General features: G+C 40.1%; 4 protein-coding genes across 10 annotated transcripts; 2 read left to right on the top strand and 2 right to left on the bottom strand.

The window, feature by feature from the left end:
• Window positions 1–37,397: 37,397 nt before the first annotated feature.
• On the bottom strand, window positions 37,398–88,299 carry LOC311083311 (uncharacterized protein). Of its 4 annotated transcripts, XR_014606270.1 has the most exons (6): window positions 88,202–88,299; window positions 72,743–72,922; window positions 72,461–72,648; window positions 71,975–72,002; window positions 71,540–71,809; window positions 37,398–37,490 (listed from the first exon to the last, which is right to left on the bottom strand). XR_014606270.1 is itself a non-coding variant. In XM_084114752.1 (5 exons), exons 1-5 carry the CDS (start codon window positions 88,206–88,208, stop codon window positions 71,628–71,630), a joined length of 585 nt encoding a protein of 194 aa, XP_083970878.1. In that variant the 5' UTR covers window positions 88,209–88,299; the 3' UTR covers window positions 71,237–71,627. The 4 variants fall into 4 exon arrangements, 3 of the variants coding, with proteins under 3 accessions (XP_083970878.1, XP_083970880.1, XP_083970879.1); XM_084114752.1 differs by lacking the exon at window positions 37,398–37,490 and having other exon boundaries at window positions 71,237–71,809; XM_084114754.1 differs by lacking the exons at window positions 37,398–37,490; window positions 88,202–88,299 and adding an exon at window positions 86,169–86,294 and having other exon boundaries at window positions 71,237–71,809.
• Window positions 88,300–92,263: 3,964 nt separating this feature from the next.
• Window positions 92,264–94,845, top strand: znhit1 (zinc finger, HIT-type containing 1). The gene is made up of 5 exons (XM_084115079.1): window positions 92,264–92,542; window positions 92,777–92,947; window positions 93,058–93,137; window positions 93,623–93,792; window positions 94,193–94,845. The coding sequence occupies exons 1-5, from the start codon at window positions 92,437–92,439 to the stop codon at window positions 94,212–94,214; spliced, it is 549 nt and encodes a 182-aa protein (XP_083971205.1). The 5' UTR covers window positions 92,264–92,436; the 3' UTR covers window positions 94,215–94,845.
• Window positions 94,407–104,108, bottom strand: mogat3b (monoacylglycerol O-acyltransferase 3b). Of its 4 annotated transcripts, none has more exons than XM_084115076.1 (8): window positions 103,644–104,108; window positions 100,953–101,042; window positions 100,657–100,764; window positions 97,552–97,622; window positions 97,213–97,417; window positions 96,953–97,127; window positions 95,662–95,846; window positions 94,407–95,549 (listed from the first exon to the last, which is right to left on the bottom strand). In XM_084115076.1, the coding sequence occupies exons 1-8, from the start codon at window positions 103,657–103,659 to the stop codon at window positions 95,395–95,397; spliced, it is 1,005 nt and encodes a 334-aa protein (XP_083971202.1). In that variant the 5' UTR covers window positions 103,660–104,108; the 3' UTR covers window positions 94,407–95,394. The 4 variants fall into 4 exon arrangements, with proteins under 4 accessions (XP_083971202.1, XP_083971204.1, XP_083971201.1 ...); XM_084115078.1 differs by having other exon boundaries at window positions 100,953–101,048; window positions 103,710–104,105; XM_084115075.1 differs by having other exon boundaries at window positions 100,953–101,048; window positions 103,644–104,099.
• Window positions 104,109–110,519: 6,411 nt separating this feature from the next.
• Window positions 110,520–143,636, top strand: nyap1 (neuronal tyrosine phosphorylated phosphoinositide-3-kinase adaptor 1). The gene is made up of 7 exons (XM_084115094.1): window positions 110,520–111,180; window positions 125,955–126,201; window positions 131,555–131,952; window positions 132,707–134,443; window positions 134,561–134,785; window positions 136,782–136,885; window positions 140,368–143,636. The coding sequence occupies exons 2-7, from the start codon at window positions 126,017–126,019 to the stop codon at window positions 140,728–140,730; spliced, it is 3,012 nt and encodes a 1,003-aa protein (XP_083971220.1). The 5' UTR covers window positions 110,520–111,180; window positions 125,955–126,016; the 3' UTR covers window positions 140,731–143,636.
• The last annotated feature ends 543 nt before the right edge of the window (window positions 143,637–144,179 follow it).

Below are 144,179 nucleotides of genomic sequence, written 5' to 3'. Positions count from 1 at the left end.
CATGTCTGTTCATTATCCATCTGATTTTTAGAAAAGTCAGCTGGATTGGTTTGGTGCATAATTATTACTTTGCTTCAGCTTTCTTTGGCTGACTGATAACAGAAGAACAGACAGAGTACCATCCCAAGCAGTCTCTTTCTCTCTCACTATAAGCAAATAATCTTTTCAACAGCCTCCTAGGACTGTAACTAAAATAATCATAGTCATATTCAATCCTTCTATGATCTTTTCTAAGGTTATCTTTAGTTTAAATACTCAATTCGCCTAACCTTTGTTTTCCAGAAAATTCTCTTGACTCATCACAAGTTGTTCTCATCTTTAGCCACCACCATATCTTATAATGGTCCTTTGTCATGTCTAATGATCTACAGGAGTCAGAATTGACACATTAGTTCAACATCAACACAATCTCTGCATTTTTTTTTTTTCCTTGCCCATCAGGCAACTAACATTACAGAAGTTTTTTGTTACGGTCTCCACAACAGATAATTATTAGTTCAATGGTCTCTGCTGGCTCTTAAATGCCCATTCAGATCAGCTCTTAAGCTATAATTGTCTTTTCTTCAGGGTGTTGTCCCCTGGCATAGTTGCAGACACTTGTCACGATGAAAAACAAGCCATATAATCAACGCGGTTTTCTCGTGAGTGCATAGAGGGACTCACATTTTCTGGGGCAGACTGAACTTCTTACAGCTCATCTCCCCTCTCAATGATCTGCTGATGCTGGTGGCCTCTGCCAGTCATTCAGCGCCACTCTCATACCCATCTCACATAAAAACACCTCCATCAGGAGATGCCCAGTGTTTGTGGCGTGACTTCCCCTGTCTTAGGTTGCCCTTTGGCCAAAAGGATCTTACCCGTCTTTGGGGTAATCACTTCGTACACACGTGGTTACCGCTCTTTCCCGTCACAGAATCTGTGCCCATTTTCTTCAACATAATCTGTTGTTTTCTGGAGCTTAGGAAAGGCACATTCAAGAGTCATCAGAGCCATTCGGACCTAATAGTGTTCACAGGGAGACAGGTTAATAACAACAGTATTTAATCACTTAAATTCATTAATCATCTTAAAGGTAGCAACCTAGCTGCTTAGATTATAGTCAGTGAATTTAGATCACAATCGTACATTCAGTGTACTGTTACTTCTGTAGCCGGAGCCATCGGCCCTGTTTTATGGTGGAAGCTAAAATGAGAGCTAAAAGTCTCTGGTCCTAAAATAAACAAGTCCTAAACAGCATTATTTTAAAGACTTCTTTAAAGTCATTCAGTTTTACTTTTAAAACATTTACAAATTGTCCTCTAAATTTGTCAAATCTGAACTGCCTGTAGCATGATTTGTTTTAGCTTTTCCACATCTATGATTTTCAACTGAAACCCTGTGCTTTACACAGCCTCAGACAACAGCTTTCAGCTGACATTGAATGAGAGAGAGACTCTTGAGGCATTCAGGACTGGTACACTGCATTTCTCATAAACCTTTAACTTCAGACTTTATCTACCATCTTTTTAACTGTAGCCCATCTTAAGGCATCTTTTCCATAAATTACATGTATTGTAATTTAGACATTACAAATATCCACTCAGAATGAGTCTCTGTTGCACTGAAACTGTGGCAGTTTCAGTCACAGCACATGCCAGATTCAGATAAGCAAACCTGTTTTGGCCAAATCACAATCTTATCTTTTAAAATCAACATTAACAAGCCTTTGTTTAATCAAATGCCTTTTACACATTTTACATTTAGCAACTGTTAATCCTGTAACACTGCTTCTGTTTATTTTATCTTAAAGAAATAATAAGAATTATTCTAGTTACCACCCTAGACTGAATGTCTGGCCAATCCTAATTCAGTCAGCATAACAGTCTATTGCATTGCAAATTGCATAGACGAATCATTCGTGTGCTAATCCCATCAGTCTGAGTGATACTGGGACTCGAAGAGCCATTAAAGACAAAAGGTGCGTCTTGGGGCTACTGGCTCGAGCCATTAACGACAATAGGGTGAATTATAATAGAGAAAACAGGTCTGGCAGAAACTGTTGATACCATTATCCTAACCTAACCTTAAAATGCTAACTTCAATGTACTCAACTTTTACTGTTGCAAACTAAATTAAACATTTAATAAATTTATAATCCAACAATACAGTATTAAAACTTCAACGTGTCATTAATTTCATCAACACTGTTTAAAAGCTTATTCTTCTATCAAATGGTTAGTTTGCAGATTCAACTTAAATCACAAGATTGTATTACAATTATTCAGTCCCACTTATTCTACTGTTTCACAGAAACCACAAGATTCTCTAAATCTTCTCAGTCTCTAAATTACACAGACAGCTATCTTAGCCGCTTGCACCTTCAACTCTTGTTACAAAAATATGGCAATCTATTCTTCAATACTCTTGTTTTCATAACATTAATACAATAAAGCACATTCACATCATTATTATTGGCAGAACATTAATTTTCATAAGCGACACGGAAAATCTAAATATTCTAAATGGATTTCACAAAGTTTCTGATTAACTTTAGTCACACGTGTCTAGGGAAATTATCTCCAACCCATAATTTCCTTTATAAAACAATATATTTCCTTAAATGGCTTAATATCAACAAAATATCCAATCTTTGGACATTTTCTAATTTGATATTATCATCAACAACACTGATTACAAAACAAGTATACATTTAACATCCAGAAGCTGGTTTGAACAAGCAAGCGCTGTTGCTGTACTCCCAGCATAGCTGGACCCTTTAGGTTCAAAAGACAATCGTTTTACTTAATGAAACATTCCTTATCTTTATATCATGTTAATCCCTGTTAATCATACTCAATGCCTTATTTTTATCTAAAACTCACTTTTCATACCATTTCAACTTAATTTACCTTAACAGGCGTTCATAAATAGTTCCATGAATTCTATCTCTTACAGTACATGCCAGTTCTTTCTGCATCGACTCTGTTCTCTTTTTATCTGCTTCTTTTCCATTCAACAATTCACTGTTTGTAAATTCTATCAAGAAAAACGTTCTAAAAACATTCTATCTTTCCCTATCTTCTTTAGTTCAACAAACTACTGTCTGTTCACAGTTTTACAACCATGCTGAACACGACTACAACAACCTTTTTGTTAAACAATTATCCGTTTCCACAATTTCTTGCATGCATTTCTAGCCGTAATTTTTCATTCGACACAAAATAGGTGTGTAACAAATATCTAATTTACTGTTAGATGACCCCATTTTTGGCTGAGTTCCTCTTTTCTGGATTTCACAATTCGACACGTGTCTTACAGAATCTGTCAAACGTCTTCGACAGACCCCATCTTTCCCTTACCCCAAGATCGGTCGGGTGGTTTGTAATTACGTTTCACTCAAAAACTTCCTATAAGCACTTTCCAGCGCTCGATTAATTCTGATTTGACGTGGCTCTTCCGTCCACCTAAATCGATTAATTTTTTTTTTTTTTTTTTTTTTTTTGGTTACTAGCACTTTTGAGTAAAACTAATTAATCAATAACTGTGATTCCCCTGAATCTGTGATTCCCCTGAATCACCTGTGGGCTTTCCGTCCACCAACGAGCTAAGTGAGGTAGAAACTGATCCGAATTCCTCAGATCAATTCTTTCCCTTACCCCAAAAAAATTGTGATTCCCCTGAATCACCTCTCGCTCGTACCAAAAAGCAAAACTCAGCCAATATGGTTCACGTTCACTCACAATTATCAAATTACACTCAACTTCAATAAAACAATTTGCCGTGTCTTACCCAGAGATGCTTTTTCTGTTTTTTCTCGCAATCGTCGCGGATTTTTTAATCCTGGTGGGAGTTTTCTTTCACTGGCCCTGAGTGCGGGGTTTTGCCTCTCTCTCTCGTAATCTGTTGAGTTTCTATCTCAAACCGTCGAGGTATGAGACGGCCGCCTGTTGCTGCCGAGGTCGTGCACTTTCCCGTCAAATCCGTTCTCAGGACCAGGAGAAGAAGCGTCCGCACAGGATCCCTCTTCTGACACCAGCTGTAATAGCAATTTTTATCTCACTTGGAAAAACAGCATCACAGGTGTAAGACAACACTCAAAAGGCAAAATTGTAATAAAGAAGAAAAGGCTTTATTCTTTGAGGAATCTTTTCGCAACCGCAGCCACCCAGATGTGAAACAGAAAGCCTCCTGACATAATAAAACTGAGACATTTTATACAGGTTTCTGACATTCTTGACTCCTCCTTTCCCAGTTTCTGTAAATTTCCTTAAAGTCATCTTATATCTCAAGCTAGTATGGACTGGTTCTACCCCCCCCCCTGGGCAGGTCATGCTGTTCTTTGTCCCTGAGAAGCCAAAAGGCCTTCATTTACAATCTAAATGACCTCCTGCTTCCCCTAAGGGGAGGGCATGGGACCCCTTGTTTATTGTTAAACGACCCCTGTATTCTCCTGGGTGGATCCTTTCTCGTGCTCAGGTGTAAGTTTTATCACCCTGTCTTCCTGTCCCTTCTTCAGCTGTTAGAAAACCCTCACAAAAGTATATGGTCAGATGCTTTTACACACACTCAAATGAAATCAACAAGTTTAAATGAATGAACACAAGAACAATGAATTTTTCATTAACATTACTTTACTGCAACTATCTGTTTCTGCTTCTTTATCATATTTATAGTGTGTAATTTATAAAATACCTTATATCCTACATCACATATTTTGATTTTGGACGTCTGGTCACTTTATGGGCCCTATCTTGCACCCAGCGCAGTTGACTTTGTACACCGACGCATGTATCATTCCTATTTTGCACCCGCGCACAACAGACTTTTCCCTCCACAGACGGTAAACTAGCAAATTCATTTGTGCTCCCGGGGGCGGTTCAGCGCAAAGAGGAGGTGTGCTCCGGCGCAAACATATTTTGCAGGTTTAGAAAACAATTCCGCCACTGACCAGGAAAAACCTAGTCTAAAGTCAGTGGCGCGTTGTGCATGTTATTCATATGGCACATTTTAAGGGCGCATGCTTGGCAATAACCAATGTAGCGTGTGCACAACGCGCATACACATTGCTTATCTCATCTACACACAGATGCAGCAGTTCTCATTTTTAGAAAACGTACTCGGTTACCTAACGTAACCTCGGTTCTCTCTAGAAGAGGGAACGAGTATTGCGTAAGTTGCTTACGCTACGGGAAAGTCTTCTTTCTTCGAGATCTGAAGCCAAAAATTATCCTTAATTTTGTATTCATTGTCAACGCAGTGCGGCAGCCGGCAGACCAAGGCAGGCTGTATAAGCGTGCTCATTGGCTGCTCGGCGGCAACTGCTTAAGCCTATCAGTGAGCCTCGTGAAACGTGGCCTCCTATGAGGGCGCTTCGCGCCCTCCACACCCTTCTAACCGTCAAGATGGGTGTGGCCAGAGTGTATATAACGAAGGCTCACAGGCTGAATATCTGGTTTTCGTAGTCTGAAGCGTAAAAGCTCGTGGCGCGACACGGCAGGTTACGCAATACTCGTTCCCTCTTCTAGAGAGAACCGAGGTTACGTTAGGTAACCGAGTACGTTCTCTTACGAGAGGTTCTCTCGTATTGCGTAAGTTGCTTACGCTACGGGAACCCATTGTCAACGCCGTGCGCGCCGAGCATCCAGCACTTGAAACCCAGGGAGACCGGGGAAAACATTCTGCTGGAACAGGTGGCCGGTCGGAGAGACGGGCCAACACAGTACAAAGCACTTCACTCAGTGTATAAAATAGAGCGGCGCCGCCGGTCTATAAGTATATATCAGTGCAAAACAGTGGGGCCGGCAGCGCGAGCCCACACAGTACATAAGCACACATTAGGGGAAGAAAAGAGCGACATCATCGGTCTTTTACGAAGAGAATAACCCCCCGCGCAGCAGAGTGGAAGACGGGCGGCCAGCAGCGCGGGCCAGCACCGGTAAACAGCGTGTAACGGGGAATGATAAACAGAGCGGACCAGCCGGTCTGAGTATAAAACACTTCACCCTAAGTAACATGCCAGAAATATCGTCAGCATGTGAACGTAGTCTGCACATGAGCGACTGGGCAGAGCATACATGTCACTTATACTGACAGCAATTTAGCCTGTAAGGCGGGAACTTCCAGGTTATAAAACCTCACGAATGTCGATGGGGAGGCCCAGCCCGCCTTGGTGCGCCCACCGAAGGAAACAAAGAGCTGCTCGGAACGCCTGAAAGCGGCGGAGCGCGTGATGTAAACTCTCAGCGCCCTGACAGGGCATAGGAGGTTATCACTGTCCCCATTATCGGATGCTGGCAGAGCCGAAAGGGAAATAATTTGTGCCCTAAAAGGGGTTCCAATCGCTTTGGGGATGTAACCGTGTCTCGGTCTGAGAATGACTTTCGAGTCGTTCGGTCCGAACTCAAGACATGCAGGGCTAACAGATAGCGCGTGCAAATCCCCCACGCGTTTTACTGAAGACAGAGCTATCAGAAAAACGGTTTTGAGCGACAGGTACTTTAAATCCACAGATTCAAGCGGTTCAGCGTGACGCATGGAAGGGGGAAGGGGACCTGCCCTTGTCCAACAGCTCTTGTAGGAAGGAGAGCACCCGTGGGACCCCACATGCACGTGGATCTAAGCTCTTAGTAGCGCACCATTTAGAAAACACCGACCACTTAGACGCGTAGAGCCGTCTCGTGGAGGGGGCTCTAGACTGCGTGATCGTGTTCACGACCCCTTCTGGCAGGTCAACGGGTATCCGTTGATTACCCATGCATGCAGAGACCATCGTTCTGGATGGGGATGCCAGATCGATCCACCGGCTTGAGAGAGGAGATCCTTTCTCACGGGGATCGGCCATGGGGATGAGTGCGACAGCCTCACCAGCTCTGGGTACCAGGTTTGGTTCTCCCAACGCGGGGCTATAAGAAGCACTGGGTGGTGCGTTTCCCTGATCCTCGCAATGACCTGTGGTAACAGGGAGATCGGGGGAAAAGCGTACAGCGGGAGGCTGGGCCATGTCTGGGACAGCGCATCCTCGCTTTTCGAGAAAAATTTTGGGCAGTGAGCGTTGTCTCTTGACGCAAAGAGATCGACCTCCGCTCTGCCGAATAGGCGCCAGAGAAACTGGACTGATGGGGGGAAAAGCGTACAGCGGGAGGCTGGGCCATGTCTGGGACAGCGCATCCTCGCTTTTCGAGAAAAATTTCGGGCAGTGAGCGTTGTCTCTTGACGCAAAGAGATTGACCTCCGCTCTGCCGAATAGGCGCCAGAGAAACTGGACTGTCTGGGGGTGCAGGGACCATTCTCCCGGGGGAATGATGTCTCTGGACAGTCTGTCTGGACCGACATTCAGGTGGCCCGGCACGTGCGCGGCTCTAGCGAGCGCAACGAGCGGTGAGCCCACACGAGAAGGCGTTCTGTCAGCTTGCACAGGTTTCTGGATCTGACGCCGCCCTGTCGGTTCACATAGGATACCACTGACATGTTGTCCGAGCGGACTAGCACATGGTGATCCTGTATAAATGGGAGGAAGCGCTTGAGCGCGTTCTCGACCGCTATCATCTCCAGTTTATGTGGAGGCATTTCTCCTGGTCTGACCACAGGCCAAAGACCGGTTTGCCCTCGAAAAGAGCGCCCCAACCTGAGGTGGAAGCGTCCGTCGAGATAACTTTGCGGTGCGAGATGGCTCCCATTGTCACTCCCCGCTGGTACCAGTCGGCCGCTAACCAGGGCTTCAGTGCTGAAACGCAGCTCTGAGTCACTCTGATTCGAATGCCGCCGGAAGCCCAGGCTCTGTGAGGCACTCGGGCATTCAGCCAGCGTTGTAGCGGGCGCATACGTAACAGACCCAGCTGAAGCACTGCTGCAGCTGAAGCCATACAACCCAGCATCCTCTGAAATGTCTTGAGAGGTGCGGTGCTGCCCGGCTGGAAAGACGCGGCTAGGCGTCGAATGCAGCGCGCGCTGTGTCGACAGGCGGGCCGTCATTGCCACAGTGTCCAGATCCAAACCCAGAAAAGAGGTTGATTGACTGGGCACTAATGAGCTCTTGGTCCAGTTGACCGTGAGCCCCAGGCTGTCCAGGTGGCTTAGAAGCACTGTTCTGTGGGCGATGAGTTCGGCCTCTGACTGTGCTAGAATTAGCCAATCGTCCAAGTAGTTCAGAATTCGCATTCCCCGACCCCTCAGGGGAGCGAGAGCCGTGTCCATGCACTTCGTAAATGTACGGGGTGCCAGCGACAGGCCGAAAGGCAGGACGGTGTACTGATATACCTGACCGTCGAAGGCGAATCTCAAGAATGGCCTGTGACGGGGTATTATCTGGATCTGAAAGTACGCGTCTTTTAGATCGAGAGATATAAACCAGTCCCTCGGGCGAATTTGCGCGAGAATTTGCCTGGTTGTGAGCATTTTGAACGGTCTTCTCATAAGAGTTTTGTTCAAACGTCTCAGATCCAAAATTGGTCTGAGAGCTCCGTCCTTCTTGGGAACGAGGAAATAACGGCTGTAAAAGCCTGACTCGCTCATAGAAGGGGAAAACCGGTTCTGTAGCCCCTTTGCACAGAAGTGTAGCTATTTCTGCTCGAAGTAGATGTGCTACTTCACCATTCACTCTGGTCTCGGTACGCGCTTGAAAGCGCGGAGGGCGGCGAGCGAACTGCAGAGTATAGCCCTGTTTTACTGTGCTTAGCACCCATTCTGACGCGCCTGGAATAGCTTCCCACGCTTTCGCGTGTGCAGCCAGGGGCAGAATGGCCTCCGAGCTCTGATTGCCGCGCGTCGCGGGCTCGAGAGGTCGAAACGGAGGCGCGGGCGCAGCGCGCGCGCTCTTGGTGCTTAGATACGGCGGCTCGCATGCAGCGATAGCTGGCCGTTTTACACACAGTATCCCAGTGGCTTTGGACGGGGAACATACAGTGTGAGGCGCGACGCGCGAGGGCGGCGTCGGGGCGAAATGTTTGTTAGTATGTGTGAGCGCTCGAGGGCGGGCACAGGACTTACATTTAAAACATGACCGGTCGTGAGAGGCCGTGTGACAGAGCGGGCAGTGAGTAGGTGTGGGCACGGGGAGGTGGACACGTGACCTACTTTTAACACTCGAGCGGCTTCTGCCTGCTTATGAGAGTGGGCTCTGTGAGAGACACGGGATTTATAGTGCTTGTGTGCAGGGGTGAACACGGAAACGTGGGCACATTCACTGCATTTGAAACACATACGGCGTGAGCCATGCAACCAGACATTATGCTCATTTGAGATTTCTCTGGGTAGCCGTGAGAATGGTGGTTGCGCGCAGGCGAGCGGGTAGATATACCGGCTCGTTGGCTGCGAGGTAAACATCTGCAGTAGCCATGGCAATGGGGACTGACAGAGCGTGAAGCTTTGACGGTGGTCCAACCGCAGCGGGACTTAACCGTCTTTTCTTCCCTCGTGTATAGAGACTCAATAATAATCGAGCACCATGAGTAGGAGGGGTGCGAGAGGCGGGTTCGCTTTCTGTATGTAAGAAAAGCTGGCCGCGAGCTCGGAGAAGCGAACAGCATAAATTTTATCTGTTGCGAGAGCCGGGATCGAACACGGGTCTCTGGTGTGAAAGCCTATAATTCTGCCACTGAACCACAGGGGAGAACACAATAGCTTTCGGTTAGCGCGAGCATATAAGTGAGCGACCTCAAGTTTGTTTGCAGGCGTGCGTGTAATAAAAACAGGCTCGTTTACTGCAATAGTAATATTTCCAGCCGCCTGAACTTAAGAGCGGACTGAGAAATGTGTGAGAATTGGCGGTTTGTCCGGCCACAGCGGGACGAAAACACTCTCTCTCCTCTTTTCGCCGGTGAGTGAGGCGCGCGCGCTGAACGTTGCTCGTGACCGTCCGCTCTGTCATCCCTTGTGAACGGCGCAATCTGCGCGGCCCAACAAGGGGGAGAGCGGGTTCGCTTTCTGTAAATAAGAAAAGCTTGCCGCGAGCTAGGAGAAGCGAACAGCATACATTTTTATCTGCCGCGAGAGCCGGGATCGAACCCAGATCCCTGGCGCAAAAGCCTAAGATTCTGCCACTGAGCCACAGGGGAGAATACATATGCTTTTGGTTAGAGCGAGCATATAAGAGCGTCATGTCTTGCGACGGCGTTTGCTTGCAGGCGTGCTGTATTTATAACAGGCACGTATACTGCAATATGAACAATTCCAGTCGCCTGAACTCAAGAGGGGACTAAGAAATGTGTGAGGAATGGAGGTAGGTCCGGCCAGGGCGGGACGAAAACACTCTGTTCTCCTTTCGCCGGTGAGTGACGTGCGAGGACGGAGTAGCTTTCTTGTAACGTAAAGAGAGCTCCAGGACCGTCCGCTTCTGCCATCCCTTGTGAGCGGCGCAGTAGCGCGGCTCGAACAAAGGGAAAGGAAGCTCGCTCCGAGACCGTCCACTTCTGCCATCCCTTGTGAGTGGCGCAGTAGCGCGGCTCGAACAGAGGGAGTGTATCTATCTCATTCGCCTCATCCCCTGACGCGGCGGCGGCGCGGGCGAGAGCCGGCGGTTGAACGGCCGGGAGGGGGGGCGGAGAGAGCGAGCGAGAGAGAAGCTCGAGGGAGAAGTTCCGGCGAGCTCCTCAGTCACATCAGTGTCCGGAGGTCTCTGCGAGCAGCGCTTCTTCTTGCGCGGCCCGGCAGGGACAGGCGGAACGACAGCTTGGTCGAAAACTTCAAGTCGAGCCCGCAGGGTCGACATTGAAAGTTCTTCGCACTCGGGGCAGCCGCCCGTAGAGAGTGCGGTAGCGGCGTGCTCGCGGCCCAGGCAGAGAGCGCAGATGAGGTGGCGGTCTCCGTTGCTGAGCGGGGCGCGGCACAAGCCGCAGGAAAAAACGAGGCATTTTTAGAAAAACGCCTCGTGCTCTTTTAGAATGAGAGAAAGTATGTGTCGCAGTAGGCGAACACACACAGCAGTAAAAGGATATGTCGCCGGATAGCGTAGCAGGCACGGATGGCTGAAGGCGGCGAAGGCAGCCAGCTTCTTCAGGCGCTGTCCTAGGCTTGCTGGTCGCTGGTTTCAACGGCGGCGGCTCTCAAGATCCAGCGATGCGAAGAGCTTCGCTGAAGACAAGAAAATCAGATATTCAGCCTGTGAGCCTTCCTTATATACACTCTGGCCACACCCATCTTGACGGTTAGAAGGGTGTGGAGGGCGCGAAGCGCCCTCATTGGAGGCCACGTTTCACGATGCTCACTGATAGGCTTAAGCAGTTGCCGCCGAGCAGCCAATGAGCACGCTTATACAGCCTGCCTTGGTCTGCCGGCTGCCGCACTGCGTTGACAATGAATACAAAATTAAGGATAATTTTTGGCTTCAGATCTCGAAGAAAGAAGACTTTCCCGTAGCGTAAGCAACTTACGCAATACGAGAGAACCTCTCGTAAGAGAACCATACATTATTACAAGGAAAAATATTAACACATGAGGGAAATCATTGTTGTGTCCATGAAGATGTGAAAAAATAGGCATAAATCTAGCTTACACATTTACCCAAATTATTATACACCTGTTTAACCCTCTGGGGTCTAAGGTGTTTTTGGGGTCCTTGAGATGTTCTGACATGCCCTGACATTTGTGCTTTTTTCAGTTGCTTATAAACATATTAATGGCCAAAAAAATTACACACTATTTAGCACAAACAGGGCTACCATAATATGTGAGCAACAAGAATGTACATGTTTGCATTTTTGAGAGAATAATGTTTATGCATGGTTATTGAAAAAACTAAAAACTAAAGTTTCTGAAATAAGGCCACAAAACACATACTAAATATGTGTCAATAAGACTTTTGACTAATGGATGTCGTCGCCAAGTGTTTTTTCTTCAAAATGATGTGAAAATCATCCTGCCTAATCATTCACATAACACAATACATTGATTCAAAGTTTGCAAAGCACTTTCTGTTTGGAAAGGCAATATTCGAGTGGGCGTCAACGATCCAATGACACCATCATGCATATTTAGTGGTTCGCACCTGAGGAGACAATGGGGCCCGCATACTTAATGAGCCATTCATTTAGGTGTGTCACTGAGCCACAAGATTGCAAGAGCAACAGTTGGAAGCATCTCAATTTTTTTATATTTTTCCACAAATTGTGCTTGCAAATTGGCCTATAATATCCAAGGAAAACATGTCTAGTAATTGTGCAGTTAATTCTCATACTGTATTTTCAGTTTTGGAATATTTATCCTCTCCCCAAATTTGTCACTATTAAAACACAATAAAAATTATTTAAAGAAAAGGCTTATATTTACCTTTTAATAGTTTGTTTACATCTACCATGTAAATATATATTTTTATTAAAAAGGTTACAATTACAACAATAATTCAAGTGTAATCTTTCTTTGTAAAACCTAAAGTATACATTTTATCATACATATTTCAAAGTTAAGGATTTGATTGATTATTTGATTACTTTATTTTTGACAAAACATACTATATTTAACATATGAGCAAAAATTGGCAAACAAAAGCTTATTTGAGGTGGCAGATATTTTACAGTAAAAATGTATAATCTATCCAAAACTAATCAACGAAATGTTGTCTTTCATATGTCTGTAACATAGGTCTTTCGGTTTTATTATAAGAAATATAAATGTTAATTTGCAGTTTAATACGTTGCTTATACAAATACATTTTATTTCAACATATTTCAGTCGATTTTTACTCAGTATAGCAATACAGTTTGCTAAAAGCAGATCATTCATTCACACACAGAAACGCCTGACTGTAACGTTGTTTTTATGAAATATTAGGGCATAAATGTTAATTTGCAGTTTAATACGTTGCTTATACAAATAGCCTACATTTTATTTCAACATATTTCAGTCGATTTTTACTCATCTCAGTATAGCAATACAGTTTGCTAAAACATCATCATTCATTCACACACAGAAACGTGATTTAAATTTAAACGGTCTTTTTGCAAGCTGTGGTAAACAGCGCGCATCTCTGCCGTTCATTCATTCACAAACAGAAATGCTATTCACTTGAGAAGGAAAAAAAACTTACTAAAAAAAAAACTCACAGCGCTGTGAGACGGTGTAAACAAGTACAATGTTAAACTTGTGTTTTCTTGAGCTGATATGGGGGCGTTCACAGTGTTTGCGTGGATTGCCTCAGTAATTTGCGTTTGAATAGCGCGCGCTCTCCGTGGGTCACTTAAAAATAATTAGATGAGATGAGAACGACTGACATCTCGCTCTTTTCTTACAGATTACATGAACTGAGAATATTTGTTTTTTATATAAATTACTTCATTTAAAAGAAGAGAATTCAAGCTTCATGCCTGTGTGTCTGTATGTCTGTTTGACTGAGTATTCGCTGAGTTATTGTTCATTTTCGGACGCGTTTCAGAATGGACTACACTGACAGAGAGAAGGCAGAACTCGCTTCGTGTTTATTTTTCTTTATTTGGCAAAAAGCACAACACTTTGTTTTTATTGTGAGTATACACAAAAATAATACACATTTAACAGGATCGATTGATGTATGAAACTGGGTTGTAATATCAAAGTCAACAGAGTATTTGGACTCTCGTTTGAACTAATAGGAAAAAAACCGAGCAAATCACGCCGGCGTGATTGCCGACCTCAGAGGGTTAACCTAAGCTAATTTGGGTGTGTTTCTCCATCCCCAATGTCACTTCTCTGTGTTTATGGCCCTGACGAGAACGTCGGTCTCCTCGGATGTGAACCGCTCCTGGCGCGCGCCTGGCAAATCCGCCGTCATAATATCAATCCGCCATGGAACATCGGCCTGCTCTTAAAGGGAATGTGAGATGTCGCTCTGATTGGTTTATTTCACGTTACGCCCAAACCACACCTATGAATAATGAACCTACTTCAGACCAACCCATTTTAGATTTGCGTCGGAGTCATTTAAAAGAGTCATTTATCCCGCCGGTATAATAGCAACAGCGCCCAAGACCCGCCCACAAAGTTACTTGCGTTTCGTGCTTGATACTTGCGTTTCAGATCGTTAAAATAGGGCCCTACATCTTATATCAGAATATTATATTACTGTTAAGCCTACTATGAATATTAAAATACGCCGAACCATGTGTCCTGTATTATAGCTACATGAATGACCTTTGCAGCAAAAAACCCCCGCTTGAAAATCAGTTGGGTATTCAGTGAGGTATGATTAATTAAATGCGCTGACGGCTCATTGCACCTGCCATACAGATTACACTGAGTGGAGCGGGTGAGCGGTCTAAGATGGCGGCCCCACAGCTCGACCGCGCCAGTAGGCAGTAGCGGTCGATAGGGCGTCTATCTATATGATGTGATGTCTATGTGAACGGCTTGTTTTCTCTGTCATTAATATATCTGACAAAAGTAAGAATAGCAGATGTTGTCCGTTTTGTTGATAGTTTTCAGGGAGCTGTGACAAGATCGAAATTGGACAAAGGTTACAAATTATTCTTGACGTTTGCTTACATAAAAAAAAAAGTTCCATTCATTTAAATGGCATGGCACTTGATGACTAAGCTCACACTTACTATAGCTAAACAAAATAAATAAATAAATTGAAATGATGTCTGATTATAAACCAAAGAAAAACTCCAAGGCACTCTCCTGGAATGTTAAAAATGCCTTTATTTTATGGTATAGTCAAAAAAGACTTTTAAAATGACTCCAACGCGTTTCAGCACACTGGCCTTCGTCAGGGAATCAAACAGCTGTGAAGGATTACAGGTGTCTTAAGACACCTTTAAAATAAAGGCATTTTTAACATTCCAGGAGAGTGCCTTGGAGTTTTTCTTTGGTTTAAAATCTACTCTACCCTTTCCAAAGAGCACCTCTACTAGGATAAGTGAATCCGGGAAGCGCTCCTGCTCTACATGTTTTAAGATGATGTCTGATTATGTTTGAAATCTAGTGGCTTTTGTTAAAATTTCATGTTATTAAGTGTTAGTTTGTCCTGGAGATTGCAGCAATCTTCCACTAGTGACTAGATTATGGCTCATTTTCCATGTTACCACCATGAATGAAACTAAGAATTGTACATCTTTACAGTGAATTTGACCTAACGTTGCTAGTAGGTCTAATAATGAAATTAAGGCAAATAATGAAAAAATGGTTAGACTAAAAAAATGAATGAAGTGAGTGATATTACATGTTTTAAAAAATCATGATGTTACAATTTTTTTTTTCATATTTCCCTATATATGAATGATCATATCTAAATACAGCCAGTAACAACACAAATCAAACGCAAATAAGCACGCAAAACAAAGGAACAGAGAAATAAGGTAGATGCACCATTGTTCGAAACTGTGCTAGAGAAGTCATGTAAGCAGGCCTATGTCAAGGTGCTTCAACAAACAAGACTTCTGTATAGGATACACCTGGGTTTTCTCTCTAATGAGAAAGCATCAATTAGATTATGAGAAATGCACATGCAAAACCAAAATGGGCGTTTACTACGGTGGCCGAGAAGGGTCACAACACAAACAAACGCCACAACAACTACATATTCAGAAACACCTCCAAATTCAGAAAACACATACAAACACCACAACAACTACATATTCAGAAAACAACTTCGTCGATTCATATCACGTACGCTGCAAATATTCACAGCACGAGCAAACAGGGAAACGAACTGCAAACTGCAAAGACACAACGGAAATGTTTCCAGGGGGGCCATAATCAGTGACGGCTACAAGAGGTAAGTGTTTCTCTTTTATTATGACAGACTTGTCGATGTGCCCTGAAGTGGTTTTGTGTGTTTTCAACATATGAAGTTATTGTCCCCATAACGTATTAGTCCACGCAGATACATATTTCTGAATATGTAGTTGTTGTGGTAGGGTTGCCAACCGTTCCGTATAATACGGAATCGTTCCGTATTTGACACATAAAAGTCTTGTTCCGTATTGAACTGATACGGAACGCACTTTGTTCCGTATTTTTGAGAATAAATTCAGTGCAAATCCATGACAGACACATTATAGCTTCTAATATAGCCTATGTCAGACAGACTATATGAACGAAGACATTTGTATGCTAAGAAAAAAAAAACGTACTCGGTTACCTAATGTAACCTCGGTTCTCTCTAGAAGAGGGAACGAGTATTGCGTAAGTAGCTTACGCTTCGGGAAAGTTCTCTTTCTTCGAGATCTGAAGCCAAAAAATTATCCTTAATTTTGCATTTATTGTCAACGCAGTGCAGCAGCAGGCAGACCAAAGCAAGCTGTATAAGCGTGCTCATTGGCTGCCAGGCGGCAACTGCTTAAGCCTATCAGTGAGCCCGGTGTGACGTCACACCCAATGAGGGTGCTTCGCGCCCTCCACACCCTTCTAATCGTCAAGAAGGGTGTGGCCAGTGTGTATATATTGCGGGCTCACAGGCTGAACTCTGGTTTTCATAGTCTGAAGCGCAAAAGCTCGTGGCGCGTCACGGCAGGTTACGCAATACTCGTTCCCTCTTCTAGAGAGAACCGAGGTTACATTAGGTAACCGAGTACGTTCTCTTACGAGAGGTTCTCTCGTATTGCGTAAGTAGCTTACGCTTCGGGAACCCATTGTCAACGCCGTGCGCGCCGAGCATCCAACACATGAATCCCAGGGAGAACTCTCAGCGCCCTAACAGGGCATAGGAGGTTATCACTGTCCCCGTTATCGGATAATGGCAGAGCCGAGAGGGAGATGATTTGTGCCCTAAAAGGGGTACCAATCGCTTTGGGAACATAACCGTGTCTCAGTCTGAGAATGACTTTAGAGTCATTCGGTCCGAACTCGAGACATGCAGGGCTAGTAGATAGCGCGTGCAGGTCCCCCACGCGTTTTACTGAAGACAGAGCTATCAGAAAAACGGTTTTGAGCGAAAGGTACTTAAGATCCACAGATTCAAGCGGTTCAAAAGGAAAAGCCTTCAGGGCCTCCAGGACCAAGGACAGATCCCAAATAGGAACCGAGGGGGGCCGCGGGGGATTCATCCGCCTGGCTCCTCTGAGGAAACGGATAATAAGCTCATTCCTACCGATTGCCCGGCTGCGCGTCGTCTCAGCGAACGCTGCAATAGCCGCCACATACACTTTGAGCGTGGAAGGGGACCTACCCTTTACCAACAGCTCCTGTAGGAAGGAGAGCACTTGCGAAACCCCACATGTGCGTGGATCAAAGCTCTTAGCAGCGCACCATTTAGAGAACACAGACCACTTAGACGCATAGAGCCGCCTCGTGGAGGGAGCTCTAGACTGCGTGATCGTGTTCACAACCCCTTCTGGCAGGTCAACGGATATCCGTTGATTACCCATGCATGCAGAGACCACCGCTCCGGGTGGGGATGCCAAATTGACCCGCCGGCTTGAGAGAGGAGATCCTTCCTCACCGGGATCGGCCATGGGGGTGAGTGCGACAGCCTCACCAGCTCTGGGTACCAAATCTGGTTCTCCCAGCGCGGGGCTATAAGGAGCACTGGGTGCTGTGTTTCCCTGATCCTTGTTAAAACCTGAGGTAACAGGGAGATCGGGGGAAAAGCGTACAGCGGGAGGCTGGGCCAAGTCTGGGACAGCGCGTCCTCGCTTTTCGAGAAAAATATCGGGCAGTGAGCGTTGTCTTTCGACGCAAAAAGGTCGACCTCCGCCCTGCCGAATAGGCGCCAGAGGAGCTGGACTGTCTGAGGATGCAGGGACCAATCTCCCGGGGGAATGATGTCCCTGGACAGTCTGTCTGGTCCCACATTCAAGTGGCCCGGCACGTGCGCGGCTCTCAGCGAGCGCAACGAGCGGTGAGCCCACACGAGAAGGCGTTCTGTCAGTTTGCACAGGCTCTTGGATCTGACACCGCCCTGTCGGTTCACATAGGATACCACTGACATGTTGTCCGAGCGGACTAACACATGGTGATCCCGTATGAATGGGAGGAAGCGCTTGAGAGCGTTCTCGACCGCTATCATCTCCAAACAATTTATGTGGAGGCATTTCTCCTGGTCCTTTGTACAAATATCTCAGATCCAAAATCGGTCTGAGAGCTCCGTCCTTCTTGGGAACGAGGAAATAACGGCTGTAAAAGCCCGACTCGCTCATAGAAGGGGGAACCGGTTCTATAGCCCCTTTGCACAGAAGTGTCGCTATTTCTGCTCGAAGCAGATGTGCTACTTCCCCATTCACTCTCGTCTCGGTACGCGCCTGAAAGCGCGGGGGGCGGCGAGCGAACTGCAGAGTATAGCCCTGTTTTATTGTGTTTAGCACCCATTCTGATGCACCTGGGATAGCCTCCCACGCTTCTGCGTGTGCAGCCAGGGGCAGGATGGCCTCCGGGCTCTGATCGCCGCGTATCGCGGGCTCGAGAGCTCGAAACGGAGGGGCGGGTGCAGCGCGCGCGCTCTCTGTGCTTAGACACGGCGGATCGCACGCAGCGATAACTGGCCGTTTTACATGTGGTGTCCCGGTGGCTTTGGACGGGGAACACACAGCGTGAGGCGCAACGCGCGAGGGCGGCGTCGGGGGCGAAATGTTCGTTAGTATGTGTGAGCGCAGGGGAGCGGGCACAGCATCTATATTTAGAACATGACCGGTTGTGAATGGCCGTGTGACAGAGCGGGCAGTGAGTAGACGGGGGCACCGTGAAGTGGACACGTGACCTACTCGAGCGGATTCTACTCGCTTTATGAGAGTGGGCTCTGTGAGGGACACGGGATTTATAGTGCTTGTGTGCAGGGGTGAACACAGAAACGTGGGCACATTCACTGCATTTGAAACACATGCGGCGTGAGCCGTGCAACCAGACATAATGCTCTCTTTGAGATTTCTCTGGGTCGCCGTGAAAACGGCGGTTGTATGCAGGCGAGAGGGTGAGATTACCGGCTCGTTGGCTGCGAAATGAGTGTCCGCAGTAACGGTGGCAACGGGGACTGACAGGACATGAAGCTTTGACGGTGGTCCGGCCGCAGCGGGACACAGCCGTCGCTTCTTTCCTCGGGCTAGGAGGTCTTAGCGGGCTCCGGTTTCACCGTAATTCTCTGCCGGGGTCCCCGGGGAGGAGGCGGTCTGTTACGGCTGGAAGAGCGCGATCTAGGGCGGCCGCCCTGTCGTCGCTGCGATGACGGAGGTCGAGCTGGACGCTGAGTGGAACTTTGCGCAGGCTGGTCGCGAGGACGGCGTGCAGCAGAGCTAGAGCTCTCAGCGGCGCCGTCAACCTGTGAGAGCGTCGATGAAGCGTGTGAAGAGACCCTCGCGGAAACCGGTGCATTCCACGACTTAGAGAGCTCACTGTGGAGCTCAGGCAGGAAAGGCGTGGTTCTGGAAGCTGGCGATCGGCGGCGGCGATGGAGAAAGCAGCCGTCGAGCCTGTTTGGTGCTGGCTCCTTAGGAGGAGACCACTCGAGGCCTAACTGGTCAACAGCCCGGGTAAGGAGGCGCAAAAGCTCTGCGTCCTCGCCCGCTCGAGAACGGCCAGAATCCTGGACTGTAGAGGAGGCGGTGGACCAGTCCTCACTGTCAGACGCCAGGATAGAGCAGCTGTCAGCGGCGCGTCCATCAGACTCATCCGCCTCGTCCCCTGAAACGGCGGCGGCGCGGGCGAGAGCCGGCGGTTGAGCGGCCGGGAGGGGGGGCGGAGAGGGCGAGAGAGAAGCTCGAGGGAGAGGTTCCGGCGAGCTTCTGAACGCCGCATCTGTCTCCGGTGGTCGCTGCGAGCGGCGCTTTTTCTTGCGCGGCCCAACAGGGACATGCGGAGCGACAGCCTGGTCGAAAACCTCAAGTCGAGCCCGCAGGGTCGACATTGAGAGTTCTTCGCACTCGGGGCAGCCGCCCGTAGAGAGTGCGGCGGCGGCGTGATCGCGGCCCAGGCAGAGAGCACAGATGAGATGGCGGTCTCCGTTGCTGAGCGCGGCGCGGCACGAACCGCAGGAAAAACGAGGCATTTTGACAAAAACGCCTCGCGCTCTTTTAGAAAAAGTGCGTGTCGCAGGGCGAGCACACACACAACACAGAAAATGCAGAGAAAAAGGATATGTCGCCGGATAGCGTAGCAGGCACGGATGGCTGAAGGCGGCGAAGGTGGCCGGCTTCCTCAGGCGCTGTCCTAGGCTTGCTGGTCGCTGGTTTCAACGGCGGCGGCTTCTCAAGATCCAGCGATGCGAAGAGCTTCGCTGAAGACAAGAAAATCAGAGTTCAGCCTGTGAGCCCGCAATATATACACACTGGCCACACCCTTCTTGACGGTTAGAAGGGTGTGGAGGGCGCGAAGCGCCCTCACTGGGTGTGACGTCACACCGGGCTCACTGATAGGCTTAAGCAGTTGCCGCCTGGCAGCCAATGAGCACGCTTATACAGCTTGCTTTGGTCTGCCTGCTGCTGCACTGCGTTGACAATAAATGCAAAATTAAGGATAATTTTTTGGCTTCAGATCTCGAAGAAAGAGAACTTTCCCGAAGCGTAAGCTACTTACGCAATACGAGAGAACCTCTCGTAAGAGAACCCTACGGTGCGGTAACATATATTTCTCCCCCTGTTTGTCTATGATCAGCGTAGCGTTTTTAACATCTTGGAACATCATCAGAGAATCCCCTTTTAATTGGTCGTTTCAGTCACGTATCGTAGCAACAATGACGACAAGTGACAACAGCGGGAAATGTAAAAATGATAGCCTTTATATTTCACATCTATGTGGTTCAGTCTTGTATATTGATTAGGCCTACTTTGCTATTCTATAAATATATAGGCCTAATAAGTTGTATTATAATATGCTATAATGTATGAAATATATTTATATAAATGTATCAATTAGTTTCCACAATATTCACCAGAAGTCATCATTTCAGGGGTTATTTTTCCAAATTTTCTTCCGTGGGGGCCAGGCATTAGTTTTCGGCGCACCCAAAACTAAAACAAAAAAAAAAAAAAAAAAAAAAAACTTAATATATTCTAATTTTGTCAAGAATTATAAAAAATCGTCAATAAGCTCATAATTTGTACTAAAATAGTCTAAATGTTTAGTTTTAAAAAAGCTGGCTATGTCTATTTTGATGTTTCTGCGCAAGTTCAGCAGACAGTGGTTCGGGTTCGATCAGAGCTCCTGAGCGGAGAGCGCATTTCTGAATATTCCGCTCCTCTCACTCATTCCGCAGGGTCACTCGCTCAACCCAGAATGGCCTGCTGGATCGAAAATATGTGGAGGGCTGCCTCCGACTAATTTTTTTTTTCTAGTCGACTAGTAGTTGTTCATTTAAGCCATTTGTGGACAAATCGCCCCTTTATATTAATTTAATTACTTAAATAGGCTGGTACAGGATAATAAGCGTTATGACCGCACACATAAAGCTTGCCACAAAGAACCGGTTAAAGTAATGATTATGAATGTGTCTAACCCACATAGCAATTTTTTTCTGGCCCAGCTCCGGGCCACACTATCACATTTCCCTCGGCCCAAGTACCGCAAAGAATGACGGCCCTGAAGTGGCCCAGAACTGGATTAAAGACAAGGGTCACACATGGGCCATAACTGGCCCGAATCTCAGCCAGTTAGTCACCCTTAACTGGCCCTGAACTGGGCCAAAACAGGTTTTATTATTGGTACCAATTCTCAGCCATAAGTTAACCATATCAACGCCACCCTTTAACCAGAAACCCCAAAACTGAGCCATAACCCAGCCTAATCTTACCCAAACCATGTGAACAAATAAGGCACAAGAAAATTCAATTCTCAAAAATAGTTTATTTAACAATAGGCACAAGCCAATAATAATAAATTATTATTATTATCTATTTTTTTTTAGAACATTCAAAGCTTAACATCTTATTACCACCTCACAGTGCATTTAATTTCAAAATGTTCTGGTCTGTCTTAAACAGTAGTTTACTTATTGTAGTAATGCACAAGCCAAAAAAAAAAAAAAAAAAATAAAAATAAATTTTTCAATTCTAACTAAATGAATCTATCAATGAATCTAGCACTGAAATTTAAACATATTATAATGTAATTTTACTCTCAACAAACATAAAGCAAATTAAAAAAATTACTTAAAACAAATTTGCACATAATAATGTTTGTATGTGTGAGGGAGAGAGTGATGCTATCCTCAGGAAGTGAAGTACAGCTCTGCAGTCCCTCTTTTCTGTGTCGGCCCAGATCCGGCCCACATCTGGACCGTGTGAAATCGACATGAACCAGATTTGGGCCAGATCTGGGCTGAAACCATAGACAGTAACGGCTGAAACTATGTTGCTGTTTCAGGAGCTTAAGCCATCTTTGTATTGTTGCTTCTTTCTCCTGATCAGTGGCATGTGTCAGACGATTTTTTCCTCACAGCAGCTAAAAGACAAAATACTAAATTAATAAATACATATACAAATATTCATCCACCAACTGTAAATAAATTTAGGTAACAAATTAAAATAAGGTTGCTTCGGTTACATTTTATACAGGAAATGATTGCTTATAATGTGCCACTATTGAATGACCCGCAGGCCGGTCAAAAGCACCCCGGTCGCGTCAGTCTGTACTCGCATTCTCAAGTTCAGGGCAGTGAATCAGCTACCATAGGTAAAAGTTCATAGGCAAAAAATTCAGGTATTTAAAAAAGCTCCAAAAAAGAGATATGCCATTACATAACCTGCCAAAATAACCTTCGTACCCGCCACGGTCGATTTTTAATCGAGGTTAAGGTTAAATAAAAATACTAAAAAAATAAGAGAGCTGTAAACACATCGCAGGCTTGATCTGTTGCGGCATGAGTGCAAAAGAGAGAACCCATGTGGTTGCATATCTGCTGTATGTATTGCACTTAATGTTAGGTCGTACACAATATATAGACTGTAAAAAAAATAGGGTCGTGCACAAAATAGCTTCACTTACCTGAACAGCAGTTCGGTTTGTCAGACCTCTTCTTCACCCTTCAGCGGGAGAAATTTCAAATGACGCATCACGTGAACCTCATCCATCAACCAGAAAGCTGCTGTTACCGTGGAGATCGCATAAAATAAACAATAGTTCACTGCACAGTTAACTGTACATATTTATGCAACTGTGTGTGTATATATATATATATATATATATATATATATATAGTAAGTTTTTAACATGATTTTGTGGTTCTTAAACTAAAGAGTATGGAAAACTTTAGACTATTTTGTATGTGAATTAAGTTTTTTTATTAGAAATTCATAAAAACAAATTAAAATAAATAATTTAAAAACATGTAACTCAGTTGTCATGTTAGGAAAATGTATATTTTGTTCAGGTCAAATGGATTTGGGAATTTTTAAATGATTTTTTAAATGATTTTGTGAACACTGCTGAAAACTAAATGCTATTGTCACGCTGAGGCAAGGATGAAGCAGAGAGAGAATCCAAGTGCAAGCATACATTTAATAAAACAAACAGGTAATCCAGGCGGAACATGGAACTCAGGACATGAACAGGTAACAGCTACATTAAACAACGACCGACAACCAACAACTGAAGCACAGGGGTTTAAATACACAGACAAACAAGCTAAACAAGATAACAAGGGGGTGTGGCTAATTAGAAACACCTGGGAGAACTAATAAGCAAGAAAAACTACAAAGGACTACAAAACATGACACAGAACAGGAAATAACAAAAGTGCACACAAGACAAGGGAAACACAGGACAGGAAACATTACATAGCCCCCCACCTAAGGAGTGGATTCCAGACACTCCTCAGAAAACAAAAGTCCAGGAGGGTGGTGGGTCTGAGGCGGATCCGGGGGCGGGACGGGGGGCCAGGCCCGTGGAGCGGAAGAGGGCCTGAAGACTCCGGCAGGGCAGAAGGCCAGGGCGGAGCAGGCTGTGCAGGCGACCAGGGCGGAGCAGGCTGTGCAGGCGGCCAGGGCGGAGCAGGCTGTGCAGGCGAACAGGGTGGAGGCGACCCTTCAGGCGGCCAGGGAGGAGACGACCCTTCAGGCGACCATGGCACAGGAACAGACACCGGCTCAGAGGAGACCATCTTGTCTGAAGACACAGGCGTGGTTTCGGCCATCTTGTCCGAAGACACAGGCGTGGAGTCGGCCATCTTGTCCGAAGACACAGGCGTGGAGTCGGCCATCTTGTCCGAAGACACAGGCGTGGAGTCGGCCATCTTGTCCGAAGACACAGGCGTGGAGTCGGCCATCTTGTCCGAAGACACAGGCGTGGAGTCGGCCATCTTGTCCGAAGACCCCTCGGGCGGCCACGGCGGTGAAGACCCTTCGGGCGGCCACGGCGGTGAAGACCCTTTGGGCGACCACGGCGGAGAAGACCCTTCGGGTGGCCACGGCGGTGAAGACCCCTCGGGTGGCCATGGCGGTGAAGACCCTTCGGGCGGCCACGAACCTTCAGGCGGCCAGGGCGGATCGGGCTGATAATATAACAGTAAGCTTTATTAGTCAATATTTTTGTATTATGTTAAACAGTGATTGGATAACGTTTTTAATTTAACGTTTTTAATTTAAGTTGGCAACCCTAGTTGTGACCCTTCTCGGCCACGGTAGTGGCAAATTTCAAACTACAGTAGGCTTGTTCAACTTGAACTGGCGTGGCATAGACTGATCGATGAATGACATCAAAAAACGATATAAAGGGTTAGTTCACCCTAAAATGAATATTCTGTCAGTAATTACTCACCCTCATGTTGTTCCAACCCCGTAAGACCTTCGTTCATCTTCGGAACGAAGATATTTTTGATTAAATCTGAGAGCTGATCACTCCTCCATAGGCTTAGGCTATAAGTGATTGAAACTTGCTGGCCCAGAAAAGTTACTAAAGAGATCGTTAATATAGTCCAAGTGACTACAGTGGCTCAATCTTAAGCTTATCAAGCGACGAGAATACTTTTGTGCGCAAAAAAACAAACAGAAATAACGACTTTATTCCACTATTCATTTCCTTCTCTCTGGGCCTCGTAGTGTTTTTGCGCAGTTCGTCTGTGTTTCACGTCACCACGCAACACACACATGACAAGCGTCGACCAATAGTGAGCCTACGTGGTGACGTGCAACACAGACGTGCTACGCAAAAACACTACGTAAACTAACTCGAGGCCCAGAGAGAAGGAAATGAATAGTAGAATAAAGATGTTATTTTTGTTTGTTTTTGCTCACAAAAAGTATTCTCGTCGCTTGATAAACTTAAGATTGAGCCACTGTAGTCACTTGGACTATATTAACGATCTATTTAATAACTTTTCTGGGCCAGCAAGTTTCAATCACTTATAAGCCTATGGAGAAGTGATCCAGCTCTCAGATTTAATCAAAAATATCTTAATTTATGTTCCGAAGATGAACGAAGGTCTTACGGGGTTGGAACAACATGAGGGTGAGTAATTACTGACAGAATTTTCATTTTTGGGTGAACTAACCCTTAAGAGAGCGATTAGAGGGCAGACAGCTCTGTATGCTTTTCAATCACACTCGCTGTACTTTGATGTCGGTCTGTGCTGCGCCGGTTCATGTCGAACAAGCCTAATGTTTTCCAACCATTTTTCAACAGACTAGCTAAAATCGTGAAGGCCCACCCCTAAACCAAGTCCCCAGTTGACTAGAGCAAATCGGATAAAGCGGTTGAAAATGGGTCCGTATACTTTTTGATCATTTCATTTCCTGTTTGGAATGGAATAACGAGAAATGAAAACCAGCTCGTTTATTGGTTTTTTAGTTTAGTTTAAAAAACTAAAAATGAGATTTTGGCTCGATTTTTCGTTTGTGGTTTACAAATCGGTTTATGTGTTCGATATTTCATTTGCACACGTGGGCATTTATGCATGCATGTGTTGTAAACTCAGAATCGAAGACCAGGAGACTTGGTTGTTTCTTCAGCAGGATTGTTTATTGAAAACACGAGCTGTCGGTAGCTGCAGTCACCAAGTCTGAATAAGTGAAATGTTCTCTTACAGTTTATATACATTTAGGGGCCGGAACCAAAAAGACAGGTTTAGGAACCGGTTCTAGACTGAGAGTGCTGCCCACCCTAATTCACTCAGCATATCTATTCAAATGCTGAGACCCAAGTACAGGACTGGCAGGACTCTCTTGTTAAAACACAAAATCGGAGAGCCATTAAGAGTTTCAGTAAAACAGGACTGACCGGAGTCTTTTGCTAGAAAACTCTGCTAATAATAATTTATACCTAACCTTAACATGCTAAATTCAATGTAAACCTAAATTAAACATTTTAATAAATTTGGAATCCCACATTTGCCCCTTTGAAAGTCTTAAAAACTCTCACAAAATACAAATTTAGACACTTAAAAGTTAATTCTTGTAACTTGTGTAAGTTACAGGCACATAGCAAGTTCACTCTTGTAACTTGTGTAAGTTACAGGCACAAAGCAAGTTCATTCTTGTAACGTGTGATAGTTACAGGCACATAGCATGATCTGTGTTGTTCATCTGTAATTGCATGCTGACACAGAAACAAAACATGCAATTAGGGTCCGTGAAGTTCTTACGGGTAATATTATTTTATGGTTGGACCAGTCATTTTCTCGTGAGAGGTGTGAGTCATTTGTTGAATGAAACACTTGATACTGTGGAAGCATACGTAGAACGCCAGTAGGAGAAATAACAGCAGCATTGCTATTTCTTTAATCCACAGCCAGGGTTTACCAATCAAGTTTCCGAACCATGAAGAATTGTCTTCAGTCATCTGGTGTAATTTTGTTGAAAGATCAAGAATGTCTTGTTGGATTTTGTTCAAGTTCTCTGTTGGATCCATTAACCCGGTGCAGCACTCAGGTACACCATACGATGGGATTAATGCTCCAAGAGTTCTTGACCACCACGTTTGAACACAAGTGAGTCCTGGAATGCAGCCATCTTTGTTGATAGAAGGAGCTGAATTTTGTAGCTGTGGAGAGCTTAGGGTGGAGTGTGTATTTTCTCTGATAGCTGGTAGAACATAAACCAGGGTGCACCTGCCGTTGAATTGGCTGGGTAGGATGCTGTAGACAGAGATAGGGTGTGCAACCCATGGGATTCCGGCTCCTACTGAAGGTGCATGTGGCATGCAAACGTTCTTTCCAGCAAACAAGGCATTTCTTGACATATCCATCAGCTCTAAGAAGATGTTGTTTCTGGGGTCCACACTTTGTGCGATGTCCATGATGGTTAGTAGTAGTACGACAATCTTGATCATGATGAGGGATGACTGAAGTTCCCGTAGGTGAGTCTGCGTTGTGTATTTTTTTCTTCTGTGTTGGTTGTAGTCTCTGCAGTTGGTCTAGTTGTTTTCTGGAGGTTGGGTCTTCATATGCAGGTGTGTAGGTCAGTGCATATGGTTAAAAACAAACAAACAAAGAACAACTGCAACAGACCAGTATTCATTGTAAAGACTACAAACATTAGGGTTGTATCCTCTGTTCAATCTGTATCTGCTAATTGTGGTTCCTTCTTTCCCTATTTCTTAATTCATGAGACACCTAAAAGGAACAGTGAGGTGAGGATGGACTATGGCTGGGAAGGGCCTATAAGGGAATCTTCACCGCAGGGTTGGCCCCCGAAAGCCTGTTGCTTCCAGTTCTTCCCTGGGCTCCTCACTGGTCCATGTGTCCTATCCTATCCCTGTAGGTGGAGGAACAACTTTACAGTGTGAAATATGAGTCCAGGTTTTTCTTCCCTGACATAATACTGCAGCTGCTGTAATCAACATAACTTGATGTGGTCCTTGCCACTTAGGCTCTAATGGTTTGTTTTTGAATGACTATATCATGACCCACTGACCTGGGACGATTTTGTGTCCACCTTCTGGTGGAGTCTGCCAACAAGACTCAACTCTCTCTTTGGCACTCTGTACTGCCTTTGTGAGGTTTTCACAGTAAGCGATCAGGGCATCTAAGGCAATGTGTACATCAGCATTTCTAAGATCAATCACCCCTGGCATTTGCATTGGGCGTCCAGTAATAATCTCATGAGGACTCAGTCCTACTGTTCTGTTAGGTGACGCTCTCATACTGCACAGTACTGCTGGCAGTGCTTCAACCCATGGTACTCCTTCCTGATGCATTTTGCTTAACCTGATTTTGATTGTTCTGTTTGATTGTTCAACCTGTCCTGATGCTTGTGGCCTATAAGGACAGTGCAGATTCCACTTAACCTTCAACATTCTAGACACCTCCTTGACAACCTGTCCTGTGAAGTGTGTACCTTGATCTGAGTCAATGCAATCTGGTAATCCCCATCTGGGAATGAAATCAGTGACAAGACATTTAGCAGTATGTGCAGCTGTAGCACGCCCTGTTGGATAAGTTTCTATCCATCTTGAGAACTTGTCTATTACTACCAAAACGTCAGTTTTTCCCTTACAACGAGGCAACGATATGTAATCAACTTGCAAATGACGAAATGGTCCTGGTGGAGCTGGGGTATGTGCTGCTGGTGTAATGGCTGCTGGTACATCATTATTTTTCTGACATGTAACACACCTTTTGGCTGTTTCTGTGGCTACATTTCTGAATTTTGGATTCCACCATTGATTTGAGAACCTGTGATTCATCGTTGCTGGACCACTGTGACCCAAATTGTGTATTTGTTGAGCCAAATATGGCAGCAGTGATTCGGGAGCAACATACTGTTTACATACATATTGGACGTAAACTGCCCCCATGATCTTGCATTAGACATGCAGTCATAAAGCCCAAGTGTTCATGGACATAAAGCACAAAGGGTCTATCAGATTGGGCAATTCCTAATGCTGGGGCTTGACATAGTGCTCTCTTCAAATCATTGAATGCTTTGAGGTGAAGTTCTTCCATACAAACAATATCTGAATCTTTACCATGGCCTTTCAACAAGTCATAGAGAGGCTGAGCAATCGAGGCATATTCTTCAATCCACGGTCTACAGTAACCTGCTGTTCCTAAAAATGAGCATAGTGTTTTAATGGTAGTAGGCGGAGGTATGGCTTTGACTGAAGCCGTTCGATCCTGTGTAATAGATCTATTTCCTGCACCAATTGTTTGACCCAGAAATGTGACTTGCTTTTTAGCAATTTGAGCTTTGTGAAAGCTGCATTTGTGTCCTTTTTTATGCAAATAGTCCAACAATGCTGCCAATTCAGTTTGATGTACCTTGTGATGTTGAGGCAATCAAAATATCATCGACATATTGGATCATAGTGGACTGTTTTACTGGACATTCTGGGTCACAGAAATCACGTCTGACAGCCTGATGGTATATGGTCGGGGAGTTTTGAAATCCCTGAGCCAATCGGGTCCACTGATATTGTTCATGGTCAACTGTGAAAGCTAACCATGGCTGGCTGTCAGAGTGCAATGGTACAGAAAAGAATCCATTAGACATATCAATTACTGAAAAAATCTTACAATCTAATGGTAAGCCATTACAAATTGTAGATGGATCTGCCACTAGCGGGGTGATTTTATCAATGTTTTTATTGGCTACTCTGTAGTCTATGGTGAGTCTCCATGTCCCATTGGATTTCTTGATGGGCCATATGGGTGAGTTACAGGGACTGTTGGTTTTAACTAGCACTCCTTGCGTCAGCAACTTTTCTACAATATGTTTGATTCCCTGTATGGCTTCCTTACTGATCGGATACTGTTTGGTAACCGGGGGTGGAGTTCCTGTCAGTTTGACTGGTTCTACACCTGTCAATAAACCACAATCATCCTTGTCATTAGCCCAAATTGGATGATTCAGTAAGAAAGCATACTCTGGAGGGATTGCATTATTGGTAGAAACGTGTGCTGAGGAAATTTTAATGCTAGCAGATTCTGAGGACATGTCTAAAGTTAGATGTACTTGTCTCAGAAGATCCATGCCTAAAATTGCACCTGTATTCAATGGAGCACATAGCAATTTTGTAGTCAGAGTTTTCGGGCCAAATTGTACCTCTATGGGTGGGGTTTCATACAAAACAGAATCTTCACCTATTACGCCAGTTAAAGAAAGTTTGGTTTTCTTGTACGGGATGTCTAAACCTTTAGCCAATTTTGTAGGAATTATTGTAATCTCTGCACCTGTATCAAGCAAAAAATCAATCTCTTTCTCTTTTATGCTACCTTTCACAAAAATTATTTTGTCATTATGATGGATTACAGGGGAAAGGTAGCTACTCACAGCCCCAACAATTAGTTTTTTTCCTGTTCTTTTTGTGCTCTTAGAAGAGCCTGAGCGAGCTGTCCTAAAGTTTCAGTGGACATTGGCGAACTACGTCCGGGTTGTAGGCAGGCTGAGAAGGAGCAGAATTATGCATTCTATTTCTTTTATTATCGTGCAACTTCTTCCTACACTCTTTCTCCCAATGCTCTAATTTTCCACAGTAGTGGCATGTACTTTCTTTTTTAGTCCATCTATTGTCTTGTTTCGTTGGGTTAAACGTAGCTGCTGCTATTCTCACTTGGGTTTTAACATCAGCATCTCTTTCCCATGTAGCTAACCTGTCTAGGTTACTTCTGAGAGTTCTGTTAGCCCACGTAACCTGTAGGAATGGCAAGGCTGATCTGTACTCAGCTATAAGACCATCTGCCCAAATACAGATTAGAGCTCCTCTATCATCTAGTACACTTTCAGAATCCTCCACTATTCCACTGTACGTTGCAGCTGACTGACAAAATCTTTCAGTGTATTCACTTATAGTCTCTCCTTTCTTTTGTACACATCTAGTAACTTTCGACCAATCTATTTTGGGTCCTAAGAGATTCTTTAGGATTTTCAAAACACCTTCTCTCAAATCGCCTTTACTGGCATGTAGCAGTTCGGAAGTAACAGCAGACTCAAAATTGTTGAATTCCGATTCAGTTAGAATTTGTGACATCAGCTGTGTAACTTCTGGCAACGACATGTCGTAAAGACGCATTTTACTGATCAATGCTCTTCTAAATTCAGAAAATTCTGTGCGTGCTGAGGGTAAACTCTGGGATAGTCTCTCGATATCTTTGGGTCCTAGCGCTTTGGCAAGAGTTTGTACTTGGACAACAGAAGAGTTGGGAGGAACACTTTCAGTTCCCTCAATTCCCTGAGACCTTCTCCTTGCCCCACACACCTTTACTGAGTCTACTGGCTTATCAGTTACTGATTGGATGGCTACATCTGTTTCAAAGAAAGCTTTTAAGTCAGGATAAATGTTATCCGGCTGACTAACTTCTACATCAGTTTTTTCTATAGCTTTGCTGCGGCTCAATTTCTTAGTCAACGAAGATATTCTAGCACGTAGCTCATTGATCTGTTTCTCTAGCTCTGAGTTGCGCTTAGACTGTTCTGTAGCTTTTGCTAAAACATATTCTCTGTGACAACAAATAATGCCCTTCACATTGTTTTTGCGGATGCATGCTCCAAGCACCTTTTTACACTCATCTACTGACCAAGTTTTGTCTGGGTGAATTTCATATTTCTGAGTTAGTTCCTGTCTAACTTTTTCAGTGACTATTAGGTCCATTTGTTCTCTTAACATTTTTTTGAATTCACTTTCTGACCACAATGGAGTCGCAAAAGCACCTTTTTCCGTTGTGGGGATCAGTCTGGCATTTTTTCTAAACATTTCTGTGAGTTTTCTTTGTTACCACACAATCAAAAAAAAAACTAAAAAACTAAAACTTCTCTAGGGTACACTTGTTAACACATCAGCTATTGTTAACTTTCCAAATGACCAACACTTCACACTTAACCTCCCTGCCTACAAGATCAGAGAATAAATCAAATATTAGCGATGATGCTAAATCTTCCCTGCCTACAAAAACAGAGGATCAACCGAAATAACTAGCACGTAAAGCTAATTCTTCTCTGCCTAAAGCAAAGGATACCAACTATTAGCACTTGATGCTAACTCTTCCCTAACTTTATAAAGGATAAAACCTTCTCTAGCAAGAGAACACTTCCCTGGCAAAGCAGAGGATAAACAATATTAACCTGTAATGTTAATCTTCCCTGACTGGCAGAGGATATCTTTCATCTCTAAAAAAAAACTTTTTTAGAGGATAACTTAGTTAACAAAACCCTGCAGCTGTCTGTTAACTCTTCTCTGAACGGCACAGAGGATAAACACATATACTGGTCTGTAGCGGTTCTTTGAATGGAGTGAAACTCACCAACCCTTGGTTGTAAAGGAAGATTCAGTCTGGAACTCAGTCAGGCTTTGAGATCTCTGAGCTTGAAGTTTCAATCTGGAGGAAGCTGGAAAGATTCAGTCTGGTAATCTTTGTTTAGCTGGAAGTTTCGCTCTGGATTCCAAAAGATGCAGTCTGGAAAGCAGATCTTTTGTTGAGCTTGCTGTTTCAATCTGAATTCAGGTCTTTGAGCTTGAAGTTCTTTGAGTTTCCTTTTTCTCCATCCGGGTTCACGGCACCAAATTGTTGTAAACTCAGAATCGAAGACCAGGAGACTTGGTTGTTTCTTCAGCAGGATTGTTTATTGAAAACACGAGCCAAACCAAACCAAACGAACCAAAAAGACAGGTTTAGGAACCGGTTCTAGACTGAGAGTGCTGCCCACCCTAATTCACTCAGCATATCTATTCAAATGCTGAGACCCGAGTACAGGACTGGCAGGACTCTCTTGTTAAAACACAAAATCCGAGAGCCATTAAGAGTTTCAGTAAAACAGGACTGACCGGAGTCTTTTGCTAGAAAACTCTGCTAATAATAATTTATACCTAACCTTAACATGCTAAATTCAATGTAAACCTAAATTAAACATTTTAATAAATTTGGAATCCCACACATGCTACATTTCATCTCACTTGCACAAAATCAGATTCAGTATTCCTCAAAACGAATAAAAACAGTGAAACGCAAACCCAGAATATTACGCAAACCTGCAATAGTTAAATGTTAAATTACACAAATATACTTTATGTATTTAATCTCACTTTAAATTTTTTTATTTAATCATAGCCTACTAATAAGCAAAAATGGCTTTAGATAAACATCACTGTCACGCTGTGGCTGTAGCGAAGCGCACGACGATTGAGATTCAAAGAAACAGTCATTAATAATTAAATCCAACAAGCACAGGAATATTTAGAAGATAGATTATACAACCACGAATAACACAAACAATATCAGACAACGAACTAAGGAAATTAAGGGTTTAAATACATAGACACAGACAGGGTAATCAAGGTTAAACAGAAGAGTTGCAGAGCTAATTAATAACCAAGGAAACTACTAGGGAACAGAACTCAGGCAAAGCAGAACAGGGAAGAAAATGAAAACACAATTAAACTAAACGGACAATCACATTTGTGTTGCTTTTTTTTTTTTTTTTTTTTTTTTTTGCACTTTCCTTCCCTGTGTCCTATTTTTCTGCAATCCAGAATGGCAGCACAGCTGTTTGAGCTGTGCCCTTTACTGTACAGGCGTGAATTTAAATTTCTTTAAGCCTGAGGCTTATTCATTTCACTTTTGGTAGTAAGTGAAAGTAACTTTCCCCAACACTGCTGATTTGCAGCAAAGAGACATTTACAGCCCCTCTGTTGCATTGCTGAAATTTAATTTTGCTTCAGTATAGACCTTATGTAGCCCCGCCCCTTTTCAGCGCTGCGCTCGTTGTCGTTTGACTTCCGGTTTTATTTTCACAGCGATCTTGCGTATTTATGAATGAACGGCTCGTTTTAAAATCTTCCCGGTCGACTGACATTTGTTAAGACACCTGGTTTAAACATTACAATCCTCATGATAACTTTCGTTAACTTTTGTTAACTTTATATTAAGTAAATCCACTTCAAAAGCTAATTACTCCTGGACAGCAATGCCATAGGAATATACAGAGCGACCGCAAAAACGGAAGTTCAAAGACAATATTCTAAAGATGGCGGCGCCCTTGTTTCTCTGACACATAATATAACACATTGCAAATTCCTCTTTCCTATAACTAACCTATACATTTATGATAAAAAAATATAGTTTGTTCATGCTTTTCAGAAATGCTGAATAAATAGTTCTGTTTCCCTTTTGAGGACACTGTATACAGACATTACCCAATCAGCAATCCCCTATAGGTTAATAACTGGACAGCTATTAAGTTAAACCTTGAATGTAAGGCCTCTAAATGATGCCTGTCTTTCTTAAATAGAATACCTTTTTTTTATTTAATTAAAAAATACCAAAATATTGTAAATTAATAAAGGTAGCCACTATACAATATTCTTCTTGCTTTTTAGAGTACAGGGTCTAGAACAAGGGTATACACAACATTTTTAAATTTGAGCCAAAAAGTGACTGCACCTAAAAATACAGTTTAAGGAACTCAAATTGTAATTTATGTAGAGAAAGACATTTTAATATGATGTAAAATCGTTTCAGTTTTGATTTCTTGGAAATGCTCTGCTGTGATCAACCCAATCTCCAGAGATCATTGCATAACTGTCTTGGAGTTGTAAGGTCATGTAATAATATCTACGCAAACATAAAGCAGATGCGATTAGTAACTCCAAAGTTTCTTCTATGAAGCCCAGGTGCATTTTTACAGTACTGTTGTTTACATGTTTCTGTGGCCCTCATATTTCTGGACTTGTTCCAGCAAAAAGAAGCAAAGTTTTTTCACCTGTAATTACACAGTAAAATTGTTTTGCTTTTTACGACTTTGAAGGATTGTTGTATAAACTGTTTTTTTAATTGGGGGGGGGATTTTTTGTGTAATTTTTTTCTGGAAATTATAACCACTATAAACAGATGTACTTTATCTAGCACATGTGTAGGTTTTATAATAAGGTGATGGTACTGCGTACTGTTTCAATGAATGTGACCTTTAAAACCAAACTGTCAGTTTATCGGGCACATTTGTGCCTGAAAGATTCAGCTAACTTGTTTCCTCGCCAATTACCTCAAAGTTTGGATACAGAGGTACCTCCCGAAACTATATATATATTAATTCATATTAATTTCTTGCTCAAAATAGTCACAAGTTGGGAAAAAATTGACCACCAGCTGAACTTTTAGAGGTAGTTTTTTTCCCTCAGCTCAACTGTCACGGAATCACACGCAGAGGATACTGTGGATATCATAGGCAATAAAGAATCTATGTTGCCTTAACGAACAGATGCAACTGCTACCTTAAGAGTGATTTAACTTAGTTTTTGATGGTATAAATTAATGTATAAGTTGTTTCAGTGATGTTAAATAATATTTTTTAAAGAATAATATATATATTTTTAGAATGTGACACAATCATTGGGTTTGTTTTCTCGTCTTAATTCCTTCCTCCATTTTCTGCCTGCGGAGACAGAATTTTTCAGCTTTCGGACACATCATTATTTTGTTTTTAGTCACAGTTCTGCTTTCTCAATGTACAGACTTCCTCTTTAGGTCTGGAAGGAGTAAAGGCTTATTCTTTCTTTCTGAGCTTCTGTCTGCATCAATCTCTCACTAAACTCTCCTCAGTTTGTCTCATTTTACAGGTTAGCTATGGCAGAGTTTAAGAGCTGTAATGGAAAAATTTGATTTCCACTGATCTTCAACGTATATTGCAAAGTAATGTGTCACGTGTCTATATTGTCAATGTGTGAAACAAGATATATGTATGTACGTGCCTGGGGAGGGGCTTGATGTGACGCTTCAGGAACATATGGGACAGGATCTTTGACCCTAGTATCTGACAGTTTGTGTCTTTAGGTATAGAAACTTGAACAGCAATGGGTCCCTTATCTATATGGGTAAAAGAAACAGCCGCTGGGAAGGAACTGTAAGAACTGATTTTCCTGCTAAGACCAAACTCACCCTGCAATAAAGCCATAAAACGCACCCTGGACAAAAGATAGCAAAGACAGAGCACAGGACAGACCTGCATTATTGAGTGTGACTTCGCCTGTCCAAACTTTTCTTCTTCCTTATCTCTGCATCCCCCTCTCCTTCCTCCCTTCCTCTTCCCGCAAGCCACCAAAAGTTCACTAAGAACGTCTATATCACATATGATGTATCTTGTGAATCTATTGTTTTTCCTTTTCATATTTGGTATCATTTTAAGTGTCTCAGTGTGATTGGTAAAATGGTCTTAATTTCATTGGTTTAATGGGAAAGATTGAGAACTTAGGAGAATTCTGTTCTCCTCTCTGGGTGACTGAATTTTTTTTACGTTTGAGCCAAAAAAAAAGTGACTGCACCTAAAATTACATTTTAAGGAACTCAAATTGTAATTTATGTAGAGAAAGACATTTTATTTATTTGTAATATGATGTAAAATCGTTTCAGTTTTGATTTCTTGGAAATGCTCTGCTGTGATCAACCCAATCTCCAGAGATCATTGCATTAACTGTCTTGAAGTTGTAAGGTCATGTAATAACATCTACGCAAACATAAAGCAGATGCGATTAGTAACTCCAAAGTTTCTTTTTAAGTTTTACAGTACTGTTGTTTACATGTTTCTGTGGCCCTCATATTTCTGGACTTGTTCCAGCAAAAAGAAGCAAAGTTTTTCACCTGTAATTACATAATAAAATTGTTTTGCTTTTTCCGACTTTGAAGGATTGTTGTATAAACAATTTTTTATTGGGGGGGAAAAAAGTGTAATTTATGTGTAATTTTTAAAAGTGTTTTTCATGTGTAATATTTTTCTAGAAATTATAACCACTATAAACAGATATGTACTTTGTCTAGCACATGTGTAGGTTTTATAATAAGGTGATGCTACTGTGTACTGTTTCAATGAATGTGTCCTTTAAATCCAAACGGTTTGGATACAGAGGTACTTCCTGAAACTGTATATGTATTCATTCATATTAATTTCTTGCTCAAAATAGTAAAAAGTTGGAAAAAATTGACCACCAGCTGAACTTTTAGAGGTAGTTTTTTTCCCTCAGCTCAACTGTCACGAAATCGCACGCAGAGGATACTGTGGGATATCATAGGCAATAAAGAATCTATGTTGCCTTCAAAAAACTGAACAGATGCAACTACTACCTTAAAGGGATAGTTCACTTTAAAATGAAAATTCTTGTCATCCTCACCCTCAAGTTGTTTCAAACCTTTATGAATTTCTTTTTTCTGCTGAACACAAAGGAAGATATTTTGAAGAATGTCAGTAACCAAACAGTTAACTGGAACCATTGACTTCCATAGTAGGAAAAAAAAATTCCAGTTCCAGTTCCAACCAATTATCTGTCAGCTTTAAATAGTTTATTAAGTGGCCAGTCAACAAGACAAGAATTAATAAATGAGATACTTATAAATCTACAGAACATTGGTTTAGTTCTGAGGGTGCATATGTGGGAGTAGGCTAAATGAAATAGTCCACTGAGTAAAGCAGAAATAATAGGAAAAATGAAAGAACACATGACTAGAAAGTGGCAAGAAACAGCTGTTTATTTAGGCTAGGCTGTTTTTTGAACAATGACATGTAACATTAGCACATTTGACTGTTTGTGCCTCAACTATTCAATCACAAAACACTTGTGAAAAAAGTGAAGTTCATGCATACTTCTTTACTAGAAACACATCTCACATAGACATTTCTAAGCATAATCATATAACCAGTTACCTGCTAATTTATATTCAAAATGTAATTCTCTTCATGCTGTCTACTATACATGCAGTTTTGGTGATATTCTGTTTATAGGATAATTTGATATATGATTATAGGATAATTTGAGCAGCTGACAGTTACTGCTGAAAATCACAAAATGCTAATTTCATTCTTCATTAAATGAGAGGCAGACCATGTTAATTAGCACTGGATTAGTTAACAACAACAAAGCTGTTAACGTAAAAATAAAAAAAATAATCCAATAAGCACCAAAGATAATGAGACCAAGGAAACCACCGAAAACAACGAAAACAAGAGCAATAAGCCAACAAGGGTAACGGGCGAAATGGTCTCTGGGTAGATTTCGATTTCCACCATCTTCTGCAAGAATGAAAGACAACTTATATAAAATATAATACCATAGGTTTTTGTTTTATTCCTTCACATTCCTTCATTTATTTTTATAGCTATAACTAATTACGATATTGCATAGTAAAAGTGAACATTTTACTGAAGAATGAAGAATGTAAAGCTTGGAATACTTACTAGTCAAGAAATAATATGAAGTCAGATTCTGGAAGGGAAATTAATATATGAATATATTTGTGTTAATTACAATAAAACACACATTCGTCTTTCACTTTGGACCCTTTTCACACATTTCCTGGTTTCAGAAGCGGAAGTTATCATGAATGGGTAAACTTCTGTACAGCAAATATGATCATTACATTCCTGATTGTTGCAATAGCAAAAGAAAAGAAAAATACACGATAGCTTTTCCACAAGTTTCTAAACGAGAAAAATATCTAAAGAGATTGATTACAACAGTCAGAAGAGAAAAAGGTGTCAGATTTAGCCTATCTTCCCTCCCTGTATTTATGTTGTATTTATTTTTTATAAAAAAGTATAGTGTTACAAATGTACATTTAAAAAAATGGAAATATAAAAGCTTTGCTAGATTTTTACGTTTTAATAACTGGAAACACATCATCGCAGTTTGTGAAAAGTGTCCATGGTGATCAACATGCCTACCTTTAAATTGAGGTGCTGTGCAGCTTTAGCAATTGCATCGTCATTCTTCTGACATCTCAGTAATTCGTTATCAAAAATCAGACAGTCCACTGCAAATATGCCATGTCCCTTTATAGCATTGTTGCTGTCTGGGATAATTCTCTCAGGGTCAAATGTAGAATGGAGTATCACCATGATGACTGGCTTGAAACCTGTAGGGCAGTGGATTGTTAATTGGATCATTAAAAAATAATAAAAAATTGGTTAAGTTTAATTAATTATGTTTTATTATTAATCTGGCTTCACCATTTGTAACTTGATCAATGTACTTCATTGCAGCGTCAATGTCAGTTCCAGCACGAGAAACAATGGTGCAGAAAAACAGTATGAATTGACATCGCTCAGGGGAATTGACCTCCTTCAGACCAGATACTTTATTACGAAGACTTCTCTTGAATTCATCTCCAACAGAATCCATTGTCTGTACTGGGTCCAAAATAAGAGGGGAAAGATAAAACAGTTGAAGAACAGAATACAATTTAGAATATTCAGCATTTTAACTAGTTACATCTTAGCCTTTCATTAACACAAACTTTCATTAAAATGTTATTTTATTAATCAATTCATTATCCTTATGCAGCCTCGTTTTCATTCCTGTTAAAAAATAGTCTAAATATGAAATGTCAGCATTTTGAATGCATTTATGGTCAACAAATTACATTATTGGCAGTTTATTGTATGGATCTACTGCATGTTTTCAAATGGATGATTTTTTATCTATAATCTATAATTTATCTATCTATCTATAATTTTTTTTTTTTGCTCTCTCGTTTTAATTGCTGTGTAGTTACCTCTCTGTAAAATCTTGTTCTAATCTTTATAGCAGGAACAAGGAAGCAGCACTGGGATGTGGTCAAATGTTCTATAAATAGAACCTATTATAGTGTGATTTGTTTTTTTTTAAGTGCTATAGAGGAGGCGAATGTTGGAGAGCTAATGAGAGCTAAAAACCTGGTTATATACGTGGTTACGTATATACGTGGTATAACGTGGTTATATAGCCTATCACAGATGGACTCGATGATGGAGAGATCAGATCATCCTGGCTGTTGTCAGACTCCTTGTACATACAGAAATCTCACTGGATTATTACAATTAGTGGCAAAAAGAATGTTTGGAAATGTAAACTGATATTTCCTACTGACACACTACAGCAAAATATATAAATAACTGACTTAAAACCATTTTTTGGGGGGACGGGGGGTGGGGGATATTAACATGCTATTTTTTCGCTTGGAAGTCTTCTTATCTTTCATGCTAGATTCCCATGAAGGATCTGGATCTTGGCGAGCTGCCCTGCTTCTGCTTCCTATCCCACTGAAAATTAACTGGGATGATCTCGTGGTTGTACTGTAAAATGCATCCCCTGACCAAGTGTGTAAGATATATTAATAAAATGAATTAATAACAAATAAGTAGGCTAGGTAAATACAAACAAGCTGGAAAATGTGCCAAATTTCACTTTTCCCAGCTGCTCGCGATGACCAGTCCGTGACTGCCTTATATTTAGCACATTTATTATAGGCTATTAATAATAAAGACTATGGCACTTCCGGTGAAAAAGGTCATCCTCTATGTTCAGTCTTTTAAACAAGACAGTCCATGGCCACACCCCCGTGCTACAGCCCACGACACAAATTACAAGACCAAAACTGGAAAAAATAGAAAATTGGTTAGATTTCCTGGCTTTCTGAAGTCACAATTTAGCAAAAGTATCTACTGATGAAGTAGCTACACAAAAAAAAAAAAAGAAAAGAAAAAAAAAATGAACGTCTAATTTTCATTTTTAATTTTTGTATTTGCATTTTTGGTATAAAACAAATCTGAAGCGACACGGACCAATCTTACAGTATTTCTGATCTATATATCATTTCGGCTAAAACACTTGTGGAAGATTTCCATCCATTTGTATTTTACAGTTCTGTGATAGGCCTATGCACTTTAAAATCTCATTCACAAATAACCAGGTAAAGTTCCAGTGGGATAAAAAAATACATAAAATAAGGCATAATGAAGGACAACAGCTACTTACTGTACTTCATATTCTTCAGAGGCTGAAAGGGCTGTGTGAGGTCTGAGCGCTGAATCCTGAGTCATTGAGCAAAACTTTCATTTTTAGTTGATTCAAGCTTAATGTTCTTTCAGTTTCGTTTTGACTCTAATGTGCAAATAAACGTCTAAAAATCAGTTACAGCACAATAGGCTGCATGCGTCTGTTTTATAATTACTACTACTACTGCTACTGCTTAGGCTACATAATAATCAGTAGCAGAAAATAAATATTTTATTAAATCATTTAATAGTTAGCCTATAGTTGTAAGTTAAGGTGTGTAATAGCCTACTGTATGGATTTTAACAAAAGATTAATTGTGTTACTTTATTATTGTATAGGCCTACTCAAGTTCTCTTTCATACCAGGGGCATAGCCACGGTCCCGTGCTCCCATGGCAGCTGGCATACCTAAAAATGGATGCAGAATTATTTTTTATAGTCTCAATAAAAAATGTTTTACTAAACTTGGGCTATTGTTGTTTACTTTAACCCTTTCACGCGTAAGTTAAAAATATTTTAACTGACCCCTTGTTTCCATGGCGTTGCGTCATGATTGTCACGTGAGACACCGCTAGAGAGCCAAAGTCCCTCCATAGACAGTATATAAACTGGACACAGCGACCCCATTGGATTCAACGGAGACAAGTGAAGTCAATTAGAAGCTCTCACTTCCTGATGGCTGAGCGTACTGCGCAGACTCAAAACTGAGCTTGACGACGTAGATGTGACGTGAGCAACCCGTCTGTCTTCTAGTAGCTGTGCCAAGAGAAATCTGAATCATTCCCTTCCGAAACTTGCAGAGACGGAGAGTGTGAATAGGAGGTGTCCATGAGCTAGGAGCAGGAGCAACTTTTGCTAAGTATTCTGATTAATTACTTTGTCATTTTGCCTCCACGTCCCCCCGATTGCCCGCGAGCTTCTCCTCCTGTCCATACGGTAATCTCTCTACTGTGCAACAGAGAGTCGCGTGATTATGACGCAATCGTTAGCCTATTTTTACAAAAACTGCATCTACGGGGCCATAACGTAAGCTATAAGGTAATGGAGCCTTTTATACATTTTCGTGTTTCTTTTGAAATAAATAATGGACAAATGGAGTCTTTAAACGCCTCAGATGTAAAGTTATTTGCTGTCAAAGTGACACCAAAATGAATGGGAGTCAATGGAATGCTAAAGGTGGGGGTCCGCTAATCAATGGCGGCGCCCGGGGAAGCTTCAATGTTTTCCGAAACACTGCCCATCTGGGTAGATGCACCATAGGCCTATTTCACAAAATGGCAACCGAGACCGGAAGTAGGGTAGCGATACTTCCGGTCGCGCCGCCGCCCGCTACGATCACCATTCATTCTCAAAATGGACTGTGAACCATAGATATTATATAGAGACTAGATTCCCTATTGGCCGCTGGGCACTGAGAAATGAGGCCGCCATCTTAAACCGGTCGTACTCCTAGTTTCGTTGCGTGGCAGCAGTTAAGATGCCAGAGCACTGTGGATCATTTTCCTGTTCTAATCGGCGGACCATCGCAAATAGGGCCCGGGGGATTACTTTTAACATTACCGTACTATTGGTTGTATTTTGTGAATAGAATATTACCAGATAATTGAGAAGGAGCAATGATCTTTGATATTACTGTACTGAAATCGTAGCCAGCTAATGTTAGCTAGGCAATGTTTACTGCACCAGCCGGTGTTCACCCGGCATGGAGAGGTGGGGTAAAGTAATAATTACAAGAGCTTCTCTGTTATTTTAGTCCCGTCCGAACGTGCCATCTCAGTAATAATTACAGACAATGTCAGTAAAGATTACGGCGACTTTTACCTTCTGTAAAAAGGTCCGGGAAAATTACCTCAGGTAACGTTTATATTAATAGACGTGCGAATAGACCCTCTGTAAATCAAGTAATTTCGAGTTTAAAAGTAGTTTCCTGTGGATTTTCAAGAATTGAGACGCTTGAAAAGGCATTCAGTTGCGTTCTAGACACTGGGAGAAGTCTCTCCCAAGTGTTTTTCACAAACCATTCAGATCAGAAAGAAGTTCGAAAGCACTTGTTAGAGGCACGAAACTTACTTTTAGCGTTAGGTAAGTGCCTATTACCAACACAATCCAATCTGAAGTTAATTCATACATTGTTCGACCGGACATATCTGTTTTATATAAATATAGGTAATTTGTGTTTGCGCACGTGATATCAGGAAGCAATGTAATACACACACGTTTCTTCAACTTATTAAAATATCTTACTTTACTGCAACTATCTGTTTCTGCTTCTTTATCATATTTATAGTGTGTAATTTATAAAATACCTTATATCCTACTGTACTGTTCTCGCTGAGGTGTAACAACTCCAACTAAACAGTGAGCTAAACTCTCTCTATTCATGAACATGAAGAAATCCAAAGTTCCTTGTATGCAGATTTATTTTCTTCACATTGTACTGAATCCATACATATGAGATGAGTGATGAGAAATGAGAGAGTGAAACTAGAAAACAGCAAAATACTGTAATTAGCTAAGCCACTTAGCTTTCATGAACATTACTTTTACAGCACAAAATCAAATGCTTAAAAGTTAACTTAGTCAGAACAAGATTATATACATACAAGCGATGCTTCTGCTGGGGAATCAACGGGCAAGATGAATTTTCTCTGACAAAATGACTGTCTGCATTTTTAACCAGTCTGCCGTTTCTATCGCGTTTCTAATGCGGTTTTTCTACTTCCTGTTTTAGCTCAGTTAACAAACGTCAAAATAAGAGTCTGCATGAAACTGAAAGTATACCAAATTAAAAGCATAAAAATTAAACTTAAATGCCTGAAGGGCAGAACACTCCCCGTCTGACCTTAAAGGTCACTATTAACTATCAAATGTCTCCGAATCTTCAGTCTTTGGGCAGAAGAAGAACTACTTCTGACACTGGTCTCAAGAACACCTTCGCAGAACCTTGATCTGATGTCCTGAGCTCCACCTTCCTTACTTTGCTGTCTCTCCCAGGGAAGACAGCTGTGATCCTTGCCATAGGCCATGTGTTACGTGCAGCTTGACTGTCCTTCAGGAGCACAATGTCCCCTTCTTTCAGGTCCCGTTGAGAATCTCTCCATTTCTGGCGGACTTGCAGGGTGGGGAGGAACTCCTGACGCCAGCGACGCCAGAATCTGTCAGCGAGAGCTTGGACTTGTTTCCATTGTCTACTGAGAAGATCCTTGTCTGTGAAGTCTCCGAGCGGTGGGGCAACCCCAACCTTCTGGGTAAGTATCATTGCAGGAGACAATATGAACGGTGACTCTGGGTCAGTGGAAACTGGAATGAGAGGCCTGCCATTGATTATCGCAGTCACTTCCATCATGAGTGTGCACAGGACGTCGTGGGTAAGTTGGATGTTCTCTTGAAGCAGAATTGCATCGAGGATCCGTCTTGATAGGCCTATCATACGTTCCCATGATCCACCCATATGGGACGCATGAGGAGGATTAAACACCCATGAGCACCCTTGTTGACTCAAGAAGTTCTGCACTTTGAAGTCAGGTTGTTGTCGGCTTAATCCCAGTTCTTTTGCAGCTGCCACAAAGTTTGTTCCGCAGTCCGATCTTATCTGCTTTGCAGGTCCCCGTATGGCAAAGAAACGTCTCAATGCATTGATGCAACTGGACGTGTCTAGGGAGTCAATGATCTCGATGTGCACGGCTCGGGAGCTCATACAGCAGAAGAGCATTGCCCACCTTTTACTTTGGGCCTGTCCACCTCGTGTACGCCTGGAGACGATTTGCCATGGTCCAAACACATCCACTCCTACATAAGTGAAGGGTGGACTTGTGTGCAAGCGTTCTGGAGGCAAGTCTGCCATAAGTTGTTCCTCTGTTCTTCGGCGTAACTTCCGGCACACTACACATTTGTGCAAGACAGAGGCAATAAGCCGTTTTCCTCCTATGATCCAGAAGCCCGCTGCTCTCAGGGCCCCTTCTGTGAAGTGGCGGCCTTGATGCTTTACCTCTTCATGATACTGTCGCACCAACAGCAGAGAAACATGGCTGGTCTTGGGCAAGATGATGGGGTTTTTTTCCTGAGTGCTCAAGTCAGTGTGTTTTAATCTGCCACCAACACAAATCAGATCACCTTCAAGAACAGGTCTGAGTTTGTGAAGAGAACTGTCCTTGGTTACAGCTTGTCCAAGCTCAAGAACTGCGAGCTCTTTTGCATAAACACCTTCCTGTGCTGCTCTGATGATGATGTGTCTCGCCTGAGACAACTCATCCGGAGTACGTGGGAGGTTGCAGTGATGCCATCCCTTACATTCACTGGACTTGTTGTGTCTGTAAGCACTGGCTATGTGGATGAGTAGGGCAATAGCCCTGGTGAGGGAGTGCATACATGAAAACCGCTGAAACCGCGTGGTGGTAAGACCTCGGTTTTGAGTCTGAGTAAGAAAACTACTCACTTCAGGTCGTATTTCCATGTCTGATTCTGGGTTGACAAGTTCAAACATCCAGCTTGTATCTGTGTCAGATGGATTTGGTTTGTGTAAAAAGGCTGGTCCAGTGAACCACATAGTCTTTGTCAGTTGGGACGCAGGAACTGACCTGGATGCGTGGTCAGCCGGGTTGTCCTCTGTGTTGACGTAGAACCATTGGTTAGGCCTTGTGGATTGACAAATTCGGCGGACTCGATTGTGAACGTAGACGTAGAAGCGTTTTGTCTGATTGTAAATGTAACCAAGCACAACCTTGCTGTCACAATAGAACTTGATCTCATCAAGCTTCAGGTCCAGTTCATCTTGGATGAGCTCGGCGACTTCCACGGCTAATACTGCGGCACACAATTCCAACCGAGGAATGGTAGGTTCGGACTGAGGTGCCAGCTTAGCCTTCCCTAAAATGAATCCTACTTCGACTTGTCCCTCAGCTTGAATGGTCCTGAGATATGCCACAACTCCAATGGCTTTTGTGGACGCGTCGGAGAACACACATAGCTCTTTGTGTACAGCATTGGAAAGTGACGTTGCTGTGTATGAACGAGGGATATGCAGCTTACTTAAGTCATGGAGTGACTCACGCCATGCTTCCCATTGCTTCAACTTTTGTTCTGGAAGAGGATCATCCCAGTCGCATGTGTTGACACTGAGTTCCCTCAAGAGACTTTTGCCTTCAATAATCACCGGTGCGACCATGCCTAAAGGATCGAAGACACTATTCACCGTTGACAGAACTCCCCTGCGAGTGAAAGGTTTCTTGTGCTCTGAGACTGTGAATGTGAAAGTGTCTGTCGTTGTCTCCCACAGCAGTCCCAAACTGCGTTGCACTGGTGTAACTTCACCGCTCAAGTCAAGGTCTTTCAGAACTGCTCTGTCCTCTGGTGCAAAGGCCTGAAGGACAGCTTCACTGTTTGAGGCAAACTTGTGAAGCCTCAAATTCGATTCACTGAGAGAGGTCTGTGTTCTCTGTAGCAGACTGATGGCTTCAGCTTCAGTTGGCACACTGATGAGCCCATCATCTACGTAAAAATGATGTTCAACAAACTGGACCGTGTCTTCTCCGTATTTGTGTGCACCTTCATGGATGGCTCTCCTTAGTCCGTAGATGGCAACGGATGGTGACGGACTGTTGCCGAAAACATGGACCCTCATCCTGTAGTCGATAATGTCCTTTGACATGTCATTGTCTCTGTACCACAAAAACCTTAGGTAGTTCCTGTGGTCTCTGCGGACAAGAAAGCAGTGGAACATCTGCTGTATGTCAGCGATCACTGCTACCTGTTCCTTGCGGAAGCGGATCAGCACCCCAATGAGTGAGTTATTGAGGTCTGGGCCTGACAGAAGAACACCATTTAGAGATGTGCCGAAGTACTTTGCGCTGGAGTCAAACACCACGCGGATGCTTCCAGGCTTTTGCGGGTGGTAAACTCCGAAAGTAGGCAGGTACCAACACTCTTCATTCTCCTCCAGTGGAGGAGCCACTTCTGCATGTCTGTTGTCAAATATTTTCTTCATGAATTCTAGAAACTGGTCTCTCATCTCAGATTTTCTCTGCAGCGTTTTCTCCAGGGAGGCAAAGCGAGTGAACACCTGTTCGCGGTTGTTGGACAAGCATTGACGGGGAACTCTAAAGGGTAGAGGAGCGACCCAGTTGTTTGACGTGTCTCTATACATTTCTTGGTCCATGATTTCCAAAAAGATTGTGTCCTCCATGGACTGGGCGGGTTTGTTGTCGGACTCAGTCTCACTGAAGACATGTAGTCCAAGGGCCTCCAACGATGCCTTGTGTGGTTTGTTCTTCTGCTCCTTGCCATGGGACACATCTTCATTCAGCTTCATGAAGCCTTTACATGGTCTGAGAATAGAGGGTCGGCCATTCTCTAGCACACTTGTCTTCAATGCACTTACAGCTGGTTTGTGTGCATTTCCTAGGCACACGTCTCCTACCAAGACCCATCCCAAATCCAGTCTTTGTGCAAAGGGGGCGTTGTGAGGTCCGCTCACCTGCTGTCGGACTTTATGGACTCTCACAATGTCTCTGCCTAGCAAAAGGAGGATTTCCGCCTTGGGGTCGAGTTCTGGTATGTGTGCTGCTACTCTTCGTAAGTGAGGATGGTGACGGGCTGCATCAGGCGTCGGTATTTCAGAGCGATCAATGAAAATGTCATTACACTCAATTAGCGGTGGTAGCAATAGGCTAGTCTGCCCATCAAGCGATTCGACCTGGAAACCCTCTGCCTTTCTGCCTGACGTCTCAACCAATCCGGCACAGGTCTTCAATGTGTAAGGGAATGGTTGGCCCTTGATGTTGAAAAGCTCGAAGAAATCTGAACGCACCAGTGAACGGTTACTTTGATCATCCAAAATAACGTACATGTTGGTTGCCTTTTCACGTTGACCTTGAGGGTATATTCGTACCAGACAGATCTTCGAGCAGGATCTTGCTGTACGATCTGGACCACATACCTGGGTGCAGTGTGAGGAGATGGCTGTGCTGTCGCTAGCATGTTCCTCTTCCTCCCCGCCATTATCTGGTGGGGGTGTAGGCCTTCTGTAGACTTGAGGTGGTGGACCTGGATGCATAGCAGCATGATGTCGTTCACTGTCGCACTCCAGGCACTTTACTGCTGCTTTACAGTCTCTTGCAAGATGACTAGCTGATATGCAGCACTTGAAACAAATTCCATTCTCCTTGAGAATGCGCTTTCTTTCTTCAAGAGTCTTCCCTCTAAATACTCTGCATTTCCTTAGCGAATGTGGTTTGTTGTGAATGGGGCAGTTTTTCTCTGGCACACCGGGCTTTCTCTCAGGTGAGTTCGCAGGTGGGTCTTTACCTGAAGAGATGTCTGTCTTTGTAAACGGACATTTTTCTTCCATGATTATTTGAGACTACCTTGTCTGACTTCAGTCCGTTGTTGCTGGCGTATAGAAGCATGAAACTGGGATCATTCCTCCGGCGTGCTTCGTCGCAGATGAAATCGGCAAAGTAATCGAATGGGGGGAAGTAACCGTTGTTATCTTCTTTAAATTTTGAGCCAACTGAGAGCCATTTCTCCTGTAGCCCGTGAGGGAGTTTCTCCACGATGGGCCCAATGCCTCTGGCGGTATCCAGGTAGGCCAATCCTGTGAGGTAACCTTCTTCTCTGGCACCCTGTATTTCCATAAGAAGATCGCCTAAGTCTCTCAGCTTCCCATAATCTTTGGTTGATATTCTTGGGAATTCATCCAATCTCTTAAAAAGAGACTTCTCCATTACTTCAGGCGCAGCGTAGCACTCTTGGAGGCGATCCCAGGCCTTTTTAAGTGCTACATCTGGGTTCCCGACATGCACAGAGCGAATCCTTTTGATGTGTTTCACAGACTCTGGTCCGAGCCATTTAATGAGCAAATCTAACATTTCAGTAGAGGTGAGTCCTAAGCCTGTAGTAGCATTGCTAAATGATGACTGCCATGCTAAATAATTTTCAGGTTTATCATCGAATCGGTAGAGACTCGTACTCACTAAATCACGACGAGCCAGGTATCGTGCCAGGTGTTCTGTTTCAGGTGTCACGCTTGGGTTGGATGAAGCATACACAGGCACGTATGATGGCGCTGTTGCTTTAAGTGGTGATTTGTGAGGATGATGTGTTGTCTTGGGTTTTGCGGGGTGTCCGTTGTCTCTAGCAGGTGTTGTGTGAAGTCCACCGTCTCTAATGGGTGCTGTATGATGTCCATCATATCTTACCAGACCTGTATGACCTCCATTAAGTGGTGTGCTGATGTGGGTTACATCCCTGAATTTAGCATGGTTGCTGAACAATGGCTTTGTCAGCGCTGTGTTATACTCAGATGGTCTGTTATGGGTTTCAACCTCTTCTTGCCCATCCACTAACTGTAAGTTGCGTTCTGCTGGAGGATTCCATGTGACGTAGCTTCCTTCTGACCATGTTGCATCAGGTAATGTTGCATGGGCAGATGGTTGAGTTTGTAATACGTTGTGTTCAGCTTGTGCTTCAACATATTCATTAGTGCGTGTTACAATTTCATTTTGTAAATTTGCTTGAGAAGATACATCGTTCTTGATTGAACCTTCTAGATCTAGTTCGGCTGCTTCTAATGCCTCAGCTTGGGCAATAGCTGCGGCTGCCTCTCTTTGAAGTTCAAGTGCGCCTAGTTCGGCTTCCAGCTTTGCTTTGCCTAATTGTAGCTCTGCTTCCTTCTCTGCCCTTTGTACCTTCAGCTCTGCTTCTTTCTCAGCAAATGCTGCTCGTGCCTTCGCCGCCTCTGCTTTAGCGCGCGCCCTTACTGCTGCACTCGATGCCGATGAGTGAGAGCTCCTTGATTTTCTTGTGTGCGCAGATGCATTGTCAGTCCTTTCAGATTCCATTTTACTCATCTTGCTTATCTACTTGCTTCTCAAGACGTTGAAAACTCCAGCCGGATTGCGCTTTTTCACTGTACTGTGTTTCATGAACATTACTTTTACAGCACAAAATCAAATGCTTAAAAGTTAACTTAGTCAGAACAAGATTATATACATACAAGCGATGCTTCTGCTGGGGAATCACCGGGCAAGATGAATTTTCTCTGACAAAATGACTGTCTGCATTTTTAACCAGTCTGCCGTTTCTATCGCGTTTCTAATGCGGTTTTTCTACTTCCTGTTTTAGCTCAGTTAACAAACGTCAAAATAAGAGTCTGCATGAAACTGAAAGTATACCAAATTAAAAGCATAAAAATTAAACTTAAATGCCTGAAGGGCAGAATACCTACATCACATATTTTGATTTTGGACGTCTGGTCACTTTATGGGCCCTATCTTGCACCCAGCGCATTTGACTTTGTACAACGACGCATGTATCATTCCTATTTTGCACCCGCGCACAACAGACTTTTCCCTCCACAGACGGTAAACTAGCAAATGCATTTGTGCTCCCGGGGGCGGTTCAGCGCAAAGAGGAGGTGTGCTCCGGCGCAAACGTATTTTGCAGGTTTAGAAAACAATTCCGCCACTGACCAGGAAAAACCTAGTCTAAAGTCATACACGTTGCTTATCTCATCTACACACAGATGCAGCAGTTCTCATTTTTAGAAAACCATACATTATTACAAGGAAAAATATTAACACATGAGGGAAATCATTGTTGTGTCCATGAAGATGTGAAAAAATAGGCATAAATCTAGCTTACACATTTACCCAAATTATTATACACCTGTTTAACCCTCTGGGGTCTAAGGTGTTTTTGGGGTCCTTGAGATGTTCTGACATGCCCTGACATTTGTGCTTTTTTCAGTTGCTTATAAACATATTAATGGCAAAAAAAATTACACACTATTTAGCACAAACAGGGCTACCATAATATGTGAGCAAGAAGAATGTACATGTTTGCATTTTTGAGAGAATAATGTTTATGCATGGTTATTGAAAAAACTAAAAACTAAAGTTTCTGAAATAAGGCCACAAAACACATACTAAATATGTGTCAATATGTGTCAATATCGTCGCCAAGAGTTTTTTCTTCAAAATGATGTGAAAATCATCCTGCCTAATCATTCACACAATACACAATACAACACAATACATTGATTCAAAGTTTGCAAAGCACTTTCTGTTTGGAAAGGCAATATTCGAGTGGGCGTCAACGATCCAATGACACCATCATGCATATTTAGTGGTTCGCACCTGAGGAGACAATGGGGCCCGCATACTTAATGAGCCATTCATTCAGGTGTGTCACTGAGCCACAAGATTGCAAGAGCAACAGTTGGAAGCATCTCAATTTTTTTATATTTTTCCACAAATTGTGCTTGCAAATTGGCCTATAATATCCAAGGAAAACATGTCTAGTAATTGTGCAGTTAATTCTCATACTGTATTTTCAGTTTTGGAATATTTATCCTCTCCCCAAATTTGTCACTATTAAAACACAATAAAAATTATTTAAAGAAAAGGCTTATATTTACCTTTTAATAGTTTGTTTACATCTACCATGTAAATATATATTTTTATTAAAAAGGTTACAATTACAACAACAATTCAAGTGTAATCTTTCTTTGTAAAACCTAAAGTATACATTTTATCATACATATTTCAAAGTTAAGGATTTGATTGATTATTTGATTACTTTATTTTTGACAAAACATAGTATATTTAACATATGAGCAAAAATTGGCAAACAAAAGCTTATTTGAGGTGGCAGATATTTTACAGTAAAAATGTATAATCTATCCAAAACTAATCAACGAAATGTTGTCTTTCATATGTCTGTAACATAGGTCTTTCGGTTTTATTATAAGAAATATAAATGTTAATTTGCAGTTTAATACGTTGCTTATACAAATACATTTTATTTCAACATATTTCAGTCGATTTTTACTCAGTATAGCAATACAGTTTGCTAAAAGCAGATCATTCATTCACACACAGAAACGCCTGACTGTAACGTTGTTTTTATGAAATATTAGGGCATAAATGCAGTTTGCAGTTTAATACGTTGCTTATACAAATAGCCTACATTTTATTTCAACATATTTCAGTCGATTTTTACTCATCTCAGTATAGCAATACAGTTTGCTAAAACATCATCATTCATTCACACACAGAAACGCGATTTAAATTTAAACGGTCTTTTTGCAAGCTGTGGTAAACAGCGCGCATCTCTGCCGTTCATTCATTCACAAACAGAAATGCTATTCACTTGAGAAGGAAAAAAAACTTACTACAGTATTCCTCAGCTCAGTCGGATCCTTGCTCCTCGAAATACCCGCACTTCTGATGTACATTTTCCATTATTATTATTCCTCACAGCGCTGCGAGACGGTGTAAACAAGTACAATGTTAAACTTGTGTTTTCTTGAGCTGATATGGCGGCGTTCACAGTGTTTGCGTGGATTGCCTCAGTAATTTGCCTTTGAATAGCGCGCGCTCTCCGTGGGTCACTTAAAAATAATTAGATGAGATGAGAACGACTGACATCTCGCTCTTTTCTTACAGATTACATGAACTGAGAATATTTGTTTTTTATATAAATTACTTCATTTAAAAGAAGAGAATTCAAGCTTCATGCCTGTGTGTCTGTATGTCTGTTTGACTGAGTATTCGCTGAGTTATTGTTCATTTTCGGACGCGTTTCAGAATGGACTACACTGACAGAGAGAAGGCAGAACTCGCTTCGTGTTTATTTTTCTTTATTTGGCAAAAAGCACAACACTTTGTTTTTATTGTGAGTATACACAAAAATAATACACATTTAACAGGATTGATTGATGTATGAAACTGGGTTGTAATATCAAAGTCAACAGAGTATTTGGACTCTCGTTTGAACTAATAGGAAAAAAACCGAGCAAATCATGCCGGCGTGATTGCCGACCTCAGAGGGTTAACCGAAGCTAATTTGGGTGTGTTTCTCCATCCCCAATGTCACTTCTCTGTGTTTATGGCCCTGACGAGAACGTCGGTCTCCTCGGATGTGAACCGCTCCTGGCGCGCATCTGGCAAATCCGCCGTCATAATATCAATCCGCCATGGAACAAGCGTGCCTGCTCTTAAAGGGAATGTGAGATGTCACTCTGATTGGTTTATTTCACGTTACGCCCAAACCACACCTATGAATAATGAACCTACTTCAGACCAACCCATTTTAGATTTGCGTCGGAGTCATTTAAAAGAGTCATTTATCCCGCCGGTATAATAGCAACAGCGCCCAAGACCCGCCCACAAAGTTACTTGCGTTTCGTGCTTGATACTTGCATTTCAGATCGTTAAAATAGGGCCCTACATCTTATATCAGAATATTATATTACTGTTGAATATGAATATTAAAATACGCCGAACCATGTGTCCTGTATTATAGCTACATGAATGACCTTTGCAGCAAAAAAACCCCGCTTGAAAATCAGTTGGGTATTCAGTGAGGTATGATTAATTAAATGCGCTGACGGCTCATTGCACCTGCCATACAGATTACACTGAGTGGAGCGGGTGACCGGTCTAAGATAGCGGCCCCACAGCTCGACCGCGCCAGTAGGCAGTAGCGGTCGATAGGGCGTCTATCTATATGATGTGATGTCTATGTGAACGGCTTGTTTTCTCTGTCATTAATATATCTGACAAAAGTAAGAATAGCAGATGTTGTCCGTTTTGTTGATAGTTTTCAGGGAGCTGTGACAAGATCGAAATTGGACCCAATTGGACAAAGGTTACAAATTATTCTTGACGTTTGCTTACATAAAAAAAAAAGTTACATTCATTTAAATGGCATGGCACTTGATGCTCACACTTACTATAGCTAAACAAAATAAATAAATAAATTGAAATGATGTCTGATTGTAAACCAAAGAAAAACTCCAAGGCACTCTCCTGGAATGTCAAAAATGCCTTTATTTTATGGTATAGTCAAAAAAGACTTTTAAAATGACTCCAACGCGTTTCAGCACACTGGCCTTCGTCAGGGAATCAAACAACTGTGAAGGATTACAGGTGTCTTAAGACACCTTTAAAATAAAGGCATTTTTAACATTCCAGGAGAGTGCCTTGGAGTTTTTCTTTGGTTTAAAATCTACTCTACCCTTTCCAAAGAGCACCTCTACTAGGATAAGTGAATCCGGGAAGCGCTCCTGCTCTACATGTTTTAAGATGATGTCTGATTATGTTTGAAATCTAGTGGCTTTTGTTCAAATTTCATGTTATTAAGTGTTAGTTTGTCCTGGAGATTGCAGCAATCTTCCACTAGTGACTAGATTATGACTCATTTTCCATGTTACCACCATGAATGAAACTAAGAATTGTACATCTTTACAGTGAATTTGACCTAACGTTGCTAGTAGGTCTAATAATGAAATTAAGGCAAATAATAAAAAAATGGTTAGACTAAAAACATGAATGAAGTGAGTGATATTACATGTTTTAAAAAATCATGATGTTACAATTTTTTTTTTTCATATTTCCCTATATATGAATGATCATATCTAAATACAGCCAGTAACAACACAAATCAAACGCAAATAAGCACGCAAAACAAAGGAACAGAGAAATAAGGTAGATGCACCATTATTCGAAACTGTGCTAGAGAAGTCATGTAAGCAGGCCTATGTCAAGGTGCTTCAACAAACAAGACTTCTGTATAGGATGCACCTGGGTTTTCTCTCTAATGAGAAAGCATCAATTAGATTATGAGAAATGCACATGCAAAACCAAAATGGGCGTTTACTACGGTGGCCGAGAAGGGTCACAACACAAACAAACGCCACAACAACTACATATTCAGAAACACCTGAATTCGGTTCGGAGCACTCACACTAGTCAAACGAACCGCGCTTTGGTGGTCAAACGCACTCGGGCACGGTTCAAACTGGCTAGTGTGAGTACACCCTTAGTCACCCTTAACTGGCCCTGAACTGGGCCAAAACAGGTTTTATTATTGGTACCAATTCTCAGCCATAAGTTAACCATATCAACGCCACCCTTTAACCAGAAACCCCAAAACTGAGCCATAACCCAGCCTAATCTTACCCAAACCATGTGAACAAATAAGGCACAAGAAAATTCAATTCTCAAAAATAGTTTATTTAACAATAGGCACAAGCCAATAATAATAAATTATTATTATTATCTATTTTTTTTTAGAACATTCAAAGCTTAACATCTTATTACCACCTCACAGTGCATTTAATTTCAAAATGTTCTGGTCTGTCTTAAACAGTAGTTTACTTATTGTAGTAATGCACAAGCCAAAAAAAAAAAAAAAAACATTTTTCAGTTCTAACTAAATTAATCTATCAATGAATCTAGCACTGAAATTTAAACATATTATAATGTAATTTTACTCTCAACAAACATAAAGCAAATTAAAAAAAATACTTAAAACAAATTTGCACATAATAATGTTTGTATGTGTGAGGGAGAGTGATGCTATCCTCAGGAAGTGAAGTACAGCTCTGCAGTCCCTCTTTTCTGTGTCGGCCCAGATCCGGCCCACATCTGGACCGTGTGAAATCGACATGAACCAGATTTGGGCCAGATCTGGGCTGAAACCATAGACAGTAACGGCTGAAACTATGTTGCTGTTTCAGGAGCTGAAGCCATCTTTGTATTGTTGCTTCTTTCTCCTGATCAGTGGCATGTGTCAGACGATTTTTTCCTCACAGCAGCTAAAAGACACAATACTAAATTAAAAAATACATATACAAATATTCATCCACCAACTGTAAATAAATTTAGGTAACAAATTAAAATAAGGTTGCTTCGGTTACATTTTATACAGGAAATTATTGCTTATAATGTGGCACTATTGAATGACCCGCAGGCCGGTCAAAAGCACCCCGGTCGCGTCAGTCTGTACTCGCATTCTCAAGTTCAGGGAAGTGAATCAGCTACCATAGGTAAAAGTTCATAAGCAAAAAATTCAGGTATTTAAAAAAGCTCCAAAAAAGAGATGTTCTTCTATTTTTTAAAGATTGCCATTACATAACCTGCCAAAATAACCTTCGTACCCGCCACGGTCGATTTTTAATCGAGGTTAAGGTTAAATAAAAATACTAAAAAAATAAGAGAGCTGTAAACACATCGCAGGCTTGATCTGTTGCGGCATGAGTGCAAAAGAGAACCCATGTGGTTGCATATCTGCTGTATGTATTGCATTTAATGTTAGGTCGTACACAATATATAGACTGTAAAAAAAATAGGGTCGTGCACAAAATAGCTTCACTTACCTGAACAGCGGTTCGGTTTGTCAGACGTCTTCTTCACCCTTCAGCGGGAGAAATTTCAAATGACGCATCACGTGAACCTCATCCACCAACCAGAAAGCTGCTGTTACCGTGGAGATCGCATAAAATAAACAATAGTTCACTGCACAGTTAACTGTACATATTTATGCAACTGTGTGTGTGTATATATATATATATATATATATATATATATATATATATATATATAGTAAGTTTTTAACATGATTTTGTGGTTCTTAAACTAAAGAGTATGGAAAACTTTAGACTATTTTGTATGTGAATTAATTTTTTTTATTAGAAATTCATAAAAACAAATTAAAATAAATAATTTAAAAACATGTAACTCAGTTGTCATGTTAGGAAAATGTATATTATGTTCAGGTCAAATGGATTTGGGAATTTTTAAATGATTTTTTAAATGATTTTGTGAACACTGCTGAAAACTAAATGCTATATTTATAATTATTTATATTTTTTTCTGGACATAGCTTTTTTCACTGACTCATAAGTCAATTCATATTATTATTGTTATTAATTATTAAAATCATTTCATCTCTTTCGTAGTTTTGATAACTGCACTATCCATGGACAACACTTTAAACTGTTTTATTTCTCCCGTGAAAAATTGTGGTGGTGGGGGGGACAATCCTTGAATATAATAGTAGCGGCCTAAATACTTATAATTGTCCCGTACACAAAGTATGGCCCATAATCGCTACACTGATCTGGGCCACACACCTCCCATGCACAATCGGCCCAAATGTTGTCATGCAGTGCCATCATTGCCACACTTGGCCCACAGTTGGCTGACATGATGCATGCCAGTGCCGGCAACAGGCCAGCAGTGCCATGATGAGGCCACATTTGGGCCAAGTCTGTTTGCTATGTGGGAAATTAGCAAGGAGACATTTATTTGTTTAGTAATAAACTGGTGTTTTCTGTGTCGCTGCAGAGAGAAATGCACATTTCATATGGATAATCAGAGAGTAGCCTATTTATTTTGGTTTGAATATTTTCGTTTAAAAGTAGACATTTCAAGCTTTCTGTAATAGATAGCCTATATTTCTCAAATCTGTGAGGCACAAGCTGAGTTTCGGCACCCTCCAGTTCACGTGCAATGCAAGTTGTGCTGCTTGGCGCCTTATTACATTGCCTGCTATATATTTGCTTCTTATTTAATAAATACGGGCAATTTGTTGATAAAACATTGATCAAAATTAAGATACAATTTATACAAAAGAAAATCTTTTAAAAAGAGTTTTCTACAAAACAAAACTTAATGAAGTCGTCAAAATCATGTTTTACCAAAAACAGCGCCGTTGCTAGGAGGGCGCCAGCGCCTCTGCCTCGCGAGTGGATGATAGCCCTGAAGACGCCTAGCATTTAGTGGTAGTATACCTTCAGTTAAGTTATACCTACCTTAAGAGTCTTCATAGTGCGCTAAGAGACAACGTTATCGGAAACGCAGCCCAGGTATGATGCGTAAGGGCCTGTTCACATATCGCGTCTTTTGCGCGCTCAAGTTCGTTATTTCAAATGTAGACGCGCGGTATGCGCGCTCATAATGGAAGCGACGCGGTCGCGGTGCGACGCGCTCGTTTTTTCCAAGCGCGTCCGCGCCGCATCGAGATAAAAACATCTAAACTTTTCAGAATGCCGCAAGCGCACCGTAGGTCACGTGACAAGAACCACGCTTAGCAACGACGGACGCCTCCGGAGCGCAACCGCCCTAGCGCTTTGAAAAAATGAGAACGCGGCGCGCCTAGCGTTTTCTACGCGTTTTTAGGCCCGATATGTGAACGCCGCCTAATGGAGATTCCAAAGCGCTCTTCTTTGGTCAGAACCATGGAGAGCGATCGTGGATATAGGTCGTCCTATGCACCGAAACTTTTAACAATGCAACAAAAATTTTAAAGAGCATCAAGCTATTAAAATCTATATTATGTATACGCACAGATAATATAACAGTAAGCTTTATTAGTCAATATTTTTGTATTAGGTTAAACAGTGATTGGATAACGTTTTTAATTTAACGTTTTTAATTTAAGTTGGCAACCCTAGTTGAGACCCTTCTCGGCCACGGTAGTGGCCAATTTCAAACTACAGTAGGCTTGTTCAACTTGAACCGGCGTGGCATAGACTGATCGATGAATGACATCAAAAAACGATATAAAGGGTTAGTTCACCCTAAAATGAATATTCTGTCAGTAATTACTCACCCTCATGTTGTTCCAACCCCGTAAGACCTTCGTTCATCTTCGGAACGAAGATATTTTTGATTAAATCTGAGAGCTGATCACTCCTCCATAGGCTTAGGCTATAAGTGATTGAAACTTGCTGGCCCAGAAAAGTTACTAAAGAGATCGTTAATATAGTCCAAGTGACTACAGTGGCTCAATCTTAAGCTTATCAAGCGACGAGAATACTTTTGTGCGCAAAAAAACAAACAAAAATAACGACTTTATTCCACTATTCTTTTCTTTCTCTCTGGGCCTCGTAGTGTTTTTGCGCAGCGCGTCTGTGTTTCACGTCACCACGCAACCCACACATGACAAGTGTCGACCAATAGTGAGCCTACGTGGTGACGTGCAACACAGACGCGCTACGCAAAAACACTACGTAAACTAACTCGAGGCCCAGAGAGAAGGAAATGAATAGTAGAGTAAAGACGTTATTTTTGTTTGTTTATGCTCGCAAAAAGTATTCTCGTCGCTTGATAAACTTAAGATTGAGCCACTGTAGTCACTTGGACTATATTAACGATCTCTTTAATAACTTTTCTGGGCCAGCAAGTTTCAATCACTTATAAGCCTATGGAGGAGTGATCCAGCTCTCAGATTTAATCAAAAATATCTTAATTTATGTTCCGAAGATGAACGAAGGTCTTACGGGGTTGGAACAACATGAGGGTGAGTAATTACTGACAGAATTTTCATTTTTGGGTGAACTAACCCTTAAGAGAGCGATTAGAGGGCAGACAGCTCTGTATGCTTTTCAATCACACTCGCTGTACTTTGATGTTGGTCTGTGCTGCGCCGGTTCATGTCGAACAAGCCTAATGTTTTTCAACCATTTTTCAACAGACTAGCTAAAATCGTGAAAGCCCACCCCTAAACCAAGTCCCCAGTCTACTAGAGCAAATCGGATAAAGCGGTTGAAAATTGGTCCGTATACTTTTTGATCATTTCATTTCCTGTTTGGAATGGAATAACGAGAAATGAAAACCAGCTCGTTTATTGGTTTTTTAGTTTAGTTTAAAAAACTAAAAATGAGATTTTGGCTCGATTTTTCATTTTTCGTTTGTGGTTTACAAATCGGTTTATGGGTTCGATATTTCATTTGCACACGTGGGCATTTATGCATGCATGTGTTGTAAACTCAGAATCGAAGACCAGGAGACTTGGTTGTTTCTTCAGCAGGATTTTTTATTGAAAACACGAGCTGTCGGTAGCTGCAGTCACCAAGTCTGAATAAGTGAAATGTTCTCTTACAGTTTATATACATTTAGGGGCCGGAACAAAAAGACAGGTTTAGGAACCGGTTCTAGACTGAGAGTGCTGCCCACCCTAATTCACTCAGCATATCTATTCAAATGCTGAGACCCGAGTACAGGACTGGCAGGACTCTCTTGTTAAAACACAAAATCGGAGAGACATTAAGAGTTTCAGTAAAACAGGACTGACCGGAGTCTTTTGCTAGAAAACTCTGCTAATAATAATTTATACCTAACCTTAACATGCTAAATTCAATGTAAACCTAAATTAAACATTTTAATAAATTTGGAATCCCACATTTGCCCCTTTGAAAGTCTTAAAAACTCTCACAAAATACAAATTTAGACACTTAAAAGTTAATTCTTGTAACTTGTGTAAGTTACAGGCACATAGCAAGTTCACTCTTGTAACTTGTGTAAGTTACAGGCACAAAGCAAGTTCATTCTTGTAATGTGTGATAGTTACAGGCACATAGCATGATCTGTGTTGTTCATCTGTAATTGCATGCTGACACAGAAACAAAACATGCAATTAGGGTCCGTGAAGTTCTTACGGGTAATATTATTTTATGGTTGGACCAGTCATTTTCTCGTGAGAGGTGTGAGTCATTTGTTGAATGAAACACTTGATACTGTGGAAGCATACGTAGAACGCCAGTAGGAGAAATAACAGCAGCATTGCTATTTCTTTAATCCACAGCCAGGGTTTACCAATCAAGTTTCCGAACCATGAAGAATTGTCTTCAGTCATCTGGTGTAATTTTGTTGAAAGATCAAGAATGTCTTGTTGGATTTTGTTCAAGTTCTCTGTTGGATCCATTAACCCGGTGCAGCACTCAGGTACACCATACGATGGGATTAATGCTCCAAGAGTTCTTGACCACCACGTTTGAACACAAGTGAGTCCTGGAATGCAGCCATCTTTGTTGATAGAAGGAGCTGAATTTTGTAGCTGTGGAGAGCTTAGGGTGGAGTGTGTATTTTCTCTGATAGCTGGTAGAACATAAACCAGGGTGCACCTGCCGTTGAATTGGCTGGGTAGGATGCTGTAGACAGAGATAGGGTGTGCAACCCATGGGATTCCGGCTCCTACTGAAGGTGCATGTGGCATGCAAACGTTCTTTCCAGCAAACAAGGCATTTCTTGACATATTCATCAGCTCTAAGAAGATGTTGTTTCTGGGGTCCACACTTTGTGCGATGTCCATGATGGTTAGTAGTAGTACGACAATCTTGATCATGATGAGGGATGACTGAAGTTCCCATAGGTGAGTCTGCGTTGTGTATTTTTTTCTTCTGTGTTGGTTGTAGTCTCTGCAGTTGGTCTAGTTGTTTTCTGGAGGTTGGGTCTTCATATGCAGGTGTGTAGGTCAGTGCATATGGTTAAAAACAAACAAACAAAGAACAACTGCAACAGACCAGTATTCATTGTAAAGACTACAAACATTAGGGTTGTATCCTCTGTTCAATCTGTATCTGCTAATTGTGGTTCCTTCTTTCCCTATTTCTTAATTCATGAGACACCTAAAAGGAACAGTGAGGTGAGGATGGACTATGGCTGGGAAGGGCCTATAAGGGAATCTTCATCGCAGGGTTGGCCCCCGAAAGCCTGTTGCTTCCAGTTCTTCCCTGGGCTCCTCACTGGTCCATGTGTCCTATCCTATCCCTGTAGGTGGAGGAACAACTTTACAGTGTGAAATATGAGTCCAGGTTTTTCTTCCCTGACATAATACTGCAGCTGCTGTAATCAACATAACTTGATGTGGTCCTTGCCACTTAGGCTCTAATGGTTTGTTTTTGAATGACTTTATCATGACCCACTGACCTGGGACGATTGTGTGTCCACCTTCTGGTGGAGTCTGCCAACAAGACTCAACTCTCTCTTTGGCACTCTGTACTGCCTTTGTGAGGTTTTCACAGTAAGCGATCAGGGCATCTGAGGCAATGTGTACATCAGCATTTCTAAGATCAATCACCCCTGGCATTTGCATTGGGCGTCCAGTAATAATCTCATGAGGACTCAGTCCTACTGTTCTGTTAGGTGACGCTCTCATACTACACAGTACTGCTGGCAGTGCTTCAACCCATGGTACTCCTTCCTGATGCATTTTGCTTAACCTGATTTTGATTGTTCTGTTTGATTGTTCAACCTGTCCTGATGCTTGTGGCCTATAAGGACAGTGCAGATTCCACTTAACCTTCAACATTCTAGACACCTCCTTGACAACCTGTCCTGTGAAGTGTGTACCTTGATCTGAGTCAATGCAATCTGGTAATCCCCATCTGGGAATGAAATCAGTGACAAGACATTTAGCAGTATGTGCAGCTGTAGCACGCCCTGTTGGATAAGTTTCTATCCATCTTGAGAACTTGTCTATTACTACCAAAACGTCAGTTTTTCCCTTACAACGAGGCAACGATATGTAATCAACTTGCAAATGACGAAATGGTCCTGGTGGAGCTGGGGTATGTGCTGCTGGTGTAATGGCTGCTGGTACATCATTATTTTTCTGACATGTAACACACCTTTTGGCTGTTTCTGTGGCTACATTTCTGAATTTTGGATTCCACCATTGATTTGAGAACCTGTGATTCATCGTTGCTGGACCACTGTGACCCAAATTGTGTATTTGTTGAGCCAAATATGGCAGCAGTGATTCGGGAGCAACATACTTCCCCCCTTTGGTCCAGCAGCCAGATGAATCAACGGTGGCTCCTTTGTCTAACCATGTCCATGCTTCATATAGAGGAACATCTTTGTACAAATCAATGATAGATTCAGGAGGCAGAATTGTCTTCTGTGCTGTACTACCTGAACACACTTGTACAGTTACATAGAAACAAGCCTGTTTAGCTGCTACATCTGCAAGAGCATTACCTTTAGCTTCTGTAGTGTTAGTTGTGAGATGTGCTTTCACTTTGATCACCGCTAATTCCTTTGGAAGTTTCATGGCAAACATAAGATCTTTCACTAATTCAGCATGCTTAATGGGGGATCCAGCAGAAGTTAGAAACTGTCTGCTTTGCCAAATGACACCAAAATCATGAATAACCCCAAAAGCATACCTGGAATCTGTGTAGATATTTGCAACTGATCCTGAAGCTAGTGTGCATGCTCTAGTTAAAGCTACCAGTTCTGCAGCCTGAGCTGAAAACCTGACCTGAAGCTACCACCTCAGTGGTGGACGTTACTGCATAACCTGCTCGTCTGTTCCCTTCAATTACTTGAGCTGAACCATCAACAAACAACTCAAATTCTGAATTTTCTATGGGAGTTTCTGCTATTTCACTTGTCGCTGCGTAAGCGTAACACAATCATGAGTCATTTCGCCTTCATCCTCTAACACAACTTCAGTCATTGCAGACATCATACATGATGAGGGGTTCGTGACCGGTGCACGCTGTAAAACAATGTTCGGGGCTGTGAGAGTAGTTAACCAATTTCCCCAACGAGAGGAAGTGACAGAAGTGACTTTTGCTTGATTCATTAGTGCGGATACTGCATGAGGGCATTTTACATTTACCGTCTGACCTAACACCATTACTGATGAAGCCTGAAGCGCTAGATGAACTGCCTGTACTGCTCTGAGGCATGGTTCCATACCTTGAGCTACTATGTCAAGTTTACCAGAATAGTAATGAATTGGACGTAAACTGCCCCCATGATCTTGCATTAGACATGCAGTCATAAAGCCCAAGTGTTCATGGACATAAAGCACAAAGGGTCTATCAGATTGGGCAATTCCTAATGCTGGGGCTTGACATAGTGCTCTCTTCAAATCATTGAATGCTTTGAGGTGAAGTTCTTCCATACAAACAATATCTGAATCTTTACCATGGCCTTTCAACAAGTCATAGAGAGGCTGAGCAATCGAGGCATATTCTTCAATCCACGGTCTACAGTAACCTGCTGTTCCTAAAAATGAGCATAGTGTTTTAATGGTAGTAGGCGGAGGTATGGCTTTGACTGAAGCCGTTCGATCCTGTGTAATAGATCTATTTCCTGCACCAATTGTTTGACCCAGAAATGTGACTTGCTTTTTAGCAATTTGAGCTTTGTGAAAGCTGCATTTGTGTCCTTTTTTTATGCAAATAGTCCAACAATGCTGCCAATTCAGTTTGATGTACCTTGTGATCTGTTGAGGCAATCAAAATATCATCGACATATTGGATCATAGTGGACTGTTTTACTGGACATTCTGGGTCACAGAAATCACGTCTGACAGCCTGATGGTATATGGTCGGGGAGTTTTGAAATCCCTGAGCCAATCGGGTCCACTGATATTGTTCATGGTCAACTGTGAAAGCTAACCATGGCTGGCTGTCAGAGTGCAATGGTACAGAAAAGAATCCATTAGACATATCAATTACTGAAAAAATCTTACAATCTAATGGTAAGCCATTACAAATTGTAGATGGATCTGCCACTAGCGGGGTGATTTTATCAATGTTTTTATTGGCTACTCTGTAGTCTATGGTGAGTCTCCATGTCCCATTGGATTTCTTGATGGGCCATATGGGTGAGTTACAGGGACTGTTGGTTTTAACTAGCACTCCTTGCGTCAGCAACTTTTCTACAATATGTTTGATTCCCTGTATGGCTTCCTTACTGATCGGATACTGTTTGGTAACCGGGGGTGGAGTTCCTGTCAGTTTGACTGGTTCTACACCTGTCAATAAACCACAATCATCCTTGTCATTAGCCCAAATTGGATGATTCAGTAAGAAAGCATACTCTGGAGGGATTGCATTATTGGTAGAAACGTGTGCTGAGGAAATTTTGATGCTAGCAGATTCTGAGGACATGTCTAAAGTTAGATGTATTTGTCTCAGAAGATCCATGCCTAAAATTGCACCTGTATTCAATGGAGCACATAGCAATTTTGTAGTCAGAGTTTTCGGGCCAAATTGTACCTCTATGGGTGGGGTTTCATACAAAACAGAATCTTCACCTATTACGCCAGTTAAAGAAAGTTTGGTTTTCTTGTACGGGATGTCTAAACCTTTAGCCAATTTTGTAGGAATTATTGTAATCTCTGCACCTGTATCAAGCAAAAAATCAATCTCTTTCTCTTTTATGCTACCTTTCACAAAAATTATTTTGTCATTATGATGGATTACAGGGGAAAGGTAGCTACTCACAGCCCCAACAATTAGTTTTTTTTCCTGTTCTTTTTGTGCTCTTAGAAGAGCCTGAGCGAGCTGTCCTAAAGTTTCAGTGGACATTGGCGGAACTACGTCCGGGTTGTAGGCAGGCTGAGAAGGAGCAGAATTATGCATTCTATTTCTTTTATTATCGTGCAACTTCTTCCTACACTCTTTCTCCCAATGCCCTAATTTTCCACAGTAGTGGCATGTACTTTCTTTTTTAGTCCATCTATTGTCTTGTTTCGTTGGGTTAAACGTAGCTGCTGCTATTCTCACTTGGGTTTTAACATCAGCATCTCTTTCCCATGTAGCTAACCTGTCTAGGTTACTTCTGAGAGTTCTGTTAGCCCACGTAACCTGTAGGAATGGCAAGGCTGATCTGTACTCAGCTATAAGACCATCTGCCCAAATACGGATTAGAGCTCCTCTATCATCTAGTACACTTTCAGAATCCTCCACTATTCCACTGTACGTTGCAGCTGACTGACAAAATCTTTCAGTGTATTCACTTATAGTCTCTCCTTTCTTTTGTACACATCTAGTAACTTTCGACCAATCTATTTTGGGTCCAAAGAGATTCTTTAGGATTTTCAAAACACCTTCTCTCAAATCGCCTTTACTGGCATGTAGCAGTTCAGAAGTAACAGCAGACTCAAAATTGTTGAATTCCGATTCAGTTAGAATTTGTGACATCAGCTGTGTAACTTCTGGCAACGACATGTCGTAAAGACGCATTTTACTGATCAATGCTCTTCTAAATTCAGAAAATTCTGTGCGTGCTGAGGGTAAACTCTGGGATAGTCTCTCGATATCTTTGGGTCCTAGCGCTTTGGCAAGAGTTTGTACTTGGACAACAGAAGAGTTGGGAGGAACACTTTCAGTTCCCTCAATTCCCTGAGACCTTCTCCTTGCCCCACACACCTTTACTGAGTCTACTGGCTTATCAGTTACTGATTGGATGGCTACATCTGTTTCAAAGAAAGCTTTTAAGTCAGGATAAATGTTATCCGGCTGACTAACTTCTACATCAGTTTTTTCTATAGCTTTGCTGCGGCTCAATTTCTTAGTCAACGAAGATATTCTAGCACGTAGCTCATTGATCTGTTTCTCTAGCTCTGAGTTGCGCTTAGACTGTTCTGTAGCTTTTGCTAAAACAAATTCTCTGTGACAACAAATAATGCCCTTCACATTGTTTTTGCGGATGCTTGCTCCAAGCACCTTTTTACACTCATCTACTGACCAAGTTTTGTCTGGGTGAATTTCATATTTCTGAGTTAGTTCCTGTCTAACTTTTTCAGTGACTATTAGGTCCATTTGTTCTCTTAACATTTTTTTGAATTCACTTTCTGACCACAATGGAGTCGCAAAACCACCTTTTTCCGTTGTGGGGATCAGTCTGGCATTTTTTCTAAACATTTCTGTGAGTTTTCTTTGTTACCACACAATCAAAAAAAAAACTAAAAAACTAAAACTTCTCTAGGGTACACTTGTTAACACATCAGCTATTGTTAACTTTCCAAATGACCAACACTTCACACTTAACCTCCCTGCCTACAAGATCAGAGAATAAATCAAATATTAGCGATGATGCTAAATCTTCCCTGCCTACAAAAACAGAGGATCAACCGAAATAACTAGCACGTAAAGCTAATTCTTCTCTGCCTAAAGCAAAGGATACCAACTATTAGCACTTGATGCTAACTCTTCCCTAACTTTATAAAGGATAAAACCTTCTCTAGCAAGAGAACACTTCCCTGGCAAAGCAGAGGATAAACAATATTAACCTGTAATGTTAATCTTCCCTGACTGGCAGAGGATATCTTTCATCTCTAAAAAAAAACTTTTTTAGAGGATAACTTAGTTAACAAAACCCTGCAGCTGTCTGTTAACTCTTCTCTGAACGGCACAGAGGATAAACACATATACTGGTCTGTAGCGGTTCTTTGAATGGAGTGAAACTCACCAACCCTTGGTTGTAAAGGAAGATTCAGTCTGGAACTCAGTCAGGCTTTGAGATCTCTGAGCTTGAAGTTTCAATCTGGAGGAAGCTGGAAAGATTCAGTCTGGTAATCTTTGTTTAGCTGGAAGTTTCGCTCTGGATTCCAAAAGATGCAGTCTGGAAAGCAGATCTTTTGTTGAGCTTGCTGTTTCAATCTGAATTCAGGTCTTTGAGCTTGAAGTTCTTTGAGTTTCCTTTTTCTCCATCCGGGTTCACGGCACCAAATTGTTGTAAACTCAGAATCGAAGACCAGGAGACTTGGTTGTTTCTTCAGCAGGATTGTTTATTGAAAACACGAGCCAAACCAAACCAAACGAACCAAAAAGACAGGTTTAGGAACCGGTTCTAGACTGAGAGTGCTGCCCACCCTAATTCACTCAGCATATCTATTCAAATGCTAAGACCCGAGTACAGGACTGGTAGGACTCTCTTGTTAAAACACAAAATCCGAGAGCCATTAAGAGTTTCAGTAAAACAGGACTGACCGGAGTCTTTTGCTAGAAAACTCTGCTAATAATAATTTATACCTAACCTTAACATGCTAAATTCAATGTAAACCTAAATTAAACATTTTAATAAATTTGTAATCCCACACATGCTACATTTCATCTCACTTGCACAAAATCAGATTCAGTATTCCTCAAAACGAATAAAAACAGTGAAACGCAAACCCAGAATATTACGCAAACCTGCAATAGTTAAATGTTAAATTACACAAATATACTTTATGTATTTAATCTCACTTTAAATTTTTTTATTTAACCATAGCCTACTAATAAGCAAAAATGGCTTTAGATAAACATCACTGTCACGCTGTGGCTGTAGCGAAGCCCACGACGATTGAGATTCAAAGAAACAGTCATTAATAATTAAATCCAACAAGCACAGGAATATTTAGAAGATAGATTATACAACCACGAATAACACAAACAATATCAGACAACGAACTAAGGAAATTAAGGGTTTAAATACATAGACACAGACAGGGTAATCAAGGTTAAACAGAAGAGTTGCAGAGCTAATTAATAACCAAGGAAACTACTAGGGAACAGAACTCAGGCAAAGCAGAACAGGGAAGAAAATGAAAACACAATTAAACTAAACGGACAATCACATTTGTGTTGCTTTTTTTTTTTTTTTTTTTTTTGCACTTTCCTTCCCTGTGTCCTATTTTTCTGCAATCCAGAATGGCAGCACAGCTGTTTGAGCTGTGCCCTTTACTGTACAGGCGTGAATTTAAATTTCTTTAAGCCTGAGGCTTATTCATTTCACTTTTGGTAGTAAGTGAAAGTAACTTTCCCCAACACTGCTGATTTGCAGCAAAGAGACATTTACAGCCCCTCTGTTGCATTGCTGAAATTTAATTTTGCTTCAGTATAGACCTTATGTAGCCCCGCCCCTTTTCAGCGCTGCGCTCGTTGTCGTTTGACTTCCGGTTTTATTTTCACAGCGATCTTGCGTATTTATGAATGAACGGCTCGTTTTAAAATCTTCCCGGTCGACTGACATTTGTTAAGACATCTGGTTTAAACATTACAATCCTCATGATAACTTTCGTTAACTTTTGTTAACTTTATATTAAGTAAATCCACTTCAAAAGCTAATTACTCCTGGACAGCAATGCCATAGGAATATACAGAGCGACCGCAAAAACGGAAGTTCAAAGACAATATTCTAAAGATGGCGGCGTCCTTGTTTCTCTGACACATAATATAACACATTGCAAATTCCTCTTTCCTATAACTAACCTATACATTTATGATAAAAAAATATAGTTTGTTCATGCTTTTCAGAAATGCTGAATAAATAGTTCTGTTTCCCTTTTGAGGACACTGCTATACAGTTACCCAATCAGCAATCCCCTATAGGTTAATAACTGGACAGCTATTAAGTTAAACCTTGAATGTAAGGCCTCTAAATGATGCCTGTCTTTCTTAAATAGAATACCTTTTTTTATTTAATTAAAAAATACCAAAATATTGTAAATTAATAAAGGTAGCCACTATACAATATTCTTCTTGCTTTTTAGAGTACAGGGTCTAGAACAAGGGTATACACAACATTTTTAAATTTGAGCCAAAAAGTGACTGCACCTAAAAATACAGTTTAAGGAACTCAAATTGTAATTTATGTAGAGAAAGACATTTTAATATGATGTAAAATCGTTTCAGTTTTGATTTCTTGGAAATGCTCTGCTGTGATCAACCCAATCTCCAGAGATCATTGCATAACTGTCTTGGAGTTGTAAGGTCATGTAATAATATCTACGCAAACATAAAGCAGATGCGATTAGTAACTCCAAAGTTTCTTCTATGAAGCCCAGGTGCATTTTTACAGTACTGTTGTTTACATGTTTCTGTGGCCCTCATATTTCTGGACTTGTTCCAGCAAAAAGAAGCAAAGTTTTTTCACCTGTAATTACACAGTAAAATTGTTTTGCTTTTTACGACTTTGAAGGATTGTTGTATAAACTGTTTTTTTAATGGGGGGGGGGGGGGTTTTGTGTAATTTTTTTTTGGAAATTATAACCACTATAAACAGATGTACTTTATCTAGCACATGTGTAGGTTTTATAATAAGGTGATGGTACTGTGTACTGTTTCAATGAATGTGACCTTTAAAACCAAACTGTCAGTTTATCGGGCACATTTGTGCCTGAAAGATTCAGCTAACTTGTTTCCTCGCCAATTACCTCAAAGTTTGGATACAGAGGTACCTCCCGAAACTATATATATATTAATTCATATTAATTGGTATAAATTAATGTATAAGTTGTTTCAGTGATGTTAAATAATATTTTTTAAAGAATAATATATATATTTTTAGAATGTGACACAATCATTGGGTTTGTTTTCTCGTCTTAATTCCTTCCTCCATTTTCTGCCTGCGGAGACAGAATTTTTCAGCTTTCGGACACATCATTATTTTGTTTTTAGTCACAGTTCTGCTTTCTCAATGTACAGACTTCCTCTTTAGGTCTGGAAGGAGTAAAGGCTTATTCTTTCTTTCTGAGCTTCTGTCTGCATCAATCTCTCACTAAACTCTCCTCAGTTTGTCTCATTTTACAGGTTAGCTATGGCAGAGTTTAAGAGCTGTAATGGAAAAATTTGATTTCCACTGATCTTCAACGTATATTGCAAAGTAATGTGTCACGTGTCTATATTGTCAATGTGTGAAACAAGATATATGTATGTACGTGCCTGGGGAGGGGCTTGATGTGACGCTTCAGGAACATATGGGACAGGATCTTTGACCCTAGTATCTGACAGTTTGTGTCTTTAGGTATAGAAACTTGAACAGCAATGGGTCCCTTATCTATATGGGTAAAAGAAACAGCCGCTGGGAAGGAACTGTAAGAACTGATTTTCCTGCTAAGACCAAACTCACCCTGCAATAAAGCCATAAAACGCACCCTGGACAAAAGATAGCAAAGACAGAGCACAGGACAGACCTGCATTATTGAGTGTGACTTCGCCTGTCCAAACTTTTCTTCTTCCTTATCTCTGCATCCCCCTCTCCTTCCTCCCTTCCTCTTCCCGCAAGTCACCAAAAGTTCACTAAGAACGTCTATATCACATATGATGTATCTTGTGAATCTATTGTTTTTCCTTTTCATATTTGGTATCATTTTAAGTGTCTCAGTGTGATTGGTAAAATGGTCTTAATTTAATTGGTTTAATGGGAAAGATTGAGAACTTAGGAGAATTCTGTTCTCCTCTCTGGGTGACTGAATTTTTTTTACGTTTGAGCCAAAAAAAGGTGACTGCACCTAAAATTACATTTTAAGGAACTCAAATTGTAATTTATGTAGAGAAAGACATTTTATTTATTTGTAATATGATGTAAAATCGTTTCAGTTTTGATTTCTTGGAAATGCTCTGCTGTGATCAACCCAATCTCCAGAGATCATTGCATTAACTGTCTTGAAGTTGTAAGGTCATGTAATAACATCTACGCAAACATAAAGCAGATGCGATTAGCAACTCCAAAGTTTCTTTTTAAGTTTTACAGTACTGTTGTTTACATGTTTCTGTGGCCCTCATATTTCTGGACTTGTTCCAGCAAAAAGAAGCAAAGTTTTTCACCTGTAATTACATAATAAAATTGTTTTGCTTTTTACGACTTTGAAGGATTGTTGTATAAACTATTTTTTATTGGGGGGAAAAAAAGTGTAATTTATGTGTAATTTTTAAAAGTGTTTTTCATGTGTAATATTTTTCTAGAAATTATAACCACTATAAACAGATATGTACTTTGTCTAGCACATGTGTAGGTTTTATAATAAGGTGATGCTACTGTGTACTGTTTCAATGAATGTGTCCTTTAAATCCAAACGGTTTGGATACAGAGGTACTTCCTGAAACTGTATATGTATTCATTCATATTAATTTCTTGCTCAAAATAGTAAAAAGTTGGAAAAAATTGACCACCAGCTGAACTTTTAGAGGTAGTTTTTTTCCCTCAGCTCAACTGTCACGAAATCGCACGCAGAGGATACTGTGGGATATCATAGGCAATAAAGAATCTATGTTGCCTTCAAAAAACTGAACAGATGCAACTACTACCTTAAAGGGATAGTTCACTTTAAAATGAAAATTCTTGTCATCCTATACTCACCCTCAAGTTGTTTCAAACCTTTATGAATTTCTTTCTTCTGCTGAACACAAAGGAAGATATTTTGAAGAATGTCAGTAACCAAACAGTTAACTGGAACCATTGACTTCCATAGTAGGGAAAAAAAAATCCAGTTCCAGTTCCAACCAATTATCTGTCAGCTTTAAATAGTTTATTAAGTGGCCAGTCAACAAGACAAGAATTAATAAATGAGATACTTATAAATCTACAGAACATTGGTTTAGTTCTGAGGGTGCATATGTGGGAGTAGGCTAAATGAAATAGTCCACTGAGTAAAGCAGAAATAATAGGAAAAATGAAAGAACACATGAATAGAAAGTGGCAAGAAACAGCTGTTTATTTAGGCTAGGCTGTTTTTTGAACAATGACATGCAGCATTAGCACATTTGACTGTTTGTGCCTCAACTATTCAATCACAAAACACTTATTTAAAAAGTGAAGTTCATGCATACTTCTTTACTAGAAACACATCTCACATAGACATTTCTAAGCATAATCATATAACCAGTTACCTGCTAATTTATATTCAAAATTTAATTCTCTTCATGCTGTCTACTATACATGCAGTTTTGGTGATATTCTGTTTATAGGATAATTTGAGCAGCTGACAGTTACAAGCTGAAAATCACAAAATGCTAATTTCATTCTTCATTAAATGAGAGGCAGACCGTGTTAATTAGCACTGGATTAATTAACAACAAAGCTATTTGGCTGAAAAATATCCAATAATCACCAACATGATGATAAGGATAACAAGCAAAACAAGAGCAATAAGCCAACGAGAACGAGAGCAACAAAGGAATTTTTGCGTTAAGTCTCCATAAGTGATTAGTCTGCCATTTTCAGCACTCTGGTCTCTGGGTAGATTTCGATTTCCACCATCTTCTGCAAGAATGAAAGACAGCTTATATAAAATATAATACCATAGGTTTTTGTTTTATTCCTTCACATTCCTTCATTTATTTTTATAACTATAATTAATTACGATATTGCATGGTAAGAGTGAACATTTTACTGAAGAATGAAGAATGTAAAGCTTGGAATACTTACTAGTCAAGAAATAATATGAAGTCAGATTCTGGAAGGGAAATTAATATATGAATATATTTGTGTTAATTACAATAAAACACACATTCGTCTTTCACTTTGGACCCTTTTCACACATTTGCTGGTTTCAGAAGCGGAAGTTATCATGAATGGGTAAACTTCTGTACAGCAAATATGATCATTGCATTCCTGATTGTTGCAATAGCAAAATAAAATAAAAATACACGATAGCTTTTCCACAAGTTTCTAAACGAGAAAAATATATAAAGAGATTGATTACAACAGTCAGAAGAGAAAAAGGTGTCAGATTTAGCCTATCTTCCCTCCCTGTATTTATGTTGTATTCATTTTTTATAAAAAAGTATAGTGTTACAAATGTACATTTAAAAAAACGGAAATATAAAAACTTTGCTAGATTTTTACGTTTTAATAACTGGAAACACATCATCGCAGTTTGTGAAAAGTGTCCATGGTGATCAACATGCCTACCTTTGAATTGAGGTGCTGTGCAGCTTTAGCAATTGCATCGTCATTCTTCTGACATCTCAGTAATTCGTTATCAAAAATCAGACAGTCCACTGCAAATATGCCATGTCCCTTTATAGCATTGTTGCTGTCTGGGATAATTCTCTCAGGGTCAAATGTAGAATGGAGTATCACCATGACTGGCTTGAAACCTGTAGGGCAGTGGATTGTTAATTGGATCATTAAAAAATAATAAAAAATTGGTTAAGTTTAAATAATTATGTTTTATTATTAATCTGGCTTCACCATTTGTAACTTGATCAATGTACTTCATTGCAGCGTCAATGTCAGTTCCAGCACGAGAAACAATGGTGCAGAAAAACAGTATGAATTGACATCGCTCAGGGGAATTGACCTCCTTCAGACCAGATACTTTATTACGAAGACTTCTCTTGAATTCATCTCCAACAGAATCCATTGTCTGTACTGGGTCCAAAATAAGAGGGGAAAGATAAAACAGTTGAAGAACAGAATACAATTTAGAATATTCAGCATTTTAACTAGTTACATCTTAGCCTTTCATTAACACAAACTTTCATTAAAATGTTATTTTATTAATCAATTCATTATCCTTCAATCCTTATGCAGCCTCGTTTTCATTCCTGTTAAAAAATAGTCTAAATATGAAATGTCAGCATTTCGAATGCATTTATGGTCAACAAATTACATTATTGGCAGTTTATTGTATGGATTGTATTGGCAGTTTATTGTATTGGCAGTTTATTTATTGTTTATTGTATGGATCTACTGCATGCTTTCAAATGGATGATTTGTTTAGGACTCTGGCCCGCCTATCTATAAAATGTTTTTTTTTGCTCTCTCGTTTTAACTGCTGTGTAGTTACCTCTCTCTGAAAATCTTGTTCTAATCTTTATAGCAGGAACAAGGAAGCAGCACTGGGATGTGGTCACAAATGTTCTATAAATAGAACCTGTGATAGTGGGATTTTTTTTTAAGTGCTATAGAGGAGGCGAATGTTGGAGAGCTAACGAGAGCTAAAGACACACCCTAGTGTGAACACACACACACACACACACACACACTCTAAACTCATTTAAACTTATAAACTCAAAAACTTGTAAACTACTTTAAACTTCAAACCACTTTAAACTTCTTAAGTTTAAAGCTCCCAGCTCCCAAGCAACTCCATAGCAACCAAACTTGAGTACCCTAGCAACCATTTTACAAGACCTATATCTCTGCATCAGAACATCGTATAGAGATGAGGTTTGGCTCTTTTGACTCATGCTAGCAAACAGCACTTCCAACATGCTACACATGCTAGCAGTGAATAGCTACATGCTAATAGCGATTAGTTAAGTGCCAAATCATGCCAAGATCATGCTAAGAACTCTATAAAAACTCCATAGTAACCATCTGTGACAACTACCAACCACCTAGTAACACCATAGCAACCGCCCAGAACACCCTAGCAACCGCCTAGCAACCACCCAGAACACCCTAGCAACAGCATAGCAACCACCCAGAACACCTTAGCAACCGCCTAGCAACCACCCAGAATACCTTAGCAACCGCCTAGCAACACCATAGCGACCACCCAGAACACCCTAGCAACCGCCTAGCAACCACCCAGAATACCCTAGCAACCGCCTAGAACACCCTAGCAACCAACCAGAATACCCTAGCAACACCCAGAACACCCTAGCAACCACCTAGCAACCACCGAGAACACCCTAGCAACAGCATAGCAACCACCCAGAACACCCTAGCAACCGCCTAGCAACCACCCAGAATACCTTAGCAACCGCCTAGCAACCACCTAGTAACCACCCAAAACACCCTAGCAACTGCCCAGAACACCCTAGCAACCAACCAGAATACCCTAGCAACCGCCTAGCAACCACCCAAAATACCTTAGCAACCTCCTAGCAACACCCTAGCAACCACTCAGAATACCCTAGCAACTGCCTAGCAACACCCTAGCAACCACCCAGAACACCCTAGCAACCACCTAGCAACACCATAGCAACCACCAAAACCTTTCAACAGCATAGCAGCCACCCAGAACACCCTAGCAACCGCCTAGCAACACCCTAGCAACCACCCAGAATACCCTAGCAACCGCCTAGCAACACCATAGCAACCACCCAGAATACCCTAGCAACTGCCTAGCAACAGCATAACAACCGCCCAGAACACCCTAGCAACCGCCTAGCAGCACCCTAGCAAGCACCTAGAATACCCTAGCAACCACCTAGCAACCACCCAGGACACTTTATCAACTTTTTAATTTTAAACTACTTCAAACTTTAAACTACTTTAAGCTTTAAACGACTTTAAACTACTTTAAACTTCAAACTATTTTAAACTAATTTAAACTTCAAACTATTTTAAACTAATTTAAACTTCAAACTAAGTTAAACTTTAAACTAATTAAACTTCAAATGAATTTAAACCTCAAACTACTTTAAACTTCAAACTTCTTCAAACTTTCTGGTCCGGCTTTCTCAAGCCAACTTAAAGTTTGTCTCGACGAACTTTTTAATCTAGCTCCCAGCTCCCAAGCAACTCCATAGCAACCAAACTTGAGTACCCTAGCAACCGTTTTGCAAGACCTATATCTCTGTATCAGAACATTGTATAGAGATGAGGTTTGGCTCTTTTGGCTCATGCTAGCAAACAGCACTTCCAACATGCTACACATGCTAACAGTGAATAGCTACATGCTAATAGCGATTAGTTAAGTGCTAAATCAATCTAAGAGTTCTATAAAAACTCCATAGTAACCATCTGTGACAACTACCAACCACCTAGTAACACCATATCAACCACCCTGAATACCTTAGCCTAGCAACCAACCAAAACACCCTAGCAACTGCCTAGCAACCAGCCAGAACACCCTTGCAACCAACCAGAATACCCTAGCAACCACCTAGCAACAGCATAGCAACCACCCAGAACACCCTAGCAACCGCTTAGCAACACCATAGCAACCACCCAGAATACCCTAGCAACCGCCTAGCAACACCATAGCAACCACCCAGAACACCCTAGCAACCGCCTAGCAACCACCCAGAACACCCTAGCAACCAACCAGAATACCTTAGCAACCACCTAGCAACAGCATAGCAACCACCCAGAACACCCTAGCAACCGCCTAGCAACCACCCAGAATACCTTAGCAACCGCCTAGCAACACCATAGCAACCACCCAGAACACCATTAACAACATGCTAATCATGGTAACATCATTCTAACAACATGTTAATCATAGTAAATCATGCTGGAATGTGGTAAATCGTAGTAAATCATCTTAGAAACATTGTAAATTGCGGTAAATAATGCTAAAACGTGGTATATCATGGTATCACAACATGTTAATTGTGTTAGCATCTGCAAGCACCACTTCACATTTTCTTCAGGAAATGTACATTCTAGTTATTCTATCTATCTATCTGTCTTTATTTCTTACTAATCTATCTATCTTTCTAACTAACTTATCTTTCTTTCTTTCTAACTAATCCATCTATCTTCAAACCTTTATCTATCTATCTATCTATCTCTCTCTATCTATCTATTTATCTTTATTTCTTACTAATCTATCTTTCTAACTAACTTATCTATCTTTCTTTCTTTCTAACTAATCTATCTATCTTTCTAACTAACTTATATATATTTCTTTTTAACTAATCTATCTATCTATCTAACTAACTTATCTTTCTTTCTAACTAATCTATCTATCTTTCTAACTAACTTATCTATCTTTCTTTCTTTCTTTCTTACGAATCTATCTTTCTAACTAACTTATATATCTTTCTTTCTTACTAAGCTATCTATCTTTCTAACTAACTTATATATCTTTCTTTCTTTCTTACTAAGCTATCTATCTTTCTAACTAACTTATCTATCTTTCTTACTAATCTATCTATCTTTCTAACTAACTTATCTATCTTTCTTTCTTACTAATCCATCTATCTTTCTAACTAACTTATATATCTTTCTTTCTTTCTTACGAGTCTATCTTTCTAACTAACTTATCTTTCTTTCTTACTAATCTATCTTTCTAACTAACTTATCTTTCTTTCTTACTAATCTATCTTTCTAACTAACTTATATATCTTTCTTTCTTTCTTACTAAGCTATCTATCTTTCTAACTAACTTATCTATCTTTCTTACTAATCTATCTATCTTTCTAACTAACTTATCTATCTTTCTTTCTTACTAATCCATCTATCTTTCTAACTAACTTATATATCTTTCTTTCTTTCTTACAAATCTATCTTTCTAACTAACTTATCTTTCTTTCTTACTAATCTATCTTTCTAACTAACTTATCTTTCTTTCTTACTAATCTATCTTTCTAACTAACTTAACAATCTTTCTTTCTTTTTAACTAATCTATCTATCTTTCTAACTAACTAACTTATCTATCTTTCTTTCTAACTAATCTATCTATCTTTCTAACTAACTATCTTTCTTTCTTTCTAACTAACTATCTTTCTTTCTTTCTGAGTAATCTATTAATCTATTAATCTATAAATCTAATTTATCCCGCCTTCACACCAAAACTCCTGATCAGCAGCAACCAGATGCACCAGTTAAATTTTGCTGTCTGTCATGTGGGTTTGCTGAGTCTTGTTCTCAGACACACACTCAAACTCACACACACTCAAACTCACACACACACACACTCAAACTCACACACACACACACACACACACACACACACACACACTCAAACTCACACTCAAGCTCACACAATCAAAAAGACTCACATACACAGATTCAAACACACACACACACACACACACACACACACACACACACACTCAAACACAGGCTCACACTCAAACACAGACTCAGACACACACAGGCTCACACACACACACACCGACCTGGAGGTGGACACACACACAGACTCAAACACAGGCTCACACACACTCACACAATCAAAAAGACTCACACACACAGATTCAAACACAGACACACACTCAAACACAGACTCAGACACACACAGGCTCACACACACACACACACACACACACCGACCTGGAGGTGGACACACAGACTCAGACACACACACACACACACACCTGGAGATTGAGGTGGACAAAAACCAACACACACCAACCTGAACCTGGAGATAATAATAATAATGTCTAGTCTGGTGGCTGTGATATATATATAAACCTACCAACGTCCGTTGCCATGATTTTTGGAATGACTGATCGCGAGAGGAATTTTTTTTTTGTTTGTTTTAGTCGCATAACATTGGTAAATGGAAACGCCATCATTTCGCAATAGTTTTTTATCATTTAGAAAAAAATCGCAAAAGTTTTGCACGAATCTGTAATGGAAACGCGACAGCGTTTAACATAGACTAAATTCTCAGAGTTATGTTGAGCAACAGTGTTCATTACTAACCATTCAACTCCGGATTGATTCTGGAATCTTCGCTGGGGGAATAAGCATTAAGCACCGGCAACAATCCGTCCTCTAACTAACGCATGCTCATGTTTTGATTCAGATGCTCGAAGAGGAGGGGCTATTCGTGCCTCCGTTGTCAGTTTGTGAGAGAGGGAGGGAGGGAGCAAGCTGCGCGCAGCTCTACAATAAAATACAATTTTATCCATATTAAATAGTTAAAAAATCTGAATCAATCTGTGGCGGTCAGCGTTGATATTGTGGCGGGCCACCACAAATTAATGAATGTATGGGAAACCCTGATGTGAGTATCCTTAGCAAGATATGTTTTAACTCTTGTGTCCACTATCTTGCAGACCACTGAGCCAACAGACATCAGGTGCCTATGTCTTCGGGGACTGCCTGTCATCTTGGCGGATGATTCTTCTGCCTTCTTCAAGACATGCTCTTTAAGTTAATTTGTTTTTTGTAAATGTTGCAGGTGCATGCTCCTTTTGTCTCATTTTTAGCTGTTAATGAACACTGCCATTTATTTTCAGAATTATTTGATCAGCATCAGTGTCTTCATTAAGTCTCTATTTTATGGCCGATAGTTTACCCACTTTCAGTCCCAGTCCTATTGAAAAAGTAGAAAATTGCTCCCAATAACTAAGGTTGTATGAATCCTTTTACAATTGCCCAATTATTTTTTTGACTTTACTGTCACCGGTTGGAACTTGTGAAATTGTTTTTGGGTCTAAAACTCAAATGGGGAGTTCTGATTGCACTTGTTAGATTCTGGTTGCTCCAGTCATCAAATATCTTATTGTGTGTGTTACTTTCAACTGGTATTGTAAAAAAAACAAAAACAATTAAGGTGAAAGGTACTGAGAGTCATAAAAAAAAATGTTTCAGCACGACTGTGACTGAAAGTGGGTAAACTCCATATTTTGGGCAAAGTGTTGCAACCTGTACAGATCCGAATATGGCATTTGATAAAAATTCAAGACCGTTATTGTCCTTTTAATATAAATTACTTTAAGTGTGGTTTATATTGTACAATGATTTTCATTATAAACAGTCACAGGTTATTTTTGGTGGACAAAACACCATTGTCTAACTGGCATGTTTATGTTCTTCTTTCACTGTTAGGATGTAACTGACAAGGACTCATACATTGAAACTCCAGTGGGAATTCTCTGTCTTGGTCAAGAAAATACCCAGCTCAACCCATCCAGAGTAGGGATCATCTTGGAAGGGTCTGTGGTAATGGTTCTCAGGCCTTCTGTTCTTTTCGGAATGATATATGCCCTGTACCTGGACTACCCCAAGTGCATGAAAAACACTTTCAACTTTATTCAGCAAGTAATGCTGAAACTGGGTAGAAGTGAGCTGGTACCCAAAATTCAATCTTTGAAAAATCAGCTGGAAGCATAAAACGGGGTTCGAAGTGGCTCTACTACTGTTCCAGATTTGTTTGCCACAGTTTGTAACATTGGACTTTTCCCTAACAGATGATTTGTTGACAGTGATTTGTTGTGATAATGATGTACACATGCTTGAGCACAATAAGTGTTTTTGTTGGCATGATGATGCTTTGTTTTATGCAATGTTCAGGGCATGAATGACACACATTATGCCACTGTTTCAGGCTTATGATTCAAGGTTGTTAAATAAGGGGACAACAACCTGTAAGTTAATGCTGTTTTCAAATAAAACAGTAAAAAAAAGTATTTGTCTTAATTTAAATGTTTTAGTTTAGCACATTCAATGAATACATTAACTTAAAATAGTAAGTGGAGTTAATATGACATGATAATATTACAAGAGATTGTAAGTGAAATCAACTTGGCATTCAGTGTTTTGAACTTAAAATAATAAGTCCACCCTTTCATGCATTTAAGTTAAATGCACTCAAGTTTTCATAACCCATTACTTAAAGTTTTTAAGGCAACCGGTTTCCTCAAATTTTTTAAGTGAATTCAACTTATCCGGGCTTATATTTCTATTGTTGAATATAAAAAATGTTGTAACTTCTCAGTAATGATTTCATGTTTAAGTGTTTAACTCCATTAATTTGAATGGTATATTTAATCTAAATGTTTATATCAGAAGTAAAACATAGTTTAAATCATTATTTTATTTATTTAAACTGCGTCAGTTTCACTAAACGGCTCAACGCGCTCGCTGGCGCGGACATTTAAGAAGGCATGGATATTTGCTTCAAGTGACAGGCTTGGTGAGTGAAATTATATTTGTATTATCTTTCTGTAGATGTTTAATTTTCTTTAGATTTTCTGTCTAAAAGTAACCAAAAAGACACTAATCTCCAGCTCACCATCGGCGTCGCCAAACTGCTCCATCTCCAAAACGTTCGTACGTACGCATGGGTCAGAGTTTGCGTGCAGGTGCGCAAATTTTCCCGTCAAGTTTGTTTTTATAAATCACAATTTATGCGTCGGAAGTGGCGTACGCCTCTTTCAGGGCCTGTTTTGTGCGTACGCAACGGTTATAAATGAGGCCCCTGGGGTATATTCCGACGCATAAGTTGTGATTTATAAAAACAAACTTGACGGGAAAATTGCGCACCTGCACGCAAACTCTGACCCATGCGTACGAGAATGTAAATGTGTCCCTTGAAATGCAATGCAAGTCGCTTTGGATAAAAGCGTCTGCCAAATGCATAAATGCGTACGAACGTTTTGAAGATGGAGCAGTTTGGCGACACCGATGGTGAGCTGGAGTTAAGCGTCTTTTTGTTCACTTTTAGACAGAAAATCTAAAGAAATACAAGATAATACAAATATAATTTCACTCACCAAGCCTGTCACTTGAAGCAAATATCCATCCCTTCTTAAATGTCCGCGCCAGCGAGCGCGTTGGGACGTTTAGTGAAACTGACGCAAATAACAGTTTAAATAAATAAAATAATGATTTAAACTATGTTTTACTTCTGATATAAACATTTAGATTAAATATGCCATTCAAATTAATGGAGAACAATTAAACATGAAATCATTAGGCTACTGAGAAGTTACAACATTTTTTATATTCAAATTCAATCAATAGAAATATGTGTTGTGGATGCGATGTTTTTGAACACTTTTCCTGTAGTGTGCTGTGTTTTAATGTTTTAACAGAGATAATTGCTTATCATGATAATACAAGATTGTCTGAGAAAATAGTTTCGTGCAAATAATGCCCAAGGCTGTTTCCATTAAAAATATAAATCAATTAAAAATACTATTCGGCCAGTGGAAAAGATGAAATGTATTTTACACTATTTGATTTATGTATTCAAAAACAAGACAAGGATAGGCAAGTACATGATTTTTATTAATGTAATGTGTCTTGTCACGTGGATGAATAATCATATGCAAATGATATGCAGATGAGGATATGCATAGTAAAACTAGGCGTTGTAAGCTCCATATATGGTTATTTCGGGGTGGAGACGCATGTGCGCACAATCTTCCGCTGACTGGGATTTATAAAGTGAATTCTGCGCAGGTTCTGGCGTACGAACGGTTTTATAAGTCTGAATATTTTTTTGCGTAGGTCATTTTTGGCTTTCAGGCGCACGTACACTTTTAGTAAGGTTCCTACGCACAGTTTTATAAATGAGACCCCTGACCAAGTGTGTAAGTATATTAATAAAATTGATTAATAACAAATAAGTAGGTAAATACAAATAAGATGGGAAATGTGCCAAATTCCACTTTTCCCGGCTGCTCGCGATAACCAGTCCGTGACTGCCTTATATTTAGCACATTTATTATATTAACCCTCAGACAGTCTTCCTTTCTGAGTCACATCCTGGGCCTTCCCGGTCAGAAGTGACCAGACACCTAAAAATGAAACTTCCTCCATCCCAGTAAAACCAATGCAATTTATTTTTGTTCTATAATATATATTTTTTAGTTTTGTATTTTGAGAGAATTTTATTGAATTTATTAATATTTATGTAATATGTATGGTCTATTTTTGCCATTGAAAATAATAATAAAAATTATATATATATATATATATATATATATATATATGTATTTAAAAAAAATAAAAATTTAATGCAGTATTTTAGTTTAATATAGAGTCTAGGCCTTCAAAAAAAAATGTTTTAAGCAGATTAGCACCATCTGGTGAGAGTATGGAGAGAAAGCGTAGAACCATGGTGTAACCACTAGATGGCATGTACAGCTCTCTATGGAGAGGCATGTGAATTCCCCAGCTGTTTATGGACACATTTACTTTTTTTTTTTTTTTTTACAGAATTTGTAACAAAAAAATGCAATTCATTCAATTAGCTCTCAAAAATACTTTACGTAATTTTTTTTTTTTTTTTTTTTTTTTTTTTTTTTTTGTCAATTTCCCATTCATTTCCTATGGGGGTCATTTTTGACCGAAGACCACAAGTGTGACAATTTTTTTTACGACGACTTAGCATGCTCTGATCATGACCTAATTTTTTTTGTGTGTTCACATACCTAATGCCATAAATGTTTTGTAACATTCCGATGAAGCTGTGATTTTTAAAAATTCAAAACAGATTTTTTGTAATCAAAATTTATTGGTGTGTATGTGTATAAAAGTGTGTTTGTATGTGGGTCAATGACGTGACGCCTAAATTTTCTGTCCGATTGCATTTTTTCAGGCAAAAATGGGTTTAAATGCATAAAAAGATACTGTATATTTATAGTACCTCTCCCATGTATGTACTCACTTTAACTTTTCAAAAACCTTTACTTATTTGTTATTTTTTTTATTTAAAGTGTCAAAACATCATGTGGTGCGACCGTCCGGCCAAAACGTCTTTGAAATTACTCTGAATTTATTCAAATTTATATTCTGCATTATTTGGCATGATTTCCAAAATGTTTTGTAATCCTTTAAAAAAAAAATCAAAGCATTTGTATTTATATTTCCATCATAATATACAAACAAACTTCGATGATGTCCATTTTATGAAATATCATGTGGTGCGACCATCAAGGAACTACCATTTTGGGACTTTTATGTTGAAAACTATTCAAACACAGGAAGTTACATCATAAACCAATTTACCAAGGACCCATGGAAGCAGCAAGCAGGTTTGTAATTATCTCAAATTGGGAAAAAAAATAAACCTTTGTAATGGTTGGTATGTAGTTGCCACATTTGGATGTCATGTGGTATGACCTAAAAAAAAAAAAAATATTAAAGTTATTTCTACAAATATATATTTTTATTATAAATTTCATAGTGACCTTTTTTGGCAAGCTAGCTTGTTTTGTTTAGGTGGCCAATTATGTGCCTGTAAATTTTGACTGAATTTGAAAATATCATGTGGTGCGACCAAATATCATGTGGTGCGACCACTGCAGACTGTTTTCCATGATAGATATATGTCCTAGATTGGCAGTTTTATGCTTTTATATTCAATTGACGGTTTATATAAAAAAGTACTTTACTTTAGTATCATTTGGAATAGATTTTTATGCAATTTGGGATATTTTTTATATATTTCAGACAGTTTGTGTTTACTCTTTGTACAATATGAGAAAAATGCAACAACAAAACAAATTAAAGCATGTAATTTCAGTTTAGTAATGATGCATTTATTAGTAGTGTATTTATTATTGCCTATTTATTTATTTAAAACTATTTTAATCTATTTTACCAGATGCCACTGCCAAGCGAAAAAATTCTGACTCTGCAGCAAAAGCAGAGTACCTTGATAGGAGAAGAGTGAAATATTATTACAGTTTAAAATATCTGTTTTCTATGTGAATATATAGTAAACTGTAATTTATTCCTATGATCAAAGCTGAATTTTCAGCATCGTTAATCCAGTCTTTAGTGTCACATGATCCTTCAGAAATAATTCTAATATGTAACCCTAGACCACAAAACCATTTAATGGGTCAATGTCACATGGGTCAATTTTTTTGAAATTGAGATTTATACATCATATGAAAGCTGAATAAATAAGCTTTCTATTGATGTATGATTTGTTAAGATCTGAAAATCTGGAATCTGAGGGTGCAACAAAATCGAAACATTGAGAAAATCGCCTTTAAAGTTGTCCATTTATGTTTGCGATATTGCTATATTCACTCACAAAAATAAATGTTTATAAATTTATGGTAGGACATTTACAAAATATAAAACATGATCTTTATTTCTATGCATTGTTCATTGATCTCTTTAAATAGATTTTTAACTATATAAGGTCTTCGTGTCATTTGGAGCGACCACTTATCATGTGGTGCGACCAATAAAAGAAATCACTGTATTAAATTTAAAATAAAATATCTTATTTCTGTGGCTGAAATATGAATCACTGATACAGTATGCTAAGTAAATTATATATTTAAAACATTTCTATCAGTTTTATGTAATTTACAGGAAAAATAAGTCTGTTAATTAGATTTAAGAAGGCAACTCAGAAATTATAGAACAAAAAATGAGATCATTATTTACAAAAACTCAAAAGAAATGCAAATACTTGGTTTCTAAACACTTTAATTACTAAGAACTTGTAAAAAAATAATTAAGCATGTTAAGGAAATTAATTAATTTTAAGATAAATCACGGTCGCACCACATGACATTTTTTAAGGCTACGGACAATTCATCTAGATGAAAAAACACTAAAATCACTTAAATTCAATTTTTAAAATGAATTTAGGTGTACACAGCATCCTTAATGTTTCAACAATTGCAACAGTTATTTTTTTTTTTTTGTATTTTAAAATTGGCCTGTTGAAAATCCTTATACGTCATTGACCCATGTGTGTGTGTGTGTGTGGGTGGGTGTGTCTTTTTTGCACTCTTGATGTTGTAGAGTGTCACCCCTTTACAGCTGTGTACTTTTTTTAGGATTGTGGCCGATTTGTAGATTGTACACACAAAAATTCGAAGAATTTCCCATTCATTTCCTATGGGTCGGTCATTTTTGACCAAAGACCAAAATCGTTACTATTTTTTTTACGACCACTTAGCATGCTCGGATCATGACCTCTGAAACTGTGATTTTTAGAAATTCAAAACAGAAAATGCTTCGGTCAGAAATGACCGAGGACCGTCTGAGGGAATAAAAACTATGGCACTTCAGGTGAAAAAGGTCGTCCACAGCCACACCCCCGTGCTATACAGCCCACGTCACAAATTACAAGACCAAAGCTGGAAAAATAGAAAATCGGTTAGATTTCCTGGCTTTCTGAAGTCACAACTTAGCAAACGTATCTACTGATGAAGTAGCTACACAAAAAAAGATGAAGAAAAAAAATGAACGTCTGATTTCAATTTTTCATTTTTGTAGGGGAGCGCGGGGCACAACCTAACGCGGGGTTAGTTGTAACACGCTTGTTTTAAATACTTCCACACATGTTTGGATGACGAAACTTTGTGTATTTACTAGTTGCCATATCAACACTATATAGAAAAAAAAATCCGCCAAAATTATTTTTTGGAAGATATCCATAGACATTTATTAAACCATAGCAAAAGTAAATTTCTTAAGTTAATTTTTCATCTCTATTTTTTGTGTTTATTTAAAGGGGTGGTAAAACACGATTTCACTTTTCTAACTTTAGTTAGTGTGTAATGTTGCTGTTTGAGCATAAACAACATCTGCAAAGTTACAACTTTCAAAGTTTAAAGCAAAGGGAGATATTTGCTTTTAAAGAAATACATTTCTAAGAACTACAAAAAACGGCCAGTAGGGACTACACGACATTCCTGCGGGCTTGCTGACATCACTAAGCCCAATATTTACATAAACCCCTCCTCCGATGAAGGATTCGCACAACGGCTAGATGGAGCAGTTCCAACTTTAAAAACAGAAACTGTTTACGGGCCACAACCTGCAAGTATGATTTCTTTTTCGGCGTTGTGTTTTCCTGTAATAGTTCGTATTGTTAATTGTACGTTGTAGCAAGGAAGTAAACGAAGGACAACGCTGTTTGGCTCCACAAACCAGTTTGTTAAATGCTAACGTTAATTCATACTTATCCGACAAACACATACAAACTTCTGTTTAATATCACCAGCGCAGCGAACTTGGAATGTTTGTGGTTGTTGTGTTGTCGTTTATGTGATCAGTGTAAATTATTCTTTGATTATAGCTTTTATGTATTGTTTATCTACATGCTTGTTTATCTACAGGCATGCTAAACATGGTTTTGTGTTTGATTTGGCTACTGTTGTAAAGCCAATGTTTAGTGTTCGTATTGGATTAATAGTTCAGGCGACAGATATTTAGCTACAATCGTTCTAAATATACAAAAGTAACAGTGTCATATAGCGATCTGCAGTCTTAAAAACATACCTTTCTGAAACGTCCTTTAACAGCCGTTTTTGAACAGGTTCTGCTCGATCCTCTCCACTAACATTCTCTGGGTCTGATTCGGGCTCAAACTGGTATGGCAATATTGACGCCGTTGTTTACTGAAGCACAAACTACTAAGGATGGCTGAAGCGAAACAGTCGTTCCGAAGCTTTGCGAGATCCCGAAGCGCAGATGTGTCGAAACACTGATCCGAAGCGTGATTCGAAACACCCATGTCACGTGACTATGACCAAACGAAGCCACTAAGTGTTTCATCAGGTGTGGTCCGCCGAATCAGCGTTTGATTGGAACGGTCGGGAACAGACCACACAATCGCACATCTGTATAAAAGTGAAATAAACGCATTTTGACCTCGTGGGTTTTTGTGAGAGGATTTTTTCAAAGGCTGGAGAAATTATCTGTAAAAAAAGAAGTAGGCTAAGTCCTTCCACAGCAGATAAATTAATATTTTTGAATAAAAATCTCTAAAAAAGTGAGACATTGTGGCTTGATTTATTTTATTAATATTCATTTTTCATGACCAAAATAACATTATGCACAGTGAGGAGCCTATAGGTTACAAGCTTCACATATTAGGACATTATAATAATAAAAAAACAACACATTTTTTTAATGGCTCGTCAAGGTTGTTTCAGATCAACACCTGCAAGTGACCACTAGGTGTCACCGTTGAGACGGGTGTCGGATTGATTCGAAGCCTCGAAACAATATGGCACATTTGGTTCAACTGTTTCATTGGTTCACGAGGCCTCGATTTTGCCATCACTACAAACTACCGGTAAAGATAATGGGGCGTGACGTTTCCGAACAACGTGCACTTGGCGGTTAGCGAATCACAACACACTGGGCCAGCTAACCAATCTGAGCCCATTGCGTATTTTGAAGGGGGGGCTTCATAGAACCCGGAATCTTTAGACCGTTTTTACAAGGAGGGACAGAGTAGTGTAGAATAATGGTTAAATAAGTGAAAAATAATGCGAATTTTTTTAAACGAAGCATGAACACATGTTACAGTGCACCCCACAAACACAATCAAGCCTTCGAAAAAAGGCGTTTTACCACCCCTTTAAAATAAGACAAATCTGATATTATTTTAATCTCCAAGATGTTATTTAACAGTTGAGATAGTTATTTAATGCTTCGCTAACTAGCAGAAGACACTAGCAGGGTTTAAATGCCAGTTGTGCAGGCGGGGGCATGTTGTAACACTGCGTTACAATGTGCCCCTATTAGAAATATGCTATTATATTCTATACTTTTATTAATTTTATTGAGAAAACGTGAGGAAAAGGTGAATAAAGACTGAGAGTCAATGTTCAGAAATTACTAATTATTTATGTTTTGAACTATGTTGTATAGCTGTGTTTTCATGTGTTCGTAGTCAAAACTCAAAAAAGAGTTTATATTTAATTGCCATTATTTTATATGAAAAAGTTTTTTAATTGTATTTTATTTAGAAAATATTTTAGTTTGTTTTGTATATTTTTTTTTATTAGATCAGATAACATTTTAAGCTGTCATATGGTCATGTTACAATGTGCCCCTCCACATGTTACAATGTACCCCACCTATGGGGCATGTTGTCACATTTCACTTCCATTCTTTCGGGGTATATCAAGAAAAAAGTATATACTGTATTGATAAAACAAAAACACATAATTGTAGTAGACTTGTGGGAAATGAATGTGGGAAAAAATAAATACTCTGAACCATAAGTAGATTTACACAAACTGAGAAAGTCAAAAAGCGTTACTTTGTGCCCCGCTCTCCCCTATTGCATTTTTGGTATTAAAAAAACTGAAGCGACACGGACCAATCTTACAATATTTCTGATCCATATATCATTTCGGCCAAAACATTGGTGGAAGATTTCCATCCATTTGTATTTTACAGTTATGTGATAGGCCTATGCACTTTAAAATCTCATTCACAAATAACCAGGTAAAGTTCCAGTGGGATAAAAAAATACATAAAATAAGGCATAATGAAGGACATAGCCAACAGCTACTTACTGTACATCTTCTTCTTCAGAGGCTGAAAGGGCTGCGTGAGGTCTGAGCGCTGAATCCTGAGTCATTGAGCAAAACTTTCATTTTTGGTTGATTCAAGCTTAATGTTCTTTCAGTTTCGTTTTGACTCTAATGCGCAAATAAACGCCTAAAAATCAGTTACAGCACAATAGGCTGTATGCGTCTGTTTTATAATTAGGCTACTGCTTACAATAATAATAATTACATACATAATAATTACATTACATTAGCCTACATAATAATAGTAGAAAATAAATATTTTATTAAATCATTTAATAGTTAGCCTATAGTTGTAAGTTAAAGGGATAGTTCAGCCAAAAATGATATTAAACCCATGATTTACTCACCCTCAAGCCGTTCGAGATGCATATGTCAATCATTTTTCAGACGAACACATTTTCAGTTATTTTAGAAAATGTCTTCGATCTTTCAGTGGTTATAATGTCAAGTTACGGGGTCCACCTCCTTCAAGTCCCAAAAATGTGCATGCATCCTTCAAAAAAGTAATCCATCCGGTTCCAGGGGGATAAACGAAGGCCTTCTGACGGTAATCCGTGCGGTTTTGTCGTAAAAATATACATATTTAAAACTTTATAAACGAAAATAACTGGCTTCCGGTAATGGTCGGCGCGCGTTCACGGGAGATGGATGCCGGTGTATGACGTAGGACGTAGCGTAGGAAGCGTCGTGACGTAGAACGAAGTATAGCTAAATCAAACGCTACGTCCTACGTCATACGCCGGCATCCATCTCCCGTGAACGCGCGTCGACCGTTATCGGAAGCCAGTTATTTTCGTTTATAAAGTTTTAAATATGTATATTTTTACGACAAAACCGCACGGATTACCCTCAGAAGGCCTTCGTTTATCCCCCTGGAGCCGGATGGATTACTTTTGTGAAGGATGCATGCACATTTTTGGGACTTGAAGGAGGTGGACCCCGTAACTTGACATTATAACCACTGAAAGATCGAAGACATTTTCTAAAATAACTGAAAATGTGTTCGTCTGAAAAATGATTGACATATGCATCTCGAACGGCTTGAGGGTGAGTAAATCATGGGTTTAATATCATTTTTGGCTGAACTATCCCTTTAAGGTGTGTAATAGCCTACTGTATGGATTTTAACAAAAGATTAATTGTGTTACTTTATTATTGTATAGGCCTACTCAAGTTCTCTTTCATACACTTAATAAAATGAAAACAGGCCTACAACAATTTAGAAAGTGCAAAGCTCAAAAAGAACCTGTGACCTAAATAATTAGCTGGACCCAATTCTCTGGGTTGGGTTTTTTTATCCAAAATAAACTCATGTTCCAATCTGTTTAACCTTTAACCCATCCTGTTTTAACATCTCATAAACACATTTACAAATGATTTAACAAGTTCTTACAAATCTTCCATTGGGATATCTGAAAGTCATGAAAATGAAAGGACATACAGAATCAGTTTATCTTCAGAGACAGAGAGTGTTGTAACTTCAGGAACTCAACTTCAGTAAGATAAAATGTTCCTTCCTTATATGCGTCAGTGTAACTTAAAACATTGAACTTTAACTTATTAAATACTTAACTTATTAAATCATAAAAGTTAAAGTTCAGTTTTTTAAGTTATATTTAGTAGCATGCTATAATCATCATCATCATCTGATCTGCTGACAGTTAGCCAACTGACTAATTAAAAATGTCAGTTTTGTTAGCCAAAATTATACTGCTCTGTGAAAAATAATCCATGTGAGAGCTCAATGATTATAGGCTACTTTTCTCTAAATAATGCACTTGTAGCCTATATTTTTTAGCAGATCTTTAGCAGCTTAATTCTTGTGTTATTTAAATATAATGTAGTAGTAGAGTATAATAAATGTAAGACAGGCTGCAAGTCTACTGGGGCCATCTAGTGGGCCCCGGCGAATAAGCCAAGAACTGTTTTAGCCGGCCGATCATGGCTCTCCAGGGCCCAGTTTTTCAAAAAATGTAATCTGGATCAAATTGATCCGGATTTGGAAATCCCATGTTTTGCTATCCAGGATCACCTGATCCATTTTACTTTTATGCCAGTTTTTTAAAGGAACCTTGGATTGGATCACTGTGATCCAAATACCAAATTTCAGGATTACCAAATCCTGTTTACTAGAGCCTTAAATGGAACCAACAGTGTAGCCTACTGGCTTAGCAAAGAACAACAGTTGGCAAAATACCGGTGGCCACAAATAACCATTGTTTATTTTAATTTTAAGAAACAGAAACACTGTAATAAACAGAAACATTTTACTTTCCTTATTTTGTTATAATGTTAAATTGTAGATTTTGTTGTTTTACCATATCTCATTAGATGTGACATGCTTCATATATGCTTCAAATATGAAGAAATGTATATATCATCAGTAAACATTGATTTTGTGATCATTCACTTTAAAAAAAAAACCTCTCTGGTTTTATTTGGTTTGAAAAATCACAACTGAATCCACCCTTCTGATGGGATCAGGATAATCCTGTTTTTTTGGATCAAATAGATCCCAAATCGAGTTCAAAGTTCTGAAAAACCCAAAGGGCAGGTTTGATCCAGATCAAATTTAAGATCGGATTACATGATCTGATCTTAGTTCAGAATCCCTCTTTTGCTTTTGAAAAACCCATTTCCAAGATTTGATCCAATCCGTGATCCGAAATCCCACTGGATTACTTTTGAAAAACTGGGCCCAGGTGCCTCATGTACAAAGACTTGCGTGGAATTCATACTAAAACATTGCGTACGGACAAAGCTGTAAATGTGCGTACGCACAAAAAAAATCAGATGTATGAATCTCTGCGTACGAAGGATCCCACGCATATTCTCTTTGTACATCCCAATTAACGTAAAATTGAGCGCACATGCACGAGCACAACGCCCCACCCAGTCTCCTCCCTTAATTAGGGCAATTTAAATATGGTAATGAGTCCACTTTGGCAAAAGAAAGCAGTAAGAAAATGGCTAAAGCAAGCGGCAAGAAACGAAACTTTACAGAAAGTGTGGAGGTGCTACTATCAGAGGTAGAAACGAGAAAAAATATTTTATTTGGAACTTTGTCCTCCGGAATTAATAACAAAAGGAAAAAATATGAGCGGGAGAGTTTGGCTAATGCCGTCAATGCGGTATTATTATTATTATATAAATTATTTTATATATATTATATTATTATATATTAAATATATTATTATATATATATATATATATATATATATATATATATATATATATATATATATATATATATATATAATTTTTTTTTTTTTTTTATTTTTTTTTTTATTAATATTATATTATATTATATTTGAAATTATTTTATTTTATATTTTATTTTATTTTATTTATAGACTAAGGGTTGTATCAATTTGCATATGCTTTTATATGTTCTTACTTAATTGCATAATTGATAGAATATTCCCATAAGGCTCGTGTGACAATATATGTAGCCTAAATTATTTTATAAATTGCAAATTAATCAATGCTTCCCTCGGTTGGTGCTGCGATAGACTTGTAGAACAATTCGTTGTGTAATGTTTGCAACTTCACTTCATTGCCTGTAAGAGTCGCCAACGGACAAAAACAATGAGAAATGTACGTACGCCAGACATGAAATTGGCGTGGAGGAACGCACATTCTCGCGTTAATTTCACTGTTAGTACCATAGATATCATATATAAAGGCTAGATGTCTCGTGCGCGCTGCTGGCCAATGGAGGTCGACGTCCGCACGTGGCGGCCATCTTGCGGCAGTGCGCTCGCTCACTCGTTTAATGGTGCAAATACTTTTAAATAACCATAACTTGCCCAATTTTCTACCGATTTTCAAACGGTTTGGTTTGTTATAAACGTCAGAGATGTAGTTATGACACTACATACATACACTGCATACATATGAAAAATTATAACATACATGTTCAAGCATTCGGAATTATAGCCACGTTAATAACGTTTGTAAGAAACCAAACCGTTTGTAAATCCGTCAATATTTCAGCGAGATATGAGGATTTGTGTGCATGCTGATCACTCACCTTAATGCACAGAGCACTGACATAAGATGGCCGAACGGTGATGCCGGAAGTGACTGCGCCATAAGACATCTAGCGTTTATATATGATATCTATGGTTAGTACATCCGACCGTGAGCGTGAAAGCCTATATGGGCAAAGTTTTTGTGCGTACGCAAGATTGATACATGAGGCCCCAGGTCGCTAGATGTCAGTAGTGCACACACTCAGATTGAGAACCACCACAAATCAACACAAGACAAAGAGTGGTTCTCTTACTAAACTTCCGGGCATGGCGGAGAAGAAAATAGCCGGTATGTTTGCCTTCCTGTATATCAGTTGTCTGATAATAGTGCATGGTTAAAAAAAAGTGAATAGGCCTAAATAAATATAATGCAATACTTGTGAATCTCTTCCCAGCCCCGTGTTTTATTATTTTGCAGCAGAACATGTAAACAGCCTAGCTATGCATCATCACACTATCAGCCCTATTTTGTAATCATGTAAATCCAGCTGTAGTGCACATTCAGATGATTTGTCCTCCTCAGTCCGATCGCAGGATCCCGGCCAGCGGCGCGTGCTGGACAGCGCCACGCGCCAGCGCCGTTTGACCCGCCAGCTCGAGGCGCTCGAGAAAGACAACTTCCAGGACGACCCTCACGCGAGCCTCCCGCAGCTCGTCAAGCGGCTGCCGCAGTTCGACGAGAGCAACGAATCGAGTCGGTGTTTTGCATCGTTCAATCCCCATCCATTTGCACGTATTAAATATATCGAACTCTATCCGACTCTGTAACGTTGACGGTTGTGTTGTCTTTATTTTGATTTCAAGGCAAGCGGAGGAAGAAGACAAGGGGTGATCATTTTAAACAGAGGTTCCGCAAAAACTTCCAGACGCTTCTGGAGGAGGAGGTAAAGCATTCGCGTGCTGAGAAACTCAAACACACCCCTCACTTTTTAATGGTGAATGTTACGAACCCCAAAAGTAACCGCAAAAAAAATAAATAAAGACATGCACCTATTTGTAAGACCATTAAAGGGATGGTTCACTCCAAAATTAAAACGTTATCTACATTTACTCACTCTCACGTCTTTCCAAACCAGTATGAATTTCTTTCATCTGTTGAACACAAAAGATATTTTGAAGAATGTTGGTAACCAGACAGTTGACGGTTGTCAATGACTTCCAAAGTATTTTTTTTTTTCCTACAATGGAAGTGATTGGGTACTGGTTACCAACATTCTTCAAAATATCTTATTTTGTGTTCAATAGAAGAAAGAAACTCCTACAGATTTGAAACAACTTTCAAAGGGTGAGTAATGATAAAGTCCTGAAAATATTTCCGTGCCATTCACCCTCTTACACTTTTTTTTTTTGTTTTCTTTTTTTCTTCCAGGACTTGAGTGTTAGTGAGGGTCCGAACTATCTGACTGCATGTGCTGAGCCCTCTAAGTTTCCTCAGCGTCATTTCTGTGCAGTGTGCGGCTTCCCTTCAAACTACACCTGTGTGTCGTGTGGATCTCGCTACTGCTGTGTCCGATGTTTAGGAACACACCACGAGACCAGGTAACACACTCGCTCATGCATGTGTGGCTGGAAGGCAACACACTTCCTCAAAAGTGATACCAGATAATAGTAACACAACTTACACAAGAAGACTACTCAATTTTGCTACTGCACACAGACACCAAAAGGAATGATGACACAGACATATTAATAGTCATTTCACCCTTAAAATAAAAACTCATTTTGAATCTGTATGACTTTTTTTTTCTGCTGAAAACATTTCGAAGAATGTTTTTCTAGAAATAAAGAAAGTCATACAGGTTTGGAAGGACATGAGGGTGAGTAAATAATGACAGGTCGAGATGAAACATAATGAAAGGTCAAGATGAAACACCAATATGGTAAACTGATAGGACTAGGCAAGATTAAATGTGTTAAATTGTGCTCCTTGTCTTTTCAGGTGTCTAAAGTGGACGGTATGATCGGTTCATCTGTCCTGAACTCCTACCAAAAGCAAAGCAAGCTTATGGGTCATACTGCACTCTTACAAGCTTATGTTCCTCAAAAGCATCACAGCTATTTACCTGCACAATAAACATATTGAGGCATATATTACTAGCAGTCTTGGGTCTGGATGCTAAAATAATCGGTCATGCATCCCTCTGTACAACAAATAACAATTGAAAGTCCATTTAATCAGATGAAATGGATAGAACATTTGCCAAACACACACAAAAAAAAAACAGCTGTTGAAGTTTTGTAATCAGAGTTAATTCTGTGGCAAGTAAGCTTTGGCTTGTTCTTAAATATATAAAGAATGACAGTGGAAACTGCAATTTAGGTGTTTTTGGAATAAATCTCCCCAATTGGCAGAGAAAGACATTATGGCTACAAAAGCTAAAACATGTTCTATGAAAAACAACATGCTTATTCAGGGATTTCTTTTATCATAATTAAAGTAACCTATAGCAGGTACAATGGTATTTGTATATGAAGTTTTGTAATTCAACGCGAAGTATTCAAGCTTTTGTATGTAAATATATGTACATAATTGTTTATCTTATTGTTATAAAATGTTGTCTGAAACAAATAAATGACTAGAAGTGGTAAAAATGTGCTGGTTTTATGATCCGTTTGGCATAAATTGAGAGGTACTTTTAAGACTTTGTGATTATAAATGCCACCGACGAATTTAAGGTAAAAGCATCAAAATACATTTCGAAATCCTCCATGCGTCCGATATTAAAATAATTCTGAACTGTAATAATTCCATACTATAACCGCCCCCAAATTCTCTTCATACATATATCTATGATGAGCACTAACATTAAACTAATATTACATTTCTAGTGCTTCAGCAGGGATAACTTCAGAACTATGCAAGTACTGTGAAGGTGAGCAATCATTTGATTTCTTTTCTGTGTGTTCTGTTAAGGCACATATACAGTTCAGTATGAATAGAGCATTATTGTGATTTAGTGGCCAAATTGCATTAATTCATTTGGTTCATTTTGTGCTTGGAGCATCATTTTGGAGAAGTTCTAAAAAGCTAAAACATTCACATGGCATCAGTACAAAAATAAGTACATTTTCCTCTTCTTGTATCTGTCCCATATTATTTTCCAGACAGTTGTTTCATTAACTTTGTGTTTTCCATCATTTCTATATGAAGCGCAGCTCGTGTGTTTCTGCCAGTCCGCAGCTGGTCTTATGTCTGTGGAAAAGTTCAGACAGAGCCTTCATGTATAGACTGTGGTAATGATCCACCTGTTCCTGAGATGGACTGTCAAGCTGTGGCACTGTAATGGGATGGCCCACTGAAAGACAAAAAGGAACATTGCAATCATACAACAGTTCACCGTTTCAGCAGCAGACATATTGGTTAGTGTCGCAACCAGAAAAATAATTTGAGAAATCTTTCGAACTGACCCACGGTTGTGACAGGACGTCTGAATGGCAGAAGCAGCCAGCGCCCCCCAGTGAAGAGACAAGGAGCAAAACCCATAATCTGCTTAAAAAGAGCCTGCAGTCGTCGACCCACACTGCCCTCAGACAGAACCACCTGCGGGAACAGCTCGTTCTCACCAAAGGAGTACACAGGAACCAGGTCAGCCCTGAGTACACAGCAAAAAAATGATTGTCAAGTCAAACGTGAAAGTGAAAAGTATGTATTAAGTTGGCAGTTGCTGCTTATAATACGTGTACATTTATTTCACCTTTCAAGTTGCTACTGCTGAAATTTCCAGGGTTCCCACACTTTTTTTTTACCAATTGATTTCCATGATTTCTCCATTACTGTTTCAATCAAATTCTATCTCCTGTCTTTCTAGTTAAAATTATTGCCATCCTCTGTTTAGAGCAGTGTTTCTCAACCTGGGGGCAGGACCGACTAAGGGGAGTCAGCAAACTTTCAAAGCTTAAAATGATATAAAATAATACAAATCAAGCTTTAAAATAATGTATGCAAATAAGTTGCAAATATATACTCAGCAAAATGTATGCTGTCATTGTTCTCATGGTCTTGAGGGAAATTCACAAGTATGATTTATAGACATGGAAAAGTCATGGAAATTTTTTATAATGAATAGAAATTTGTCTAGTCAAGTCAAGCTCTAGAATATTTTATAGGGTATCAATTAGAATAGTAGAGTAGAGTAGATTAGTTGCTATTTGTGAGACAAAATAAATAAATACATTTTAAAAATGCAATTGCAAATTACCAAAGAGTCATGTAAATTCATTGATTATAAAACATATAATAAATTAGCCTGGCAAGCCAGACCTACATCAAGATGTTAGGCTGCGAAATACATTTTGCTGCCGCTAGGGTGCGTCTAGATTTCTAGGCTAATAATAAATATATAAAATAAAAAATTATGGAATGCAATTATAATTATTTTAATATAATTGCCTCTCATAGTTTCTGTAAATAAAAAAGTTTGAAAATGAGCAGCTTTGTTATTACAGCAGAAGCACCAGAAACATCTTGGTGGTCTTTTATATCATATTTGACAATGGGCGACCTTGAAGTCACAAATTTTAGGAGCTATTGGAATCAGAAAGGTAACCACTGATTTAGAGCATTTGGGAGAGGGGTCAGAAATGAGATAATAGTTAAATGAAACTAGTTTTTCCCAAGGCCCTGGTTGAGAACCACTGGTTTAAACCAGGGCTTTTTATTTCAATAAACTGGTGCTCAATCTTCTTGTCTCTTTCTCACCCATGCTTAAGGGCCAGTCGTACAAAGCCTTTCCTGTGTTTCATGACTACAGTGTTTACTCCTGGAGTCGAGGTAAGTGATTCCTCTGCCCCACCAATGATGATGACCACAGCGTTACCCACACCAGTACGGCTCAGCAAGTAATCCAAACTCTCCTTACTGACAGGCAACAGACCTGAAAATGAGAAATAGTTGGAGAAACACTTTGTTTTCTTGTCTCTCTCATTGAGTTCTGCTGTAGCTATTTTTTTTTTACTGACCTGCACACAAAACATATTCTCTGAAGAGAGGAAGGCGGAAAAGTCCAGCCAGGATTGCAAGCGTGGAGCGTATTCCAGGAAAGGTTTCTGCAAATCCGTTACGGTCTGTGCTGAAGCATGAGAATGCTCCCACACACATGATGCCATGAGGGTGACAACCCAAAACATAGTTCTTACTGGGATTTAATTCAGCAGTCTTTACCAGCTAAAGGAATAGCGAGTCAAAGAGGGAGAGAGAGAGAACAGCAAGGGTAGGAGACAAAGAAGATTCAAGAGGTGAGGCTGAAGAACAACTGATGTCTTTTTTCAGTAACTGGGTATAATGATTGTGTTATTTACCTTCACAGGAAAATAGTCTCGGAAGTGTTTCCATACTTCCCAGTTTCTCACAAACTTTGTTCTTCTGCCACCTAGTGGACATATAATTTTTTTTCAAATCTATCAGACAATGAAGCTCTTTTATATTTAAAATTGAATTGATCTTAGGTCAACCTGTGAATTTAGTTGGAAAATTATAGGTCTGCAACAACTAATCGATAAAAGTCGATAATGAAAATCATCAACAACGAATGTCATTATCGATTAGTCGCGTCTTTCTATGGACAAAATGTGTCTAAAAATAGTGGAGGAAACAGAGTGAGCTGCTGCTGGAAAGGTTGTGATCCAAGCAGCCCAAAACATGAGAATTCTTGATTTTGGGCTTCTAGCTGATGCATTAGCGTAATGTTTAACTATGTTGGCCTGGTACAATATGAAATGTTTTAAAGGGCCCCTATTATGGATTTTTGAAAATTACCTTTCATGTAGTGTGTAACATAGCTCAAATGAAAACATCCTGCAAAGTTTTAAATCTGAAAGTGCTCCATATATAAAGTTATTGTCTTTCAAAAGTAAGAGTCGACTCTTGAGTCAATTAAATGAATAGTTTTCCAAACGAGTCATAAGCCGTTTCGTTGTGACGTCAAGACGAAACATTAGAATGTCGCCCGCCCACTTATTGCACTCAGACACCAGGGAAAACTTGAACCTCAAACCAGCAGCTGATTCCTGTGGATACTGGAGAGCATCATGTCGAGAAGACGCTGTGCTCTACAATGTGAAGGTAGAGCCAGTTTCTTTCCACTGCCCAAGGACGAGCATGTGAAGAATCAGTGGTTAAAGTTCATCTTTACCAAAATACCACATCAGTATAATCCTAAACTTTTGCTGTGTTCCCTTTATTTCACTGACGACTGCTTCTCAAATCTCGGAGTTCAATGCAGGATTCACAAACCGCTTGCTCTTGAAAGATAGTGTTCAAAATACTTTGTTTTGAGTTTTATATTGTGTAGGTCTCCTGCTAACTGGCTACGTTATCATTGTCTTACTGAAGGCCAATCACAACAGACTGAGCTGTCTGGCCAATCAGAGGAGAGTATATCGCGGAAAGAAGGGGATTTAGAGAGATTGATTCATTTGACGAGTCGTTTGAGAGTCATTGAAAATGTGATGATGTGCAAATGTATATTATGAGGAAATCAAACAGTTTTTTTTTTTTTACCTTTGATGCATGTAAACATGTTGTAGGAGACTCCTCAACAAAATTAGGAAACTTTAAAATAGCATAATAGGGGCCCTTAAATCAGACAACAGACGAGCATCATAGCATAAGATAAAGAAAATATATAGAAATAAAAAATAAAAATTCAAGTAAATAATAAAGAAATAAAAGACTAGCAAGTTTCTCAGCAAGTTTAAGATCCTCTATCAAAGTACATAAGATCAAGGCATTCTTTTCCTTCTTTAATTTTAACAATAATAAGTAATGACACAGTTCCTCATGAAAAACATAAAAGTTTGGAGTTTTCAGGAATCCCAAGAATAATAAATGTTAACTTCCAAGTCATGCGTTTCATCTTTCATCAGCGCAAAACTTTCATTTTACGGTTATATCCTTATCTGTAAGTATTACAAATTAACACAAAATATTTTCCATTTTGCATGAAGGTTCGTCCTGACAGACTGCGTTAAATTTAGACTTTAATGAATCTGTGCATGTCAAACAGAGGATTAGGTTTAAAAGTCAACATGTAATTCAAGTATTTTATGAGAGTGGTAACTGTAATGGGATAACAGCATGTAATTGAATATTTTCAGACTTTTCTTTACATTTACTGGACAAAGAAATGACAGCAACAGTTTACTGTGTTCAGAGTGAATGTGTGTGTTCCTGCAGAGCATTCCTATTATCTGTTAACACTGAGTTCGTGTTTTTATTTATTATTATCTTCATTTTTTATTTATTTTTTATTTCATTTTTTATTCATTTTTAATAGGGATTTAAACTGTCCTTTTCCTTTATAGCCCTGTTCGCTCTTTTGCATCTAGATATATTCACTATATATGTTATCATAGCATACAGTTGGCAGGTTTGTTTGAAGGATATAGCATTGAGCAGGATGTATAATAGTATGTTTTGTCAATAAATAAATAAAGAAAATTGGGCTTTTTTAAGTCCAATTAATCAAAGAAATAATCGTCCAACTAAGCGATTATCAAAATAATCGTTAGTTGCTGCCTATGAAAATTCTGTGATCATTTGCTCACCCTCATGTTGTTCCAAATCTGTCTTACTTTCTTTCTTCTGTGGAACTAAAGAATGTTGGTAATCAGACAGGTTTGGTGACCATTGACTTGGGGAAAAAAACATTAAGACATTCCCAGAATGTCTTCTTTTGTTTTCCTCAGAAGAAAGTCATACAGGTTTTTAGGGCTGCACAATTAATTGCAATAAAACTGCACGCGATTTGGCAAAGGCTGCGATTATTTTATGTGCAGCTTGTCAGTGCAGCACGGCTGATCGGTAGTAAATGCTGCTCCATCTGAACGCCAGAGGGCGCTCTCACGCAGACACGCCAAATATGCCCCATGATAGCACACATCATTCCAGTAAATCCCTATCGCTGTAGCTGAATAAACAGAAGATTGAAACGCTTTGATTAAACATGACTAATAAACACACGACTGCCTTATTCTGTGAAAGAAGCTACATCATCTCACAGAAGGATGCTCAACTGTCATTATGAAGTGAGTTTGGAGTAAAAGCATGTTATTAAATGTTGTCTTTTGTTGGACAAGAGGTTCACAAATGCTTCTCATGTTTGGAAAGATTTTTTAAATACACGTTACAAGTGACTCAAACTCACAGTGCTTTCAGATGGAGCAGCGTTTACAGAGCCGTACATCAATGACAAGCTACACATAAAAAATAATCGCAGCCTTTGCGATTTCATAATCGCGGTAAGCCAAATTGGTTTAAGTGCGATTTCATGTAAATTGCGATTAATCGTGCAGCCCTATTTTGAACGACATGAGGGTAAGTATATGATGACATAATTTTCATTTTTGGGTGACCTATCCCTTTAACAATCCACATGTGTTTGTGTGTTGTAGTCATAGGCTGACCTCTCTCAGGTGTTTGCCAATCATAGATCTGCCAGGAGATGTAGAGAATGGGGATGAGCCACAGAGAGGTGAACATCAAGTAGATCATCAACAGGACACAGGACACTCCTGCATATACACACACATACAGCATTGGTAGTAATCTTACAATGTCATTTCAACACACAAGGCAATGAGAAGCATCATGGAAATGTCCATATAGCACCCAAAAGTAACTTGTTTTCTTAGTCTTTTTTCTGTCTGTGTGTGTGTGTGTGTGTGTGTGTGTGTGTATGTGTGCGTGCAACAGGTCTCACCTAAAAACAGAAATGAAATCACCAGTTGTAAAACACTGATATCCTCGATAAACTCCTTCCATTGAGACTTCGCCTCCTTCCCCTTTAAATCTGAAACTGCCAAAGAAGGGATAAAACAGAGAGGAGGAAGAGGAAACATTATGAGATGTCTCACATTACGGTTGTTCAGTGTTTTAACTGCTGAATCTGAATCACATGTCTACTCCAGTTGAACTGTGTAATTTGAGCAGGATATTCACCAAAGCAAGTGGTAAAAACATTTTGTCAAATTTTAATACATTTGAGTTTAGGAAAACATGTGTAACTGCAGGCGCTAGTACAGTATTTGAACCATTGACCTGAACCTGTGCAGGCAGCAAAGACCGCAGCCGTCAGATTCACTCACTGTAAATCTGTGTCATACAAGGTGAAATACCTTCATTGGGCAATCTGGCAGTCACAGTTCAGTAGGCAGCGAGATCAGAAATGAACCTTAACTTAGCACTTAAATGCCACATATTTTAAATGTGGAGACACAAAAATGGCCTGTGAATGTCTTTGTTTAATTTCTGTTATCTAACATTTGATGCATTTCATTATATTCTATTACAGGCCTTTTGTAGTTATGGGTTTAGTGTCTCGGTAGACGCTAGTGGCATGTCGCTGTGACCTGTATGTGTATTCGGATATTTGTCTTGGTTTCAAAGGTGAGTGATTTTGAATGTGTAGTTAATATGAGATTTTATTTAATGAACCCTGAACTTCTACACTGAACATGAAGAAAATAATAATAAAATAATAAAAAATCCAAAAACTGAAACCATGATTACATGAATAGTAGTAGGCTGTATAATCTAATAGAAGGACTGTTTAGTTATTTCAAATGGATTCTAGCAGCTCTTTTATTACGCAGATCTTGATAATTATTCACAGCTACTAACTTGATGTTGATTTGAGTTTACAGCTAATAGCCATAATTGTTCAGATTGAAACATCCCCCCGTTCAGGTTTCTGAACAAGCAACGTCATTGCAACTTTCAAGGCCCAGAAAGATAGTAAAGATATCGTTAAAATAGTCCATGTGGCTACAGTGGCGTAACCTTAATGTTACAAAGCGATGAGAATACTTTTATTGCGAAAAACAAACAAAAATAACAACTTTATTTAACAATTCTCTTCCGTGTCAGTCTCCTACGCTGATACTACCTTTCTGGGCCTTGAAGGTTGCAATGACGTTGCTGCCTATGGCTAGATATCAAAAATATCTTAATTTGTGTTCCAAAGATGAACGTAGGTCTTATGGGTTTGGAACGACATGAGGGTGAGTAATTGATGAAATAAATTTCAGTTTCGTTCAACTATCCCTTTAATAATTCATTTCTGACAACGGTTGGTAAGTGCAACTTGAAGTTCAGCAGTGAGCCGGGACCTTTTGTTGCACCTGGGATGTGTGCAAGAGCACAAAATTCATTACTCATTCGAGAAGAAGACCCCATCACTTCGTTTTCTGACAACTGAGGTAAAGGTCCCCTAAATATTTTTAAATGGCTGTTTTATTTGCAAAAACAAGATGTTTGTAAATTAATTGTGGCATCATGTTGTTCCTAAATCAGCATATCACACAAATCTTGAGTTCTACATTTCAATTTAAAATTTAGATTTAGACATTTAGCTATAGGTGTTATCTTTATATTCAAGATGCAGACTTTGGATGTAGCCTACATGATAAACAATATTTGTACAGGAAAAGAATGGAACAATATTACTTCAGAACTTGGTTAACTGTAAGTTGCCTTACCAGACACAGTGAAAAATTATATTTAAATAATAAATTAAATTGTACTGTTAAATTAAGAATGAATTATCATTATAAATTATAATATATAAATACTTGATGTATTTTAATAGTAAAAATCAATTTATATTACTGTGAAAATCTGTAAAAAGATGTTTCCAGAAATTCTTGTGACTCATTACATCTACTTGTGCACTTTGATGTTTTGATTCTGTCTTAATCAGTTATATACATTATAATGTTTTGTGACATTTTATGTTTAGTTTATGTCTGTATTAAGTTTGTGTTTGTACTGTTACCCTGATGGTATTTTGTGGGTAATGTACTATTGTCTATACAGTTAATTAGATAATTAAAAATAAAAATGCCAATCTTGATGAACTTTAATTCATCATGTGGCTTTCTATTTTACAACCTGTCTTTATGGTGCTTATCATCATCACAAAGCAGATTGTACTTCAAATAAATGAACATCAACATTATATCGTTAATGTAGGCCTATATAGTTATCCCAAAATTCCTTTCATTAATCATTAAATAGTTGTATTTAATGAAAACGTGGCATTTGAAAACTTGTTTCAGTGTAATATGACAATAAGCACATATTTTTTAATTTTGACAATCTGACATAATGACCCCGCATTATTACCTTTCAGCAATTCAAATCCTCGGTTGGATTTATTTTAAATTGGAAAATATATGGAGGCTGCTAGGTACATACTTGCAACATTTAGTGTTATGACAGACTAACAAATTGATAATATTTAAATATTTGGGCCTAATGTTTAACCAGATTTGCTTAATACAGACATAAACGTATAAACTTTGCGGTTAAAGCTGCGTTTTAAATAATTTTCAAATGTTATATCATTCTCCCGTCAAATCATTTTACAGTACTGACATTTGCGTGAGCCTACCGTTATCTGTGCCCATTAAGTGGTCAATTTTAGTGATCCCTGCAGCAAACGATTCCTCTTCCTCACCTTCTCTGACTGAAGCCTCGCGTTTCTCTTGTTTGCACTTTGATCAGTTCAGTTGGTCAAACAGATAGCGATACGCTTTCTAATCGCGTCATTGTAAATGTATGTGGGCAGTATCCGGACTAACGTTAGCTATCTAGTCTTTATCTCCAGCCACATATGAATCCGCGTCCGCATGACTGAAAGCCGTTTAAATCACCATTTGCTTTAACATGAATCGTTCTTAAACAGTGAAGAAAGCATTTTGATTCTTTGCTGTCACACCTAGGCAACGAAAACACCACAAGCGCCTACTCTTATGCCCGAATAATAGCCTACATGGGTCGTAAGATTTCTCACGACCTGGTACGGCCAGCGTCGCGATTTGGTTGAACGAACGATCCTCGCGCGCGTGGCCGCGTCAGACAGCTGTAGGAGGAGCGACTCGACTGTGTGTGTGCGCGCGCTCTACCGCTGCATTTGAAAAATGTTGCTTAGTTCCTAAGTATTGCTTAGTGCTTGCGACTTGTTGCTTCATGAAGAGCTCATAGGAAATTTATTGTAATCTCTCTTTTGTAACGAGTCCAACGATGTTTTTTTTTCTTTATATTACTATTAATATTTAATTACCTTATAGATCAATATTTTTGCTATGTAGCTATCAATATCTTTCATCAGTATCTTTCATTTATTTAATATATTTCATTTGTCTAGTGTCATGTTCCATTCAGGGGTGAAAAAAGAATAGCCTAATTAAATACAGTAACTCAATTGTAATAACAATAATTACATTTAAAAAAAAAAACTTTATTTTTTCTTTTTTCTGGCTGACAGATTGAGACTGATGAGATTTTCCCAAAGTAACTTTGAATTAAAATTTGTGAAGCAACCTGTCCAATCCCAATTGTATTAATGTACATGTGTGAAACATTAAGAACCCTCTCTAGCTACTTACTTGTGTGCTTAACGAGATACTAGGAAATAGCTATTCATAAAGCACTTAAAATGTAAAATCATGACAATTTTCTTGTGGTTGCAGAGTGATCATCAGGCTGCAGCTGGTTCAAAAGTTGTGTGCACAATTACACAATGTGCCCATGAAGCAAAGATTTGCAGCATTGGGTCGCGTATACTTCTGGGTTTGTATGGACAAGCCAAGCATCTGTCAATTGTTGAAGTGCTCAATTCTTTTAACTATAGTCTGTGCTTCACCCCTCTGGTTGGTGTCAATCAAAGGTTGGCAATGTATATTTAGCCCTGAATTTAGGATATAGATAATTGGATTAGACATACTTTTTATCTTTCCATTGAACATTTAAATATAAACCAACATTTAGATTACATCTGAACATTGATATAGGTTACATTTAACATCTGACTCAGTCTGTCTTGATAACGAATTGTTTAGATCAATTTTGTGCATGCCAGTTTAACTGATTCGGCAAAAAGATCTGACTTAAAAGTTGTTCACTAATAGTTATTGCTGCTAGATTTGCCTTTTAACATTGTGGCAAGGGGGGCGTGGTTCAGCAAAGTCTGTAACGGGAGAGAGAGAAAGGAGACGAGCGGTGCATAAGTAGGTCAAGTGCAAATGACGAACACCTGTGGCATGGAGAGACCGGATATAAGCCGCTCTGGAAAATGGGAGAGAGAGAAGGACTGAGGACTCGTACAAGATTGCTGGGGAAAGAGTATTGTGAAATAACCTGCTGGAAAGAGGGACAGAGCCTGTTTGTGAACTACTGTCTATGCTGTAGCGAGTCTACGGTGAATGCGCTGTGGGCGCGACTTTTGTTTGTTGTTATTTTGAAGTTATCCTAATAAAAACGTAGTCCCAGTCACGCCGACCCTGTCTTCTTCCTTCCAACCTTGAACCTCATCACACTGGTGCCGAAACCCAGGAAGGAAGAAGATCACCGCCATCATGCAGTCTCTGTCGGGATTGCCATTTGCGGACGTCATCTAATCGCTCGCAAGTCTGCATCAGGAACACCATCAAGCCCTGCTGGGCTATGAAGACCTGAAATGCGCCATCCTGCAGCGGGTTGGCCGGAGCCCAGAACAACATCGGCAGAGGTTCAGATCGCTGGACCTCGGAGAGACCGGCCGACCCTTCGTGATGGCGCAACAGCTCCGGGACTCCTGCTGCAGATGGCTGATGGCTGAGGGAATCGACGTCGAGGGTGTCATCAATAAGGTGGTGCTGGAGCAGTTTGTGGCACGGCTTCCGAGGAAGACTGCGCAGTGGATCCAGTGCCACCGTGCGACGTCGCTGAACCAGGCCATCCAACTGGCGGAGGACCAGATGGTGGTGTGCCCCGGGGTCGGCGAACCCCTTCCAGCAGCTTCTCTCTCTCCCTCTTCCCCTGTTTTCCCCCACTCCTTCCCCCTCTAAACCTGTCCCGCTCCCTAGGTCTCGAGGTGGTTTCACGCCCCAACCGGCACCCCGATGGAGGAGTGGGCCAGTGGCAGAGCCGACAGCTGGTCCCAGAGCGCCGCCCAGGGCGGTGGGGCTGACAACCAGCAACACCTCTGCAACTCCCGTTCCTCTGCTCTCTCCACGGCAATTTCTTGACCCGCTTCCCGCCACTAGGGCGGGAAGCTGAGCCGGGACCAATAGGAGATGAGCGAGGGGAACGGAGCGCTCTTGAAAGGAGAATCCTTACAGAGCGCAATGATTTTCCCCGGAACAGTCCCAGGACGAAACGGTCAAAAATGCTTTTGAACAGGTCCGTACTATCGACGGGCAGCTTCTCCAACCAGATCGACCACTCTCATATCCTTATTTTACTATTTTAAAAGAGAAGTTGTATCGAGTGATCCAAGGCACTCAGTCAGAACAAGATACAACTCAATTGTTGATACCAAAAAGCCGTCAGGAAATGCTTTTTCAGGCGGCTCATTGTAATCCGATGGCTGGGCATTTGGGACAATCAGCAACACTTAATCATCTAATGACCCGATTTTTCTGGCCGGGTATTCACGAGAACGTGCGCAGGTGGTGCACGTCTTGTCGGGAACGTCAGCTGGTGAATCCACCGGCCAATCCAAAAGCACCATTGTGCCCACTTCCTCTCATGCAGATCCCCTTCGAACGAATTGGCATGGACCTCATTGGTCCATTAGAACTATCTGCACGGGGCATCGCTTTGCATTAGTCCTGGTGGATTATGCAACGTGATACCCAGAGGCAGTGCCACTACGCAATATTTCCGCAGAAAGCGGAGCGGGCGCGCTGTTTCAGTTTATCTCCCGGGTGGGAATCCCGAAAGAGATTCTCACCGATCAAGGCACGGCGTTCATGTCACAGACTATTCGCAAACTTTACAAATAATTGTGCATTAAATCTATTCACACAAGCATTTATCACCTACAAACAGACGATTTAATCGCACGTTAAAAACCATGATTCGGAAGTTCGTTCAGAAAGACGCCAAAAATTGGGATAAGTGGCTGGAACCCCTCTTGTTCGCTGTACGCGAGGTCCCCCAAGCCTCCACAGGGCTTTCCCCTTTCTAGCTACTCTATGGGCGTCAACCCCGCGGGGTGTTAGATGTCCTTAGAGAGACTTGGGAGGAGGGACCTTTGAACAGTAAGAACGAAATTCAATATGTACTGGACCTGAGAACAAAACTCCACACTTTGGGGCAGCTCTCTATGGAGAATTTGTTACAGGCTCAGGACAAACAAAGCCGGCTATACAACAAGGGAACTAGACTACGTGAATTTGCACCGGGAGATAAAGTGCTTGTATTGCTCCCAACTTCTAGCTCTAAATTACTCGCGAAGTGGCAAGGACCCTTTGAGGTCACACGGTGAGTCGGGGCTCTCAGTTATGAGGTAATATGAACAGACAGGATCGGGGCACATCAGATTTACCATCTCAACCTCCTTAAACAGTGGAGGGAGGCAGAGTCAGTGATGCTGGTGACGGTGGTGAGCGGAGAGGAGGATCTCGGGCCAGAAGCGAACACAAAAAGGCAATCTCTCACGCTGACCCCAGGAGGAGATCACCTCTCACCCTCCCAGCTCACTGATGTGGCCAATTTACAAGCAGAATTTGCCGATGTGTTCTTGTTCCTGCCTGGTCGAACGGACCTTATCCAGCACCACATTGAGACTGAGCCGGGCGTGGTAGTGTGCAGCCGGCCATATTGCTTGCCTGAACAGAAGAAAAGGTAGTTCAGAGCGAATTAGAGCTAGACATGGGAGTAATAGAGGAATCCAGCAGTGATTGGGCGAGCCCGATAGTTTTAGTGACTAAAACGGACAGCTCGGTTCGGTTCTGCGTGGATTATCGCAAGGTGAACGATGTATCAACATTCGATGCATATCCAATGCCGCGGGATGACGAATTGCTTGATCGGCTGGGTAGGCCTACTGCTCGATTTGCTGGATTTAAAGAAAGGGTATTGGCAGATCCCCTTGTCTCCTATATCCAAAGAAAAGACAGCTTTCACAATGCCGTTTGGATTACACCAATTTGTTACACTTCCTTTGGGGTTGTTCGAGCCTCTGGCCACCTTTCAGCATCTCATGGACAAAATTCTCCGGCCGCATGCTGCATATGCCGCTGCCTATCTGGATGACATTATAATCTATAGCAATGACTGGCAGCGTCATATACAGCACATGCGGGCTATCCTGAGTTCGCTGAGAGGGGCTGGACTAAGCCCTCTTCTTCCTTCCAACCTTGAACCTCATCACAAACATATCATGAAATAAAAATTGAAAAGTCACCACAAAATCAAAATGGACAATCCTTGTTTTTTATGGAATATTGCAGTATTTATTATGAAGTATTTATGCATGCACATCATAATTTTTGTTTAAAATTCATGTGCCTTGTAATCTTTGATCTAAATATGTTTCCCCTTCCTCTTGCAGTAACATCTCTTCTATTTTCTGATGATGTGTTTACTGGCGTGAGGGAGGTATCAACCTGTCACTCACATGACATCACAGCTGTAGCCAGTCACAACCATCAAATCAATTCCCAATGGTCAGAATCAAGTCTTGCCCTACTTTTGTCATGTTCAAGAAGCCATTTCACTCAGATGTACGTCACAACAGGGAAGAAAAGACTTATCACAACTTACGTTTCATGCTGCCTTTAAATTGAGCAGTCATCTGAGGTATGACCCATTACATATCCACTACAAAAATATCTCCAACCAAGTGAATTTACAAGTGTACTGTTGTCTTGTCTGTTGTCCTATTGTCGTTATCCATCTTATCATATTAATTTATACACATCAGGTATATAGTTATTTATTGACTATACTGTGTATATCATATTTTTTATGATTTACACTTGCATCTGGACCCGTGATTTCACAACTCACCATCTGTTCAGTCAGTGAGCTGCAGGGCCTCACCAGATTAGGACCGAGTGTAACCCCTCCGGTACTTACACCGCTCCGAGCTGAAGTGAGGTTTTCCCGGACAGCTGTACTTGCTGCCTCCGTTACTCAAGAAAATTTCTAGTCTTTTTGTTTGAACCCAGTCATAGATTATGAGAAACAATCTGGATTACCAAACATGACACCAATAGTGTTCACAAAGCTTTACTCATTACTCAGCAGCACATGCTATTTTCAGTGCAAGTTCTTCTTATGTGCAAAGGCAAAGTGTGATTCATTACTGATCAATGGTTAGGCCTATATTCTTGCTATCCGACTATTCCTGTGATGCAGTCTCATGCCGTTTGCGCATGAGCTGCGCTAATTAAATGTGTGATGACACGATGACTGTCTGCCATCCTGAAGTGTGAGTACTTCACTGTTATTTTTATCTTTTGTTTTCATGTCTTCAAGTCCTACTTTTCACATTTCTCCTTCATCGCTTGTCTCTTGCTCAAATCACAACGTTTTCTCACTCTAGCCATGGATAGCACACGAAGGAGAGGTGCATCTAATAATAAAGTGATGGAAGTGTGGGGATGGAGTGAGAGAAAAAAGAAGAATGCCTATGGAAAATTTATGGAAAAATAGGACTGTCATCAATAATGATTTGTTCTTGCTGTTGATGGATGGTCTGATGGCTAGGTGATTCTGTGGATGAGTGCTGTAACGTACCTGAACATGTTCAGGTGAATTAGGTGATTGCCCAGCTAACAAATTTATGTTCTAAAAACGTTGTGGGAACAATGATTTGCAATTTTTCTAAATGTTACAATGTCATTGTCTGGTTTTCTTGTTGTATTTAAAATGATACGATAATGTTACAACATTCTCCTAACCTTATTATTTATTTTTTATTTATTTTTATTTCTAACATTCTTAAAACATTTAGCCTATTTGTAATAGTCCAAAAAGGATAACATTACAAACAAATACAAATAACATTATAAGGATGTTCAGAAAATGTTGTTTCAGAATGTTTTCTCTCAACGTTATGAGAACGTCCATCAAGTAAACATTATATAAACGTTCCAAAATACGTTGGTCAGAACGTTTCTTACAACATCATGAGAACGCATGTTATAATGTAAGAGCGTTCTATAAATGGTATTTAAATAACGTGATATATTAGGCTAACATTTACATTTAACCTTTGCAATACATTAGTGAAAGTTGAAACGTTCCCTGTTACCTGGATTTTACGATCTGACAGTATCTGCGATAGGCTATACCAAAATGCTTAGGTGCTAAATTAATATAGGATAAACACAAGTGAAAAGAAAGATTAGTTTAAACAATAATGGAATATTCAGCAATTACTTAAATGTTGTCGCGCTGACAGACTGCATACGTCTGCACACAGCGAACGTGGACACAATTGTAAATACGTTCGTCGAATCAGCTGTCAGAAAGGTGGAGGCAAGGGCAGGCATAAACGTAACAACGGCATAACAACAGTCGGTGGAATTTATATTTATTATGGTGAGGGCAGAAAATGTCGACCCTTCGCAAAAACAGCAGCATGATACAACGTCATTTTTTGGAGAGCGAGGCGCGCATCAGAACAGTCAGTAGCTCGGCATCTGCTTCTCCGTTGACCGACGAGCTCTAAAACAGGAATATTAATATCAGCGCGAAGTGCGCCGCCACCGCCGACATATCTGTTTATCTGTGGACTCTGCATTCATTACCGTGAAATCGTCTCGGGGTTATAGTGAGCAGGCACTACCAGACTGCATTTGTGAATGGTTCTATGGGCCTGCTTTAAACGGATGTTTTGTTTTTTCTCTCTCTAACGTCGCAGTGAACTGCACCATGGATAGCGAAGCGCTTTCTCATCGTGCTCCGCGCGGAGGGTGAATGGGGATGAGGATGTTGTTTACAAAAAGCAGCCAGCCGTCAGCGCACTGATGGTCGGACTCCCCGAATATATACATTTTTTTTATCTAATCTTTTATGACACGTCTGGAAATTACTGTCACCTCCGTCTTTCCTCTATAAAGAGGGCAATGTCATCGTCAGCAGACCGGCGTGGATTTGTTGTTGTCTGATTTTACTACTTGTCCTCTGCAATTCGACTTCACGCCATTTATGTAAGTCAGTCTATTTTGCACCATTTTTTCTCTGTACATTGAAAGCGGATGTTTAAATCATACAAATTGTGACGAAATTCGACCTCAATTGGTATTGATTTGTGTGTGGAAATATAATCACAAACATGTAGGAAAGGCTAGCAATGCGATCTCCCACAGAGGAATTGACCAACCACTATTAGGCTACCGTGTTTGTCAATATAGCCTATAAATATTTTTTTCGTTGACTACCCTAATTCATGCGTTGTAGTATTTCTCTAGACAAAAAGCTTGTCCATGAAAACAGTTGTCATTAAAATCAGCCGTGTATTTTGTTCGCTATTGCGACTGTTCGTAATTTTTAAAACGAAAAATATGTCATGGTTGACTTGTGCTTACACCGTCGATATTTCCTCCACAAAACCCGGCAGAGTCCCTAAACAGTGTAAAAAGAGTAATGTGTAAAGGTAGCGGGTTTGTGATCATTTGAGCGTATAAAAGTGACGCGTCTGGAGGAGCGTCTTCAGGTAGAGTCAGAGTGCGCGCGAGACTTTTAGAGTTCGCTACGTATGAAACGAACCGTTAACGGGTGATTTATGAGATATTCCATCAATTCTGTCATTATTTAGAAGCATACACGATGCATTTGTCTTTTTTCTTTTTCTTTTTTCTATTTTTGTCATTCATAGACTTTGGTGACGAATCGTGTAACGTGGTCTGTTGTACCGGCGAGTGTCTCTAGAAATATTCGCCTCACGTAAGGTCTGCATAAACCGCGCGTGAAGGTGGCATCAGAATGCCAATGGCACGTGCGACAAGCTACAACTGCAGCCAATTTTATTACAGTCGTGACTCGTGATGTGATAGTAGATGGGAGGCGTGGCTGCGCGTGAGCGTGTATGTCTGTGGCTTGAACCTGGTCGTCTCCGCATCTTGTGTATTCTTGTGTATTCCTGGTAAAGATTAATAGCACTAACTTAGAATGACCAGCGGAGACATTATTCGCGGATTAAAAGCAAGAGAGGTGGGGTGAGCGAGGGGAAAGCCAGTTAGGCGAGGAGGTGTAGACTGGAGTACACTGCAGACATGAGGAGACCAGCCCCACCTTGTCTGGGGGTTGTGGAAACGCTCACACAGGGCTTTTTTCGGGGGCCATTATCATATTATGAGACATTTTTACAATACAGGATAAAAATAATTTGATTATTTGACCTTCAACCAATCCTCCTCAATTAATCCAATAGTTGTAGCAATGTGTATTTCCCTTTTGGGAGTGATGCATCTAAATTAGTGATGGGTGTGTTCTCAAATTAGAGTTGGATATCAGTGTGTGTATGTATATATGTATGTATATGTATATGTGTGTATATATATATATATATATATATATATATATATATATATATATATATATAATGTATATATATATATAGAGAGAGAGAGAGAGAGAGAGAGAGAGAGAGAGAGAGAGAGAGGTGTCTACAACCTGTTCAGATCAAACCCCCTTTGTTGGAATAGAGACAGATACACTCACTGTATAAGATTAAGTGTTGCATTATAAGCCTGGCCTATAATTACATATTTTATCAATGTATCTACATTCTTTATGATGCTTACATTGCATAGCTATTAGTCATATATATGCAGAAACATTTACTTGCACATGCATTTTAATTTAATTAATTTCAATGTGGGAGGGGCAATGAAACATTTAGCTGAATTAACTATTAGAAAATTAACTTAATATTACAATAAACAAATAGCCTACATTTTATTATAACTGTATTATATTAAATGTAAAATATTACATTCATCTATTTATTGTAATATCTTTCTCAAAAATTAGACCCTTTGCAGTACCACCACAGATCCTCTGGACTAAAATCTAGCAACTTCATTCAAATTCACAGCACAATAAGAGTGACTTCTAGTGGCTGGTAAGAGAATATCTACTGTCTCTCTATCTTCATCTCTCTGACTCCCTGTCTCTCAGCTCCCATTAATTTGTTTTTGAAATTTGATGAAACAGCATATGACAACAGCATGTGGGATAGAGAGAGAGACATGAGAAAATAACAGAAAGGGTGAATAAGCATAATAAGATAATGAGCAGATAGTTTAAAAGACTGTGTAATTTGAAAATAAGAGAATGGTAGTGCAATTGTGAACAAGGTAGAGAGAACATGAAATGATCTTAAGAGACTTGAGGATTTATCAGGATAGAAACCAAGGAGAATACATGTGAGTGTGTTGGACAGAAGGAGAAAATGTACAGTATGTTTGTGTGGCTCTGATTAGACTTTGACAGATGTTCCCCATGTAAAGCTCATTTTTCGGGTTGGGCTTTAGTCCTGTCTGTCTTTCTTTCTGGATGATCCAGGCTCAGGCTTTACGCTGTAGATTTCCTGAAAGGACCGAATTGAATTTTAATGGCATGTTTGCATCTGAGCACCAGCATGATGTCTGTTTTAGGCTTAAATCAAATGAGATATTGGAAGGGTGGGTGAAGAAGTAGTGATGAATAAAGATGAATGTTTGCTAATGTGAAGCAAGACAGAATTATTAAGGGAAAGCTGGGTTTGGTGTACATTAAAATGAACCCTTCAGGCACTGAGGCTTACTGTATGCTTGGCAGAGTAGCAATCCATGTATTTCACAGTAATGTTCTGTTAGTGAAGTGCTGTAGCATACTAATGTAAAATATAACTTGGTTAGTAAAGCGTAACACTTTAATGTAGCATTGTAAAGTAGTGCTCTCAGACAGAATGGTAGTTTTAAGGATTTTTTCTGACAGCAACTATATGTGGATTTTCATATGTACCGGTACACGCACTTGCACATACACATCCAGTTACTATTAGGGGCCATTCACACAGAACACGTTTTTCCATTCAACTGCGCTACTTTTCTATTGTTTTTCAATGTAAACAAACACTAGATGGACATCTTTAACTGTAGCACTCGCGTCTTTTGCAGCGCCTCGCGGATGACATGGCATTTGTAAATGTGCCACTAAAGAAGTTCAGCTTTTTTTTTTTTCATTTATCTGACCTGCGTCTTGCGTTTTTAACAGCAAAAACGCATTCTGTGTGAACCGGCCCAGTCTGTCTTTGAAAGTATTGTAGATAAAAAGAGGAGCACTGGATCTGGTGAGTGCAGAACATGTTTTGCTCAGGACTCCAGGCAGAAAATAAAAAAGAATGGAAGAGAAAGAACATGGAGGAGAGGCCAGCATCATTGGGGACCCTCACAAGCAACATCAATGTTTCAGATTCAATAGAGCATAGCTTGTATACAGACTGAGGGAACAAGAAGGGGCATTAAATTTTCATGGTTTTAGTTAGATTTGTGGACCTGGTTTCTACTGAAGGAATTTAAAAGCAACAGAAGAATTACCACCACACAAGTTGTGTGTTCTAGGTACAAAATAGCTACTGCTACTTAAAAAGTCAAATATTTCACACTGTCTTCCACTTGGTTGCACAATATGTCATATCTGTTGCAGTGTAACACAGAAACACTTTCAGGTCAGAAAGTCCAATGCTTTTAGCAAGGAAGACAGAGGTTTTTGGAATAGTTGTGTATGTATGCATTAATGTGTTCTGCACTAAATAATTGGGGGATTTGCTTTACTGGAGGAGTATCATGTGGCTGGATCTGGCATCTGTCAGAAGTAGTGTTGCTGTGAACCGGGGGAGTCCTACACAACTGGGGCAGAGCAGGTTACCACTTTGCTTTATTTATGGTAGCGATTCCTATTCAGGGGTGCATGTAACTCAGGGGTACTTAAAAATTATGGTTTTGCCTTGTTAAACCTATATCAGAAAAAAAAAAAGTTATTATTTTTTTATATTAATCTATAATTTAAGTGTTTCAGAAAAATAATAGCATGCATAATGTGTGCAAGATCTAAACATTTGTGTGTAAGATATACTTCAAATATTTGTTCATAAATATTCAAATATTTGTTGCTTAAAAATGTAAAAAGTTAATATGTATTTTGCACTTTGTATACACACATATATAACGCGTATATACACTTACCGGCCATTTTATTAGGTACACCTTGCTAGTACTGGGTTGGACCCCCTTTTGCCTGAATTATTCATGGCATAGATTCAGCAAGGTGCTGGAAACATTCCTCAGAGATTTTGGTCCATGTTGATAGCATCACACAGTCGCTGCAGGTTTGTCGGCTGCACATCCATGATTAGAATCTTCTTCATCACAAATTTGCTCTGTTTGATTGAGATCTAGTGACTGTGGAGGCCATTTGAGTACAGTGAACTCATTGTCATGTTCAAGAAACTAGTTTGAGATGACTGAGCTTTGTGAAATGGCGCATTATCCTGCTGGAAGTTGCCATCAGATGATGGGTACAGTGTGGTCATAAAGGGATGGACATGGTCAGCAACAATACTCAGGTAGGCTGTGGCATTTAAACAATTGGTACTAAGGGGCCTAAATTGTGCCAAGAAAATACCGCTCACACCATTACACCACCACTTGCCTGAACCATTGATACAAGGCAGGATGGATCCATGCTTTCATGATGTTTATGTCAAATTCTGACCCTACCATCTGAATGTCGCAGCATAAAACAAGACTCTTCAGGCCAGGCAGCGTTTTTCCAATCTTCTATTGTCCAATTTTGGTGAGCCTAGCAGTAAAAATATTGTTGCTTCTCTCATCACAGCACCCACGTCTTTGTCCTCATCTTACCTCTGTACACACATGCACACACAGATGAGCAGTCTTTTGTTCACTTATATACTCAGCACATGAAACAGATGTGCAAGAATATACACATGCACTTACACCATATACAAAGCAATACTCAAAACAAAGTCTTCCCTAGGGATGAGCATGTGAAGGGGTTCATTACTCCACCGTCTGCCCCTACTTTAGCATGTGTGAGTGTTACTGTGTGTTTTTGTACACACACACACATATATATATATATATAGGCTATAGGCATGTACCATCATGTTGGGGCTCCTTCCCAAAACACACATTGTTGTTTAAAAGCCAAATCTTTCTTTTTGTGTAGAAGGCCCCATTAATGTGATATTTAAGGTTTTCTGGTATGGTACAAGCAAACACACATGGATGTTACTATGTAAGATTGTTTCCTTTTTCCATTGTCTTGTCTTCACAATTCTGCTTTTACAGGATGTGTGAGTGTGTTTACTTCACGTGTTTGCATAAGTGCGTTTGCATATGTATCGACATGCATGTGTATGAAGCGTGTCACCTTGATTGCTGCAGATTACAGTGAGAATCATGAAGCCAAGGGCAAACTAGGAGAAAAAGAGAGAGAACAAGGGAAAGAGTGAAGCGAGGAGGAGGGGGAGAGGAGGTCAGTGAGTGAAAATTGGATGCAGAAAACAGGAGAAGAACAGAGTGAAACAGCAGTTGAAGGGAGGAGTGAATCGGGACAAGGAAATATATTTTGTCAGCTTGCAGAATAAGGCAAATACTGGTAGTCCCTGGTGATGGTGCACTTTGTTTCGACAAAACACACTTGGACATGTTCAGATGAGTGCTGCTTGTAAGGAAGCGGTTGCTCCTCCACAGTTCCTCACTAATTGGCAATCTGCTGCAGTGCTCAGTGTGTGTTTGCTTGTGTGTATGGGTGTTTTCCAGACGGTGCAATCAGACACAGCTACCCTCTCTATGGAGCGTTACTCTGCTGGACAGACGGACTGCAGTTTGTGTGCCATGGTATTTGGTTTTAGCCTCCCGGAGATGCAGAATAGTTCCTTGCGTTTTATGTGTGAGATAGCAATTTGGATAGAGACATGGAGAGAAAACAGGATATTTTTAGTCCAGACTCCATTAAATATTCATCGGAGTGTGTTGTTGGTCTTTGGGGAGGGTACTGTATGTGTATTTGTGTGCGGGTCAAGTTGTGCCTAAATTGTGGGGATCAAATGTCCCCACAATTATAGTAAAAAGTGAAGTCACTTGCATTGTGGAGAGCTGCCAACATTTCCCATGAGGACAATGGCTTAATAAACATAAATGTCTAATAAAATAAAATAAATAAATAAAAATCTAATAATGCACAAATCTAAGGTGTTGCATTAACTGACATACTAGGGCTGCATTTAAGTCCACTTTTTTATGCCCTTCCTTCGCTAACTTCCCTCTGTTTTGTTCACTCGAATGTCTGCACGAGTGCCCATGGAACCCTTGCAGTGGGTTTAAATGGAACACCCTAAGCCCTTGATCACTGAATCTGCTATGGAGCCATGCTGTTTAATCTCAGTATAACTCTTCTAAACTGTATTATTGACCTAACTTAACTTACAGGTGTAAACTACTTTTCCCTCCATCGTTTGAATCATGTAAGGTTTGTAGGTAAATTAAGTTGTTGTGACGTCACAGTCATGTTGCATTGTGGTCTATGGATATGGATGCTACCTCTGTCAAAATTGAGGGGTCAAGAGGCTAAACAAGTAAACTTTCCTCGTCCACTTTACAAAGTTGAAGGCAGTTCAAAATGGTGGTGGGGATTCCCCCAAGGGGAAGTGCTTAGGGAAGTTTGTGAGTGAATGTCTAAAAGTGGAGTTAAATGCAGCCTAGAGCAGGGTTTCCCATGCGGGGATAAGCAAACTCCTGAGGGTTCATGAAGGATCTGCCACAGGTTTCAGAGTGAAGCATCCTAGGATAGAATTCAGGACGTATCCCATAATGCCTCTCATAAACAAAATCCAAATGTCAGTGTATATAGGGGGCAAGAAGAGAAAGGGAGGGGAGAGATGATTTATTAGCATAGCATGTTAGCATTATACACAAGGACATGATCAAAGCAGGTTAGTGTGTCACCATGAACAAACAGAGCGTACACATGCACAGAAGGCCACAGCACCAAGCCAATGACTGAGAAGGGTCTGTTTGCAATACTATAAGCAATGCCCCTACGAGTTACACCTATTACTACTATTTACGCCTTCCGCAAAGAAAAAAACATGGATGTCATTTACGGAAATAGTAAGGCTGAATTATATTGATTACATATATTACGAAGAATGAAATAATAGCTATTAGTGAAAAATGCAATAAATTATACAATCAAATGCATATTATGTGGTAATTAGTTACAAAACCTAAACCTGACCCTATTCGTACCCCTTTAATAAAATTTTAAATTACTATACCAAGTATAAATGTTTGACTTTTACAGAAAAATACTGTACAATGTTATAGTAAAAACATGTTAATTGGTTAACTGTTAGTGACCTTACTATATACAGTGAAAAACTGTAAATAGTTTTTTCAGTAAAAATTACATGTAATGTGATGTAAACGTCAAATTTATGGGTTTTGCAAGTAAAAACTATGATTTACCATATAATTTATGGGTCCTGCGGTAGGCTAAATTACTTACGACAGCGGTAATGGACAATTCCGCTTCCAACCTGTAGGGGGACCGAAGAGGAAAAGTGCTTTAAGTTAGTATGTGTTGTTGTAGTGTTGAGCACTGTTTGTCTCGATTATAGTATCTGAATAGGGTTTATCTGTAGTCCTACAAAACACACACTAATGCACACAGGTGCTGCGCTGTATATGTACCACCTGATTTCCCTGTGGGTGACACTCCCAGCATGTGTGTGTCCTTGCTTGCATCTATCATTTATCTTGCTTTTGACTCCATCCCGTGACAGTTCTGTCTGGTTGAGTTGCTGAGTGTGTTTTAATAACAGGTTAAGTGTGTTTGATAAAGTAAAGCGATGCGAGCATGCACACACGCAGACTGGAGTCCTACAGTGTGAGCATTGAGATGGAGACAGACAGCGAGGGATGTGGACGGCAGTAGACAGTGTTGCTAGGAGACCGCACACAGTGACTGGTGTGAGAGACATGGTTTCACATCCCTCCCCCATCCCTACAACACACTTCCTTTTCTCTCCGCCTGTTTTTTCATTCTCGTTTCTTGTGTTCATTGTCTCCATATTCCCCTCCATTCATCTTTCCGCACTTGTCCTCTTGTCTGTCTGCTCTGATCTATCTATCTGTCTTGCTGCTCTCTCTCTCTCTCTCTCTCTCTCTCTCTCTCTCTCTCTCTCTCTCTCTCTCTCTCTCTCTCTCTCTCTCTCTCTCTCTCTCTCTCTCTCTCTCTCTCTCTCTCTCTCTCTCTCTCTCTCTCTCTCTCTCTCTCTCTCTCTCTCTCGAGGTTCCTTTCGTCTTTCTAAGCACTTCCTGCCAGACTCTTTAACCTTCTCCAACCTCTCAAATGTGATCTCCTCCCTCCTTCCTCTTTTTCTCCACCTTTCTTTCCCCCGTTTCTCTCTACATATATCGAATTCATCTCTGTCTGTGTCTTTCATTCACACTGTCGCACGAGAGCGCTCTGAGCTTCTGAAGTGACAGGAGAGCAGTCGCCAAAGCGACAGCTGGCCGGTCACCATGACAACAGCCAGGTGCAGTGTAAAGGGACAGCACAAAATAAATGAGGGATGGGTTATGTGACTTCAGTTCACACACACATGCACGCATAGATTTTGGGAAGATCTGCAAAATATGGCGTTCAAATAAAAGATTAAATTACACACATACACATTTGTCTGTGTTTTTTGTATTACTTTGTGTATTGTCATGTGGTTGGTTGTTTATGCAGTGGATGTATTGCTCTGTGTGTGTGTGTGTGTGTGTGTGTGTGTGTGCGTGCGTGCGTGCGTGCGTGCGTGCGTGCGTGCGTGTGTGTGTGTGTGTGTGATGTGTGCAAATGCCATCTGCTCCTGAGCTTTAATGATCTGTATTACTGACCTTATGACCCACACATCTATATAAACGCGTGTGTATGTCTTAACTGGATGTCGCACCTGTAATGAGCTGCTTGAAACAATGTTATGTGTGTGGACAACATTTATATACAGAACATATAAATATATCACTCATTTAAGTAAATTTGTAACATTGATCATATAGCAGACACATCATGTGGCAGACACATGACACAATATTTTTCTTCCATTTAAGCCCAAGATGCTCTATGGATCATTCTCAAATCATGATGGAGAACATGATCATCAGCTTTTACACAAACCGCTTTCAATTCAACTTATCATTTCAATCTTTATCTCTTTAACTTATTATTAAATTGTTATGCTGATTGGAGAAGCCAGCATTTGTCATGAGAGTGAATTCTGTAATTTCAGCTGAATATCAAGTTAGGACATTTGAATATTTTTGACAAGGTAAAAAAAAAAAAACATACATGGATGAATCATCCACCATAAGATCAATAACATACATAAAAAATATATATAAATAGATATAGATACTGTAGGGTGAATTTTAATTTCATGTTGACTAAAAATAAATGTAAATAAAAATACCAAATGGAAGGATTTTCATTAGTGTTCATTTGATGCTTGATGTATATACTAAAGGTACATTTTTTTTAAAGTTATAAAATATAAATTAATACATGCAGATGGGATTGGCCTCTATAACATGTCTAACTAATTATGTTGTCATAACATAAAATATGCTTCAATAAATCAGTAAATGTGTCTTAAGTGATGCTCAATTCAGTATTCATACTGAAGCCCACCTTTGTGATCAGTATGTTGTATCAGTTACAGTATTAGACTCTGTCGCTTTCTGTGCACTTTCAAAATTGTATCTGTGATTCTGTATTTGTAAGTCTCTGTTTTTGGTAAAGTAACAGTATCTGTGATTCCTCAGGCTCTGTGTGATGTATAGTGTTATATTATATGCTGTGGAGATTGTATTTACCTCTGATTATTGTAGCATCAGTTCTGTTGTTGGATTTGGAGGGAAAAACTTTGAGGGGAGCATGTTTGTGTAATCCTGCCAGGAAAAACAATATCCACACTTCCTCAACTCTCTTGATATCTGTCTGTCTTACCATAGTTATAGCCTAGGGGAGCCTTCATTGATTCCCATTTTAAAGTGTCTCTATTAGACAGCAGAACAAACCTGCCCAACTCCCTCCACAGCTCTCATGTGTGTTACACGAACATGCGTACTAATCAATACGTGATATGATTATGTATGACAGTTCCTGTGTTGGGTACGCTGCCAGAAGCTGGTGTCTGGTTACAGTACCTCTCGTTTGCAGCAGGTCATAACAGCAAAAGTGTGTTCTACTAAGTATTAAAGATGCTAGCCTTGAAGGGGTTGAATAATTTTGAGACCGCAAAAGTCATTAAAAGTTGCACTTTCAGTTGAATTTGGGGAACCACTTGAAACATTTGTTGTGTTAGGCTATTTTACTTACTTTTGTTTGATTTGTTCATTGCAAACAGCTGAAAGTCTGTATATTTTGTCATTAAACCTGATTTGCAATGGGGGTTGAATAATTTCGATTACAACTGTATGTTGTTAGTCGATGATTTCTACCTAAAGGGACACATTAATAAAGCACAGAAATTATGTTAACAAGTACGGGCAGATGGGAATATATATGATGCCTCCTGAAATGGATGGATTGATTTTCTTCAGAATGGTCTAGACTGAGCTTAAGGTTCTGAGGTTACAGATGCAGATGAGATGTGGACCATAATATAAAGAATTGAGTCATCAGCATAGCAGTGAGTAGAAAAACTGTCTATTGAGCAATCTGGTTTAGAAGCAGAAAAGGAGTCAAAACATTAATCTCTGTGTTATTCAGGTTGTGAGCATGTAGAGTGAACCGAGTGAGCCTCTCCAGCTGACTTGGTAGTTAATGTTATTCAGGTAAAACCTAAAACAGTGGTCAAGAAATAGCAGTCTGGTGATCATAAGTGTGTTATTCACAGTTTTAAAATCTCCATAAGAATTAGAATATGCTCTCATCTGAGACAGTCATCATCAGCGGGGTGGATGACTGGACCATGCAGTGGGTAGTGTCAGTGTTGGTGGAGTTGCAAATGATGACCACTTTCAAAATGTTTCACTCTGCCTCTGTGTTTGTTTCAGCAGTGTGGAGGCATTAGGACGCGGAGGAGGATGGAGAAAGATGAGAAGGTGGAAAACGGGCATACGTTAGAGACTAAACTGTTCATTCATGTGTTTTTTTGGGGAGGAATATGGTGATAGGTGTGCTATGTATACTGAGGTCTTCTGAGGAAATGATTCAGGGGTTGACACATGTTATACATGAACAACATCATTTGAAAAAGCTAGATGCCCTTTTTCACAGTGCCTTTCATTTTATTACCAGTTGTGGCTATCAAACACAACATTATACTTTATATTCACTACCTTCTGACTTTTTTGGCATATTTGGACCGAAGTAGGAAATAAAGACTTAAAGGTACAATATGTAAGATATTTGCATTAAAATATCCACACACACAAAAAAACACTAGAACAATGTTGTACATTTGGTGACCTGTATACTAACATTATTCCAAATGTTACTACCAGGGCCATAGTAAGCAATTATTGGGCCTGTTAAAAAACCTTTGCTTTCCACCGCCCTACGCAATCCAGTCTAGGCGATGGATGGATGGATGGATGGATGGATGGATGGATGGATGGATGGATGGATGGATGGATGGATAGATAGATAGATAGATAGATAGATAGATAGATAGATAGATAGATAGATAGATAGATAGATAGATAGATAGATAGATAGATAGATAGATAGATAGATAGATAATAACATGTAGATACTAAAGGAAGATGAGAATTTTTGGTGCCTGCTGAAAAAATAAAATAAAAAAATGGATGGATAGATAGATAATTGATCTAGAACATTAAAAAACAATGTTCCGGACTCATGACAAAAGGTCCAGTTTTATCCCCTTTTCAACAGCCCTGATTACTACTACTAGTACTCTGATGCATGTTGTGGTCTCCTGCTGAGTCCTATAAAGATCCATGAAGTGGTTTTGAGAGCAGCAGAACAACTGTACATGGAGCAGAGAGCATTAAGTGTTTATTAAAAGGTGGAGTTCGGGTTAGGTGAGGACTTATTTTAGAGGAAGTCCATGAAGGTGAGCACTTTCCAAACTTGCATCCATTCTTTCCTTCCTTAACAGATTTCTGCAGATAATTTTCTTGTCTTTTTCTTGAGTCCCACAGATTTAGTCTCTATTTTTGTACAGTTCTTTGTGTTTGTAGAGAACACAATAAAGTAGACATCTAAAACAGCTGAAAGGTAACTGAAAAAAAGAGATCTGTCCTTGTATTTTTTATTCAATTGAAGCATCACCATACTGATGTGGCTGAACTGTTAAAGCCACATATAGAAATATAAAAACCCAGGGACCTCATGTATAAAACTTACCGCAGGTTACATCCTAAAAGTGAAGCTAGATTTTGCATATGCACAGAAGTTTTCAGATTTATGAATCCATGCGTACACCTGAACCTGCACAAAATTTCCTTTATAAAACTCAAACTCAAAATCAGCTTCAAAATCTGCATAACGTCATCTGCATATAATTCCATATGCATATTCCTATCCACGTGATACCATGTTTTACGGTACAAGACGTTAAGAAAATATGAAATTCGGACTATAAATGCCATTTTCACCTTACATTGCTAAAAATCATTCAAACTTGTTTATGGAAAGCATGTCATTGACAAAACATTTTAAAAAGAAAACGTGCAATCTTACCGTTTCCTTCAAATTCTATCCTTCAAATGCACTTCAGAATCTGGTCTAACATATTCGGATGCAAGGAAGGTCTTTAGGATTGCTAGAAACTTCCAGGAGCAGGATTGGACACCCCTGTTAATGAAACCAGAAGCTTGGCTCACTCTTAACACAGATACATTGTTGGCATAGGAATGATGAAATCAGCTGTTTATCTAACATTTTTAATGGCAGGATTGTATGAAAATGTACCGAATATGTAGCCTGGCTCCGCCCTCCTATGCACTTCCGCTCAATTTTCATTTTCCTTCAGTACTTCGTCTGGGTTTGCGGTATATTCTTGGGTTTTCTTTGGCCAAGTTTTTACCTGTCCAATTAGCGAACAGAGGGAGTGGCTGAGAACGACGACGTTGAGGTCGTGCGCTAGTTTGAGTTGTAGGGTTACGTCACGACCAAACGTTAGCGATTGGTTATGGCAGATCCAGAGTGGCTCTGGGCAGATCCAATAGTTTTAAACTTCAACAGAGTACCCGCCTTCAAGGAAGTTAACGCTTGTCAATGGAGAGTGGCCAGACTCTCTGTACAAATGAAATGTACGAGAGTCTGGTAGGACCAGGCTACCGAATATGTACATGCATGGTATGAATATGTCAGGATCTCCATCCATCGGTCCATTTCTCAGTCAAGCATCAGTAAATGTGTCTCAGTTGATGCAGATAAACTGCCATGTATAAAAGTTTGAGTCAGTATAAGCTGTGTTCATCTATGACACTCTGTATTGCTCCATATTCGTCTCTAGCTCCCCTCTACTGTAAGATCTGACCCAGTTTACTATGAAGTTTAACTTGCAGGCATGGGTTTAATGAGTAATTATATAAATTCATTTATTTTTCATTCATAGCTTCCTTGAGTTAGGCAAAGACTGGAAATAAAACTGCCCGTGTAATCCAAATAAATGACATCTGCTTGCGTGATTGCATGTGTGTTTGGTCATGTTTGACTTTATGAACTGTTTAGTGATGCATGACTGCATAAGTGGGTGCCTGGATGCTCATGAGTCATGAATTATTATTGTGTATGTGTGTGTATTAAGTGTGTTTGTTGTCTTTAGGACACTAAAACTGTGTGAAAACATTGGAGTCCAGCTATATTCCTGTTACATAGCAATACTGCTGATGCGCTGGACGTACACGTATCTGCACATTCAGCAACATACTCAGCTAACCCACTCACCTTCTTCTCGTCATTGCTCTCTATCTCTCTCTCAGTCCCTATCTCTCCTCCTCTCCCGCGTTTTCCCTTTTTCACTGTCCTGGAAAAACACTGGAAAAGCACAGCAGTTGACAGCTGTATCCTTTTTAGCCAATCAGAGCTCTCTCTCGTACTACCCGGCACTCAAACTCAGAGCACTCTGTACAATATCTGCCCCACAACAAGCAGCTCGAACACACTCATTCTCTCTCTCTCTCTTCTTCTCAAGCTAGCTTGTTCTCTCTACTGCCAGAATGCCTGTGTACTACATGTGACAGGCTGCATTACAGACCACAGATTTACACAGGCACAGCCGGGGCAGCCCTGGGGCCTGCAGCCAACTGAGCCTCTCATTCTTACTCAGATCATCTTCCTCTGATCTTACTCAGATCATCTTCCTCTAAAGGCCCCACATGCCTTTTACAGTCCACTGTAATAAAAATGAAGATGAAAGTGCAGTGGTGATGACAAAGAAGTGGTGACAAAAACACTATTTGTGTGGTCATCAACACAGGGTTTTTTCAGATTTTCAGTCGTGCCATTCTCTCTGTATTTACAATCCTTACAAAGCGCTGGATGCTTCACTGGAAATCGAAAAGTAACTCATTACCGCTAAATGTTTACTCTTTGAATTCTTGCACCCGGGAACAATACAAGTCGACACCATTACGACTAAAATTTTGCTAAGAAGTATTTCCTACTAAAGCAAGGTGGTATTTGACTTGTCAAGCGTATCCATAGCGGACTGGTGGGTGTGGCCTTGGATGGCAACATGCCCAGTGCATTATGGGTGTTGAATTTTTCCTACTGATTTAGCAAAAGGGATGACAAGTCTTTTCTTCTCTGTTTTCTCTAGTCAGGTAGCACGGATTTCAAAATTGCTTCAAAAATTTACTGTATAGGCAGCCATGTTTTATTGAAAGCCCATTTTGCCAGAGGTACCCCTTTAACCAAGTGTCTGCATTTCCCTCTTTTACAGGTAACTGGGACGGGGGAAAGCTTTAAAATACCTTCCCCTGCTCCTGATTGGTTCTCTATACCATGAGCTCTGGCTCCGCCCAGGATGTGGCGGTGGAGAATTTCCTGCGTGACATAGAGAGGCGGAGCCAGTGGCTGCACTGCGCTGTTATTGGCTGTGAGGAGGAGCATCCACGTGGCAACATGAACCTATTGTACCGCAAAAGTCGACTGGACTGGAGACATAGAGATCAGGAGGGCAAGAAAAGGTAAAAGAGAGAGACAATAATCAGAAAGAAAGAAATCTGTGAGCCTGGTGTAGGAGAATAAAGGAATATGTGAGGAGAGAGAAAGATAGAGGGGGTTACAGAGATGCTTTGCAGTGCTTAAATGAAAGGTAAAGAAGGGGGTGAGAGGAAGATTAGTAAAATGCTTACTTGATAAAGAAGGTGAGAAAAAGGTGAAACGGAAGGAGGAGCGTATAGAATGAAAAAGATTATCAAGGAGAAGAGAGAGAGAGAACGAAATGGAGGAATATGACACGATTAAGAGAAGTCTTAACTCTGAAATAGAGACATTTGTCTTTCATATTTTATGCAAAGCATCCAAATCTTTCTTTCGTCTGAGAGACAGGAGAGAGAGAGCAGGATATATTCAACACAATCTGCCCCTCTGGTGTCTCAGTGGATCAGCAGCTGGAAATTTGGAAAACAGACTTTTTGTTTAATTATCTTACAAATTAATATAATTAATCGTATCAATTTATTAAATTTTTTTTTTTTTTTTTTTTTTTTTGCTTTTAACTAGTTAACTTTAAATTATAAAAAGTTGTTTTTGTATGTTTTTTTTTTTATTTGTTATTAAATTTCAATTATCAACAAGTGAATCATGCACTGATATTACAATTCTGGCCAATAATTATTTTTATCTTATGGATAATAACCAAGAAATTGTTGGTATTAAATATCTGTATTTTATCTAAATAAATTCAAATAAAAGACTAAAAAATAAAATCACTTGTTGTAAATGTGACAAGTGAATTTAGGCATCACAACATAATGCATGAAAAATGGATGTTCATTTTGAGATTCATACACAAGATTACATTTAACAGCATTATTAAATGTATTAGTGTTTGTAAAGATTAACTTTAAGTTAGCATTAGATGATCACAAAGATAAACAATAAAATATACAATATCGACCGAGACTGATAACCTAAAACTGATATTAACTGGTAGTAATATCATGCATCCCACAAAATAAAAACACTCCTTTTTGTTTTGTAAATGTGTGTACCTACTTAACCATACACTGTAAAAAAAAAATTACATCCCCAAGTCAAAAATTTCAAGTGACCGATAACATCTAAATTTTTCAATTAGTCTGACGTATTATTTCTCATTGAGCCAATGTTAACAGATTATTCCAACAAGAATTTCACTTGGGCCAATTGAAAAATTTAGATGTTATCGGTCACTTGAAATTTTTGATTTGGGAGGGTTAGAAATTTTTTACAGTGTATTTTGGGGACAAATTTGTACCCAGAAGTGAGTTAAATCAGACAAAAACAACAAAAAAAAGAAAAGAAAAGAACTGAAAACTTTGTAAATTAAGTTTATTGTAAAAAAAGTCATAAAGGAAAAATTATGTATCATTATATCATTCAGTTTCATATGTAAGTCTGTATATTACCATATTCTGCAATGCTTTGTTTGCATCTTCAGCTGTGTTCTTTTGAGTGCTTTGTTCCATCTTTAATTCCTTTTAGCTGGGCCGGATTGATTGCAGCCTTAACGCCTCTTTGAGTTCCTCTTTCTCCATCTCTGTGTTTCTGGATGAAGAGGAGAATGCATTTAGATGATTGTCTCTGACACCTGTGCAAATGGACATCAAAGCGCTTTTCATCCGCTCTGTGTTCTACATTCATGACACACGCAGAACCCACAACACATCCTGAGCTTAGACAAACACGCCTGCTTTTATTATAAACTGCTCACACATGCAGACAGATGTGCTGTCACATCAAACATGCTTTGATACATGCACAGTATCTTCAAGTAGTGATCTCGATCTTCTTCCAGCTCTTTTTCTCCCCTTTACAGACGTAAAGAGATACACAAGAGGTCACCCACGCATGCTCGCTTTCTGTCTGGAGGATCTGTCCACTTCCTCTCTCATCCTCCCACTCAATCCCTCCATCCTCCTCCTCTCTGCTGCTGAATGCAGATGATTCTCATTATTTTATCCATCTCTTCCTGTTCCCCCTCTGCTTTTCTCGCATCTTGCTGTCAGTCTTTGCATTTGAGGGGCAGCAAATGAATGAATGAATGAATCAAGTGAATCATTTAGGATGTTAGTAAACTGATTCTGCACTCTAATGCAAAGAGAAAGCCATGCAAGAGCCACATGTTGTGCAGCCTTAAGCAAAACAACAGAAATAGAGCAGACATAAATCACTTCAGTTCCCCGTACCTTTGAGTTTTCACTCTGCCATGTGAAGCATCGCGTCAAATAAAAGCGAACAACCCAAAATCCTCAGCTATGAGAGAAAACCTCATGTGACTGTCAGTCTGTTCGCTCTCATATCAGAATTTAACATTCCGATTTCTTTTGCACAAATGTGTTACAAACACAGTGATTAGCATAAAACTTTAGTATACACTACCGTTCAAAAGTTTGGGGTCAGTAATTTTGAAAAAAATCATTTAATACTGATTTTAATTTAATTTAATAATTATTCAGCAAAGACGCATTAAATTGAAAAAAAGTGAATTTCAAATAAATGCTGTACTTTTGAACTTTCTATTCCTCAAAGAATCCTGAAAAAAAGGTTTTAAACATTGATAATAATAAGAAATATATATTGAGCGCCAAATCAGCATATTAAAATGATTTCTGAAGGAATAAATCAATAATAAATCCATCACAGGAATAAATTACATTTTAAATAGAAAATGGTTATAAATTGTAGTAATATTTCACAGTATAACTGTTTTTAATGTATTTTTGATCAAATAAATGCAGCCTTGGTGAGCATAAGAGATCTCTTTCGAAAACATTTTTAAAATCTTACCGACCCCAAACTTTTGAACGGTAGTGTACAATATTTTGTTTCAGTCACCAATTTGTTGTGGACAAGCGACATTCCTGGAGTGCTGATATTTAGCACTGGGACGTTTCACTCATTGTATCACCAACCAGAACTGACACATATGTAGTTGATACACAGATCAAGTGTGGAATACTGGCTTTTTGAGTTTGAGTTTGGAAAACATCCAGAATTAAACATCACACAATGAGAGAAAATAATTCAGTCCAGTGGTTTGTTCTGAATATATCACTGTGGTGTGTGCAGCTGAAACTGTGTGTCTTTCATGGATTTTATGATGGGATGATTAAACCCATTCTGGTCTTTTTGTCCAGATTATACCTGGAAGTCTCCATTGCCAACTCATATGCCGTGTCCCCTGCCTGCACATCATATCCTGTGGTGCTGTTCTTTTCTGTTCGTGTGTGTCACACTCTACTAGCTCAGCATCTTCTCTGCCTTCTGCCTGACAACAGAGACTCACACACACATGAACACACACACACACACACACACACACACACACTGCAGAACAGTGTATTGATGAGTCGCTTCCATCTGGACTTTGTGCACATCAACCTTCATAAAGGTCAGAGCAGGGGGACACGGTGGACTCTGGACAATGTTTACACATCTTAAAAGTTGACAGGAGGAAGTTCATGAATTTCTAATATAACAGTTGAGCATAGGAAGAAAAAATATGATCACAAAAGAGATTTCTTTAATAGCTGTAATTATTTGAGATTACTTTCCTTGTTTATTTTTTTTAATTTTTTTTTATTTCAATATGAAATCAAACATTTCTCATCAAATGCTTGAAAAGACCAAATTGTCTACAGTATGTTTTAATTCTATCCACATTATTTATATTGCTCTATATTTTTGCTGTAAGAATTGTCTCATTTCTGTTCTCATGTTTCATTCAAAGAACATCTAGAAAACACTTGATACTTAGCTTAAACTCCATTAAGTCTTGAGATATAAAAATAGCAATATCAGTTTCCTCTGGTGGTTCTGTTACAAGGAAAAACATCTCTATTTCTAAATATCTCCAAATAGTCTAACTCACCCCATCACCAGAAAACAGCATTAGTGATTCATTTCTCTTTAAGTGTGTGTGTGTGTGTGTGTGTGTGTGTGTGTGTGTGTGTGTGTGTGTGTGTGTGTGTGTGTGTGTGTGTGTGTGTGTGTGTGTGTGTGTGTGTGTGTGTGTGTGTGTGTACATGCATGCACATATGCCAGTGTGTGCTCTGTGTTTGTATGTTTAGAGAAAAAAAATCAGCAAACAATAAACAAATGACCGGCTAGTTGCCTTGGAAACAGGGAGAGCATGCTAGTAGATTCAGGAGAATAAGAGAAGATGCAGAGAGAGGGATGAAAGGAAAGACAGGGCCCGTGGACAAAGTCTTTTTTGTGTTGGGGAAGAGAGCAAAAGATCAGCTGATAAAACAATGCTTGCAAACATGTCATGAGGAAATATTAAAGGAATAGGGCAACCATTTTTATATGAACTATCCCTAAGAAATCAGGATATAAAGTCTCAATGAAACAGAGTCCTGCATACAGAACAGCACCAGAGAGAAGTGTGTTGTTAAACCGGAAGGTCCTGTTGAGACATCTTTTTTTTTAAATAAATGGATAATAATCATATACATGGATAGATTTTTCACATCTATAACATGAATTTAGAAAATAAATAGGGTGATTTTAAGCTGACTTTAAGAGAATTGAAGAGGGAGAAGATGAAACAAAACAATGAAAGAATAAGAAAGACAGAAGGGGACCTGAGGACAATGAAGGAGAAGAGAAGGATGGGAGGGTAAAGGAGGCTGTCACAGGTCTCTCTGGGTGTCTCACAGGCTGGCATGAACTGTTTCCTCTCTCATCATTCATCCTGAGCGTGTGTGTGTGTGTGTGTGTGTGTGTGTGTGTGTGTGTGTGTGTGTGTGTGTGTGTGTGTGTGTGTGTGTGTGTGTGTGTGTGTGTGTGTGTGTGTGTGTGTGTGTGTGTGTGTGTGCGTGGACCAAGTGTCCTCACAAGGATAGTAAAACCTGAAATTGCCTACATTGTGGGAACCACAAAAAAATGCATAATGAACATGAAAATCTAAACATATGTCTGTGAGGGTTTAGTTTAGGTTTACAATACAGAAATCATTAACTCGTTATAAAAACAATGTAAGTCAATGGAAAATTTCTGTTATGACATACTGTAGAGTTTACATATTATTTGTATTGGTCTGTTTGACTGTGCAGTAGTAGGGGGGATGTATTAACTCCGGAAATGAGGAAAGGATGAGAGTGAATAACGGGGGCTGTAGAGACAAAAATGAAATTGACTGTGAGCTATTAATAGAGCCTTTATCAGTTGAAATGAGGAGAGAGGGAGATAAAAGAGGAGAAAGTGGGATGCCTACAGCACAATGAGAAACAAATTTATTATTCTTATCTCATAAAGAATCTCTCCACAAAGAAACTATTCCTTTTTTCTCTCATTCCCTGATCTTTCTTTCTCTATTCCCATCTCCCATAGCTCCAACTATAAAGATGCCTCCTCTGCAACAGTCGGGAAGGTTCGGGATCTGGCGTCATTTCGGCGTCATTTCCGAATGGGATTTATGACGATGCCAGCGTCCCAGGACCTGTCGCCTCACTCTTGTGCTGCTGCCATGGCACCACGCTCTCAGTCCTGTCATGCTGTGGGCACCGGTGAGGGAGAGGAGTTTGAGAATGGATATTATCCAGACTCAGACCCTCAAAACCAGTCGAATTCATCCCGCTGCCCCCCAACCAAGCCTAAACGCCACCCCAATACTCGTCTCAGCTCTACGGGCCAGCAGGAGCACCCTTCCCGTGGGGTCCACGCACCACCTGACACTCCGCCACCTCCACCTCCCAATCACCCACCCAAACACCCAGAGAAGCGGAATGGTAAGTGAGCAAATCAATAGTATATTCATGCTAAAATTAGGGATGTGATTCGATTTAAAAAAAATTATGATTCTCGAGTAGAGGAAGTTCTCATAAATTGCTCTAACTCTGATGATTCGGATATCAATAAGGAGCCGCCTGACATGGAACATAACCTTGCATCTAAATTTGTGAATTATTTTAAAATATTTGTTGCTGGGAATCTTGAACTGGGAAACTCCCATGTCTAGTTCTTAATTATAAATGCTAATGACTCATGACTATTAAACCATCCATTGTTTCCTGACAGTATAATTTTTAGTCATTCATATATATTTTCGATTGAACTATTATGGAATTGATTTGAATCAAAGATAACTTCAATTATTATCTGCACAGAAATTTGGGCCTTTGTTCGGCTTTCTAAATGTCTCGATTAGAATATTTAAAAATATATGATAATGAGTGTTATTTTTCTGGCTCAAGAAATTATTTTATTCATAAGATAAAATCTATGAAAGCAGCTTATTTTGTATTTCAGTATCATTTTGATTCATTGTTAGAAAAAGAAAAGATGCAATTTTAATTTGTATAAAATCATGTACAATAAGACTAGGAACATGTATTACTAAAAGTAAAATGAGTCACATTTGATTTAATGAAACCAGAAAGCTGTACACACCTGGCATGTGGTCTCTGTAAAAATGTCCTCTCTCTCTTAGCCTTTGTGTCACTCTTTTTTCCCCTTTTTTCTCTGCTTTTCTCTGTTAAACAGCAATGAAAAAATCTGATTCAGGTGAAATGTCAGGACGAAAGGTCCCTCCGTTGAAGCCCAAACGGAGTCCAAGCACACAGCTCTCCTTTGACCCCCCGCCCCCTCGGGTCCCTCCCCCAACCACACCCCTTCCCTTCCAGAGCTCTGAGCCCTCTCCACGGGGCGAGGGTGGAGATGACGAGCCGGTTTACATTGAGATGGTGGGCCAGGTCTTCACCCGAGAGACTCACAACGCCCCGACTCCTCACCCACTCACGCCCTCCGCCACCACGCCTGATTCTGACTCAGACCAAGGAGAGGCCATTTACGAAGAGATGAAGTACCCCTTACCAGACGACAAAACTCGAGAAGCCCACCGCCGCTTGCCACTCAAACATGAGCGTATGAAGTCCTCTAAAGCATACCACTCCTCCATCATCTCGTCCTCCACCTCTTCCTCGCTTCCACGCCCCTCTTCCTCTTCTCCAGCCTGCACCTCTTCCAAGCCTAAAGCTACCGTCTCAATCTCTCACTCTTCTCCTCTGCCTTCGTCCTGCTCCTCTGCATCCTCCACTCCCGTACCTCAAGCCCTCTCCTCATCACCACACCCTCCCCGTGCTCCCACACCCTTCTTGCTGCCAGGGTCCAAGCCTGAACATGAGCCCAGCTCCAGTAAGATCCCAGCACCCTTCCCTAACTTGCTTCAACACAAGCCTCCTCTCCTAGCTTTTCCCCAGCCGGCCGCTGCCTCCAGTGGGATAGGGGCTCAACATAAGACCAGCTCGGCCAAGATCAGCGTGCAATCAGCTTCCAGCCTGCCATCATCTACCAGCACCTCCTCCAGCACAAGCTTCACAAGCACTTCCAAAGATTCCACTGGAGTTGAGAAAGAACGAGAGAAGGAGAGGAGGGAAGGACAGCTGGGACCCACACCAGGACTCAGAGCCCGCAGTCATTCCACTCCTCTTCCTCCTTCATCAAAATCCTCTTCTCCATATTCCCACCATCATCATCATCACCACCCTCACCACAGGCCTTCCCACTATCACCATTACCGCAAGCCTGAGAAAGAGATGTCTTTAGTGGGCAAGGGGTCAGGACAGTCCTCCACCCAGACGCAAACGCAGCCTAAGGAGGGCAAGTCTGTCAGCTTCCTGCTCAAGTCCGAAAAATCTGAGAGGGAAAGGGACCGAGAGAGGGATCGTGATCGAGAGAGAGATCGAGATCGAGAACGAGAGAGAGATCGTGATCGAGAGAGAGACCTGAGCAGCACACCATCTTCCAGTCATTCTGAGACCCCCTCCTCAAACACATACACACACACTTCTCAAACCGGCACTAGCACCACGCCAACGCCGAGTCAACCGTCATCGTCCACAGCAGCCACGCCACCTTCCTCCTCTTCTTCCTCCACTCAGCGCCCTCCATCTCGCTCTCACATGCACCGGTCTCACACCCCGCACTTGTCCCATGGCCTTCCTGCTTATAAACCTCCCCCTTCTGACAGCCCCCTGCTCTGGACCTACCCCTCGGTTGGCTTCCGCCGACCACCTGCCTACGATAGCTTGCGCGGGGGCTTGCAGTTGCCATCCTTGCACACAGACCCCACTAAAACTGGATCTGCAGCCCAGGCATTGCAGGCCAAGGCCGGGTTCATTCCCTGGGAGAGTGCAGCTGCCTTGGGGCTCACAGAAGAACAGGCTTACTGGCCCATGCAACGAAAATTATCATTCAGTCATGGGAGCCGAGACACTGAGAGTGAGTAATGGATGTAGGGAGGGTGGAATGAGTATGAGGGATGATTATTGAGGGGGTTCTCTTTCTATTGTACTATCGTAGATGTTTAATTGTGTTTTTCTCTCTAATGCTCTGTAGAGGAAGATGGAAGTGTGTGGAATGGCAGTGCAGATGCTCTATTGAGGAGAGAGAGGGATGACCTAGCAGCCATGCGGTGTGGCGGACACTCTGGAATACCTGTGCGGGCAACAGGGAGACACAGCGAGAGCTTGGCTGGGGCGGATGGACCACCAGGGTTGAGAGGACTGATACGAGCGGGCCTGCCCTTACCCTGCCAAACCTTCCCAGCATGCCGCAATGGAGGTGAGATCCAATTGAAATGACATTAGCACAGGCTTTCTGCCATGACCTCAGTAGTTAAACTCTGGATATAGATCAAGCATGTTTAGGTTAGAGATAAAACAGTTGTCGACTTAGCTCATAAACAACTGATTGAAAAGGTTTAGTTGCTTTATAAGATGTAATTTGATGTTAACTTATATGGCTGCTAGGATCAGTGTGCATTGATTTGTTTGAAAAGCATCAGATTTCATTAAAGAATGATAAGATAACTATAATGTCATTGAAAATAAAGTTTTAAACCATAATGAAAAAATCCGAAAAATCATGTTACACAATTAGCTAAGCAGAACAAATATTCCTAGCTAACTAGCTGCAGTACCTGTTACAGTTATGGGATATTATTGGATATTTAAGAATTGATAACTGTATGCCACCAGTGGCTTAGCGGACGGGCACGCACTGCAGGGGGGCCCCGCTTGTTGGAGGGCCCCGCAATAACCGTGCCAGGTTGTGCCGATAGACGATGATATGGTGTATTGACGATAGCCAGAGATATTGTCAAAATCATCAGCTATCGGCTTTATCAAGAGGATTTGGCATTTCCAATTACTGTATTAAATTATTATTATTATTACTACTACTACTTTTATTATTAAATTAATATTACAATTAATTTGCCCCACAATAATTTTATAGTGCATCACCCTATAACCAACGAGCCGTGAGGAAAATAAAAGCTTAGCAAGATTAGCTTACTCCTCATTTCAAAAACAACTTGTTTGACATAAATACTTCTCTTCTCATTTTTTCACTACTTATACCATTATCAACATGTTGAAGTAGATTCAACTCTCATCTCGTCATTATTAAATAAATGAGTAATTAAACAAGTACACTAAATCACCCCCCCCACACACACACAACCAAGGGGGGCCTCGGACTTGCCCCTTGAATTTGCCACAAATGCTGCGCCACTGTTTTCCATGATACATTCCTGAGTGAATTGACTAAACACTTGCATTCATGTGCATTGCACATTATGCATTTAATTCACAGTCTAACTTAGCCAAGCAATACATGCATTAGACTGTGCAATGCACTTTTAAATTAAGTCAGTGTCATTTTTACAATGCAAACACACCTGCTTTCAATGCAAATGAGGTTCATTATAGAATGCAACGCATTTACAGACGTCAGCGCTATTTGCTTGCTGCAATTAATGTTGTGCTATTAGTGGAAAGTAGTGTGGAAAGCAGGCTGAATTTCATTATTATATGTAGAAACAGTTTGTGTACTGCTTCTATTCATCAAGGCAGCAATAATTCATCAAATTATGAAAACGAAGGATAAGAGTGTTATAAACGAGCACATATCCAGATGGAACTTTTAAAGAATGATTTAGGTGGCTGGACTGCAGTGGTGGCGTGTTGCTGTACAGTCCCAGCATGCACGGCAAGCATGCCAGATCATGGTGTACTGCATCCCATCCTCCACAACCTTACGGAACTGCAACATGCAAATTTCATCAGCTTTAATTTTTGTCCACGTTAGCTCTATTGCGTTATTTGCATAATTGCTTTATATGAACAATGCTATCAGCGAGCATAATTCCTTCTTAGTGATATACTCCTCCATGCTCTTGAATGCTGTCATGTACATTTTAAACATATTAATTCTGCTTTCTAAAAGATGGCAATAGGAACAGATTCATGTAAGGTTAAAACTATGCGACTATTTCCATTATTAATAGTGCAAGTTAAGAATCAAGGATATGTAAACTTTTGAATGGGGTCATTTTTATAAATTCAGCTTTTTTGTCTTGTGGACTATTTGCAAATATTTTATGTAAAATATCTTATTCTGGACAGTACTAAATAAAAAAATAACATGAATTTTGTATAATCAGATTCTGCAAGGTGTATGTAAACTTTTGAGCACGACAGTATTTTAGATTTGACTTCTTGAGACTTAACCTTGCAAAACAATAACTTGACTCTGTGTCTATGATCTTTTATAGAGTTGGGTCGCCTTGGCAGGTCTTCCTCCACTTCAGGAGTGAGACAAGCAGGGGGTGACGTTCAAAGGCAGAGCAGCCTGCCGGCCAGAGAAGCACTGAACCAGGTAACACGCCAGCACTATTAAAGCTGTCACTAACTCCACATAAACACACACTCAGAGAGTTATTATATACCTGCAGTGTTATAGTTTTCTTCAGCCCTGTTTAAACACACTCATCTGGGTAAAACTGCGATCACATTAGGTTCTGAGTATGAAATTACTTTGGACCTGCAGCCATTTCTTCTGCACAACTTCAAAGAAGGTATTTTGAAGAATGTTTTAAGTGGTTTTGTTCATACAATGAAAGTCAGTGGGGTCCAGAACAACACTTTTGTGTTCCACAGAATAAAGAAACAACTATGTTTACATGCACAACTTTTGTTTCAATTGGACTGAATTCATTCCAATTGATGAATCTGAATGTAGTGTTTACTTGAACGCTAAACATGTAACTGGGTTGATGTGCGCGTTTGTCACAAGCTTCAAATCGGAATATATGTTTGCATATAAAAACCATTCTCCTAAATTGTTTCTTTATTTGTTTTAAACAGCAGACTTAATATTTATCCATTTCTGGTCATAATTTGGAGACAATGAGTATGAACCGTTGTGCCATGCTGCTTATATTTATCACGCAGTAAAAATGTCCCTCCCCGCACCCAAAACCAGTTGTCTGTGGATGAGAATCCGAAAGAAGGACTGGTGGGACGTTGTCCTGGTCCACTTCACAGACACAGTAAAAGGAGAATTTTAGAATGACGATACACTCATTTAAATGACACTTTATTCAACAGGAAGAACAGCTCGTTCCGCGCGTCATACGTCATTACGCTATTTCAACGTCATTGCACATGCGCAGTCCTTCAGTTTCGGGTTTCAATCCGATCAAGTGTTTACATGTCCTCTCGATCGGATTAGAAAAGGAATAAACCACCCCTTTCAATCCGATCGAAATTTCATTTGTATCGACCTCAATCGGATCAATTAAGATGTTTACATGAAGGCTTTTCAGTCCGATTGAGCCGTCAATCCGATTACTAACGGATTATTTGGTTGCATGTTGACGTTGCCAATGAGTAAACAATGACAGAATTTTAATTTTTGAACTATTCCTTTAAGTAATGTTAGTTTATATATCTTGAAATGCTAAATATTTATTTATATATGTTGAAAATATGTAGAAATGAACATAAGCCAAAATAAAAGTCAGCATGAAACACAAGTTGTGATCATGTCATCAGAGAAGAGATGATGTTGCCAGGGGGAGGGGAAATTAATCTTTTTGATCAAAGATTAAGAGGGCACATGACCTGCCAAAAAATAAAGATGTGCACTGATGAAACAATATTCCATAAAAAAAGAGTTGTCAGTTTTGATTTCATAGTGACCTTAATAAATGCTGTAAAATAAAAGAATTGTAGAATGTAGCAACAGTGTAAAGTACAAGAAGATTTACCATATTTAACTCCACAGCGGTTCTCCCAAAAATTGGAAAAAAAGCTTGCATTTTCTGTCTGGGCCTGATTATAGTACTGTAGATGCTGTTGCAATGACCTTTAATTCACCTCGTACACCAACCTGACACTCTGAGAAATAGCTTATTTGCATATTGTGTTTTTCAGTGCAGGGTCTTCGGGAAATTCTTTGAATTCACACCGGCTTGTTCAGCCTCAGTCGGTGTAGATACTGCAGTAATTAATTAAATTCAGTTCAACTGGTTAACATGCTTAAGTGTAATTGAAACCAAGCTTGACAGTTACGGCAGGTGATCTGAAACTAATTTCATTCCATTTTGTGCCCCTGTGGCTGCTATTCCAGACAGTCATTAGGTAAATCGCGGAGCCCATTGAGTCACCAGCATCCCCACCCAAACATGTCTGTATCTGCACTGCACTCCGCTGCAGGGTCAATGAGTGCAGAGAAAAAGGGGGATGAATACAGAGCGGGAGCGAGGCAGAGAAATGCAGCAGAGGGAAAGACAGACAGAGGGAAAGGGGGAGAAAAATGCAGCATAGAATAGAAAAACGTGGCGACAGAATGAAAGCGAGGGGACAGACACAGCACACGGGTGGAGAAAACAGGTGCGGCAGTAAGAAAGACTGTTTTTTGTCAGTCTGTGGCAGGCAGGCAAACAGTCTGTGAATGATCAAACTCAAACCTAGTCCCGCTGCCGGTGTCTCTCCGTGTCGGTCGGTGACAGGCTTTGATTCTGCCGTCTGACTGTCTCTGTCAGCGGTTTGTTAAAGAGCCATTTTTGGAGTTTAGTATGTTGAACGTGTGAAAAGTTACAAGGAGAATCCATGGAGACTGTGCACATGCAAAGCAGCTTATGTTTTTTATGTGTTAACAAACAGGGATATTCCAAGTCCTATAGTTCTAGCGGTGTGTGTGTGTGTGTTGTATTATAGACTGATGTTATTGATGTGACTGATGACATGTATTATTTCCTGCAACACATGCAGGAAAGAATCTTTCATTTTCAATCTTGTTGAATGTTAGCGGCTGTACAGAAGCCTCTTCTTTTCCCCTGGTGTGCTGTTTGTCTCTTGGCAAAAGTTCACATGCTGACACAGTCATAGTGTGTGTGTGTACACCACAGAGATTGACTCGGTGAGCTGATATGACCTTCCCACTCGGAGAAGGGGGATGGGACGGATGCTGTGAGTTGGCGCTATGCCGCTATCTGGTGGCGTTCCTTGATATAGCACAAAGCACACACCCAGAGTCCACAAAATACACATGTTAAGTGGAAAATGTGAATAAAACTAGCCAGTAACTTTATTAGTGGTTAAGGTTGAATCGTAATATCTATAGTCTGACGTGAGCGATTCCTGATGTGACTGCCATATCATGACCATTTTAATCTTTTAAAAAAGTACTATAACAATTTATTTTCTGATGATGATATAACAAAAAGAGAGAAGCATTGTGATAAATACATATTTGTACCCTATAAAACATAATATAAAATAATAAAAAGCTGGAAATGGTGAAATATCTACTATAGTATAATCAAATATTTGCAATTTATTTGTTGTTTGTGAAACGATTTATTCAATCTAAATATATGACTAAATTTTAATCACCCCTCAATGTTGTTATCGTTAGCTAAAACTATTTTCGGTTGAAATAAACTTCATATTGAAAAAGCTGAAATAAAATATATTATAACTATCAAAAGTTGAAGTCGAAGCACTAAAATTATTGAACTACAATAAATAAATAGTAAAAAGTTAATTAAACTAAAATTTAAATGAAATAATTAAAGCTCATTTAAAATATTAATAAATGCTATAATAGTTTATAAAAAAAAAAATACTAAAATAGCCCTGATCACCCTCAATGCACCTCTCGCTTTTGGCAGCCAGATGGTGTGGTTATGGCGTCTACCACTGGACATGCAAACCAGCCAAACCTTTATATCTGTATATCAAACAATCACACAACGAACCACTGCATTTCATCTGCTCTGAACTATGCAAACTAAATTCATTTCAACAATGTTTCTCTCCCTTTCACCTCTCAACCATCTGTACCGTCTGCAGCTCCACTCTCTCTCGCAGGTTCAGTGTCAGGCTCCCTGCAGTCCGTCTGTGAGCCGGCAGCAGCAGTACCAGCAGCAGGTCCAGCTCCAGTTCCAGCAGCTGGCACAGCTCGCCGCGCAGGCCCAGGCTCACATCGGCACCTCCGCAGCCCCGGCCCAGCGAGACGGCAAGCTCCTGGAGGTGATCGAGAGAAAGCGCTGCCTGTGTAAGGAGATTAAGGCTCATCGCCGACCGGATAAGAGCTTATGTAAGCAGGACAGTATGCCTATTTTACCCAGCTGGAGGAGAACGCCGGAGCCCCGCAAGACTGGAACGCCGCCCTGCCAGAGGACGCAGGCTGTGGTGTGGGACACGGCTATCTGACCAAGGTAGAGAGAGGAGAAAGGGTAGGGAATATGAAAGTCATGACTGATAGAGATGGGGGAAGTGGAAATCCTTTCTTTCTTTTTTTTTTTTGGTGTAAAAAGACAAAATGGGAATTTCGCGAGAAATGAGAGAAGTGGCCTTTGAGTGAAGAGATTAAAATAAAAGTGGAAAAACAAAGTGAGAGCATTTTGCCAAGAGAGAATAGCATGATTTAGATTAAATCTCTCTGTAGAAGCAGGAGAAAACGTGTTCACACAGTGTTTATGTGCCATATAGATGCAGCAGCCAACACACACACATTGGAGTCTGAACTCTCTCTGAGCTGCTGCAAATATAACCTGTGCTGCTGAGTTTACAACCCTTTTTGAAACGCACTGGAAACCTTTGGAGCATCGCAACGTTCGTACTCAAAATATAATCCATCAGCGAGGAGAATAGACATGCTTTTTCCTCCAAGGATCGAAGAAATTATCAAAACTTGATGCGTTAAAAGTGAAGAGACGCTGAAAGATAATAGTGGGGCTTTTCCTCATATCATAAACTCTCTGTGACTTTGGACTTGTGTGTTTTTACTGACCAGATGTACTCAGATATGCTGCTGTTTCCTGGGCATCCACTAGACTGATGTTTTTTTACATTCCAGAAGAGTGTGAGAGAGAGAGTGTGTGTGTGTGTGTGTGTGTGTGTGTGTGTGTGCGTGTGTGTGTGTGTGTGTGTGTGTGTGTGTGTGTGTGTGTGTGTGTGTGTGTGTGTGTCATGGTGAACTTTGTAGATGTATCTTTGCATCAGAGGTGTGTGAGGTTGGATGTAGAACAGAGACGAGAGGAAATTCAGACACAGAGAACAAAATTGAAAAGAATACAGGGAAACGTCAATAAAACAAAATTCGACACACTGTATGTATACACAGAAAAAAGTCAAACTCTTGCTTACACATTCAGACACGATGATGGAAACAATGATGATGAAGGTCTGTGTGGTACCGTCGTAGATTGTAGAAGAGATCCATTTTAAGTCTACTGCCTATTGATTGAGTGCCAATTTGCTGAGTGCAGTGATACGCGTGACTCTGAATCTTGAGAGAATAAGAAAAGCTGGTCAGCAGAAGTTACGTGACTTTTGTAGCAATATTTGTTAAAGCAGGAAACTGATCATTTGCCCCAGTCCAATACAAAATCACGATGGAGAAGAAAAGATAACCAATAACACTTAGGTCAGATCCACATTGCATTATTTTGCAAGGGCAAATCAACTGTTGAAATTCACTTGATGAAACTAGCGACCAGTAAGATCACCGGATGAGCTTCATTACAAAAACCATCATAGGAAAGAGAGTGAGGACCAATGCACAGGCTGCTTTAACACAAGGTGTCATTGTATTCACCTAAAAACTACCATATTTATGCATCTGTTTACATTTAATCTGTATCTGAGCATATGCGGAGCTAACATCCAACTGTATTTTTCAGTCCTTTTGGCAGAATAGTCTCATGTGTCAATCGACCGGGGTTTGATAAGATAGAGTGACATATATAAAAGGTCTTTGTCAGTTGTATCTTAAGTACAGTAAGATTGAGCAATCCAGTCACCCTGTCTCTTAGAGAATAAAACAACAAAAACACAACTTTCCACACTGTCCAGTGCTCATGCACACATGCATATACACACAAACGCACACACTCGCAGCACCTTATTGGGAAAAATGAACATGCAGGGACGCTCCTCAGACCGACGTTGGAACTTTCCGCACAAAACAAAGCGACCCACATGATATCGAGATTAAACAAGAAAAAAATACACAAGTGTTCAAATCTGTAAAATAAACATGTACAACTGTATTGATTATGTAGCAATTATTTCCACTTTCATACTTGTAATCAATAAATATATTGTAGCATATAATGTATAAAAGTACAAGGTGTTTAATTGTTTTATAAAGAAATTTAGTAGTTTTATCTGTGGCTACCTGTCTACACTGTACTGAATGGACCGCTGAAAGGCGAACCCTCTCTACTAAAGGCACAGTCTCAGACACTCACACACACACACCAATGTTTTTACAGCTAGTGTCATGCAAGTCCCTTTAAGCAACTTAAGTCTGATCTCATTCATACCCCACCTGGCTCGTTGGAATATCAGTTGGATATTTTTGAAGTACTTCTGCTGCTATATTGAATTTCTACTTTTGCTTACATATCCCTCACTGCTGTTGTTTCATTTCTCTTGTTCGTTCTTTTGAGTGCTCTATGATTTTTGTTTTGTTTTGTTTTGTTTTTTTGGGGGGAGAACATGCAATGGAGTTTTGGGGAGGTGGATCCTTTTGTAACTGTTGGCAATTGAACGTTTCTCAGTTGTTGTTGTTGTGGTTGTATTTAAAAGTTGTTGTTATTTTTGAATAGTTAACAGCACCAACCTGTACAGTTCTCACCCTGGCAACACTACTGTAAATGTGATGGCAATGTTGCAGTGATGTTGCCAAGGGTTTGACATGCTGTCACCACGACACCGGGGTTTCACTGCACCATGTCTTTATCAAACAGTACGGAGGACCACAGTAGAGGAGGGCTGGTGCAATGCATGCTGGGAATTCTTGACAGATTCCCTTAAAGATTCAGTTCAAGGTTGGGCTGCGTCCCAGTCTTTATAAATTGTGCCCAGTTTGTACTTCAGATATACTAAATAATCACCTAGTGGCAATTTATTAAGATGAAAAGGGTAACTTAAGTATTATTGGGTAAACTAGTTTACAGAAACTGTCGGCTTTGCGTGTCTACATAAACGGTGGCCATATTATGAGTGCCATAATATATTGGTATGGTAAGATACGGTGTACCTTGGAAATCACTGTAGTGCTATATTTGCATTGATATCGTCATGAAATAAATTTTATATGATGAACATAGCATCACGTGTGCGAGTAACAGTGTGTGTGTGTGTGTGTGTGTGTGTGTGTGTGTGTGTGTGTGTGTGAGAGAGAGAGAGAGTAAAAGAAACTGTTGAAACCCACATGGCTTTAATGTCTTCTTGTCCTGCAGTCTACTCATGATACGATCAATTGGATATCTGCTATCACAGTCTGATGTGCTAATGTTTTTATTCATTAATTCACTCTCTCTTCATCCTGACCTTCTAGGCTTGTTGTTTCAGCATCCAGTTTCACTGTGGGCAGTTGTTCTTTACTCAAGTGTCAGCATCATGAATACAAGGTGCTGTAACAACAACAGTCTGTTGCAGAAATGTGTGGACTTGCTGTTCACTTATGCCCTGTATCAAAGATGCACTTCTCATACAGCGGTCTCCTGTATAAGATATCGTTGGCCCTGATCTGTCATCTGTCTCCTGAACTTCATTACATACGTTGTTTGACTTTTTTTGATATAACAGATGTATCAAGAGTCCAAGATTTAGACTTCTGAAGCTGGACTTCTGAAGTATTGGATTTATAC

Source organism: Abramis brama (assembly GCF_963993115.1).
Source record: "Abramis brama genome assembly, chromosome: 5".
In the NCBI taxonomy this organism is placed as follows: domain Eukaryota; kingdom Metazoa; phylum Chordata; class Actinopteri; order Cypriniformes; family Leuciscidae; genus Abramis; species Abramis brama.
This window is presented reverse-complemented; position numbering and strand designations above follow the sequence as displayed.

What these genes read in the sequence shown, in the direction of transcription:
- LOC311083311 (XM_084114752.1), bottom strand. An exon ending in CATTGATCAAGTTACAAATG is followed by an intron (nt 72,649 to 72,742) that starts GTGAAGCCAGAT and finishes ACTGCCCTACAG; the next exon opens with GTTTCAAGCCAGTCATGGTG. An exon ending in CACAGCACCTCAATTCAAAG is followed by an intron (nt 72,003 to 72,460) that starts GTAGGCATGTTG and finishes TTTCCCTTCCAG; the next exon opens with AATCTGACTTCATATTATTT.
- znhit1 (XM_084115079.1), top strand. Translation starts at nt 92,437, where the DNA reads ATGTCAGTAGTGCACACACTCAGATTGAGAACCACCACAAATCAACAC. An exon ending in CGACGAGAGCAACGAATCGA is followed by an intron (nt 92,948 to 93,057) that starts GTCGGTGTTTTG and finishes TTTGATTTCAAG; the next exon opens with GCAAGCGGAGGAAGAAGACA. An exon ending in AGACGCTTCTGGAGGAGGAG is followed by an intron (nt 93,138 to 93,622) that starts GTAAAGCATTCG and finishes TTTTTCTTCCAG; the next exon opens with GACTTGAGTGTTAGTGAGGG.
- mogat3b (XM_084115075.1), bottom strand. An exon ending in TTGGCAAACACCTGAGAGAG is followed by an intron (nt 97,623 to 100,656) that starts GTCAGCCTATGA and finishes TATGTCCACTAG; the next exon opens with GTGGCAGAAGAACAAAGTTT. An exon ending in ACGTCCTGTCACAACCGTGG is followed by an intron (nt 95,550 to 95,661) that starts GTCAGTTCGAAA and finishes TTTGTCTTTCAG; the next exon opens with TGGGCCATCCCATTACAGTG.
- nyap1 (XM_084115094.1), top strand. Translation starts at nt 126,017, where the DNA reads ATGAGCTCTGGCTCCGCCCAGGATGTGGCGGTGGAGAATTTCCTGCGT. An exon ending in ACACCCAGAGAAGCGGAATG is followed by an intron (nt 131,953 to 132,706) that starts GTAAGTGAGCAA and finishes TCTGTTAAACAG; the next exon opens with CAATGAAAAAATCTGATTCA. An exon ending in CCAGAGAAGCACTGAACCAG is followed by an intron (nt 136,886 to 140,367) that starts GTAACACGCCAG and finishes TACCGTCTGCAG; the next exon opens with CTCCACTCTCTCTCGCAGGT.